Here is a 140,773-nt window from a genome sequence, read left to right on the forward strand (position 1 = left end):
CTCTCCTGTCTTTTTTTCTTCAGCTGACAGGACTCCCTTTCATATTTCTTGTAGGATAGGTCTCTTATTGGCTAGTTCTTTCTGTCTTTGAAGACTTCAATCACTCCCTCAATTTTGAAGGATAACTTGGCTGGATAAAGAATTCTTGGCTGAAAGCCCTTCTCATTCAGGATCTTATATATATATCCAACCAGTTCTTTCTCACCTCCATGGTTCCAGGGGAGTACTTTGAACTCAGCTTATGTGTTTTACCTTGTATGTAGTAGATGGCTTTTCTCATGCTATTTCAGGACTTTGTGTTTCTCTTCAATATTTGACAGTCTGATTAGTATGTGTCTTGGAGGGGGCCTATTTGCATTTATCCTATTTGGGGTTCACTGGGCCTCTTTGGTCTGCATATTTATGTCTTTTATAAGGGTTTGGAAGTTTTCCCCAATTAAATCTTCAACTTTCTCAGCACTTTATGCTTCTCTTCTCTTCTCTTCTCTTTCTGGGACACCAGTGACTCGCATATTTGTACACCTCATGTTGTTCATCATTTCCCTAAGATCCAGTTCCATTTTTTTCATCTTTCTTGCCATTTGTTTTTTTGTGCTGTCTAGTTCCATTGCTCTGTCTTCTAGCTAAATATGCTTCCTTCTGCTTCTTTGAATTTGCTATTGTGTCTATAGTATATTTCTAATTTGTTCTATTGTATCTTTCATCTCTGTGAGATATACCATTTTTCTGTATCTTTCCCTTGCTTCTTCATGCTCCTCTAGTGACTTCCTGATGTCCTTTATTTCCTTACAAATATTCTTGAGTAGCTGTTCCATATTCTGTGTCCCCTCTGGAGTTTTGATTTGGTTGTTTGGCTGGGCCATATCTGCTTGGATATTCACTTGCTTTGTGATTTCTGTTGTTTTTGGTACATTTGATTATCTTAGAAGGCAATTTTGCAAGTTGGTTTCCTTCACTTGTCTGAAGTTCTGCATTTCCTAGGTTTTCTGTAGAAGGTTCTCTTTTGCACAACCAAGGCCTGGATGCCCTGCAGTGGGTGCAGTTGGACTCGAGGGTATATTAAAGGCTAGGCTGGAGTGCATGGGGTGTTTGGTGGCAGAATACCTGCCTGCGACGAGGGAGACCCAGGCTTGATTTTTAGCCCATGAATCCCTTCAAAAAGAAAAATAAACTAAAATAAAACAATAATAAAATAAAATAAAATAAACAAAACACCTCAGCAATAGTGGGCCCTGAAGTCAGAAGGAGATACCCAAGGTACACTGGGATTGAACTCAGACTGCTGCCCACAGAAGGGGAAGATTTTAAAAATATATAAAAATATAAAGTAAAAATGAACAATATATAAACATATTGAAAAATAAATAAATAAAAAAAAACAGAGAAAAACTATAGGGAAAAATCCTAGAAGAGAGGCAGCCCACCTGTGTGCCCTACTTCCCTCCAGGAGCCCTTCCCGACGCAGCAGTGCCTGCAGCAGCGAGAGGCATAGCTGATTGCAATACCCAGTGGATACGCCATTCACTGCCCCCAAGGGGACAGCTATTTGCAGCGTGCAGCACGGCAACCGCTCCTAGGGTCTGGTGGTGGCTCTATGCGGTGGACGGCCGGGTCCCCTTCCAGGCTCCCCCTGGGCGCTGCTGGCTTTGCAGCCACTCGGGGAGGTCTCCTGGGCCAGCAGCTTGGGCAGCTGGAGCAGAGGACGGCCAGCTTCCTCAGCTCACACCTCCCTACACAGCAGCCTGACCTGGTGGGGGTCACGGCCGATCAACCCACCTGCTCTCCCCGCCACCCCCTCCCTGACCGATTTTAGACCTTCTTCGACCACTCACCCCTGGGACTGCAGTGCCAGTCACTTTCCCCCTCCCTCTCTTGTCCTACAGAGCAGTGGGAGGACCCAGCACACCCTGCTCCACCATCTCGGGAGGCTACTCTTATGCAAGCATCAGCCAGACTTTGCAAGTTGCCATGGTCCACCAAGCCCCAGCCAACAGGATTCCTGAAAACCCTGAAGAACACCCAGGGCTCTAGAGTCAAAAAGTTTCACTCACGAAGGGCATACCGTGTTCATGGATTGGAAGACTAAATATAGTTAAGATGTTAATTCTACCTAAATAGATTTACAGATTCAACGCAATACCAATCTAAATCCCAACAACTTACTTTTCAGAAATAGAAAAACCAATAAGCAAATTTATCTGGAAGGGCAGGGTGCCCAGAATTGCTAAAAGTATCCTGAGGGAAAAAAATGAAGCAGGAGGTCTCATGCTGCCTGACTTTAAAGCATATTATGAAGCTACAGTGGTCAAAACAGCATGGTACTGGCATAAAGACAGATATATTGACCAATGGAATCGAATAGAGTATTCAGATATAGACCCTCTCATCTATGGACATTTGATCTTTGATAAGGCAGTCAAGCCAACTCACCTGGGACAGAACAGTCTCTTCAATAAATGGTGCCTAGAGAACTGGATATCCATATGCAAAAGAATGAAAGAGGACCCGTATCTCACACCCTGTACAAAAGTTAACTCAAAATGGACCAAAGATCCAAATATCAGGTCTAAGACCATAAAACAGAAGAAAATGTAGGGAAATATCTTATAAATCTTATAATTGGAGGCGGTTTTATAGACCTTAAACCTAAAGCAAGAGCACTGAAGAAAGAAATAAATGGGAACTCCTCAAAATTAAACACTTTTGCACATCAAAGAACATCATCAAGAAAGTAAAAAGACAGCCTACACAATGGGAGACAATATTTGTAAACTACATATCAGATAAAGGTCTAGTATCTAGAATTTATAAAGAGATTGTTCAACTCAACAACAAAAAGCCAATCCAATTACAAAATGGGAAAAAGACTTGAACAGACACTTCTCAGAAGAGGAAATACAAATGGCCAAAAGGCACATGAAGAGATGCTCAATGTCCCTGGCCATTAGAGAAATGCAAATCAAAACCACAATGAGATATCATCTCACACCCACCAGAATGGCCATTATCAACAAAACAGAAAATGACAAGTGCTGGAGAGGATGTGGAGAAAGAGGCACACTTATTCACTGTTGGTGGGAATGTCAAATGGTGCAACCACTGTGGAAGGCAGTTTGGCGGTTCCTCAAAAAGCTGAATATAGAATTGCCATATGACCCAGCAATACCATTGCTAGGTATCTACTCAGAGGGCATAAGGGCAAAGACAAAAACAGACATTTGCACACCAATGTTTATAGCAGCATTATTTACAATTGCAAGGAGATGGAAACAGCCAAAATGTCCATCAACAGACGAGTGGCTAAACGGTAGTATATAGATACGATGGAATATTATACAGCTTTAAGACAGAATAAACTTATGAAGTATGTAACAACATGGATGGACCTTGAGAACATTATGCTGAGTGAGACTAGCCAAAAACTAAAGGACAAATACTGTATGGTCTCATTGATATGAACTGACATTAGTGAATAAACTTGGAATATTTTGTTCATAACAGAGACCATCAGGAGATAGAAATAGGGTAAGATACTGGGTAATTGGAACTGAGGGGATACAGACTGTGCAACAGGACTGGATAGAAAAACTCAGAAATGGACAGCACAATACTACCTAACTGTAATGTAATTATGTTAAAACACTGAATGAAGCTGCATGTGAGAATGATAGAGGGAGGAGGGCTGGGGACATAAATGAAATCAGAAAGAAAGATAGATGTTAAAGATTGAGATGGTATAATCTAGGAATGCCTGGAGTGTATAATAATAGTGAAATGTACAAGGTACAATTTTAAAAATGTTTTTGCATGAGGAAGAACAAAGGAATGTAATTATTGCAGGGTGCTGAAAATAGATGTTAATTAATATTTTAAAATGTCACCTTATGTGTGAGACTAAAGCAAAAAATGTTTGTTACAAAATTTATATTTTGACTAGAGCATTTCCTAATATAACTCATGTAGATAGTTTGATTGAATGTCATAAGTACTTGGAATGTCAGGTAGCACATGAGATTTTGTTGGTTTGTCCAGAGTGATCCCCCGATGAATCCCAGAATGATTTGATCAGTGACTGGAAAAGTATTTGCAAGCCCCCTTCAGGGAATGGTGAGAGCGGAGAGAAATTCAACTTTCCCAAGTTGAATTCTTGATATTCTCACAAGCAGAGTGGACAACCAAAGCTATAGGCTGAGCCCCGAGTCTTGGGGTTTGTTCACATGAAACTTAACCCCACAAAGGATAGGTCAAGTCTACTTAAACTTTAGGCCTAAGAGTCACCCCGAAGAGAGCCTCTTTTGTTACTCAGATGTGGCCCCTCTCTCCAGCCAATACGACGAGCAGTCTCACTACCCTCCCCCTCTCTGCGTGGGACATGACTCCCAGGGGTGTGGACCTTCCTGGCAATGTGGGACAGAGATCCTGGAATGAGCTGAGACTCAGCATCAAGGGACTAAGAAAAACCCTAGAATGAGCTGAGAATTAACATCAAGGGTTTGAGAGAAACTTCTCGACCAAAAGGGGAAGAGTAAAATGAGACAAAGTATCGATGGCTGAGAGATTCCAAACAGATTCAAGACGTTATCCTGGAGGTTATTCTTACGCATTAAGTAGATATCACCTTGTTGTTCAAGACGTAATGGAGAGGCTGGAAGGAACTGCCTGAAAATATAGAGCTGTGTTTCAGTAGCCGTGTTTCTTGAGGATGATTGAATAATGATACAGCTGTCACAATGTGACTGTGTGATTGTGAAAACCTTGTGTCTGATGTTCCTTTTATGTACCTTATCAACAAAGGAGTAGAACATATGGAATAAAAATAAATAATAGCGGAACAACTGCTAAAAAAAAAAAAGTTTCACTCACTAAGTTTATTTTTACAGAAATTTAACATTTCCAGACGGGCCCCTGGAACAGATATGTCCTAAAACCCAGAGGGCCCAGCCTCTCCAGAACATCAACTAGTTCCACCTCCCCATTCCATATTATCAATACCCCTTTCCAACATGAAAAAGTTAGAATGAGCAGAGTCCAAATATCCCTAAAGATTGGAACCAAAGGAGAAGAAATTACAACAGAAGATAGGATTTAACAAGTATGACTGCTGAATCATGATATTGATATTTCTGAGTCTCCAACGTCTTGGAGCAGCTAGAAGGAAACACCTGAAATTATGTGGTTTAGTTTGCAAGCTGCTGGAATGCAATATACCAGAAAAGGAACAGCTTTTTAGCTGGGGAATTTATTACATTGCAAGTTTACATGTTCTAAGGCTGTGAAAATGTCCAAATTTAAGCAAGGCTATAGAAATGTCCAACCTCAGGCATCCAGGGTCAGATATCTTGGCTCAAGAACACCAATGACATCAGGGATTCTCTCTCAACTGGAAAGGCACATGGTGCACAGGGTGACGTCTGCTAGCTTTCTCTCCTGGCTTCTTGTTTCATGAAGCTCCCCCAGGAGCATTTTCCTTCTTCATCTCCAAAGGTCTCTGGTTGTGTGGCTCTCAAGCTTTTTCCAAATGGTTCCCTCTTAAAGGACTCCAGTAAGCAACTGCACTTTAAATGGGTGGAGACACATCTCCATGGGAACAATCAAAATGCTCCCACCTAGCAATATTGAATGAGGATTAAAGGACATGGGTTTTCTGGGGTCTACCAGATTCAAACTGGCACATTATGGAATTGTAACCATTACCAAACTCTGAAATTTGTTCTATAGCTACTTGCTAAAGTGCACTTTAACATTTATCACTTTTTGATATAAATGTTGTATTTCACAATAAAAAAAAGTTACAAAAATTTTTTTAATTAAAAAAGGTGTCCTAGTGGAGTACCGTGGACCGGGGCAGGGGATCTTGACTCAGGCAAGCTCTTGTGATAGCAGAGGCAGCCCGAGGGCTCCAGCCCCACTGGGGAGGATCTCACTGGACTTGAGCTTCTGGCCTCCAGCACATGGGGCAGCAGCTTCAGGCTGTTTGAAGCCGCCCAGCATGGAGTTCGTTGCAGCAGCCATAGAAAACTGGGACATTTTTATTCCATTTATAAGAAGTATCCAGAGCTGGTAAATCCGAGACAGAAAACAGACGGGTGGTCTCCAGGGGCTGGGGTGACGGGGAGAGGAGTGGGTGCATGACTGCTTGACAGGTCCAGGGTTTTGTTTTGAGGGGGTGAGAATGTTCTGGAACTAGATAGAGGGGATGGTACACCTTGTGAATTAATGCTGCTGAGTTCAACTTACAATGGCAAATTTTATCTTATATGAATTTTGTCACAATTAAATAAAAAACAAAGAAGAGGAAATAAAAAAAAAGGAGGTGGGTCAGATGGCTCCTTCCAGATACTAGTCACTTCCAACCTAAGAGGCCCCTTTGCCGCCCTTTCTGATGGCACCTCGTGTCCACGCCAGCTGGACGGGGCTGACTGCACCTGCCTGAAGGGAGGCCTGGGGTCTGCACACAGGTGGGCCATGGGCTAGCAGCTGCCTAGACAGGCCCCGGCCTCACCGAGCCGGGTTCAGCAAAGTGCTTTCTGCATGGTCAGCACACCCCTCCATGCAGGAGCCTCCTGAGGGACTCCCACTCACCTGAAGGCCGGGACACAGCTCACCGGCCTCCCTGGCCTCCTGTTCCCCTCAAAAGGTCACCCATGGTGTGCAGTGGAAGAGTTAAAGCTGGGCCAGGTCTGATCTGGGAGATGCCAGCACTGCCTGTGAGGTCACTTGAGGTCACCATAAGTCATGAAGTTTATCCCAAGATCACTGCAAGGTCAACATAAGGTCCGTAAGTTTGCCCTGAGGTCACTGAGTTATCCTAAAGCTGGCCATGACCTGCTGCAGTGAGCTTCTGCTGAAGTTCTGAGTTCTGCTCTACCCAGGACCCCCGCCTTCTGAGTCCTGGAAAGCAGAACCCACCTCCCAAGCCAGATGCTGGAGACCCAGACCCTGCTTCCCTGCCACTGGGAACCAAGCCGGACACAAGGGCTGAGGACATCTTGGGGTGGGGGTGGGGGGTATGCAATTGGCAGGGGGCCAGGGCAGCGGTGAGCAGAGCTGGCTGTGGGGCTCAGTCCTTGGGAGGCCCAGGCCCGTGCTCCTGCAGCCTGCTCAGCCCCAGATGAGCTCCTGTTTTGTCCAGGGAGCAGGGCTGGCTGCGGTGTGTGGGCGGCTCACCGAGTTTCCTCCCCTTTCTCAGAGGACCCCAGCTCAGCATGGCTTCACCCTCACTGCTCACCCCATGCCCACAGCTCCCCCGGCCTCCTGCAGGAGGGCAGCAGAGCGCCCAGCAGGCCCTCGGGGTGACGTGCTCACAGTCATGGGCACTGCCTTTAGACTCCACGGTGGCCCCAGCAAAGCAAGGAAGCCAGGAGGATGGACATGTCTGCCACACAACACGTGATCGACTGAACAGCACCTGGGGAGGGTGTCGGTCATTAACACAGACACGTTCCTGTACGTCATTTTATTAAGATCTGCATTGATAACGTTTTACAAATATACAGTCATCCAATAAACACATCCACAATAAAACATGGTTTATGGACACTTAACACTTCATTTTAAAAGGTAGGGCAATTTATTCTCTTCTAGCAGAGTGCCCGCCTTCCTGATGCAGAGAACTACAAAGAAAACGGAGATGCCGGCCAAGCCTGTGAGGAGCCTCTGCTCCCAGACCAGGGACTATGGTCTGGGGGACGGGAGCATGAGCGCCACAAGCCCTGACGTCAGCACCAGCATGCCCCGACTCACAGGCCCAGGACCCACCGCACCCACGCCAGGCAGTCCCCTGGGCGGGTACCGCTGCCTTAGCTGGCACCCTCACGCTTCAAAGCAGACAGACAGACAGACCTGATGCAATATGGTCTCACTCAAGGTCCGTTATGCTATGTCCACAAAACTGCTGGCTGCCGCCACATGATACCATGGAGATCCTCTCCCTCACTCCAAGGGGGTAAAGTCTTTGTCTCTTGACAAAAACTCACTGCATGTAAATCATATCTTAAAAAAGCACACACAAAAAATAGAAAACCGACCCAAGAGCATGCATGGACTAGCTGCTTGCTGAGGCCACAGGCTCCGGAGACTGCAGGAACTCGTACGGGTCATGGACCGTGTCCTGCTGCTCCCCAACACTGAGCCGGGAAGGGCTGCCTGTGAGTGGGAAAGAGACAATGTTCAGCACACGAAGGGGTCACCTGGCAGGCCTGACAACTCCGAGGGCTAAAGCCCTCCCTGCAGCCACAGTCACCAAGGCCCAGGCCTGGCTACGGCACCCAAGGCAGCCCCCTGTCCACATACTCAGGTGTCCCCACCCCACTAGGCCCCCAGCAAGCCATGCACTCGCGGCCCCTGTGGGAAGCCAGGTACTGCGAGTGAGCCCCGCAGCAGCCCCAGGCCCTCAGGTCCCAGTAGCCAAGGGTGTCTCAGAACCCTGTTGGTGGCCCCTTAGACTCGTGCTAAATCGGACCAAGCACAGCTGGCGCCATCACGGCTGTCACTGAGCCTCTGCAGCCGAACTCGGCTGAGAAGTCAAACACTGGCACTCGCGGACTTTAAAGCAGGGCAGGGGCTGCAGGGCGTACACTCAGGGGACACGAGCATACGGCTCCCGCTGCACCGACCGTGGGGCGCCGGCCCTCCAGTCACTTGTGGCACATGCTTCACACAGAAACCCCCTGCCAAAGACCCCAGAGTGTACCCAAGACACTGTGGAAATCGGGTCCACGGGGGAAGAGTGGGTCTCCTGCCAGGTGCCTGATGGCCAAATGTGGGACTGCAGAGAGGCCCAGGCCCCTGTGGGCAGGCACAAGGCCTCAGGTGAGCACTGGGGGCACGCCCCCGAAAATGGCAGTCACAAGGGAATTCCTCCCACTGTGGACCCTGAGCACAGCCACCTGAGAGGGAAGCAGATTCTCTCAGTCAGGTGGGGAGGCCGCACTGCAGACCAGACACAGCAGGCATGAGGTCCAGCCTCTTAAGCCCTTACCTTTCTGGAACACCAAGATTCCTGCCCCTTCCCAGACACTAACTGTTGTATGCCTGAGAGTCATTTTGCTTGGAGAATTTGGGGGGAAAGGCATATCTGTGAGCGAGGCTCAGGGCTCAAGGCCGAGGCAGAGACCCTTGGTGAGGAGCATGTGTTTCCAAGGCCCAGGCCCCTCCCTGAGCCCCGCAGGTGGCCCTGCCCCCTCTTCACGCTTACTCAGGTGGTGCTGGTCCCGCTCGGAGGTGTTGGACAGAGAGCTGAGGTTGGACGATGGCCGGGAGCTCCCACGCTCGGCCTGAGCCTCATGCAGGTCCTGCAAGAGCTTTGTCGTCTCGTCCAGGTTGAGGTGGCCGTCGTCATGGTCTAGCTCCTTCTTCACCTTGCCTGTGCGGCCACATGGGTGCTCAGGCACCAGCAGGGCTCAGCCCAGCCAGCCCGGAGCCTCACGCACTGCAGACGTCCTCTCCACGACTTCCCACCTTCCCACGCTCCCACGCGCTCTCAGAACGACAACTGCCCCTAGGCTCAGCTGCCCGAGTCCACGGTGGGCAAGGTGGACATGCCAGTAGCTGGGCTCAGGGACAAATGCAGGCCATGGCCCAGAGAAAGCAGCCTGGCAGGGGCCGTGGGAGCACGCCCACGAGAGCTAAGAGGAGCGCAACCCCGGCCACAGCTGAGCCACGCGGACCGAGCATCCTGCACCCAGGAAGGCTGCCAGGCTTACAGGGCAGCAGGAAAACACGACCAGCCAGGAGAGGTCAGGAGACAGGACGAGGGAAGTAGAGGAGCTGTGAACAGAGCTGCCAAAAACATGCTTGGGTGTTCAAGCAGGTGGGGGGGGGGGGGTGCGACTGTGTGCAAAGGGGGGAACACCAACACGCCCGGTGCAGCTCCTGGAAGTGAAAGGGCAGGGTCAGAAGGGCACAGTCTGTGGGGAAGGCAGGGCATGCCAGAGATGACCCAAAGTAGAGGCCAGAGGAATGAGAGGCAGGAAAAAGGAACCAAGAACCAAGAAGCAGCAGGCAACTCCGTGGGACCCAGTGCATGACATGAGGCCCAGAAGGATGATTTCCAGAGAAGTAACAGCCACACCTGACATGTGAGCCCACAAACAAGGGACCTGACAAGGTTCAAAAACAATGACTACAAAGAAAACCAAACCAAGTCACACCATCGAACTGCTAAAAGCTTCCAAGCAGCTGGAGGGAAACCGCATAGGGTATAGAAGTCCACACAGCAGGCCCCTTTGCCATCCCAGAAAAGGGCCCACCTGCAAGGCTGACCCTGCTGGCATCAGGAACTTTGATTTCTGGAGGGTTCCACCACCTGACTGGTCAGAGGGGCTTGCCTGAGCCTGCACTGCTCAGGCCCTCTTCCGGGAGTTTGGGTTGTGGGCTGGTGCCCGGCAGAGACGGCTCCCAGGGAGGGGAGGACTCTGGGCCTGAGGCCCGGGGAGCTTCCCTGGCCTGTGTGTGATGAGGCATGCTTGCCATGTGAGGAGGGGGCAGCGTTGCAGGCTGGGCCGACCTCCTCCAGGCTTTTCTCTGCCCCATGCCCCTTCTCCCACAGCTGGGCTTGTGCTCCATGTGCTCGCTGCCCTGAGTGCAGCTCTGTCCAGAGCCCTGAGTCTGCAAGGGTGGCCACAGGGAGCCAGGGGGATAACACAGGCCTGCTGCTCACCAGGTGAGCGGAAAACCGGCTGAGGAGGGCACAGGACACATAGAAGGCGCCTAAGACTTACCCAGAGAGCTGAGCGTGGAGACATCCAGTGAAACATCTGAGTATGACTTCACTGCCATGAAGTCCAGAGCAGAGCCACTGCCGTCGCCAAGGGCATCCCCCACCTGGGGAGACCAGAGAAATGCCAAGTTTTCGACTCGAGACCAAGGGGAGCAAGAAGCAGGAGGGGAAGCGTGCTGCACTTCAGGGCAGGTACTACCCACTGCTGAAATCACCAATTCTTGGCTGAAAACTGGAAACATTAAGGACCCACTCCCCACAGGCCAGGCAGATACTCTGAAGTGGACAGGACAGAGCTGTCACTTGGTTTACGCCACAGCCCGAAGGACCCACAAGGTTTAAGCTCACAGACAGGTGTGCAAATACATGTCGAAGGAAAATTCACTCAGACAACAAAGCCCCCCAAACAGACTGAAGGAGATCGACCAGGCACCGAGGGTGTGGGGAGCGACCCTTCCAAGCAGAGCACAAAGATCGTGACTGCGTTTCCCAAGTCCCGGGCAGATATCTGAGCTGGTGTTCCCTGTCCACTGGCCCACACCCTCTGAGCTCTGCCCTCAGCGAGGCCTCTGCCCTTGGCACCCCCAGGCCAGCTGCTCTCTCAACAGTGCTAACCTTCAGGGTGCCTGACCAGCCCATGGCCCCCCGGTCCACAGCAGCAGGTCCTGCCATGGACAAGCTGCCCTTGTCTGCCTCCCTCCCCACGGTCCTGGCCTGCTGGCGCCTCTGCATCCCGCCAGCATCTCTCCATCCCACCGGCTCTCCACCAGAACCACCATAAGATCCTCGTCTCCCAGACACTCTCCCCCAGCATCTCTCCCCCTCCAGACGTGGGTTCTCAGGACGTTCAGATTTTAGGGTTAGCAAGTAGCCACCTGGTCTTTTAGCCATGTGGGGTCTGAGAGCCCCCGTCTAGTATTTTAGGGAAGGAATACTACCCAAGGCTCTCAGACCCTCAAAACTCTTCTGTCCGGTCATATGTCACCTGCCCTTGGCCCCCCCACTGAAGGGCACTCCAGTGACAGAGGTCCCTGCCACAGCAGGCCCCCCGTGTGCCCTCAGATGCTCTGAGCACGCAGCCTGCAGGGGCAGGTGACGAACTTGTCCACGACTCCCTGGGCCAAGGACAGAAGGAAGGGTGTCCTGGCCACGAGCAGGGGAGCCAGGGCCCACACTCGAGGAGTCTGTCCTGCCCTTGGCGATGCAATAAGGGGGAATTTCTTTCTGTACCTGGCTTTCACAAAATCTACCTCTTTCTGTGAGCAGTTTACTACTTCTCCAAAGAGGAACAGTTCTGTGCGATCTGCTACCAGCAGAAGTCTTTGGAAACACACAGCAAGCTGAGCTCCCACAGCGTCCTGAGGGCATACCAGGCCACAGGCTGAAGGTCCTCATAATGCCCCCTCCAATAACCTATGATGATATCCCCTTTACACCAAGACAAGGCTTAGGGCCCAGAGCCCAGGGCCCTCACCCACACGTTTGAAGCCTGTGGGTCATGCCACATCTCATGCTTTTAAGGAATTAAGGCAATCAAAAGCTGGAAGCACCATTTAAATAATTAATTTGCTCACATTTTATTCTTCCAGTAAAAGAGCACTTCAGAAATACAGATTTCCTGGAAGCCAAAATGAAGCAATGAAAAAAGCCATACAACATGAAGAACAATAATAAGCAGCTCCCAGAGAGACCCTTTTGGGCTTACTTACAAGAAACTGCACTGCATTTCCCCACCTTTCTGTGCGTTGATCTGCTCACTTATTAAAAGTGGAGATTTTCAGGCTAAGGTGTTGTTGAAAATAATGCTATCATTAAAGTTGTGCTTCTAAGTATACAATAAACTTTAATAAAAATATGGAGACTGTATTAGCAGGAAAGTCAGCAGACACAGGCTGTAGTTGCCCAAAGGGGTAAGAAAGGCCCACAGAGCCTGCGAAGAGGACACATAGCTCCACATGGGGACCGGGAAAAACCGCGAGAGACCCAGCCTCGCCTCTGCCCCTTCCCCCAAGTCCCACCCCACCACCCCCTCCAACCTCCTCGGCCCCCAGCTCCACCCCCCTCTGCCCTGGGCTCTGATCCCCTCTGCCCGGGCTCCCGCCCCCTCCACCCTGGGCTCCAACTCCCTCCACGCCAACTTCGAGCCTCCCTCACCCAATGGTTTCCTAACCGCAGCACCTGTGCAGCTGCCAGTCTACCACCTCCAGGTAGCACCTATGGGCAAGATCCTGAGCTGCGGAGCCAGAGGCTGGGGTGCCCATTCGAGCCAAGTGCCCACCGCCTGCCGCTACAGCAGGGGTGTTTGTGACATGAACCCGCACACCCGAGCACGCCTCAGGTGCCACAGTAACAGGCCTTCAACTTGACACGTTAGACAAAAGGGATCGCGAGGCCCAGCCACAGAGCTCTCTAAATGAACTCCATGTCCAGACCCACAATGAGGAAACACCCCACGCGGCCCTGGCGAGACACGGGGGCGGCAGAAGCGTGCTTGAGCACTCTGACCAAAAGCTCTGAACACTTCAGCTTCTCCATGGACCCTGCTCTGTGTGCAGGGCGCAGGGAGGACTCAGATGGGGAGCCTGCAGTGGGTGCCTCGGCTCTGGAGCAGGCCGATCTCCTGCACCCTTCGCTGGTACCCTGCAGGGTAAGAGCAGACGCATGCTTCAGGTGTGGAAGGATGGGCTGGGCTTTCAACCTCCACCTGGAGTGGGGGGAGGAATGGTGCTGCCTTGGTCTTATCCATCACAAAGTTAACTGACTTCTAAATAAACAACGCATGGAACTTCTCTTGACCAACCCATTTCAAAGGTTGAAAAACTGCCCCAGCAGCAATACCTCATGACCAGGTTTTCACTTACACATCCACAAAACTCACCTTCACTTCCTCTGGAGGCTTCAGGGGAATGTTTCTCCTCTGCAGAGTAAAACAGTAGGGAACCAAGGTTTTTCAAACAAGTTACATAAAAGGACAATTCACTCATGGTGGGTATATGTATGCAAAACACTCGCTACTTCTCCGACTCCTGTCTGCTTTCTTCCATTACGCTACTAAAGGGAAGTTACCCACCGCACCCCCACAAGCCTAGGGCCTGCCAGAAAGGGAGACGGAGCAGGGCGAGTAGACAGACGCCCAGCATTGTGTCTGTCTGCAGCTGTGGGTGGTGTGAAACCCAAGGAAAGGGAAGCTGAGGTGCACCCAGGCCCCAGGGTAGCTCAGGAAAGACAAGGGGCCAGGAGATCTAACCTGGAAGACAAAATGTGCAGCAAACAACAAAGGGGCTGCCACTGGCCTGAGCACAGGCATGGGGTGGGCACCCTGCCTGCAGCTGCTGTCCGTCCCCACAGGACACCCACCCTACCACCTCTGAACATCTATCCTGTATCTGGCAGAAACATTACATTAAAAATATCCCGGTCTAGGCAATGTGGCTGCAAAGTGAACAGCCTTTCACTTTGATAGAGAAGATAGAGAAGATAGTCTTTCTCTATCTTCTACTCAAAATAATGTTTTGAGATTCACTCTTGTTGTTATAATGGTTTTTAATCAGAAAAATAAATATGGCCATTATTATAATGTGTTTTTTCACATAAACTTCTTTTAATGCTAAATGTTAAAAGGCCACAAAAGGTCAGTTTAGTATTACTTGTTTAATATGATGTGCACATTCAAAATTATCTTAACTCTGTAACAAAGGTTTATTTGTAGAAAGTGGTCAAATTGTAATCTAGAAAGTAAGCCAACAGTGCAAGCAAATGCAAGGGGTCATGAGAGAGTAACCTTGCCTCCGGTAGAAACCAACTACAAAGCAGGACAAAGCATATGAAGCACTGTTTTCAGACACTCCTGCCAGGCAGCACAGATCTGCAAACTCCGAGAAAGGAAGAGAAAGAGGAATGATGGGTGGATGGGTGGGTCACCCAGCCCCAGGGCACAGAGAGAGGAAAATAGGGCAGGGCAGAATCTTGGAGAGGATGGTGCTGCTAGAAAAAGAGCCCCAGAAATCTACTCAGAGGTGCCCTCAACTCTGCAGAATCATGGAGCTGTACACGTTCAGACCGAACTCCACAAGGCCAAAGTATAATCACCAGATGTCTGTGAGCCAAAAACTTCTCAGAGCTCATGCGGGGCTGGGACACCCCTGAGCTCCATCCAGTCAGAGCAGAGACCTCACTGAAAAGTTTGGGCAATCAGAAGAGACTCCAAAAAGGCCATGCTTTAGCAGCCAGGTAGACTAACCTAGAATAAGGGCTACCTCAGACCTGCCCTAACCAGCCTCAACACAACCTCTAACTCAGAACCAGGTGACCAAAGTAACTGAACTCTCTGACAAACTAACGTCAATACTGCCTAAAGGATGATGATAAAATCCAGTCCAGTTCAAGAGTAACACAATGGAAGCACAAATCCATGAGAAATTTCCTCATAGCCATGCTTAAATGAATTTTAGTAATCTTTCTCATTTTACCAACATATTAAAATTATGGTCTTCCAATATGTGACCCATACAAGGCAGTGATTGAGATGTCCAACATTCCCTCTGTGCACTGCATGTGCAGAAGCTGCGTTCGGTTGCGCAGCAGCCACATGCGCTAGCGGCTGCAGGATCAGCCCAGGTGAAGGCTCTTAACCTGACATTCACAACATTCAACATCCAACAAAAAATTACTAGGTATGCAACGAGAACATCTGTCAACAGAAAGAAATCTAGGAAGACAGAGACAACGTCATTAGTAGATAAGGACTTTATAACAGCAGCCATCACAAATGCTGTGAGCACGCTCAAGATCTAAAGGAAACCACAAGCATGATGGAAGAGAATGGGAAACAACAAAGAACCAAATACCATTCCAGGCACGAAAAGAACAATGTCTGAAATAAAAAAAAAATCATGGCTGGAATAACAGTAGATTTAGATACTACATCGGAGAACATGGCAATAGAAACTATTCACGCTGAAGAAGAAAAAAAAACTGAACGAAAAAAAAAGACTGGCCAGTTAGTAACCTGAGAAACTACCAAGACGTGACTCGTCTCAGGGCAGAAGATAGGCAAGGGCAGAAAAAGCATTTGATGAAATAATAGCTAAAAATTACCCAAATGTGATGAAAACTGTAAAAGTACAGATTGAAGAAGCTAAAAAAATGTTAATGGGATAATGTCGAAGAAAAAGCACACCAACATCCAACTGACATAGACCAGATACGAGGCTGAAAGTGCCTGGAGGCGCAGCCAGCAGATGCCCGTGTCACGGGGCAGTGAGCGGGCATGTGAGTGAACATTCCCAACAACTCATCACCCACAGTCACTATCACATATTCTTTTTCTCTCAATGTTTTAAAACTGTAAAAGACATTCTCAGCTTTGTGCCACACAAACACAGGTTGCAGATCAGAGTGGGCTTGTGGCCTGCAGGTACCAACCTTGATCTAGGTAGAAAGGTACATTATATCTGGAAGAAAAAGATGAAAACGGCTGACCCTTCTTCAGAAGCTGCGCAAGCCAGGGCACCAGCGTCTTACAGAGGAGGGAGAGGAACTATCAACCTAGATGTTTAGATTTGGACGGAATGTGTTTTAAAAAAATGAGGGCAAAATAGAAGACTTTTTCAGCAAACATTGAAAGAACTGAGTGTGGGCAGATCTGTGCTATAAGAAACATTAAGGAAAACTCTTTAGGAGGGAGGAAATGGTAATAAAGAGATTTTGATCTACAGAAAGTTAAGATGAGTGCCAAAAAATGGTAAATATGTAGTAGAGACTTTTTTCTTTCCGCTTTAGCATTCTTTTAAAAGCGAGATGCAGAGAGGGAAGAAGAACCAGCGGTGGCCCAGGGAGAGTCCACCCTCCCCTGAGAGCCCATCAGCTCTGCCCACCGCCTACCTGCCGCAGCTGGGAAAGAATCCGGGAGTGGTCCCCGCCCGTGACCTGGTCCAGGAGGTCATCCACCATTCTCTTACTGTAGCTCCCAGCATCCTTGACAAACTCCTGTAGGCTGGAAAGGGCCCAGGTGAGAGCATGTTCTGAAAAAATCCAATGTGCTCCAAAAATGTCAAGACTTCACAACTGATTTTGGGTCTCCTGATTCCAGAAGGCTGGGGTCTTTGGAATCAGCAAAGCTCCTCAGACTTCCCTCTAGAGAGAGACTCTAGGAAAGCTGGGAGCTTCCCAGGTGGGTGTTTCTCAACAGCCTTTGGTACATTTTCACAGCAGCCCAAGACCCAAAGGTTAAAAAGATCACCAGGAAATAAGAATTTTCTTTTTAAAGCAAGGTGAAGGACAGTGTATATACATATACAATGCATGCATCACAAAAGCTACCTTTTACGTGATATGGCACAATAAGAATAGGTAACCCCATTCCTTGACCTGGACTAACAAACACAAGTGGCTGTCGAGGGACATGGTGGTCAGCAGGACCCTGGTGGCAGAGGGTGCACACGGACACTGGCCAGCGCATGTTCTTGTGGCTTGATTCTGGGACCATATGAGTCCATCAGCTTTGACAGAACCAAGGATGTGAAATACGGAAACAAGGGCAGGCTCAAACTAGACCCCAAACGGCTCGTCTAGAAGCTACACTGTGATGAGATGAGGTTCTCAAGTCCTGCAACAAGCCTTAATCGATGACTGCAGAGCAGTGAATAACCACATCAGGACTAACACGGTTTAGAAGAAAGGCAGGGCAGACCATCTGCGAAGGGGAGAGCAAGCGAGGGGGGTGAGGGGAGCAGGCAAGGGAGGGGTGCAGGGGCACAGGCGAGGGGGAGAGTGCGGAGAGCAGGTAAGGCGGGTGAGGGGAGCAGGTGAGGGGGGGTGAGAGGAGCAGGCAATGGGGGGTGCGTGGAGCAGGCGAGGGAGGGGGGCAGGCCCCAGCCCCTGCCCTACTGTGTGGCTGGCACGACTGCTCTCCGCTCCCTGCAGAGACTCCAGGGCCCTCCAGGAGCTGGCCCGTGGGAGCAGCAGGATCAGGACGCACACTACCCAAGCTGCTCTATCTCCAAATGGTGGTCGGGTCACAGAGGGACCAGCAGCAGGTCCAGGACGTTGGTAACGAGGACACGGAGATTCCTGCTCAGGGACTGCAACCAGAGGCAGCCTCGCCCAGCAGGTTCATAAACGGGTCTCAACTCCTCAGTAGGAGGTCCTGCCACGGAAAAAGGGAGAGCCCTTCCCGGGGCCTCACCCAGCAGAGCCTGTCACGCTCACCTCAGCGCACACTGCACACCTGTCTCGTCTCCATAGGCAGAGTACAGCAGTTCCGTCTCATCTGACTTCAGGTCGCCAAACACGGAATTATTTTGCATGGAAAGTGCAGTACTGGCATTAGAGAGAAATGTAACTAATAGTAAGAGAAAATGAAAAAGCGAAGAAAGCAGTTTTAGATTTTCCAAATTACATTTAGCAGAAGATGCATTTTATTTTTCTTCCTTTTGTTTGGTCAACCACCACTCACAACCATTCACCCTCAATCCCCTGCCTTGCTCTCTCTGCTCTTGCTCCTGAATGTAATTAAAGTAATAAAAGCTTCTCATCCATAACCAACAGACAACCCAATACCCTTAGTTACCCTCCTTGGCCTACTACTGCAGAGAAATGACAGTTAACTTTCTAGAAAGGATCAGAGCTCTGAAAAGTAGAGAGGGTTCTACATGCCCAAAAGGCTCTGACAAACCAACTCAAGGAACTCCATTCAACGAGCATCACTGGGAAGCCATTCTAAGGGGCTGGCTTTGCTGAAGGGAATATAAACGGCTCCCCTGGAAGGGGGTCTCCTAGCTGACATCCCGGGGGGGGTCATTTTCTGTAGTGGGGCCATCTGGGAGCTGCAGGTTTCCTAGCATCCCTGGCCTTTACCCACGGGCCATTTCCAGACTCTGCCAAATATCCCCTGGGGACAAAACTGCCACTAGTTAAGAACTACTGTGTGAGGAGGATGAGGACAAGTAATAAAACAAAGGGACAAAATATGCAACGTTTGTTGAGATGAAGATCCAGGACAGAGGCTGCACTTCGGCTCAGGCAGGTAAGGCCTCAGGTAGGGGCATCAGGGATTACAGAAGTCCTCATTTAGCAGGAGACCCAAACACATGTAGAACTTTAAAATTCAGAGAGGGAGAGAAGGCCCTTCCGGAAGGAAGCTCTGGGGCAGAGGTCCTGCCTGGAGGAAGCATGAGCTGCTGCGTGAGAAGGGGCTGTGAGTGCCGTGCTGGCTGCGAGGGAAAGCAGGTGGCGGGAAGCAGCCTCCGCACCAGACTGCGGGGAGGCACCAAAAGGTACTGAGGGGAAGCTCTGAGGATGGGAATTAAGGTATTCACTGGACATCTGAAAAAACATCCCTGCAGTCAGAAATTTTCCAAACTAAAAAAGTTAGACAAAAACGTACTTAAATTGGTTATGGGTAGAAGAGCCAATTGATCTTCTAGCTGGCAATTTTCATTCTGAGGAAGAAAACATGGCTCCCTAGGGCAAGACCTTAAGGAGCACTGCTGCCCAACTGGGACCCCACCACAAAGCCAGCCTGCAGGGCCTCACAGGCACCAACCCACCCCAGCCAGCTGACAGCACCTGCCCTCGCGGCAGGGCCATCCCACCCACTTCCCTGATGGCCCCCACTGTGGACAGCCCTAACCCACACCTCCCCAGCTGCCAGGCAGCCTGCTGGGCAGAAATTCAAGGAGCACAAATGGCAGATAAGCACCCTGTCCACAATGACTTTTATTCCCTTTACCTCCAATGATCTAATCGTATTAACTGCTATAACACCTGAATCAGGACAGGTTAGCCAAGAAGACGTTGAGGAGAGCTGGCACCATCACGAGGTGCCATGCTTAACCAGTCCCTGCTCAGGAGGACGGCCACTCTGGGGGCCTGTGAGCTGCCCTGATGACCACAGCACATTCACCTTTATTTCTCCTCTCATCCTTGAAGCCCAGTGTCGTGAAACCTGGGAGCAGCTTACTGGAGAGTGAGCTCAAGTCCACTGGGTGGGTCTCTTCCTCTAGACAGAAGACAAGGTCAGGTCACACGGGCTCCCACCAGCAGCTTCGGCATGTCCTCTGCACCACGGTGAATTTGGGGGAGGTGCCTGTAACGACCTCGAATCACCTTGACAACTGGGGACTTCATTCTCAACCCGAGCTGTACTTGAATTCTATTTTACAGTAAAATTCTATTTTACTGACCCCAAAGTCAGTACAATGAGATATTTCAAATTTGACCAACAGATCATCAACACTCTCAACATTTTCACATTAACCACTCACATCTCTCCATCTTTTATACTATGCGCCAAAATAGTAAAACATTTGAACACATGTTCCTCCTTTGTTTTGCATGCTGAATTCATCATTCACATACAAATTTATGTGATGAGTAGATATTCTTTCATTTCCAAATCAGAAAACCCATTTTTGTTCTTTCTAAGCCAGATGCTGATTGACTCATCTACGTCGTCTTACAGAGAACAGCTGTGACTCATGCCATAACGTGTGAGGAAACGGACACGGGTTTACGCTCTGCACACACGGAGCACCACTAGACAATCCTGTCTACCAAGGGCTGGGTGGGGGAACACAGCCAGACATGCAGGGCCCCGGGGCCACCCTGAACCCTGCTGGTGAGACCCGAGGGGAATGGGGAAAGCAAAATGCCAACACCAGCTTCACTTTCCTTTTTGTACATTTCAATTCCAAGCGAGTTTGGCTTTTCTTCAATAACATGTTTTTATAACTCTTTCCAGGAGATAGAAGAGTATAAAAACCTTTCTTAAAGATCGTAAAATGATCCCTATTGGGTTGGATGGACCCAGTATTTCACGCATCTCTTTACTACCTTCCTTGATGTAATTATCAAAAGAAGCTTTTTCGCTTGTTTGGACAAACACAGACCTCTTTGAAGCATCAAGGAACAGAGGTGAGGTTAGCTCTCTCAGGTTCTGATGAAAAGGCCTTACTGGGCTCTTAACGCAGACCCTTCCTGCATGCCCACCCTCAGCTGTCTCATGCCCTCAGCTGTCTCGTGCCCTCTGTGGCTTACTGGGGTTCCACGGACACCCACTTAGCAGCAGTCTGTCAAAGGATGGTTGCAGGAAGGGGAGGCTGACAAGGTATCTTGCAATTCGCTTTTAAACCACTGCAAGTGCACGGGGCCAGGAGAACACAAGACCCACCTTCTGCCTCGGGCTCAGCCACGTTGACCACACGGTAGAGCAAACCGCCATCCCCGCTCTTCCTGAGGTAGCCCATCTGCAAGGGAGAGGCTGGTCATGCAGCTGCTCCAGAGGCCCGGTCACCTCTACAGCTGAGATGCCGACTGGAGCGGGAGGGGTCAAGGCCAGCACACGTGGCTGAGTGTGGGGAAGACATGCAGGCCACAGGCCTTCTAGGTTCTCATGAACAAATGCTCTGCACTCCTCTCAAGCATCCCCGGAGTCTAATTTAAGACTCATGGCAAATGGCAAACCTCATGCACATGAAACAGAAGGCCTCAGACATTTCTCATGACCCCCTTCTAAAAACAGCACTTCTTAGACAGAAAAGCAGACCCAGAAGCAGAGGTCTGAAAATGTTCACAACCTGAACAAAAGAGGCCGGAACCAGTCATGGACACCTTGCCCCCACTGAGCAGGCAGACACAGGCACCTCCCCACACGATGCGCATCTGCAGCCCTCGGAGGCCCAGCATGCGTGGGCGGTGATGTGCACTCAGACTGCACAAGGCACCGACTGAGTAAACAAACATGAAAAGGAGAAGGGAATTAGGTTTCTGTCAGTTTTACAGAAACGAAAGGAAGAAAATGAGAATGGACCCCCGGTGTGGGATGGGAATTGGAGGTTTCAGTGTGAAAGCATGGTTTTCAATAAATGCAGGCAAAGTAGTAAATGCTGCATTTCTTTCTATAAGCCACATGGGGGTGCCTAAGCACGCACGTCCCTCTGAGCCACACCCACCCTGAGGGCCACGCGGGAAGTGGCACCAGTGCCCACACCTCAGCCTGTCCAGACCCCCAAGAACAATGGCAGAGAGACCAGGGCTGACACACACGCAGAGTGTGGACGCACACTGCCAGGTGGGACTGGAAACAGCCACCGGTCTAGCTCTAAGCTTTCTACTAGGCTTAGATTCGCCAGAAAAACATTCCACATTTTACTCAAAATAGCATAGCCACATTCTTTACATATAACTCGACCTGTACTTCCAAGACTTAGTATGAAAAAAGAAACGTAGATTTCCTATAATTTTGTTACACCGACTACACACTAAAACGATAGCATTTTGGATACAATCAAATAAAATTGGCCACAAAGATCACTTCCACCCTTTTCTTTTTACAGTTTTTTAACACGGCTGCTGGAAAGTCTGGGCTGACACCTGTGACTCCCAGCAAGCCTCTACCTATCAAGGCAGAGAGCAGCAGGTACTCTCAGGATGGCAGGGTCTTGCCCCAAGGACAGAGATGCCAGCTGGACAGGCCCCACTGCCAGACTGCGGCTGAGAAAGCTACTGCACTGAGTGAACCCCAGGGCTGCCCATGGCTGTGGAAACGTGGACAGCACAGGAATCGGAAGGACTATAGGCTGGGGAGCTGCCTTCCCTGGAGTGGCTGCCGCAGCCACGCCTGGGGTTCCTACCTGCCAGTGGAGCCCTCACCCCCGAGGAAGGTGCACAGGCACATGGCCCACGTGGCCTGCGTGTGCTAACGGGGCCAAAGGAGCGCAAGGAAGGGAGTCCAGCTGGAGAAGACCCCAACAATGAGGGCCAGGCCTTGGCCTGTGGCAAGACAGGACCAGACGGTCCTAACTCATTGATGCCAATCTCTCAGTTTTGACAGCTGTACCCCGGGTATGCCAGCAAATGTCCTGGGTTTAGAAAATACACCCTGAACTACTGGAGGCTAATGGGGCAACAGGTCCCCAGTTTGTTCTCAAACACTTAGGAAAACCTCTGTTCTGTGTCTAGGCTTTTTTCAGATTTGAGATCATTTAAAAAAAAAAAATCCTAAAATACACTACCCAAGGGCTGGGAAGAAGCCATCACCCCAGACAACTGCCCGCCTCATGCAGGGAGCTGCAGCAGCACTGTCCCTACCTTGCCGCCCGGGAGGAACCGGTTAACCCGGTCCCGAGCCTCGTCGGCCGCATGCTCCACCAGGGCCAGCACGTGCTCCTCCGCCGTGCTGTCCGTCAGGCTGCAGGCACTCCCTTCCGGCTCATACATACAGCTGCAAGGCAGAGGGCGTGGGGTCAGGGAGAGGCTGCATGCCAGCCCCCCTCACCCCTCCTGCCAGCCCGTCCCCAATGCCAGCTTCTGGACCATCACTGTGCCTCCAAGATACAAACAGCGTCAGCAGCAGAGGCAGAAGGGGATATCCTCTTCAGTTGTAATCGAAATAAGACAAGACGCCTTTACGAGGATGAAGAGCAAGTGCAAGCCAAGTACATAGCTGATATTTTCCAAGTCTCAGTTAAGACAGTTCCCTCAACTTGAGAGGAACAAAAGAAATGACAAGCTTGTGACAGTGTTATAAAAGGTGCCACTAGGAAGTAGTGACAAAATCCCAGCCCTTCGGCCAGACGGCCATGCTGTGCCTTCAGCAGGCAGGACTCGGGCTCCCCATAGAAGGTAAGTGCTTGGTTCACAGTCACAAGACTCGGAGGCAGTGCTGGAAGAGGTGGCCCCTCCCTAGCCATGGCTCTAGAAACTAGAGGGCAGGTCCCTTTGAGAGGTGCAGGGGCCCAGCCCTGCCTGGAGGACCTTAAGATGGAGCTGTCTTAACTGAGACTAGTCTGTTTCACACATGTGCTGTGTGTACATGGGGCCGGCCAAAGGACGAGAGCACACACAGGACGATGTGCTGGGGACAAGCCTCTGCCTACAACCGAGACCATTTGTTCTGCCTTTAACACCGGGGCCTGAGACAGCAAGCGCCCACACTAAAAACTGAGCACAGGAAGCAGCACAAGAGCATGAATCACTGGAGCAGGCTCCCTGGTTGCTGTTTTTTTGGGTGGGGGTGGGGGGGAGGCAGGCACCGGTAATCGAACCCACAGGCGAGAACTCTGTCTGCTGAGGGTGGCCCACCCTCCTTGGCTGCTTCTTTCGGCAAGCTTGACTCCCTACCAGGAAAAAGCTGGCAGGCACCAAAGTACCAGCACTAACAATCAGACGGGGCCCGTGACATGTGACAAGGGACAACTTCCACGATCCTTGAGATTTAGAAACCCAGAAAATACATGACCAAGTTTGCCACTCTATTTCAAGACCCTCAATTCCACAAATGTCAGGTGGGTCTCAATACCAGCACTGCCCTGACCCTAGGACCAAGGCCAGCGTGATGCTCTCCTGGACTCGGGGACCAGGACTGCATGCAGCCTCACACCAACAAGGCACCAAGTGCTGTGCACATCGCAGACAGGGGGTGAGGAGGGGGGTTCCCAAGGCCAAGAGGCTAGAATCAGACAGGACAAGCCCCCTCCTGGGTATCGGTATGGTGTTCCCTCTGGCCACTTCCTTCCCTCCAGATTCCCAACATGTGGATCCAAACAGGAAGACGACCAATGAACAAGGACATGTTTTGGGGAAGAAATAAAACATGGCAGCTCACGGTTTCTTAAAATTTTCCCAGAGGTCTTCAATACAAAGAATCAAAGGTGCCAATTTTAACTCAACGTCCCTGCTTAGCCACGAGGAGATGAAGACAACAGAACACCCGTCAATCTCTTCGGGCTCTGGCTCCCTGAGGCATCATCTCTGTTAGGGAGGGAAAAGTGTGCAGGAAGCCCCTGCTGCAGCCCCACTCCTTCCTGACCGTGGTGCTCCCCACTCTGGTCCAGCATGTGGCTGTGGAATGGGGGCAAGGCTGGGGGTGCTGGCATGCACTCAGCAGGAACTGCCAGCACACGGGAAGGGCACAGAGCAATCAGCAGAGAAGAGAGGTGGGTTGTAAGGTCCCCACTCACCCCAGGAAAGGTGACATGATGGAGGTGGTGTGCCTGCAGAGCATAGGTGAGAGGATAGCCAGACCCCAGACAGGCCCGGGCAGAGCCCACACAGGTCCAACGTCCTGCTCTGCGGGCTCCCTCAACAGTAACAGTCCAGAGTGCCAGTCGAGCTATGGTTCAGGGTGGCCGGGAAGAGATGGCACCCCCTTGCACAAAGTTCATACAACAGGCCCAGCCCAGGCCTGCCAGGTTACCCACTCAGTGCTCTGTGCAAGAGGGGTCTGGAACACAGATCCGTGCTCTTTCCACTGGGCTGCCCAAATGCCCTGATCACATCTGTTCCGAGGAGGTTGGCACAGATAGGACATCACCCCGCTCAGGTGCTGGGCCTCCCGGGTCTCCTGGCCAGGGTCACCCAATGTGAGCAAACACAACACACTTCCAGCAGAACCTTTACCTAATCACTTCTTTACTTGGCTTTTTGGATTTCTTGGTAGTTTCTACTTGTACAGGTATAACTTCAGGAACAGGTTCCTCAACAGCTGTATCTTCGTTGCCCAGAAGAGCTGCCTGCTGAGAAAAATCCATGTCCTGCATAAACGACATGCTGCGCTTCAAAGCTAACAGCCGCTCCTAGAATCAGAAAGGACAGAGCAGCAGGGACTTTACCACGCCCTCAAAGCCAGGGCACCATGATGATGGGATGGATGGGGATGCCACTGCTCTCACCTGGCCTAGAAGCTACCCCGTCGCACCACGCAACGGGCAGTGTCCTGGGGACTTGGCACCAAGGCTGTAGCAGCCAGCTTGTGACCACCCGGAGCCCGTGGCACAGGTGCCTCACCTTACCTTACAGGCTAATCAGGTACAAGGAAATGGTCCCATATGCATGCAACCTGGCTCGCAGGATAGGTGTGGAAAGCCACCGAAACCTCCAAGGATGGCAACAGACTGCAATCCCAAGAGACTGACCCAGGCCCGAGACTGACAGACCAATGCCTTTCAACAGCCCCGAGCCACTGCCTGGTCGCAAGCAGGTGCAGATGGGGCGTGCCTGGAGGCCAGGGGTGGAGGGAAGCTGGGACATCTACTCTAGAGCTGAAGGGCCAGCGCTGTGACAACATGGATACACGGATGGGAATGGGAGCATGCCACTTGCTGCGTGGTGCAGCTTCTGCGCAGGCATCAGAAGCACAGCAGAAATGGCTCCAGCCTTGTCGGCCTGCGCCGCAGGACCTTACTTTGCTCATCATCTTGAAGCCTGCAAGCAGGATCCTCTTGGCCAACTTGTAGTACACGGTGTCAGGCCTGTTGTAGGTCATGGCATTGTCACACATCAGCTTGAAGTCTGCCTGGAGGGGGGAGGGGAGAAATCATCAAGTCTGAAAAGGAGGCCAGAAAGAAAAGGCAGAACTCGAGTGAAGCAAACCTACCCAGGATCTGGAATTTCAAAAAAATTACTTTAAACATTTCAGAAGAATTCTTGTAACTGTTCAATGGTTTTTACTCACGTGAAAACCTTTGCAGTAAGAGTTGGTCAAGATGTGTACGTGCTTTGTGAGCATATTACATGTATTTTATGAAAGGAAAAATGAGCATTTCCTCTGTTTCCTTCCCTTCCCCAACCCTCGTCACTCCCTTTGGGAGGAATTTGGACGAAACGCCAGGTTCTTATAAGGGAGGCTGAGGAACAAGCAGAGGAGCGAGCAGAGGGACGGGGCTAGTGAGCTGCCTTTCTGGGAGGTTCTGCAAGTGGGCGCTTCAGAGGGTTGTCTACCAAAGGCACGGACACCAACAAGCAAGGAGAGCCTAACTGAGTAAGTTTTTAGTAGCAATAAATTCCCTGAATCACGGGTATGTGTGGCTATAGCCACACTGCTTGGCACACACCTGTCACCTGGTGAGCTATGACACAGATGGCAAACAACCATGGTAGGCACAGTGGGCTCTGTCCCTGGCTCAAGCCAGCTGGCTCAAATGTGCTTCCGAGGCCATTATACTGGGTCCCTCTGATGGCTGTATGCTACGGAGTGTCCCCAGGCTGGGAAGGCCCCTGTCCGCCCTGGATCCTGACCACAGGCACTGCCGTGATGGGCTCAGCACAGATCCCTGCTGTAGAGAGGAGTGAGGAAGGGTGGGCACCTCTCCCACTGGCTAGGCCAGACCATCACCAGCCGGCAGCTGACCGCCAGGAAGCAGAGGACTGCTGGACATGGAGCCGTCCTGGCCCTCTGTCCTCTGCACACACCCCTCCTCTCCCGCCCATCAGGCTGCCAGGCTGGGTCACTCCAATCAGCAAACCCTCCCAGCCAATACCGCCAACAAGTAAAAGATGGAAGTCAAGCTTCTCTAGAAGTTAACGGAACTAAAGAAATGCAATACCTTTTTCTAGATATTACTGCCAATCTTATCAAGCGTTCAGTTTGCTCACTAACAAAATAACTGTCTTCTTCACCTTGGTTTCAAAACAAATAAGCAGTTTCAAACTCTTGCAGCTGCTACCCAAGAAACACAGAGAGCTAGAAGCCAAGTACTCAGGATACATTCAAATTTATTATTGCAAAAAAATGAAACATCCAGTTTTTCTAGGACAAAACTAAGAACTAGGAAAATGACAGTTCTGAAAATGCCTATTCTTGTGCCAGGATAAACTGGATATATCGCTTGAACCAACATGTCCCATTTATGTCTGCACAGTGACTTGGAAAAAAAAAAAAGAAAAAACTTTTAATACTATCTGACAAATGTCCAGTTTCTAGACCGATACACTAAGAAAAACAAAATTAACTCATTTCCTTAATGCTACATTTGTGAAACATTAACTCAAACTCAAAAAAAACTGCATGCAACAGCTTGGAAATGGCCTAGGACGGACAAAGTGTTCATGGGCACAATCACATGCACAGAGGATTGGAACAATTATCTCAGGAACTAAAATTCATTTACCTTGAATTCTGTGACTGACTTGTATTCGTTAGCTACAATTTTGTCTTTCATTGTGCCAAAATCCATTGGATGTTTTATTATCATTGAATATCCAGGAGCAATTGCATCCGTGACAGGAAAAGCAAAAAAGCCATGAGGATCTTTTCTAGAAACAAGGAGACATCTTTATTTAAACTGGAGAAACCCTAAATGACACAAAAATCCCTTACAATCCAAGAATCTGATAAAATTGACTGAATGTTGGTTCTGGGAAACAGACCATGATGGCATCCTTTTCTGCTGCGGCAGCCACTCCGGAGCAGCAGGACATCACTGCGGCCAGCCCCACCAGTCCTGGACACCGCCTGAGGCTCCACGACACCAGAGCAGACGGAGCACGAGTCCCAAAAGAACCGCGGCTTCAATCTCCTCCTCCGCCCCTGCTCTGGCAGCCCTGCCGGCCCGCCCCTGCTCTGGCAGCCCTGCCGGCCCACCCCTTCTTAAATGCTCTTGGTGGAGGAGCTACAACTCGGAAATCCAAGAGAAAGCAGAGTTAAGGGACCACCTGCCGAGCACGCCATTTGGCAACACTCTCTACAACCTCAAAGAAATACCCCAGCACCATTCCCTCCACCTTCCAGTACTGGTTTAGGCTGTATCCTGCGGTTTCCTCATCCCTCCCTGGTGGTGAAGCTATGGACTTGATGGGGGAAAGTCAGAGAAATCTGAGTTGAAGTATCTTAAGCCAAAACCTCCAAGTATAAGGTTGTGTATCTACCAGGGCACATTTGAGCCTATTAAAAGGTCAACTGCCCAGGCAGGTTGGGTTATTTCAGAGCTTCAGCTGCTAAAGAATACAAGTTATAAAAACTAAAAGACCTTGAGAACTCTGCCATGAACAACACAGATGGCTGGTACCAAACTAACTTGTCGGCCAAGGAAACTACAAAGAGGGATGAAATACGTCAGAAAAGCTGCTTGAAGGCATCAGAGACAACGTGGTTCTGAAGCCAACTCACAGAGAAGGAGGCACCATCCACAGGCACCCCCAGTGGACTGCAGGTGCTAGGGGAGCCAGTGAGGCCTCTGACCTGCCAGCCCACAGAGAAGAAGGCACCATCCACAGGCAGCCCAGCGGACTGCAGGTGCTAGGGGAGCCAGCGAGGCCTCTGACCTGTCGGCCCATGCCATCCTGAGCTCCAGGCATTCTAAGCCACTAACTGTGGGGGGCAGCTCGTTACAAAGCAAGAGCTGATACAGGGTCTTCTAAAGTAGCGTGCTTTTCTTCATGTTTTCTCAAATCTTATGTCTGTCAGTAAGATTCATAGTTCTTTCCTAAGTCTATTTGGATGATTTTATGTAAACATGTCTGTTTTGTTGATATAACGAAGGCAATCTTTTCACCAATTACAGTTTACACTGTTATGGTTAGGATATCACTGCAACCCCTAAAAACAAAATGAAGCACTACAGTGGAGCTTTCCCAATGTGGCAGCCTCACAGTAACAGATTCAATGAGAACACTATAGCAAAGCTTCAGCACTGCTGAATAAAAGTTTTTAAAGTCTAAGAACTCTTATCAAGCATCAAAGCAATGTAACAAGGCACATGTAATAAATTAAGGCACATGACATTAGTTTTATATTGGCATCTTTTAACATGATGAATTCTCAGACCCCATACAATAAAGTTTTGTTTTTTGTCAGAAACAAAATTGCATCTGTATGGGTGGTTCAACAGTGGCTCAGCAGGCAAAATTCTTGCCTGCCATGCCAGAGACCCAGGTCCGACTCCTGGTACCTGCCCATGCAAAAGAAAAAAAAAAGTTGCATCTGTATAAGGTCAACTTCCACATTACAAAACAGAGGTAACAGAAGCGCCCTGGCCCCAGTCAGACTCAAATAGAATAGACAACAAAAACTAGAGTGAGGGTAAAGTGCGTTTCGCAGATTGGGGTGAGGGAAGAACACTCCAGAAAGAAAGACATTCCCAAACATAGGCTTTTTAGAAACACTTGACATTTACCTTTGAAGCTGGCGGAGGAAATGCTCTAGTAGTTGCTGAATAGGTGTGCTCTCATTTTCAGCTGAATGTTAAAAAAGAAAAAAAGAAATGAGTAAAACGATTTTGGTGTCACCTCATTAGAGACCTCGGATCTCACAGCACTGCTTTGTTTGGGGACTCACACCACTTTAGGCATAAGCAAGGACGGGAGTACAGGGATACGTCAGATTCAATCTCTGCACTCTCAAAGCTCAATCAAGGGAAAAGGATGTCCAAAGGTCAGTCTCAAAAGCACCGTAAAATGCCCCAGTCTGCCTTACAGCGACACTATGGAGCCACGCTTGTCAATCTGCTCTCAGTCCACACTGTAATCAGGCTGAGTTCTAGAGGCAGCACGGAAGACAAAGCAAAGGCTTAGAGAGTGGATTCTGGTTTCACCAATGATTGCTTCATGCACACAAATTCCTAAACTGTGCAAAAAGTAAGATGGGGACAAAAGCATGCACATCTCAGGGTCCTTGTCAGGACATGGCTAGTTATGTCTCTGGGCCCCCACAGGACAGGTCCCTACAGAATGACACTTTTCATGGAAGGGGACCAGCACTCTTTCCAAAATGGAAAATACCAGGGTCGTGGGGTACATGTTCCTGGAAGGTTAGGCTCAGAGTACAGTGAGAGGGCCTGAGTGTGAGGGGGAAATTCTCGGTGAAGAAATATGTAACTGAGGTGACCAGAAGTGACCCAAGAAAGCATTGTCTGATGACTAGTGCCTCAGGTGCACCATGGATGCACTGGGTGTAGGTCCTCAAACAGGAGCTGAATGAATGAAGCTGCTGCACTTGCTCTGCAGACACGTCTGTCTACACCTAGTAACTTACCAACTGCTGCACTTGCTCTGTAGACACGTCTGTCTATACTTAGTAAGTAACTTACCAGCTACTACACTTGCTCTGCAGACACACCTGTCTACACCTAGTAACTTACCAGCTGCTGTACTTGCTCTGCAGAAACACGTCTGTCTACACTCCTGCACATAGGCAACCACCCCATGAATCCAACTGTCCCCCTTGGCAATGAGGCTTGAAGGTGAAGGGCCCTGTCGAAGACAGCACTCCTCTCCAAGTGACCATGACAACAATAGCTCCCTGACAAACTGGAGGTGCTCAAACCAAAGCCAAGTAAAGAACCATTTGAAGAGCACACCTGCTGCTGATCCTGTGTATCTGAGTACTGGAGACCAAGAGGAAACATCCACATAGAGAACCAGAGAGAGGAGCATTCCACAAGCACCCACCTCCTGTCTCTGAGGTGTGGGCCCTGCCAACTCAGCTTCCCTGCGACCTGGGAAATGCACCTACCCCAGGACCCGGGGGTCCCTCACTGCCAGCATAAGCTCCACCAACACAGGAAATCCAAGTGTTTTGAACTGTGTGTCAAGTTGTGGGGGAAGGGAACCACAACACAAGAAATGGTCATTTGGGAGCTACCTGGCAGATGGCAATCTCTCCCTGTGCTCGCAATGGAATTTCGCTGAAGATCTGACTTCCTTTGTGCCTAAACTATGCCTGCCTTCAACAAGTACTATCTGGGCCTTAAGTGGACTAGATATGAGGAAACAGCCACCTCACCGGAGTGAGCCCCTTATCCCAATGGGAATTACCTGCCGATACTCTTCTAAAGCAGATCTGAGGCAGTAAGGGTCTTAAATGATGCCAAATTCATACACCAGGGTTTGGCAAATTGTCTCTGTAAAGGATGGACAAAAAATAGGTCTAGGCTTCATGAGCCACATACTGTCGGTCTCTGTGGCATACTCCTTTTTTTGTTACTTTTTTAAATTATTTTTTTATAAGTCTTTGAAAATCCTTTAAAGCAAAGGATGATAAAAAGCCCTTTAAAGGGCTGTTAAAATGAACAACAAAAACACCGCAAGCGGTAATTTGCCAAACCCTGTTCTAGACATTAAAGGGTGGCCCTGAAAGAAAAATAAAACCACCATCCTCTTCCAGAAGTTAAATGCTCTGTCTCAAATCCATTTCAAAGGGCCGACCATGTGATGTCCTGAGGCTTGCCTGGCTGAGTCCGGCATGCTCTGATGGGCCGGTCTGGGGGAGGCTCCACCTCCACCTTCTTCCCAGGATCGAAGTCCTCGGCTTCTCCCTCAGAGTCACAATGCTCCTTTTCTCGTTTCCTTTTCTTCTCTTCCTGAGAGACAGAGACAAGGCAATGAGGGCTGCGAAGTAGCTGCGTTCTCATCCCAGACCAGAAACAGCTAAGAAGTTAAAAAGGTCTGTTTCTAAGAGGGAAAACAGAAGCTAGGAGAGAAAACTCCCCGACCGGAGGAGATTCACCTCTCCAGACTTCCCGTCCTGGGAGTGCAGGCTGAAGGGGGCCCTGGGATCAGCCAGGAGCCTGCACCTGGTACCTGACGCTCCCCGCTCACTTTTTTGCTACAAAGAAAATACCAGCTTTCCAGGGAAAGCGCAGGCACACCTCTGGGGTTCTCCCCACCCCACGGGCTTCTGCGTGTTACCTTTCGTTTCCTCCTCTCCTCGTCATCGAGATGCTTCTCCTTCTCTGCCTTCTTCTTCTTTTTCTTCTTCTTCTCCTTGTGTCTCTCTCGCTCGTGGTCTGACCTGTCATCGTAGTAGCTGGAGTCGTGGCCGGAGCCTGAGAGCTCGGTCACCTCACTTCCTCCGACCTTGAGGACCAGCTTCAGGGGCTTCTCCAAGGGCTTGTCTGTGTAATCTGCACCGAATCCCACACACGCTGTCACCGGCGCACCCGAGAACCACGGCGCCAAGGGCTGCTCGGGCACGGGTCTCGGGGGGCAGAGCCCGCCCGACGGGCGCGGCCGAGGGTCACAGAGTCCCCCGCAGGCCACCGCAGAGGCCAGGCCAGGGCCCCCGCCCCCTCCCGCCCCCTCCCGCCCCCTCCCGCCCTGCTGCAGCCGCCGAGCACGCCCGAACCGTCACCCACGTTCACACGCCACGGAAAGGTGCTTGGGATGGAGCCGCGAGTGGAGAGGCACCGAGGGCCCGGAACCCCAACCGCGCGCCCGGGGCCCCGCCGCGAACGCCCGGCCCCGGCGGCGCGTCACAAAGCGCTTGCCCCGCGCCCGCACCCTCGTAAGACGAGCGCCACTCGGTCCTGTGCTTCTTGTGCTTCTTGCCCATGGCCGGGACCGCGCGCGGCAGCAGCGAACCCCGGCCGAGAGGCCGCTTTGCCCCCCCGGGCGCCCCGCCTCACAGCCCGCGCTCGCCAGGCCGACTTCGCCGAGCCAGCTGGGCGGCGCCAAAACCACGCTAGGGCGGCCGGAAGTAGCCCCCCGACCTGCCCGCCACGCCGAGCGCTTCCGGGTCGAGAGGCGGCGCGCGGAGCGCGGCAGATTTGAACGGCGGGCGGGGCGAGCTGGCGGCGGCCACGGGTACCGGGGACGCGAGGCGGCGGCGGGCACGCTCTGGCCGGGTCCCCGCTGCACTCTGCGGCGGCGCCATGGATGAGGCTGTGGGCGACCTGAAGCAGGCGCTGCCCTGCGTGGCCGAGTCTCCGACGATCCATGTGGAAGTACATCAGCGGAGCAGTAGGTGAGTCCGGTCCGCCGCGCAGACCGGATCCCCGCTGTACCCTAGTCCCAGCCCGAGCCGACTTGGTCCGATTCTCGCGGTACCCCAGGCCTAGCCTACTCCGAGCGGCCGAGCCCAAGCCGAGTAGACCCGATCCTGGCCGTATCCCAGCCCGAGCCGACTTGGTCCGATTCCCGCGGTATTCTAGGCCGAGCCTACTCCGAGCGGCCGAGCCCAAGCCGAGTAGTCCCGATCCCGGCCGTATCCCAGCTCGAGCCTGAGCCGACTTTGTCCGATTCCTGCCGTTCCCCAGTCCGAGCCTGATACTCAGAGCAACCGAGCCTGACTAGCAGACCCCGACCCCAGCCCCGCCTGAGCCTGGGTAAAAGGGCCAGATTACCAAAAGCTGTGAATTATGGTCAGTAAATTTAGGATTTGCACTTCGCCTAGCGTTTCCCAGGCCTTTCATTCCCCGCCTCGGGGGTCTAGACGCCTCCTAGCCTGGGGGCCAAGGGGTGCGGGTCTCTGCGGGGGTTGACGGGCTTGCTTGAAGTGCAGGGTCCCAGCTAACACAGGCAGGCTGGGCCCTCCTCCTGTCCAGGACCTGAGGCTCTGCGGGCCTGGGCCCTGGGGTGCTGCGGGCTGTGGGCCTGCGCCCTGGGGTGCTGCGGGCTGTGGGCCTGCGCCCTGGGGTGCTGTGGGCCTGCGCCCTGGGGTGCTGCAGGCTGTGGGCCTCCACCCTGGGGTGCTGCAGGCTGCGGGCCTGGGGTGCTGCGATTGAGCCTCTGCCTTCATGTGGGTTAAAGTCCTAGTCTTTAACTTAGTTCTTATGTGCATATTTTGTTTCTATTATTAGTACTGCAAAGAAAGAAGACATAAAGCTGAGTGTTCGGAAGCTACTGAACAGACATAACATCGTGTTTGGTGATTATACCTGGACTGAGTTTGATGATCATTTTCTGGCCAAGAATGTGCAGTCTGTGTCTATTGTTGACACGGAGTTAAAAGTTAAAGACCCACAGGTAAATTACTAATTTGCAATGCTATTTAGTAAGTATCAATGTGTATTTGTTTGGAGCTTTGATAACTGTACCACGAGGCCCTGGCCAGCTCATCTGTTTGGGCTTCGGCAGGTTTTGGCTGACTTTCAAGAGCCAGGTGCTGGGAGCAGGATATGGCCCTGGTGATGGGGCACTCAGTATGGTGGGGAGACAGCCTGGCCAACAGATGGAATACAGTGCCCAGGAGGGTAGGCTGTGCTCTTGAGGCCACGTGAGTAGGGTTGCAGTACCGTGGGCTTAGGGTTAGGCACCCCACGGCATGCTGGGGTCACAAGGGAGGGCTGGCCTTCAGGAAGCCACAAATCTAGTCCCAGGAATACACCACCTTACCCACATCTTACAGGGTTCGTGTTGGGAAATGAGGGTGGCTTTGCGTGAGAGGAGACGCCATGGAAGAGTCTGTCACCGCTGTGGGAACAGCTCAAGCCCTGAGCCTGAGGAAGACATGCCTGTCACAGGTGCACTGTCACCGGCTCGGCACTCCTGTCTGCAGAGGAGGCCCACCTCCCTGAACGGCGTTCATGGCGCTGTCCAGCTACGTCCCCACGGGGGTCTGCTGCCATCCCCTTGCTTGTGGTGGGCATAAAGGATGCAGTCACTTTAAACACTCTTGGGGAGTGACAGATAGGCATGGCTCAGCTGGAGGGTCCAGTGCTGTCTGTCCGCTGTTGGCGCTGCAGTCCTTCTCAGCAGGTGATTGTGCAGATCTAGAAGCAGACTTATCCCATGCTGTTGAAATGCACAGCTGGATGTACTGTAAGGGTGCACCGGAAAGTCCAGTAAAATACGATACAGCCACTGAAAGGAATGAAGTAGGTTTCCATCTACTCATGTATGAGGATCTCCAAGCTACAGTAAGTGGGAAGAGGCACAAGGCACAAAACCACGTGATAAGATTAGTTTCTGTTACATACATGTGAATGAGTGTGCCATATTGTGTATATATATATATATATATATATATATATATACACACACACATATATACAGACACATATATATGGTCACGTACCCACAGACACACGTGCACATCTTTGTAAAATATCTGTCGGGTTGGGATATATGGAACTTAAATATTCTGCATTCCTTGTTTGCATTTGTATCAATAAGCATGTGTTACCTTTGAAATTATAAAAAAATAGTTTTCTTAAATTGACATAGGCCTCAAAAGGGAAGGGGGATAAACATTTTAAAAAGAGCCAATCCTGGATTTGAACTAGAATAGCCCTTTCTCTTTATTTTTGGACTTCAGCATCTCACATCTGTAATTGAGAAGATGTTTTAAACACACAAACTTAGTTGATTTTTTTCCTTTCATCACAGCCCATTGATTTGAGCACATGTACTATTGCACTTCACATCTTCCAGCTGAATGAAGATGGTCCCAGCAGTGAAAATTTGGAGGAAGAGACAGAAAATATAATTGCAGCCAATCACTGGGTTCTGCCTGCAGGTACAGTGCAGGGGTGCAGTTCATGGGGCCGCAGAGGGCAGAGAGGGTGTGACCCCAGGCTGGACTTACCAAGCACTCACAAAGAAATGTCTGTTGAGGATTTTCGGGTATTCTGTCACTTCTGAAATGGAAAGCATGGCACAGATGAGCAAAGTAAAAAATTTCCAATCCCACACTGCATTGTTCTCTTGGACGGGAGTCTCAGACTACATCTAAGGAAGACTTGTTGAGGTGCCTCGTTCCATCCATTCAGGGTACCCTCCCTCCTACTGGCCTGTCTTGGGGTACCCTGCTGGACTGTTCCCTCCTCCTAACCTGTCTTGGGGTATCTGCCAGGCTGTTCATCCTCCTAGTTTGTCCCAGGGTACCCTGCCAGGCTGTTCCCTCCTCCTAGTTTGTCTTGGGGTACCATTCGGGCTGCTCCCTCTTCCTGGCCTATCTCGGGGTACCCTGCTGGGCTGCTCCCTTCTCCTGGCCTGTCTCGAGGTACTCTGCGGGGCTGCCCCCTCCTCCTGGCCTGTCTCAGGGTATGCTGCCAGGCTGCTCCCTCCTCCTGGTCTGTCTTGGGGTGCTCCTGCTCAGTTTAACTAGTCATATGTGATTTGCATGTTTTGTGTCTTTAATTAGGAGAAATTTTTAAGATGTAACTTCCCTCTAATCGAAATATTAAGCTGCCTTGCCTGGATGAGTGGACAGTACTGCAGACCTGACTGCTAGGGGTAAAGCTTGCTTTTCTATAATTACATCTTTGGGTAATTATCTTACAGCTGAATTCCATGGTCTTTGGGACAGCCTGGTGTATGATGTAGAAGTTAAATCACACGTAAGTTGCTGCACTTTTTCCTCAAGACAGCCTACCTTTTGAGGTAGACTGATGGGCTGATCTCCAGAACCTCTCTCTCAGCACGTCAGACTCACATGGATTTTGGGGACCCCCGACCCTACAGCCCCATCCTGGATATCTTCCTCTCAGTTGTTTTAGGAGTCACCTTGTTTGTCCTCTTAGGTTCAGCAGTAACCAACATCTGCTCCTTGGGCTTTATGGTCCGTTTTGAAACAAAAGCCTCTTAGAGCCTCAGTGGGGGTTTAGTGGTGAAGTCTCTTCAAAGATGGCCTTCCTTCTTGTTCATTCTGTTCATTAAAAACAAGCCCTATTAGCACATGTTTACTGGGGAGCTTTGCATTCTGTGCTCTTCTTTTTTCTTTTCTTCAACCCAGCTCCTTGATTACGTGATGACGACCCTGCTGTTTTCAGACAGAAATGTCAACAGCACCTTGATTAGCTGGAACCGTGTGGTGCTGCTGCATGGTAAGATGTGCTTGTTTCCTTTCTGTAAGATTTTCATTTGGACCTCTGTTCTGCTGCCACGAGCTGCAGCCTTTTACTTTATGAAGGGGCCAGAGTCACCCTGGAGTGCTCCCTCTCTATGGAGCAGATCCATTAGTCTTCACAGTTTTTATTTGGCTGCTGATTACTATTTTATGACTTTTTTGCAATATTATTAAACTTATCAAATAACTCTCTGCTTTATTTTTCCAACTGATTGTAAACCCTTTAGGATAGAAATTGCCTCACATTTCTTTGTAGTATCCACAGAGCTTCACTTTGTGAATAAGAAAGTGTAAAAACCATATTTTAAAGAGCTATCTTATTCTTCTCAGAAGAAAACTGGTCATTTTTTTCAGTGTCACTGGATAGCAAGAGGACAAAAGGATTGAGTGGAATTGAAAGAAACTTTGAATTGCAGCCAGGTAGAAGCTCTAACCAATTAGTCTCTTTATACCAATAAATGATTATATATGTGCTCATATATGATTTTAGAAAAACAATTATCTTTTAAATAGCACCTATCCCCTGTGTGCTGTCCTAATGCCAGGATCAGAGTAGGGAATGTATATTTTAGTTAGTGAAATAAATTGCCTTTTCCACTTGAAATTGGTTATTTCCCTTTTAGTTACAGGAAATACCAAAAGTTAGGGAGACTTGTCTTGTATGCACTTTTTGTTGGATGAAGTCGTCCTCCCACCTTGGTCACCCCGGAGCTTCCATAGGCTTTGTGTCTGTGGCACATGGGGCCTGGGGTTGTTCAAGCAAGGGTCCTTGCCTTAGCCATGGTTCAGCCTGGGATACCAGATGACTTAGAAATCTCTGCAGAGAAAACAGGCACTGTGGGCTGCACAGACAGCACGTGCCCATGCTTTGAGGTCCTGAGATGGGGGATCCCTCTGTCTCCGTTTATCCAGAAAGGTATGCTCGCCCTCCTTGGGGCCTGAACCGTGCCTTGGGCAGTGTGGAGTTTCTAGGGCGAATGGGGGAAGAAGAACTGAACCAAGAGATGGTGTCAGCGAAAACCAGAGGATGTGGGGCCAGAAAGCAGCTTGGGCTGGGGAGTATTACTAGAATCTCTGGGATCTGAATCCATCAGGCCAAGGTTTTCCGTTTCTACTGAGGGAACAGCAAGAATTTAGTTCAATGATAGCAGACATTTGTCGGCATGCCCTGTGCCCAGGTGTCCAATTGGCTCCTGGTGATTCGATACAGTATCAACTCGTGGGAGGCATGTGCCAGGAGTTTCCCTTATGCTTCAGTGTGGTGAGTGCCTGGGGGCAGGTACAGGACAGTCACCTGACCTAAGACAGGTTGGGGGCTGGCCATGAATGTCAGTGCACACAGACAGGAAGGGACGGGCCTAAAGGGCTTCTAGAAGAATATCCCAGGATTTGAGGGGAAAACTGACTGACTGGGGCTAGATTGAGAAGGAAAGAAAGAGGAGACAATGCTTAGCTAAGGTTTTATCTCTGGCTTTCTGAGAGAAAGGGGGCCATTCAGACCTGACCAAGAACCACCTTGGGAGCATGTTGGATGTCGCCTTGGTGTGTGACCAAGACCAGCTTTCCAGGAGGCCTGCCCTTGCACTGAGCCTGTCCTGTGCTGCCACACAGACACGTGGCTGTTGGCTACAACTTGCTCAATGCCTTCCCCCAGGCAAAAAGCGCAGCATAGATAGACAACAGCGAGAGACCATCCAGAGGGAAAGCAAAAGAAATAGAACCTGAGGATGAGACACAGGAAAATTGCACCCACTGAGGAAAAGCATTGGCAGAGCAAAGGGAAAGAGGGATAAACAGAGAGGCAGGGGGGAGGCTGGCAGTTAGGGGCATTCCTGGAAGTGCAGGGAAAGTCATGGTCCTCCAGTGGGCCTCCGATCCCCTGATGCTGGTCCTAAGGAGGCCCCAGTGAAGAGGCTGCCAGTAACCGGGGGTCAGATTGCAAAGGGCTAAGGGCAAGTTACTGGGAGAGTGGCTGTTCGGATGAACAAGAGGACTGGAGGCTGGGGGGGAGGGAGGACCCAGGGGCCTGTTTTCAGGTTAGGGAGGGGAATGCTTGTGGGCCTAGAGAGGAGCAGTGGGGGTGGAGAGCATGTCTGGCTCCAATTGCACTTGCTCAGTCTCCCTGGAAGCTAGTACTGCACTGGGACCTTGACGTGCAGGTCCGCTCCGCATACCACCTGGGTCGCCCTGTGAGAGCAGTTGGCAGGTGCAGGGCCACCAGGCTCCGTGCTCAGCAGCACTCAGCCGGCAAGTGGGGATGAGGCTGGAATGCAAGTGGCCTGCCTTTTGCAGACCCTCCCATGCTTTGTCTGCACGCTGAGCCCTCGACCTGGCTCGCAGATGCATTGGACAGTTTCAGGGGAAGGCAGGCTGGCATGGAAAACTTAGGGTATTCCCATTAAAAAACATACGATTTCTCTGAACTTGGGTTTCTGACCACACTTAGCCCCCACTCCAGTCTGACACTGCTGGCTCTGAGCAGCTGAGGCCTCCAGGTGCCATGTTCTCTGCTTGGCTGCTTCTCATGTTTACACAGTCTGCTGGTTTCTGTAGGTATTTGGGTGGCGGGAGGTAGAGGCATGTGTTGAAAGACACGAGGTGGAAGGATTTAGGAGAAGACCAGCAAGCTTTCAGGGCCAACTGCCCGAGACGGGATAGTGGGGTGTTGGCTCACCTTTTGAGAAAGTGCAAAAGAGAAAGGTGAACATTCAGAGAAGTATGGCTGATACCAGTTCACATAACTCAGGAGATAATTACATTGTTACTCCCTCAGTTGCTGTTCTTAGAGCAAGTTCTGTAGTGAATTTGGAAGGTTGTACTAAAAACTTCAGTTTTTCTGTAAGCTTAGAAAACTCATAAACACTCAAAGATTTTTAAGTTTTCTTTCTCAGTTGACCAGAGGGACGCAATCACTTCCCTCAGCTATTTACAAAGTGAGGCAGTTTAACAGTGTGGAAATGGGTGACCAGTAGTAAGGGGGGGGGGGGGGGAGGCATGTGTCTGAAAAGTGCGGCCTTGGAGATTTTCAAGTATATCCATAACACTTTAGAGCCTTAGAGCTGTAAGCAGAAGTTTTGTAAGTAAACAGCAGTACTTGTGTTGATACCATTAATAGCAGTAAAATCTCCCAATTGTGTGTCTTGTGGATAGTGCAACTACTAGTGTTTTGTACTCTCTTAAAAACACATTTGCTTCATTTTAATGTATTAAAAAAGACCACAGCCCCTTGACATCCTAGTTTTAGATTGCTTTTCACTTTGTTTTCCCTCTAATTTCCAGGCCTCTTTTCCTGTCTCTAATAAGGATTCTCCCTTCTGTCACAGAATCCAAGATTCTGTACTTATCCAGTATCACTTCCTTATATTATCCTTAACATAATATGAGATAACATATTATGGAAGTGTTGTGTTAAAATATATTTAATATATCCAAACTTAAAGAATGCATTATGTGTTCATCTGGTAGTTACTGTGTTTTTGTTTTCTTCCTTCTAGTGAAAATTTCCATGTAAAATGTTTTGGACCATATACATATTTAAAAAAAAATAAAATCATATTCCTGTAAAAAAAAAAAAAAACAAAAAAAAAAAACACATTTGCTTGGATTTTGTTACAGGTCCTCCAGGAACTGGGAAAACATCCCTGTGTAAAGCATTGGCCCAGAAATTGACCGTTAGACTTTCAAGCAGGTAACTTTTGGTAATTTAAGAGAGCAGGAGAGCAGAATAGGATTGTTTATGTTTTGTTATAAGATATTAAACTGTTTTAACTTTTTCTATCATTTTCTATGAATAGTAGGTTCTTCTTCTTCAGTCCTTTTATATTCAGCATGTCCTGCCTTAACTAGGATTTCTGTCTTTTGAGGTTTGTTGAGATTTGTGCTATGCCGCAGCACATGGTCTGCCCTGGTGCACTTGAGGAGAAGGTGTCTCCTCCCTCAGTTGTGTGGAGCCATGTGTTGATGCCAACTCACATTGCCCAATGACCTTGCTGGCTTTCTGCCTGCTTGTTTACCACCTACTGGGAGTGAGGGCTTGTCTGTTTCTCCTGGAATTCTGTTCTGTGTTTTCATCAGATGTGGCAAATAGTTAGTCATGATTTCTCCAACTAATGTTCCTGCCCTCTGCCCATTTCCTCCAGTTTATTAACGTGCACGTTACATTGTTTGAGAATGTCGCAGGCTTCTGATGCTCTTTCTTTTTTTCAGGAATTTGTGTTTCTTTTGGATGGTTTCTGTTACTACGTCTTCATATTCACTGGTTTTCTGCAGTGAATTTGGATAGAATTAATCTGCTTTTAATTCTATCCAAAGAAATTTTACGTTTCTGTTAGCACATTTTCTTCTTGGAGGTTCTGTTTGGCTCTTTGAATTTTCCACTTCTTTCCTCGTTTCTTATTGAAGTCCTTTAGCAGCTTTGTAATGGCTGTTTCAAAGATCCCGTCCACTAGCCCCATCATCGTGGGTGTTTCCAAGTCTGTTGTCTGGGGCTGGTTTCTCTTCCAGCCATGGAGGAGTTTCTCTGCCCCTCAGCTTCTCAAGCAGGGTGTTTTTTTTCCGTTCTACATATATAATCAGTAATTCACAATATTATAACATAGTTGCACATTCATCATCATGATCATTTCTTAAAACATTTGCATCGATTAAGAAAAAGAAATAAAAAGACACCAGAAAAAAATTCATACATACCATACCCCTAACCCTTCCCTTTCATTGATCACTAGCATTTCGCTCTACTAAATTTATTGTAACATTTGTTTCCCCTATTATTTATTTTTATTCTGTATGTTTTACTCATCTGTTGATGAGGTAGATATATATAAAAGGAGCATCAGACACAAGGTTTTCACAGTCACACAGTCGCATTGTGAAAGCTATATCATTATACAGTCATCTTCAAGAAACATTGCTACTGGAACACAGCTCTACATTTTCAGGCAGTTCCCTCCTGCCTCTCAGTTACATCTTGGCTAACAAGGTGATATCTATTTAATGTGTGAGAATAACCTCCAGGATAACCTCTTGACTCTGTTTGGAGTCTCTCAGCCATTGACACTTTATTTTGTCTCATTTCTCTCTTCCCCCTTTTGGTTGAAAAGGTTTTCTCAAACCCTTGATGCTGAGTCTCAGCTCATTCTAGGATTTCTGTCCCACGTTGCCAGGAAGGTCCACACCCCTTGGAGTCATGTCCCATGTAGACAGGAGAAGGGGCTGTGAGTTTGCTTGTTGTGTTGGCTGGAGAGGCCACATCTGAGCAACAAAAGAGGTTCTCTTGGGGGTGACTCTTAGGCCTAATTTTAAGTAGGCTTGACCTATCCTTTGTTCATATGAACAAACCCCAAGATTGGGGGCTCAGTCGATTGCTTTGGTTGTCCCCACTGCTTATGAGAATATCAAGAAATCTCCACTTGGGAAATTTTCCCCCTTTCTCACCATTCCCCCAAGGGGACTTTGCAAATACTGTTTTCCTCTCTGTTCAAATCACTCTGGGGTTTATTGGGTCATTACTCAGGACAAACCTACAAAATCTTATGTCTTACTCAAGGTTCCATGTACTTATGGTGTTCAGTTAAGCTGTCCACATAAGTTATATTAGGAGAACTGCACTAGTCAAAATATAAATTTTGTACCAAATAAACATTTTTTGCTTTAGTCTCACATAAGTTCAAATTTTAAAATCTCTCAAGCAGTTTTTTAATTGAATACTCTACCTTGTGATTCAGAATGCCAGCATTTTGTTATCTTCCTTTAAAGACTGTTGGGTTTTGTTTTGATAGGCATTTCAGATCCTCGTGATTTTGGTTTGATCCTTACGGTGTTTGTTTTTGAAGCCTTGTTAGGGAGCGGGTGGTGTGAAGACAGAAGGTCCCTTGGGTGCCTTGAGCGTTCGGTGGGCACTCTGCACCGAGCTGTGGGAATCTTGGAGCTCAAGAACCACTCAGCCTTTCCACCCTCAAGGCAGGCTTCTCTGACGTGTTTCAAGTCAGCAAAGACTCAGGGACCACGGGATGATTTCTGGAGCTTTGGTTCCTTACATTTCCCATCCCCTGAGCTTGTCTTGGCTTCTGCCCCCTGAGCTCATAGCTCTGCTGGACCTGGGTTCTCCTCCCAGAGCCTCACCTGGAAGGCACCAGGGCATCTGTAGGCTCACCTCCCTCTTGCGCTTCCCTCAGGGCTCAGCAGCTTGGCTCCCCTGCCTCATCAGACTTTGCTTCATGTGTTGTGTCTGGTTTTCTGGTGGTTTAAGGCGGGAGAGTAAACCTGGGACCTGTAACCCCACTGTGACTGGCAGAGAAAATCCTGGGATTTACTTTTATATACATATTATTTCTTTTAGAGAATGTCTTTTATTTCTACTTAGGGAAGTTGCTTTATTTCAATCTTTTATTTGAAGTTTAGTAACCTTGCCTTTGTTTTGATGAATGTATCTTATGTCTGTGCTTTAAAGATCCCTGGGACACTTTCTTAAACACCAAAAAACAAGGATAACGTTATAAGAAGTATAACTCATTCGAGTGCAAAGATCTGAACGTATGTATTCATTTTATAACTTAGACAATGGCGAAAGAAGCTTAGAAAGGCCTTTCTCCTAATTCTCTTAATAATCAAAATGTTTTATAATTAATTTGACTTATTGTTCAGTCCAGTATCAATTTCTTTAGGTTGTCTGTCTGTCCTTTCCTTTCCTTTTCTTTCTTCCTTTTTCTTTCCAATATTATCTTTTTTTCTTTTTCTCCTTCAAATGGAAGTCAGTGATACTTTCTGAAAGTACTTTTACTTCTGTGGACTTTTGTGTGAAAGAGACTCTGGATCTGGGGGTAGGCTTTTTCTTATGTCCGTCTCATTTGCATCTTTTTTTTTTTTTCTTTAATTGAGAAATAGCCACTCACATACCCTCCTACCATATTACACAATCAGTGGCTCACAATATCACCACATAGTTGTGTATTCTTCACCGTGATCATTTTTAGAACATTTGCATCACTCCAGAAAAAGAAATAAAAGAAAAAAAAAAGAATTTATACATCTCATACCCCTTTCCCGTCCCTCTTGTTGACCCACAGTATTTATAGCTACCCAATTTTTACCCTTTATCTCTTCCTATTATTTATTTTTTATCCTTTTTTTGTGTGTGTGTGTACTCATCTTCCCGTACTCTGGATAAAAGGCGCATCAGACATAAGGTTTTCACAATCACATTGTAAACACTATATAGTTACACAGTCTTCTCAAGAATCAAAGCTACTGGAACACAGTTCAACAGTTTCAAGTACTTCTCTCCAGCCACTCCAGTGCATCATAAACTAAAAACTATATAATGTGTAAGAATAACCTCCAGGATAACCTCTCGACACTGTCTGAAATCTCTCAGCCTCTGTAATTTTATTTTATCTCATTTCTGTCTTCCCCCTTTTGGTGAAGAAGGCTTTCTCAATCCCATGATGCTGGTCCCAGCTCATCCTAGGATTTCTGTCCCATATTGCTAGGGAGATTTACACCCCTGGGAATCATGTCCCCCGTAGCGGGAGGGCAGTGTGTTCACCTGCCAAGTTGGCTTAGAGAGAGAGAGAGAGACCGCATCTGAGCAACAAAACAGGTCCTGTGGGGGTGACTCTTAGGCCAAATTTTAAACAGGCTTAGCCTCTCCATTGCAGGAATAAGCTTCACAGGGGCAAGCCCCAAGATCAAGGTCTCAGTCTGTTGAACTTGTTGTCCCCACTGCTTGTGAGAATATTAGGAATTCTCCAGATGAGGAAGTTGAATATTTCCTCCTTTCTCCTCAGTCTCTCAAGGGGACTTTGCAAATGCTTTTTTACTGTTTGTCCAATTACTCTGGGATATATTGGGGCCTCATACTAATCTGGACAAACCAACAAGATCTTACATCCTATTCAAGATTCCATATAATTATGGTATTCAAGTAAACTGGCCATACAAGTTAAATTAAGTAATGCACTACCCAAAATACAAATTTTGCACCAAATAACCATCTCTCCCTTTGGTCTCACACAGAGGTTGAAGTTTGAAAATACGGGTATCATCTTTTACCCTGGATCCTGGTTTATCTTAGTCCTATCCAGATCAGCTTTGTTCTTATCTCTAGATTATAGTTAATCCGTATGATTGAGGCATGATAATATTTGTCTTTTTGTTTTTAACATTTCATTCAACATTGTCCTTAAAGTTCATTCACCTAGTTGCATGCCTCACAGCTTCTTTCTTGCAGCTGCTCATTTCTTGTTTGCTTTTTCTTGTTTCCTTTTATTTAGAAACAAAATGTATCCGGATTTATCAGTGGCTCCTGAGTGAATTGATAGATGTGAGTCAGTAGGTGTGGAAGTTGACTTGCAGCTGTCTCAGCATTTCCAGATGCTAGGGTTGGCCAGAAGTGATTTTGGGTTGGAGATGAATTGTTACCCTCCTTAGGGTTTTAGCTCATGCCAAGTTTTGATACTGATGTTTTGTTTTGTTTGTTGCATTGGAATACTTCTTAAACATAGAAACATAAATTGTGAGGTCAATTTAAAAAGCACCTTTTCAGTTAAAGGTGTTTGGTATTAATCTCATATTTTATTTTTTATTTCATAGGAATAAGAGGGTTTTAATTCTTGCTTTAATTCAAATGAGGCCGTCATTCAGTTTGAAAACCTCATTTGCTGCAGAACAGGACTACTGATTGCGTCCTGGCCGAGTTTTCAGAATGATTTAGTGAACTCAATTGTTTAAATTCTTGAAGTTATAATTTGAATGTTTTAATGAGTTGCTGATTCCCAATGTGTTGGGAAGCTGAGAAAAAGCAAAGGTGGTTTACCACTGAGGGCAATGACATTTTACTAATTTGTGAGAAAATTTTCTTTTCTATTATCTTAGGTACCGCTATGGCCAATTAATTGAAATAAACAGTCACAGCCTCTTTTCTAAGTGGTTTTCAGAAGTAAGTATTAAATATTAATTGTAATTCTCTCAGATTGTCAACCATTGTAGTTGAAAGTGTCCCGTGGGTTAGGTAAATTTCTCCAAAGCATTTCAGGAGAGAAGTAGGTGAAGTGGGAAGTGAGCAGTGGGCCTGACTACGACCAGAGGGTAGCTCAGAGCAAACCTGTCCACTGGAAATGGCTCGAGGCCTGGGCAGGGCCCCAGTGGCTGCAAGTACAGGCGGGCGTGGGCTCCACCCTTTCTCCCTGTGCCGCCTCCACAGGCGACGGAAGATGGGGTAAAATGTGAACTCTACTTATGAAGGGAAAAAACCACTGGCCTCACCTGTGGGAAACCAGAAGACACCTGCTCTGGGAGCAGGCAGAGTGCCTGGGCTCAGTTGCCGGTGCCTGGGTGAGGAGCTAGAGGCAGTCCAGCACGGAGGCAGGTGTGCCCCTAAACGAGAAAGAACAAAAGCTGAATGGTACAGTCTGCGCCAGCAAAGTTTGTTCTAGCATCCTAGGTAGGAGGTTGAACTCTACAGATAATGGCGGTCCTTTAGAGATCCTGACAGAGTAAGTCGGGCTTGCTGTGAACTGCACTCGGAACTTGCACTGAACTGCAGCGTTCAGTGCTGGAGGTCACTGCACAGTGGCAGCAGGGGCTTCAGAGGAGCGTGTGGCCCAAGAAGGTCATGTCCAGACAAGATATCAGTTGGGCGAGCAAAGAATTTGAGAGCACAGCCCCTGAGAAACCATGATAAAAATAGCTAGGAAATTAAACCCAGCAAAGAAAAAGGTGACCTTGAAGAGCTCAGCAGTGGGGAAGCTTTGGTTAAAGGGCTTGTGGTGAGCACTGAATCCAGAGAACTATGAGCTGATGCTAAACTTCTACAAGGTCTAGTTAGAAAGCCATGTGAATGTTAGGCGTCTGAGTCCCTGTTGAATTCCTGGGAATGTTCGAGGGACTGTTTTAAGACGTAGTGAACAAAACCAAAATACACTATAACTGAATTATCAATTGCAGAGTGAAGAGAAATAGAAAATTGAGAAGGTACTAGTGTCCTTATTTTTCATAGCTGGGAACTAACCCAAACTACCTTTTTTTTTATTTAAGAAAACAAACAATACACTTAAAACCACTAAAAATGGCTATCTTAGTTAGCTTAACCATAGGCATATTAAAATAAGTATCCATATAATCATTGTAAAGCCTGTCCTTGAGCAGTAAGTTTCATAAGCTAATTTAAAATTAAGGCAACAAGGAAAAATTCTACAAATTCAGATAGCAGAGTTCTTAAATTCTAAGTATTAAACACTTAGATACCATTATATCAGCTGTCAAAATATCAAGTAGAAAGTTCTTACAAATATCTGCATTGCTATAGTAATGACCTATGTTACTAAACCTTTTCCTAATTTCAGGAAAATATGAGGATACAAATATTTTTACCATTAATATATGGAAATCTTAACCACCTAAAATGGATATCTTGGTTAGTTTATACATAGGCATGTTAAAAAATATATCTAAGTAATCAGACTACCTTCTTTTTAAAAAAGATTCCACATTTTTATATTTTAAAAAAATCTCTAATCCTTTATGGCTGTTTTTAAAAGTCTAAAAATATTTTTTTTAATAAAATGGTGAAGTGTTTATTGGAAGCTGTGTTTTCTTAGTTTCTTCTGTTATACCTACGTAGAACAATTTAATATATTTTATTAAAAATAGCTGGTTTCTGTTTGTAGTGGCTCACGTGGTGCTTCATGTAATATTGTGCTATTTTGGCTGGTGGGCTTTGGGGCGTTTACTCTTTCCACTGTGCTTTTGCACCTGCCCGTGTTGTCTGGTCACACTGCCGTTGGCAGGCACCGTTGGCACCCCCACTGGTTCCTGCTCAGTACAGCCCACATCTCGAAACCAGGAAGACGCGAGCACTGAGCAGCACTGGTGTGGGGGTTGGAGGCATGGGCAGCCTTGCCAGGTACTCACGCACCGTCAGGCCACTTGCCTCCACTGACAAGGTGGGCAGTGCCACAGGAGCCATCAGGCCCGCCCAAGCCCATACTCTCTACCCTTTGCAGAGCAAGGCTGCCAATTACTTTTGTAGAAAGCGGGGGTGGAGTGGGTTTTGGGCTCCCTGCTCCACCCCTGGCGCTGCCACTCTGCAGCCTCTGAAGCCACCCAAGCCTGTGACCTGCAGGGATGACTGTCTTCTAACCAGGCTGCTGGCCAGAGGTGCCAGTGTGCACAGGCCCCTCTGCGGGGCGACGTGGGTTGGGCGGGCTGGGCCAGGGGGCCCATCCACGCGTGCATGTCCATTCTTCCCTGTGTTCCATGAGGACGGCCGGCAGGCGAGAAAGTAAGGGGGAATCAAGTGTGGCGGGTGACCGCCCTCCATGCTGTGAGGTCTCAGACCAGGGCAGGTTGCACACTCAGGTCTCAGCTTCCTGGCCCTGGCTCAGCGGGGGTGTGGCTGCCTGGGCTCCAACCCGCTGCCCTTGATCCTATCACGCCCTGCAGTATGGTTCAGGAGAGCTGGGTGTAGGGGTCCGAGCAGTGTAGGCCTTGTCTGAGCGAGGCCCGGCCTTCCAGTCTCCCTTGCACAAGTGCCCTGATGGAGTATTTCTTGCAGTGCAGCTAAAGAATGTGTTTGGCTCTAGAGTGGCAAGCTGGTAACTAAGATGTTCCAGAAGATCCAGGAGTTGATTGACGATCGAGACGCCCTGGTGTTCGTGCTCATAGATGAGGTAGGATGTTCAGATGGTGAGCCTCATGGTTGGAGGCGACTGGAGAGCCCAGGAGCCTCTGCCTATGGCCAGGACGCACTCACTCACAGTGCTTGTGCTGTGCCCTGGGCTCCCCTGCGCTGGGTCCAGCCTCAGCAGTTACGCTTGGATTGGGTGTGCAGAACCCACCCCCACCCCAGTCACTGGGCTCCTGGCAGCCTGCGCCACACTCGCATACGTTGATCCATTCACTCAACACACTCGCAGACACGTCCCCGTGGCTGTCCCCTCAGGTGGAAAGCCTCACGGCAGCCCGCAATGCCTGCAAGGCAGGCACAGAGCCTTCGGACGCCATCCGCGTGGTCAACGCCGTCCTGACCCAGATCGACCAGATTAAAAGGTAATGCTCTGACTCTCACTGGGATGGCCTCCCAGAGACCCGTCCTGCTGGCACAGCTCCAGGCCTCCCAGAGACCTGTCCTGCTGGCACAGCTCCAGGCCTCCCTGCTCAGCTCCTCTGCGTGGTAGAAATTTGCACAGAACAGAAGTCTAAAATATAAGTGATGCATTTGAGCATAGTTCTGATACAAACCAGCATTTGCTGGGGTGGAGGGTGGCATGTTCTCCCAGCATCCAGGGGCAAGGATCCTCTTAATCCTACACCAAAGCCATCCAGGCCTTTGGGGCCGAGTCCTGATGGAGGCCAGGAGCAAGTAACAGCTTCGTCAGAGCCTCCTACTCCTCGCAGTGCGTTAGCACTGCCTCTGCTGGCCAGGCCCCCCACGTTTCTTCTCCAGAATACTCCTCTGGGTACTTGGGAGTCCACAGCGTTCCTCAGAAGCGTGTTTGCTGAGTGCGTATGGAGTGAGAGCCAAGTAAGTTGTGCCATGGAGTGTTTTTATCTTGATGGCATTTTAAAGTAGAGAGTACCCTAACTTCCTGAGAAGCATTTGTCTGGTGGAGTCAGCTGGAGAAGTTACCTGTCCCTTGCCTCTCGTCGTCCTTTAACAGATGAGCCACATGTGCGAGGCTGACTCACACTTGGTCTGTTTCCTCCTCCTTGCCCCTTTGCTCCTCGGGCTCCCATAAGCTGGCTTTTCCTCCTCCTTCCTGGATCTGATCCTTGTTGCTCAGTTTTCCTTGATTCCACATAGTCGAGTGAGAGTGCCCAGGAGGTGAGGGCTGGGCAAGGTGGCAATTCAGGAAGGGGAGCGCTTGGTGAGTGGTCAGGTGGACATCTCGGAGCGCTTTCCGGGAGGCCAAGCTGGAGCAGAGAGAGCAGGCCTCTGGCCAGTCTGCCTGCATGCTCGGGAGCAGCAGGGCTGGACAGACGGCACCTGACAGCGCCCCTGCGGCCCCCCTCGCAGGCCAAGTGGAGCGACGGCGACCCCGCCCCTCTCCCTGCAGGCATTCCAACGTGGTAATCCTCACCACTTCCAACATCACTGAGAGGATCGACGTGGCCTTTGTGGACAGAGCCGACATCAAGCAGTACATAGGGCCTCCCTCAGCGGCAGCCATCTTCAAAATATATCTTTCTTGTCTGGAAGAATTAATGAAGGTGCATCTATTTTTCTTTATTCCCATCAGTAGATCTTGCATGTGTATGTGTGTGTTTTTAATTTTATTTTTTTTGGTAGTAAAATATATCCATTTTAACCATTTTTAAGTGGACAGTCCTGTGTCATTAACTGCATCAGCAAGGTTGTGTGCTGATTTCCAGATTTTCCTATCCTCCCTCCCTAGCCCTGGGAACCACTATTCTGCTTTCTGTCTCTGTACATTTTCCTGTCGTAGGATTTCATATACTAGAAGTCATGCAGTATCTTTTTGTGTCTGACTTATTCATTCAACACGATGTCTTCAAGGTTCATCCATGTTGTCACATGAATTTCATTCCTTTTCAGGACTGAGTGATGTGCTGTTGTCTATAAACTCATCTTGTTTACCCACTCAGTGGCTGATGGACACTTGGCTTGTTTCTACCTTTTGGCCATTGTAAATAATGCCGCTGTGAACACTGAAGGGCAAATATCTCTTCGAGACCCTGTTGTCAGTTCTTTTGGGAATATATGTAGAAGTAGAATTGCTGGGTCAAATGGTAGTTCTGTGTGTAACTGTTTCCATAGCAGCTGCACCACTTTACCTTCCTGCTGACACAGTACGAGTGTACCTACTTGTCAAGTGTTCCTACTTGTCCTCCTTGCCAACGCTTGTATTATCTGTTTTTTTTTGAGTAATAGTGGTCTCTCATCCTAGTGTTCATTTGCATTTCTCTAATCATTAATGATGTTGAGCATCTTTTCATGTGCTGAAAAGATGTGTGTATCCTGTTGTTTGCAAATAGAGATAATTTTACTTCCTCTCCAGTTTGGTTGCCTTTTCTTTCTTTCTTTTTTTTTTTTAAACTTTTTTAATTGTGTAACATATATACAAAGCAAAGAAATAAAAAAGCAATTGTTTTCAAAGCACTCTAACAAGTAGTTACAGGACAGATCCCAGGGTTTGTCAGGGGCTACCATACAGTTCTCTGAGATTTTTCTTTCTAGTTGATCCATAATATAGTACACTTCAGGGATAGGGCTTAAATATTTTTTTTTCATCACAGTTGACAAAAATATGGAACTCTTCACGAATTTGCGTGTGTTCCTTGCACAGGGGCCATGCTAATCTTCTCTGTATCATTCCAGTTTTAATATACGTGCTGCCAAGGCAAGCACCTTTTATTTCGTTTTCATGCCTCGCCGTTCTGACTAGAACTTCCAAATAACATTGAATAACAGTGTGACAGTGGGCATCCTTGTCTTGTTCCTAATCTTAGGGGAAAAGCTTCAGTCTCTCAGTTTTAAGTTAGCCATGAGTTTTTCAAATATGCCTTTTATCATGTTGGCAAAATTTCCTTCCATTACTCATAGTTTTTTTTTAATGTTTTTGTCATAAAAGGATATTAGGTTCTGTCCAATGCTTTTGTCATGGGGTATAATCTGTTTAATTTACTCTTGCCCGAATTTTGATGAGGATTTTTTGCATCTGTTTCATAAAGGGCATCGAGCTATAGTTTTCTTTTCTTATGCTGTCTATCTAACTTTACCATTAGGGTGATGCTGGCTAGAATGAGTTAGCCATTCTCTTTTGGAAGAGTTTGAGAGGGGTTAGTATTAACTTTTCTTTAACTGTCTGTTAGAATTCATCCCTCAAGCCAGTCAGCCTGGACTTTTCTTTGTTGAAATGTTTTTTATTACTGACTTCCATCTCCTTACTTGTATAGGTCTGTGGGTTTTCTCTTTTCTTCTTGAGTCAGTTTATGTATTTAAGAGTTGCTAGGAATCTTATTTCGTCTAGGTTTTCTAATACATCTACCTAATCTGGCATATAATTTTTCCTAATACTCTCTTATAGACCTATTTGTTCCTGCAAGATTGGTAGTAATGTCCCCACTTTCATTTCTTTTTTTTTTAGGGAGAAAATTTCATCTTTATGTTTGCTTATCTCTAAATTGAAATTCTACATAACCAACAGTCCCTTTTAGTTTTAGCATATGTGACTTTGTCAGTAATGGATTTCAGAATTATTTCCCTATAACATTAAATTGTCATAGAACATCTTTCTTGAAATATTTAGTTTCTTTTTTTTTTGCATGGGCAGTCACCAGAAATTGAACCCTGGTCTCCAGCATGGCAGCAAGAACTCTGCCACTGAGCCACCATGGCCCACCCCCGGAAATATTGTTTACACTCATTCTGTCTTGAAATTAGATTCTGTCATTTAATAGATAATAAAGAAGCATAGCTATTGCTATATCAGTATTTGTTCAATATTTCTGTATTTCAGTATAATTGGTTTCCTTTGTAATTCTATTCATTTTGATTTACACATTTAAAATATTTTGAGAATGGTTCCATATACTTCACCAGAGTGCCAATGAAATTCATGCCAAATGTAGGTTAAGAGCTCTGTTCAAAATACCATGTATGTACCACTGTTTCTTAGGTTCTCAGTTTTGGCATTTTAAACATTTTCTGTTATAGAGAAGAGAATTCAGCTCATTTATGCCATCCAATTGCCTCTCTTTGTCCCATCCAATGAAATAGTTATATTACTCTACCTTGTTTCTCTATTGGTTATTTAAAAAAAAAACTTTAGTTTGAAATAATTTCAAACTTATAAGACAGAGGCAAAAATAATGCAAACCTAGACTCCCCTTCTCCCAAATACACAGATCTAACAACTTAAACATTTTGCCACGTTTGTTCTATCAGTCTATCTGACAAACATCTACCTATCTATCCCACTTTCATTTTTGATATTGGTTATTTGTGTCTTCTCTCACTTTTTCTTTTTCAGTCTGGCTAAAGGTTTGCCAATTTTACTGATCCTTTCAAAGAACCAGTTTTTCATTGGTTTCCGTGATTCTCTCTATTGTTTTTCTGTTCTTTATTTCATTATCTCTAATCTAATCTTTACAGTTTACTTCCTTCTGCTACTTTGGGTATAGTTTGTTCTTTTTATAGTTCCCTTAGCTTTGAAGATAGGTTATTGTTTTGTGATCTATCTTTCTTTTTTTTTTTTTTTTTTTTGTAGGCTGTGTTTTTTTTATGACAGGGGTCACATTTCATTCTTTTTCCATGTGAGTATCCCCTTATCACAGCATCATTTTTGAATTTTTGTTTGTTTGGGAAGTGCATGGGTTGGGAGTTGAACCCGAGTCTCCTGCATAGCAGTCGAGAATTCTACCACTGAACTACTCTTGCACCCTCTCTTCTTTTTTAATGTAGGCATTTCCAGCTATAAATTTCCCTCTGAGCACTGCCTTTCCTGCATCCCATGTGTTTTTGTATGTTGTGTTTTCTTTTTCATTGATCTCTAATTTTTTTCATTTTCCTTGTGATTTCTTCTTTGCCCTCTTGGTTGTTTGAGAGTATGTTCTTTAATTCCCACATATTTGTAAATTATCCAGTGTTCACTCTGTTATTGATTTCCATCTTCATTCCATTTTGATCAGAAAAGATACTTTGTATGATTTCATTCATTTAAAATTTATTACAGTTTAATTTGTGGCCTAATGTAAGGTTAGGTTTCTGTATCAGAGAGAATGGTCCGTGTGCACTCCAGAAGAGTGTGTGTTCTGCTGGTGTTGGGGGGACATCTCTTAGGCCTAATTGTGTTGTTGAAGTCCTCTCTTTCCTTATTGATCTTCTGATTAGATGTTCAGTCAATTACTGAAAGTGATAAACTGAAGTCTCCAATTATTTTGTCAAACTACTTCAGTCTCCATTCCTGTCAAGTTTTGCTACTTATATTTTAGGGCTCTGTTGTTGGATGTGTATGTGTTTATAATTGTTGTATCTTCTTGTTGGATTGAACCTTTTATCATTATAGTGTTCTTCCTTGTCTCTTACAAGTTTTTTGACTTAAAAGTTTATTTGTCTGAAAATAACAGCCAGCCCACCTATCTTTTTGTTACTATTTGCATGGATACCTTTTTCCATCTTTCACTTTTAGCTTCTTTCTGTCTTTGTAACTAAACTGAGTCTCTTTATCCAATTTGCCAATAGTTTAAGCCATTTGCATTGAATGGTTTTGCTCAAATCCCTCTAGAGAGTTTTTCTTTTTTGACTATTATACTTTTCAGCTCCAGAATTTTTATCTTTTTCCTTTTTATAATTTTCATTTCTCTTATTTCATTCAGACCTCATTTTCCTAACTACTTTTAGTTCTCTGTGGATTCCTTTAGCTCACTGAACTTGTTTAAGACAGTTGATTTATAGTCATTGACTAATAGTTCTAACGTATGCACTTCCGCAAGGATGGTTTCTGTCACATTCTGTTTTTTCTGTGAATAGGCCATGTTTTCCTGTTTCTTTGTGTGTTTTGTTCATTTTTTGCTGAGAATAAGATTCTGAGTATTATGTTGTGTTCATTCTGGAAATCTTCTCCCACTTCTCTGGGATTGCTGGTGTTTGCTTGTTGAAGGCTGAAGTCATCTGTTTGTGATTTTTCGTAGCTCCTAAACAGGGAAATGAAAGACAAAAAAAAAGGTACTATATCTTTAGGCTCAGACAGGTACTGTCTCTGCCTCTGAGACTAAAGCAGTGGCTACCCTGCCTTTGGCAGCCAGACCACACCCCCTGGATTTGGAGAATGGTGTCCTAATAGCCCATTCTGACATGGCTGCACTAACAAGTGTGGATTCAAACAGTTCACGCCAGCTCTGTACTGGTTTTGGGGGGCGGGGGGGATGGTTCCTGGAACTTTCTACTTCACCATCTTCAGTCCTGTCTCTGGATTATTTCTTTTTATCCCTGAAGAACATTTCATTGTTTGGAGGTACCAGTTTATCCATTTACTGTTGAAGGATATTTTGGCTGCTTCCAGTTTGGAACATTTATGAATGAAGTTGCTGTAAATACTTGTGGACAGGTTTTGGGTGGACAGAGTTTTCAGTTCCTTTGGGTAAATACCTAAGAGCATGATTGCTGGGTCATGTGGTAAGACTGTGCTTTGTAAGAAACCGCTGGGCTGCCTTTTGGAGGGGCTGCCGTCAGCTCTGCGTTGTCAGTCCTCTTTGCAAATGTGTCTGCAGATGTGCTGCGGCTTGTGTTTGACTCTTCAGAGGAGCCCCTTCTGCTAGCAGTAGTCTAGGACCAGCCTCTCTTGCCTGTCTCCACCTCACCTGTGTCTCTCTCTAGTGTCAGATCATCTACCCTCGGCAGCAGCTGCTGACTCTGCGGGAGCTGGAGATGATTGGGTTCATCGAAAACAACGTGTCCAAGTTGAGTCTTCTTTTAAGTGAAATTTCAAGGTGCAGATTTTAATTTTGAACCCAAGAAAAGTCCATTTGCCACAGTAACTGAGGAGCCATACCTGACTTTGACATCTTGAGCAATGCTCTGGGGGCCCAAGAACAGGGGTTGAACTGGACAGCATTGTGTGTGTGCTGGGGTCAGGCACTCCCTCAGCTTTCTGGGCCGTGGGTTCCTGGACTGGAGAGTGGAGGTGAGCCCCCTCCCAAAGGTGCCGTGGGTCATACAACATAGATAACATTCTCCCTCCCCAGTAAACCGACATTCAGAATCAGCCCCCTGCTGCACCCAAGTGCCACACACTGGGAGGTAGGAAATGGGGCGAGATGGAGGACCATGAGTGAGTGGTTGCAGGTTTCTGCTCATTGCTTGGAGTGACGTGTGTGGTCCACTGCTCTGGGTGTAGAGAGATGGGCAGTGCGTGAGAGTGAGGTTTTGCAGCTAAGCATACCTCCAGGTCCAAGGCGAGAGAAGGGAATGGCCTTTGCGGATTCAGGGATCAGAAGGAGGACGGTAGATGGTTGAGAATCCATTAGGATCTAGGTAAAGGAGAAGAGACGCCAGCAAGGGCAAGGTTGTGCTGTGATCTAGACTCCTTGGATCTGGTCACCAAGCAGAGAGTAGGCGACAGCTCAGGGAGGCGAGGGCCGGGCTGGGGAGCCCTGACTTTCCTTTGAGGGGAGTGAGCCTGGGCAGCTTTGAACGAAGGGGTGGCCTGAAGAACCCGTTGCTTTTTAAAGGTTTGGGATTATTTGTTGAAGAGATTTAAACTGGTTGAGATGTAGGCAAGGAAGAGCAAGAGACATGCAAAAATAAAGAAGCTGCAAATCAGCCTAGTTATTTGGGGAATCTAATGTGCACACATCATTCACTCACTCGTTCCGGCAGACCTTGCACTCTTGGTCCGAGTCAGATGCAGCTGAGGGACCCTCACTGCCTAGATGAGGTGGGGCCAAGGCAGGGCTGAGACACGAGGAGGAGGTTCCTAAGCAGCAGAGGCAAGGCGAAGAGCAGTGCTGTTCGGCACCGGGGGTCCCAGTGTCTGCTGGGACTCAAGGCCAGATCAGCGAGAGGAAGCTGCTTGGTAGGAGCAGAGGCATGTTGGCTGCACTTCACAGGTCTGGCCTGAGCGTCCCGTCCAGCTCACAGTCATGGCGAGCTCACAGGGCGCGCCGTGGCATGGAGAGAAGGGAGGAGTGGATCGTGTCCAGCCAGGCTGTGGCTCGGCGCTCGCAGTGGCTGTCGGGCCTGAACTGTCTGCACTTTACTGTTAAGTCGTGGTTTCGTTCACCCTGGGCCAACACCCTGGACACTCCCTTTTTATGAGGTTTTGTGGGGGTGTAGAAATGAAAGAGGTGTAGCTTGGTCATTGCTATCACCAGCAGTTGGCTGGTTTGCGTGACTGTGAGCCTCTCATTCAGTCCCGACTGCCCCAGGCAAGCGATGTGGTATCCCATTTCCCGGGAGCTTGGGGGCTCCTTGGCCTGTGGACAGTGTCTCTCCTGAGGTGGCTTTGTCCCTGAGACCATCTGAGCTGGGGCGAGGGCCAGGCCACTGTCTGTCCCCAGTGTCCCTGAGCCTGCTGGATCATTGTCCTGGCACACCCTCCCTTAGCTACTGGTGGAAGCTGCTGGGGCCAGTGCTGCTGTCAGCACAGACTCGGGCACCAACAGATGTCTGGTCGAGTGCTCTTGAGAAGCCTCAGCCTTGGGGGTGGGGTGGGGTCTTCCTGTGGGTGAGTCTAGGGTCTGGGAGGGGCCCCAGCTGAGGAGTGCAGGGTGGGAAGGCATCCAGGCCAGAGGAAAGGGCAGGAGCAGGTCAGGGAGCACCTGAGGACAGGTGAGGCCAGGGAGGAGTGATATGTAGGTCCCAGCAGCACGAAGTGGGCAGTGGGGGGACGTGGGAGGTATCAGGAAGCGACGTTAGCAGGTGTCTCCTGGGTGGCAGAGGTGATCAGGTGCCCATGGGGTTTGCTGCACAGAGATGCCTGTGCACTGCCGGGTGGAGGGCCCCCAGGGTAGAGGCTGTGGCCAGGGAGGGCCCCAGGATGAGGGGTGCTGCCAGGCCCCAAGGGGAGGTGGAAAGAAGGAAGCCAGCGAGCACATGGCCCAGTGAGTCCGGGGGCTCCAGCGTGGGTGGGCTGGATGGTGGGAACCTTGGGGAGCCTGAGCACCCCCTGCTCGCAGCTGCCTAGGAGTCCCCAGGAGTTGGAGTGGGGGGCACCTTGCAGGAGGTGAGGTGAGAATGTGTCCAGCCACGCTTCTCGTCTTACCTGATGCAAGTGCTGGGGCTTTTGGCAGGAAGTGGCCAGAGGGCAAGGGGGCCACAGGGGGGGATCATGGGGTTGGAAGACCTCATGGAGGGTGGGGGCAAGTTTCTGGAGTGGGCAGAGGAGGGCATGTGTGGAAGGAGGGGGCCATAAAGGTGATGCCATAGAGTGGAGGGCCGCGGGGTGGGAAGGTTGGTTGGGTTGTGAGGGGGCTGGCCGTTGGGAGCTGCTGGAGGACCCACCCGAGTGCTGGCTGAGGGGGAAGGGGCAGAGGCAGGGAAAGGAGGGGCTGAGGGGTCCCGAGGCAGTGCAGGCTGGGCTGGTACGCAGGGCCCCTCGCGGTGGCAGCCGCTCACTGCCCTGTCCCCGCAGGAAGAGCGAAGGCCTCAGCGGCCGGGTCCTGCGGAAGCTGCCCTTCCTGGCCCATGCGCTGTTTGTGCAGGTGAGCCCCTCACGGTGGTATGCTCCACTCCCCTGCTCGCCCACACGCTCCCCTTATGGCCTGGCACATGCACACCCCTGGAGGCTTGGGTCCACCCCCAGGGCCTTCTCTGCCCTCCTTCAGGAGCCTTCCCTCGGGGCGGGGCTCGGCTTCTCCACAGTGGTGACTGGGAGCCCCACCCCTGCTTCAAGCAGCCCAATGGCCCGATGTGGCTGTCCTGCCCCAGACAAGGAAACACGCTGCCCGGGATAGTGCCCACCAAGAGCAGAGGCCGTTTGGCCTCACGGTGGGGTAACCAGCAGTCTTCGGGCTCCCACACAGCGCCGGCTGCTTGGTGCCTTCCACTCCCTCTTGGCACAGTGGCTTCCGGGCTGGGGGTCAGAGGCCGGTGCATGTTGTCCATGCCAAGGGCAAGGCCTCCCTGCCCCTGCCTAGCTTGGGTGCCCGGTGGCCGTGGTTGTGCAGGTGCGATTGTGTGTGGCCCTGGTGCCCCCACACCTGATCTCTTTCAGGCTCCCACCGTCACCATCGAGGGCTTCCTGCACGCCCTGTCCCTGGCCGTGGACAAACAGTTTGAAGAGAAGAGGAAACTCTCTGCCTGTGTCTGAGCCCCATGCCCGCCAGCAGGGCCTACTGTCCTCAGCAGCCCCCCTGACAGCACAGCCACCCGGACAGCACAGGCCCCTAGACAGCACAGGCTGGGCACCGAGGGCCAGGGCTGGAAAGGCAGCTGGCACCAGTGGCCTCTCAGCCCACCCCCAGAAGGATGCTCAGTGGCTGCTGGGTTGGGTTTGCCTCTTAATATTAAGAGCTGTCCCGACATTTATTCCCACCTCACTCCCGGATGACCTGGCAGAAAATGCCAAGTTTTGTTAAGAACAGAAAAAAAAATACAGATCTTAGAAAAAAGAGATGACATAACCCTAAAAAAGACTAACCATAGCATTTTCAGATGCTATATACATCTAAGAGGTATCATCTGTTTTCTATTGCACGCTTGTTTTATTTAACACGTGTACTCAGACTAATGTAGAAGAAAAACTACTTCTAATGTTTAAAAAATAGTGAAAAAAATTGGAGGGGAAGTGCTCCTTTGTTATTAACTTGGTCTGTCTGGGGGTGCGCTGCTTATGCTCACTTGGAGTCTGTTTGCCCGGTGCATCTCGTGGCCCAGCGGCCCACTACCCTCTTGTGGGTTTTTCTGCCACCTGTTTTGTTTGATGAGGTTCATGTCTCAAATGAAGATTAACATTAACACAATGTAAAATTGGTCAATAACTGCCATATTTCAGGGATATTATGTTTTACTTTTATCTCATGCTAAAATAAATTTCATGTTTTGTACATGAAATCTATTTTTTAAAGAAAGTGATATCTTTTGTTGCACAACTTTTTAAGTATTAAAGTCCTTTTTTTTTCATAATTTATCTTGATTCTTTTGTAAGCTGCTCTCCCAAATAGGTTGTGTTTTATGTAATGGTTACTTAATGGTTCCTTAACATTCAGCCTGTCCTTGGTCTTGACTTCGTGGGCACTTCGTCCCCTGTGAAGGCGGATGCCCGTTTGACGGAGACCGCGCGGAAGGGGCCGCTGCCCTCTGGCGTGCAGAAGGCGCCCCTGGGACTGACCCGAGTCCGCAGGACCCCCGAGCGGCCCCTCCTTTCCGCGCGGCCCCGCGGGCGAGCGCACCCCAGAGGCCCCCTTCCCGGGGCACGGGGCGATCCGCAGGGGAAGAGGCTGTCGCACAGCAGTTTCAACATCAGGCAACGTGGGGGCGGAGGGCGGGCCCCGCGCGGGTCTGGTGGGCGGCGCGGCGTGGGTGCCGGGCCCCGCGGGGTGTGAGGGGGCCGCGGGGCTTGGCGTGGGGGCCGCTTGCCCTCCTGGCGCAGGTTGGTGCGGAGCAGCTCCCCGCAGTCGCGGCTGAAACCTGCGGGGCCGCGGTGGTGGCGGCAGGGGCCACAGCGGCTGAAGTTCCTGCCGGGTTGGGAGCAGCCCCGAGCGGGGCGCGCTCAGCTGGTGAGTTCCCTAAGGACACGTAGGCTGAAGTTGCAACTTCTCAACGCAGCGCGTTGGTTCTGGCAGCGCAGAAAGATTCCGTGGGGCTTCCGTGTCGCGGCCCGCTGCTCCTTTCCCCTGCGCTTCCGTGCTGCCGCATCCCCGCGTCTCCGCTGGCCGCGCGTGGGACCCACCCCGCGGCTGGTGGGGAGGGGAAGCAGCTGTCTCTTCGGCGAAAAATAATGAAATTTATAATAATGAAAAATAATGATTTTTCATTTTTCGTTCGTTAGCACGGTGTTACACTGATGGACGTTTGATGGTAAATGAACCTTTCATTTGTGGGGGTGGTCGCACCTTGGGGGTGCCGGACTGGACCGCCTACAGCTTTGTCCTGAGCGATGCTGTCTGTGGTTTGCTTGATGCCGCCTGGCGGCAAGGCGCTGCTGGCCCGCGGGAAATGGGACGTTCCCCAAAATTTGTCCTACTGCTGCGATTTCTTCCTGAAGTGTTGGATGGAAGTCTGCAGGGAACGCATCTGGGCCTGCAGCTTTACGGGGGGCGGGGGGGAGTTTTCGAGGAACAAATTTTATTTTCAGGTCTGTTCGAGCTTTCTGTCTTTTATTAAGTTTTGGTAGTTGATGACTTTCAAGGAATTTATTCCTACACTGCCAGATTTATTCATGATATCCCTTTATCACCCCTCCAGTGCTGTAAGATGTGCCTGCCACTTTGATCCCTGAGGTCGATCACTTTTATTTTGTCTCTTTTTCCTGGGGCAGTCCAGCTACAGATTTACCTGTGTTAATCTTTTCCAAAGTACCAGCCCAACAAGTTCCACTAATTTTCTCTATTGGTTGTTTCCTATTTCATTAATTTATTTTCTTCCTTCTACTTATTTTGGGCTTAATTTTTTCTCTTTCTAGTTTCTTCAAATGGAAACTTAGATCATTAATTTGAGAGCTGCTTTCTAATTAAATTATAAATTTTATAAAAATAAATTTATAATTATATTTAAAATTATAATTTACCCTTTAAGTAGTCCTTTAGCTGCTTTCCCCAGATAATTTTTATCCAATTCAAAATATTTTCTAATTTTCCTTTATACTTTCATCTTTGACCCATAAGTAAGTCATTTGGCCTCCAGTATTCGAGGATTTACAGCCAGTTCCCTAGTCTGATTTAATTCTGTATTAGTTAGAGAACACACACTGCATTCTCAAAACCTTTTAAATTTACTGGGACTTGTCCGGACCAGCACGTGCTGTGTGCTTCCCCTCCACGAGCTTGGGAGGAATGTCGCTCTCAGCGGCCGCCATGCCGTGTGCAGGGGGCAAGTCGGCTGGCAGTGCCGGTCCCATCTTCTCAGACCTCACTCATCTTCTTACCACTTTTCTGCCAATCATGAGAGAAAAGTGTTGAAATCCCCAACTGTAACTGTGAATTTGTTTATTTCTTCTTCCAAGCCTATCATTCTCTCGCCATGTGCTTGGAAGCTCTCCTCAGAGTCCTGCACGCTTGGGGTTACTGTCTTCACCCTGTTTCCTTGCCTTCCTCTCCTGCTGCTAAAACAACACTGGGTTGGCTCAAATGATGGGACTTACTGGCCTGTGGTTTTGAGGCTAAGAGTCCAAAACCAAGACACCACGAAGGTGAGGCTTTCTCCCCAAAAGATCCTGCTTTCCCGTCTGGGATGGCGCACAGTAGCCTCCCCTTCCTGCCCTTTCCCCCGAGCCCCGGGGCCACACCGCCACCTCCTCAAGGACCCGCAGGTGTGGACAAGACAGGACACAGTCTTCCAGCCCACCACGGCCCGGGGACGCCCCTGGCTCTGCATGCCCCTTGTCCTTCAGGAGTGGTCACCAGCTCGCCTCTCTGTTCTTCCCCGTGCAGCCCAGCTGGTCGCCATGAGAAGGGAGCCGCCTTCCCCGCCCACCATTTGCCCTTTTGCTCTCTGTTGCCTGTTGTCCGCCTGTTCTTTATCGCCCTCTTCCTCCTTTCCTGCAGCAACTGAGTATTTTTAACTATTCCATTTTATCACTTCTGTGGACTTATTACCTGTACTCTTGTTTTATTTTTTAGAGGTTGCTCTGCGACTGTGCTCCTATCATAGCCACAGGTTACGTGTGCTGCTTACATTAATTTAAAATAAATTCCTAAAATCTACATTTCTGTTGTTCCAGCCGTTTTCAGGTGCCCACTGGTCACGTGGGCCTGGGGGGACTGAGGTGGCCGCAGAGGCACAGAACAGGTCATGCTTCTCCATATATCCAGCCGTGTTTTCATGGTGCCAGGTATTGTACATTTATTGTCGTGTGCTGTTTCACCTTCCTTAGGAGAGCACTCAGCTTTGCTCTGACAGCTGCATGGGGACCAGGGTGGCCCTGTGGAGGCCCCCTTGCTAGCTGGGCTAGGACAGATCTGGGCGGGCTTTTCCTCACGGCAAACACCTGGGTCTCCCGCGTGTCCTCTGCATCCAGCAAGGTCTCTTCGCCGAGCGCTGGGGCCTCGGATGCCTCCTACCCCATGGGAGCTCAGTGAGCAGCTTGCTTACAGCCCCAGGGTGTTTCCTGAAAGTTATCTTTTGCTCAGCCTGGGCGTGTGCTCACTGGGACCTGGCCAAAGCCTCCGGGGACCCCATAAAATGTCTAGAGCTCTTTGTCTGGTTACTCACACCCTGGGCTTTACCCACCAGACTCTAGCTGCTTGTCCTTGCTGGACCAAGCTCAGTGCCTCGCCTGGGAGCCTCCCGAGCTGTCTGGCTCTGTCCATCTTTGGTGTTCCCAGTAAAGCACATTCAGGAATGTGGTTCTAGGACTTTCTCTGCCGTCACAGCCCTAGGCTGCCCCCTGCCGGTGCCTAACTAAACTCCTGCCTGTATTTGCCTGTTTGCTCATGGCTTATGGTAGGAAGGCAAGTCTGGACTCTGTAAGCTCTCCGTGGCTGGAGGTGGGAGTCCCCTCATGAGCTGTTTATATAGTAAGATGATAGCACGTAAGTCTACAGCTCCCTCCACCCTCCCTGTGCATGCTGACACTGTTTTCAGCTGGATCCTGGGTTTCTGTGCACCCTGTTCTCATCCGGGGCAGGGAGGGGACAGGAGCTTCTGTGAGGTTGTATAGAGAGAGCTCTGGGAGCCCTCAGAGCCAGGGAGCCCGAGCCCCGGTTCCTGTCTGTGCTACCTCTTTTCCTCTCACCTTTTGAAGCTTGAAATCCCTGCCAAGGCCGGACCCAGCAGCCCCCCGCAGGCCAGTCCCTGAGCCTACCTGCCCCGAGCCAGCCCCCAGAAGGACAGCCCTCCAATCAGCAGGAGGCAGGCAGACTTCCTTTAGGTCTGTGCAAATCGTTTCCATCCCTGGGACCCCTCTGGGAGCTCGCTCCCTTTGCTTTAGCAAAACTTTGGGGTCCTGAAGAAAGCGCTGTAGAGCTGCATTCTGCATCGTGACTCCAGAAAGCTTCCGGGAGCATCCCGGGACCCTGGGGCATCCCCCAAGGGAGACCAGGCTGGACGTGTCCCCTGTGCAGACGCGTGTGGCAGCTGGGCCCAGGCCAGGTTCCGTGCGGAGAGGGGGCAGCCAGCCCAAGGAGCCTATGACCAGCAGTGTCCCAGGGACCAGAGGGCTCTGGGGTCTGGGAACAGACGGCACCCAGGGGACAGACAGCCCAGGCCTGGGTGAGGCGAGACCTGCCAGCTGCAGGGTGTCATCAGTGCAGGGAGCCATGGGTATCCTGAGACGTCCAGGGCTTCCTCAGACCCTATCGTAGCAGAGGGCAGGAAGGGAGGGTCTGCGTGGGGCGGAACTGCAGGTAGATGTGGTCACTAGGCAGCACCCCGAGAAGGCCAGTGGTTTCTTCCCAGTGGGATCAAGGGCGGCCCCCATCGGTGGTGCACCATGAGCCCGCGGCCCTATTGCTCCAGTGGGGCCATGCCAGGCAGCTGGTGTGCAGTCATGTCGCTATCCAAGAGCCTCCGCTTTTCTGAACCACATGGGCACGTGAGCAGAGATGGGGCCAGAGAGGGTCCAACGGACAGGGCCAGTGTGGACAGGGACCAGTGGACAGGGGCAGCGTGGACAGGTATCAGTGCGGACAAGGGGCAGTGGACAGGAGCAAGTGTGGACAGGACCAGTGGACGGGGGCCAGTGGACAGCACCAGTGTGGACAGGGAGGGCCAGTGCTGTCTCCTTTACCTTCTCAAGCGGCAGTAAACCCATCCTTCCCGCAGGCAGTTTCGGGTATGTTTTCCTGTCTCGGAGGAACAGTTTCTCAGGTTCTACTTCCCCTGTTGGACGGCTTCCACCCCACACCAGGGACCCGGGTGGGGTCTCCCCGGTGGGCAGGCGTTCGGTCCCAGCTGTGCTTGGAGGGCCATGAAAAACCCTGGAGTCTGTGGAGTCCCTGCACCGGCAGCAAAGCCAAAGCCACTGCGGCCAGGACTCTGCTCATCGCCTGCCCCCTAAACCCCACTGCAATGGGGGCTCCTGGCAGTCAAGCATCTCCCATCCTCAGCCCTGGTGCTACCCTTGGGCCAAGCTCTAACACGGCGGCACCTGCCATCAGCCCGGCCCAGGTGTGGGACTGCCAGGGCCGAAGGAATTCTGCGTTCAATTTTCTGCAGAACCACCAGACTGCTTCCCACAGTGGCTGTCCCATTTTACGATCCCCAAAACAATGTCTGGGGTTCCCATTTCTCCCCATCCTCGCCAACACTTGTGTTTTCCATTTTTAAAGTAACAGCCGTCCTAGTGGATATGAAATGGCATCTCGTTGTCATTTTGATTTGCATTTCCCTAATGGCTAATGATGGTGAACATCTTTTCATGTGGTTTTTGGCCATTTGTATATCTTTGGAAAAATGTCTACTCAAGTTGTTTCATTCTTCCAAAGTTGCCAGAATGCAACACAGAGATGGATTAGATTCTAATAAAAGGAGATTTATTTAGTTTAAAATTTATAGTTCGTCAGAGGAAAGGCAGCTAGCTTTCATCTGAGGGTCTCTGTTACATGGAAGGTACACAGCAGCGTCTGCTGGCCGTCTCTCCTGCTTCTGGGTTCCAGTGGCTTCCCTCAGGGCAATTCCTTTCTGCATCTCCAAACGTCTGGGCTGAGCTGCAGGGGCTGGGCTGTGTTAGGCTCTCCTCTGACCTCTCTCTTTTAAGCCTTTGGCTAATTAAATTAAACCTCACCCACTGTGGAAGGCGCTCCCCTTAGCCCACCTGTAATCGGCCATCGATGAGTTTCACATGCTGATGATTCAAGTCCACAGAAACTGAACGAGGGGACATCGTCCGGGTGAGTGGACACCTGGACCTAACAGCACATGTCCATCCCTTGTCAACTTGGCAACTATACATGTGACCTTAAACCATACTTAATAAAATACATTCATAACATCACAAAAGCCCTAAATCATTGCAGTAACAATGCAAATAAAATACCAGCTCAAAACTACAAAGTCTCATCAAAGTCAGCTCCAGGCATGGTCTGTTCTAAGGCAAAACCTCATTTCTGACTCTGAAACCTGTGAAACTCAGAACAAGTTATTTGCTGCCAACATACAAAGGAGGGACAGCCACAGGATACATGTTCCCGTTGCTGTAGGGAGGGATCGGAAGGAGCACAGGGGTCACTGGACCCAAAGTTCTGAAAACTTGCATGGCACACTACTGGATTTCAAAGTCCGAGAGTCATTTATCCTCAGGGCTTTAGGAAGCGGCAGTCCCTTTCCAAGGGCCTACGCAGCAGCCCTGCTCTCTCCAAATGCTGGCGTGCAGTTTGCAACCTTGGGGGACAGTGGGGAGACCACCTTTTTCTCAGCCCCACCCTCTCTAAGCTTCGGAGTAGCACCCGTGCTCTCTGCCATCTCTGGGGCATACGCTCAACCCCTCCAGAACAATGGGATGGCAGCCAGGCTCCCCCCAGTCCCCAATTTATGTGTTCCACCCTCTCCAAGGCCCAAGGCAGCACAACTCTTCCTGAGGAATGAGGCAGATGGCCTGCCCTCTGCTGCTGTAGCAAACTTTCCTGGCCTGAGCCTCTGTGGTTCTGCCTCTGAAGACATACTTCCTTCACTTTGTCTTCCCCATTTGGTCCAGATTGGTAGTGGTTCTGTTTATACAGGCCCTACAACACTCTTGTTGGTTTTCTATGCAGTATGCTGAGAGGCCCATCAGACACTAGGACTCTCCACAGATCCTTCCTGGATCACTCCATCTCCAATCCTGGCTTTCTCTGAAATGGCTGACCGTGTCCACATTTGGCTAAATCTTCATGTGGGGCACTACTCTCTGGGGCGTCCCCTCCTAGCAGCCCAAAATTTTCCAGAACATCTGTTTCTGGTTTCTTCATACCCAAGAGTTCAGTCCTCAGCTTATCTCTTTCCTGTCTCATTTTACTGTAAGCTGCAAGGAGCAACCAGGCTGCACTTTACACATTTAATTTGGAGATCTCTTCTGCTAAATATCCAAGTTCATGGCTTTTAAAATCTGCCTTCCATCCAAAGACAGAAAACTTTACCAGATTCTTTGGAAGGATCACCTTCCTTCCAGTTTGCAATAGCATGTGCATTATCTCTGTCTAAGGCATTATCAGAAGTATCCTTGGAGTCCACATTTCTACCAACAGTCTCTTCAAAGCATTCCAGGCCTCCTCTATCAAGCTCCTCACAACTTTTCCAGAATCTTCCCCTTAACCATTTAAAAAGCTGTTCCAACATGTTTGGTGTTTGCAAAATGCAGCAGCACCCCCACTTCTCCAGTACCAAACTGTTTCAGTCTGCCGAAGCTGCCAAAATGCTACCCACCTGATATGGATTGGATTTTAATAAAAGGGGTTTATAATCCTTCAGAGCAAAGGCAGCTAACGTTCATCTGAGTTTCTCTGCCACATGGGAAGGCACATGGCAACGTCTGCTGGCCCTCTCTCCCTGCTTCCGGGTTCCAACGGCCTTCCCTGCGGCCATTTCCTTCTGCATCTCCAAACGTCTGGGCTGAGCTGCGAGGACTCAGATGAGGTGTGTTGAGCTGCTTGGACTGTGCTGCATTGCGCTGTCACTCATTGCAGAAGGCACGCCCCTTACCAACCGCACATGTAATGAGTCATAGATGAGTTCCACATGCTAATGATTCAAGGCCACAGCAACAGAACTAGGCACCATCACTTGGCCAACTTGACACCTGAACTAAGTACCACACAAATCCTTTGCCCATTTTTTTTTTATACTTATAAAAATATGTCAATTTATTTCTGGGCACTGAGCAGATGTCATTTTAAACAAAATCAAGGCAAACTTGCTCTCTATAATGACACTTCCATAATTTAACAACAAAAGTGAAAGCTAATATTACTCACAAAGGATTTTTAAAAGCCCATTGATAGCAGCCGAGCCGCCCGCCCTCCTTCTCCCCTCTCTTTCTCCGCCGGCCCGCCGCGCGGCGCCCACGCCCCGCAGCAGCCGAGCCGCCCGCCCTCCTTCTCCCCTCTCTTTCTCCGCCGGCCCGCCCTCCTTCTCCCCTCTCTTTCTCCGCCGGCCCGCCGCGCGGCGCCCACGCCCCGCAGCAGCCGAGCCGCCCGCCCTCCTTCTCCCCTCTCTTTCTCCGCCGGCCCGTCGCGCGGCGCCCACGCCCTGCAGCAGCCGAGCCGCCCGCCCTCCTTCTCCCCTCTCTTCCCCCTCCTGCTCCGGCTGCTCTCCAACCACCACGGTGCCCTCTTCCCCCACCTTCACCGTGCTCCTCCGCCACCAGCCTCGACAGCCTTGCCGCCCTCACCTTTCCTCCTCCAGAACAGCTACTGGGGGAGTGGAGATAATACAGAGCAGCTCCCGGAGCCACGAGGGAGATCAAAGGGACAGCGTACCCCATCCTGGAATGGCTGACTATCTGGGAGAACCAGCTCCGGTGAGATCACCAAGGGGCACGGGCTTTCCTGGGTGGGATGGCAAGCGACCGGAGTCCCTCCCTTCCACCTTCCCAGGCCAGCTGGTAGAATTGGACAGGCGGTCCCCTTAGGCCGCGGCGGCTGGTGCCCCCACCACACGAGGCCCCCCGGAACAACTGAGATAGTTGGGTCGGAAATCCCCAGACTGCGGAGAACAGTGACTGGGGGATCCCTTCCAAACACGTGACTCCCCCGTCGGCTGGGAACAGTGCACTCTCCCGGGCTGCGACAGCTGGCGCCCTCCCGCCACGCTTGGTGCCCCGGGCCGACTAGCTAATTTGGCCGGACGCTCTCCTGTGCTGCGACGGCCGGAGACCCTCCCCGCATTCGGAACCCCAGGCCGGCTGGCATTCTTCCAAGACGCTTCGGCTGCCGAACCTCCCCTACGGCGAGAATTTTCCAGAGTTAAAGGACCCACAGCAACTTTCACTGGTGGAACCCACAGACAAACGTGTGCCACGAGCGCCACCTACTGGGCAGGATAAGAAAAACAGAACCCAGAGATTGCACAGAAAAATCTTTCAACCTGTGGGGTCGAACACCCGGGGAAATCTGACTAAATGCCCAGACGCCAGCAGAAGATAACGGATCACGCTCAGAAAATTGAACATATGGCCCAGTCAAACGAAGAAACCAATAGTTCAAATGAGATACAGGAGCTGAAACAACTAATGCTAAATATACGAACAGAAATGGAAAACCTCTTCAAAAACGAAATTGATAAATTGAGGGAGGACATGAGGAAGACATGGGCTGAACATAAAGAAGAAATAGAAAAACTGAAAAAACAAATCACAGAACTTGTGGAAGTGAAAGATAAAGTAGAAAAGATGGAAAAAACAATGGATACCTACAATGACAGATTTAAAGAAACAGAAGATAGAATTAGTGATTTGGAGGATGAAACATCTGAATTCCAAAAAGAAACAGAAACTATCCAGAAAAGAATGGAAAAATTTGAACAAGGTATCAGGGAACTCAAGGACAATGTGAACCGTACAAATATACGTGTAGTGGGTATCCCAGAAGGAGAAGAGAAGGGAAAAGGAGGAGAAAAACTAATGGAAGAAATTATCACTGAAAATTTCCCAACTCTTATGAAAGACCTAAAATTACAGATCCAAGAAGTGCAGCGCACCCCAAAGAGATTAGACACAAATAGGCGTTCCCCAAGACACTTACTAGTTAGAATGTCAGAGGTCAAAGAGAAAGAGAGGATCTTGAAGGCAGCGAGAGAAAAACAATCCGTCACATACAAGGGAAACCCAATAAGACTATGTGTAGATTTCTCAGCAGAAACCATGGAAGCTAGAAGACAGTGGGATGATATATTTAAGTTACTAAAAGAGAAAAACTGCCAGCCAAGACTCCTATATCCAGCAAAATTGTCCTTCAAAAATGAGGGAGAAATTAAAACATTCTCAGACAAAAAGTCACTAAGAGAATTTGTGACCAAGAGACCAGCTCTGCAAGAAATACTAAAGGAAGCACTAGAGTCAGATACAAAAAGAAGAGAGAGACATGGAGAAAAGTGTAGAAAGAAGGAAAGTCAGATATGATATATATAATACAAAAGGCAAAATGGTAGAGGAAAATATTATCCAAACAGTAATAACTCTAAATGTCAATGGACTGAATTCCCCAATTAAAAGACATAGACTGGCAGAATGGATTAAAAAACAGGATCCTTCTATATGCTGTATACAGGAAACACATCTTAGACCCAAAGATAAATATAGGTTGAAAGTGAAAGGTTGGGAAAAGATATTTCATGCAAACAACAACCAGAAAAGAGCAGGAGTGGCTATACTAATATCCAACAAATTAGACTTCAAATGTAAAACAGTTAAAAGAGACAAAGAAGGACACTATATACTATTAAAAGGAACAATTAAGCAAGAAGACATAACAATCATAAATATTTACGCACCGAACCAGAATGCCCCAAAATACGTTAGGAATACACTGCAAACACTGAAGAGGGAAATAGACACATATACCATAATAGTTGGAGACTTCAATTCACCACTCTCATCAATGGACAGAACATCTACACAGAGGATCAATAAAGAAATAGAGAACCTGAATATTACTATAAATGAACTTGACTTAACAGACATCTACAGGACATTACATCCCACAACAGCAGGATACACCTTTTTTTCAAGTGCTCATGGATCATTCTCAAAGATAGACCATATGCTGGGTCACAAAGCAAGTCTTAACAAATTTAAAAATATTGAAATCATACACAACACTTTCTTGGATCATAAAGGAATGAAGTTGGAAATCAATAATAGGCGGAGTGCCAGAAAATTCATAAATACATGGAGGCTCAACAACACACTCTTAAACAACAAGTGGGTCAAAGAAGAAATTGCAAGAGAAATTAGTAAATACCTAGAGGCAAATGAAAATGAAGACACAACATATCAAAACTTATGGGACGCAGCAAAGGCAGTGCTAAGAGGGAAATTTATTGCCCTAAATGCCTTTATCAGAAAAGAAGAAAAGGCAAAAATGCAGGAATTAACTGTCCACTTGGAAGAACTGGAGAAAGAACAGCAAACTAATCCCAAAGCAAGCAAAAGGAAAGAAATAACAAAGATTAGAGCAGAAATAAATGAAATTGAAAACATGAAAACAATAGAGAAAATCAATAAGACCAGAAGTTGGTTCTATGAGAAAATCAACAAGATTGATGGGCCCTTAGCAAGATTGACAAAAAGAAGAAGAGAGAGGATGCAAATAAATAAGATTAGAAATGAAAGAGGAGACATAACTACTGACCTCACAGAAATAAAGGAGGTAATAACAGGATACTATGAACAACTTTACGCTAATAAATACAACAATTTAGAAGAAATGGACAGGTTCCTGGAAAGACATGAACAACCAACTTTGACTCAAGAAGAAATAGACGACCTCAACAAACCAATCACAAGTAAAGAGATTGAATTAGTTATTCAAAAGCTCCCTAAAAAGAAAAGTCCAGGACCAGACGGCTTCACATGTGAATTCTATCAAACATTCCAGAAAGAATTAGTACCTACTCTCCTCAAACTCTTCAACATAATCGAAGTGGAGGGAAAACTACCTAATTCATTCTATGAAGCCAACATCACCCTCATACCAAAACCAGGCAAAGATATTACAAAAAAAGAAAACTACAGACCAATCTCTCTAATGAATACAGATGCAAAAATCCTCAATAAAATTCTAGCAAATCGTATCCAACAACACATTAAAAGAATTATACATCATGACCAAGTAGGATTCATCCCAGGTATGCAAGGATGGTTCAACATAAGAAAATCAATTAATGTAATACACCATATCAACAAATCAAAGAAGAAAAATCACATGATCATCTCAATTGATGCAGAGAAGGCATTTGACAAGATTCAACATCCTTTCCTGTTGAAAACACTTCAAAAGATAGGAATACAAGGGAACTTCCTTAAAATGATAGAGGGAATATATGAAAAACCCACAGCTAATATCATCCTCAATGGGGAAAAATTGAAAACTTTCCCCCTAAGATCAGGAACAAGACAAGGATGTCCACTATCACCACTATTATTCAACATTGTGTTGGAAGTTCTAGCCAGAGCAATTAGGCAAGAAAAAGAAATACAAGGCATCAAAATTGGAAAGGAAGAAGTAAAACTATCACTGTTTGCAGACGATATGATACTATATGTAGAAAACCCAGAAAAATCCACAACAAAATTACTAGAGCTAATAAATGAGTACAGCAAAGTAGCAGGCTACAAGATCAACATTCAAAAATCTGTAGCTTTTCTATACACTAGTAATGAACAAGCTGAGGGGGAAATCAAGAAACGAATCCCATTTACAATCGCAACTAAAAGAATAAAATACCTAGGAATAAATTTAACCAAAGAGACAAAAAACCTATATAAAGAAAACTACAAAAAACTGTTAAAAGAAATCACAGAAGACCTAAATAGATGGAAGGGCATACCATGTTCATGGATTGGAAGACTAAATATAGTTAAGATGTCAATCCTACCTAAATTGATTTACAGATTCAGTGCAATACCAATCAAAATCCCAACAACTTATTTTTCAGAAATAGAAAAACCAATAAGCAAATTTATCTGGAAGGGCACGGTACCCCGAATTGCTAAAAACATCTTGAGGAAAAAAAACGAAGCTGGAGGTCTCGCGCTGCCTGACTTTAAGGCATATTATGAAGCCACAGTGGTCAAAACAGCATGGTATTGGCATAAAGATAGATATATCGACCAATGGAATCGAATAGAGTGCTCAGATATAGACCCTCTCATCTATGGACATTTGATCTTTGATAAGGCAGTCAAGCCAACTCACCTGGGACAGAACAGTCTCTTCAATAAATGGTGCCTAGAGAACTGGATATCCATATGCAAAAGAATGAAAGAAGACCCATCTCTCACACCCTATACAAAAGTTAACTCAAAATGGATCAAAGATCTAAACATTAGGTCTAAGACCATAAAACAGTTAGAGGAAAATGTTGGGAGATATCTTATGGATCTTACAACTGGAGGTGGTTTTATGGACCTTAAACCTAAAGCAAGAACACTGAAGAAGGAAATAAATAAATGGGAGCTCCTCAAAATTAAACACTTTTGTGCATCAGAGAACTTCATCAAGAAAGTAGAAAGACAGCCTACACAATGGGAGACAATATTTGGAAATGACATATCAGATAAAGGTCTAGTATCCAGAATTTATAAAGAGATTATTCAACTCAACAACAAAAAGACAGCCAACCCAATTACAAAATGGGAAAAAGACTTAAACAGACACCTACCAGAAGAAGAAATACGGATGGCCAAGAGGCACATGAAGAGATGCTCAATGTCCCTGGCCATTAGAGAAATGCAAATCAAAACCACAATGAGATATCATCTCACACCCACCAGAATGGCCATTATCAACAAAACAGAAAATGACAAGTGCTGGAGAGGATGCGGAGAAAGAGGCACACTTATCCACTGTTGGTGGGAATGTCAAAGGGTGCAACCACTGTGGAAGGCAGTTTGGCAGTTCCTCAAAAAGCTGAATATAGAATTGCCATACGACCCAGAAATACCATTGCTAGGTATCTACTCAAAGGACTTAAGGGCAAAGACACAAACGGACATTTGCACACCAATGTTTATAGCAGCGTTATTTACAATTGCAAAGAGATGGAAACAGCCAAAATCTCCATCAACAGAAGAGTGGCTAAACAAACTGTGGTATATACATACGATGGAATATTTTGCAGCTTTAAGACAAGATAAACTTATGAACCATGTAATAACATGGATGGACCTAGAGAATATTATGCTGAGTGAATCCAGCCAAAAACTAAAGGACAAATACTGTATGGTCCCACTGATGTGAACGGACATTCGAGAATAAACTTGAAATATGTCATTGGTAACAGAGTTCAGCAGGAGTTAGAAACAGGGTAAGACAATGGGTAATTGAAGCTGAAGGGATACAGACTGTGCAACAGGACTAGATACAAAAACTCAAAAATGGACAGCACAATAATACCTAATTGTAAAGTAATCATGTTAAAACACTGAATGAAGCTGCATCTGAGCTATAGGGTTTTTTTGTTTTTGTTTGCTTGTTGGTTTGTTTGTTGTTGTTGTTTTTTACTATTACTACTACTTTTATTTCTTTTCTTTATATTAACATTTTATATCTTTTTCTGTTGTGTTGCTAGTTCCTCTAAACCGATGCAAATGTACTAAGAAACAATGATCATGCATCTATGTGATGATGTTAAGAATTACTGAGTGCATATGTAGAATGGTATGATGTCTAAATGTTGTGTTAATTTCTTTTTTTTTCTTTCCGTTAATAAAAAAAAAAAAAAAAAAAGCCCATTGATAATGCTGCATTGGAAATGCTGAAGTCAAATCACTAGTTACACTTCCGCTTTATGCTCATTGGCACCGCTTCACACTTGCAAATGGAAAAGTACCTCTTTTGTAGAATGCAGATCACTGTTAACAGAATCCATGTGATTAGTTAAATCTTCAGTTTTTCTGTCTTAACAGTTACCATATAAGTATTAACAGCCTAATGAATGTTGAGTAGGACAATCCTTTTTTTATAATTAGCTTTCATTTAAAAACAAGATACATTGCTATGGGGAAAAATGACCTCCCAAGATTTACAATCCAATTTATGAACGGGGGAAAGCTATCCCCCCACTCTTTCACACTCAATCCTCCCTAAAAATGCGTGTCCAAGTAAGATGCTCTCTCTCTCTTTTGTGGTCATTTTCTTTTTTCTTGCGCTGATTGGCACCTTCCCAGGAGCCCTTAGCAGGTGCTTTTATACAGTGTGGCTGCTGTGCCTGCAAAGTTAGTGGCAAATGAAGAACAGTTATAGGCTGGAGAGACCAGCCTTTGGCTGAGCATGGAGATAACACTCCAGTGCTAAGGGAGTATTTGGTCCTTGGAGAAGCAGAAAAGGTAGCAGAATGGAAATAAAAAAAATAAAACCATGAGTTGGGAAAGAGACCATAGCCCCTTCATCATTGTTCCAGGAGTTATAGGATAATTTCAAAAAATTGCACTAATTTTAAAAGTTAAAAAAAAAAAAACTAAACTAAAAAGCATCCACACCGACAATGCCAATTAAATGCGACTCCCTTACAGAGCTTACACTGTCACTGGCAGGAAATTGATTCTGGTTGGGCAGAATGACAAGAGTACTCACGCGAATCCCAGAGTACAGTGTCCACACAGTGAATTACTGATAGCAAATGAATAAAAGTTTAGAAGTTATTGAACAAACTACAAAATACCTCTTTTGATTACTAAGTATGTGACTCTTACGATTCAAATGCTTTTCCTAGACTGATTCTCTGTGCACTTGGTTCTGACACCTCTGAAGGGGTCATCTGGAGAATGCTGTACTAGGTAAGTTAGCTGCAAAAGAACTGGGGGAGAGATGCTTTCAGGTTTTGCCTACATAAAACCTAACATTTGTTCAGTTACCTTTTTCACAGTATCCTAGGACTAAGGTGAGGGGAATGGGATAAAAGAAAGCAGAAGAGAAAATGGCTGCTGTTTATTTATTTATTACCTAATTCCTTAGAGCTCTCTAAATAAGTTCTTAACTAAGCCCACTTTGCTGCATGAAATGTTAATTCTTTCAAAAGTAGTTAAGATTTGGCTGAATTAGGCATATGATTTAAGCATTTCAGTGAGAACATGCACCACTAGCTCTCATTTAACACAACCCTTATAGGGAAGGAGGGACATTTACAGAAATATTTGAACTGGTATAATATTAAAATACGCTGTTCACAATTTGTGAAAGGATGAACATATTCTGGAACCTGAGCAAGGGCTTCTGATGACACCGTGACAAGTGACCATCCTGGTTGTTTTCCCTGGCAGTGTGAGTCAGCCAGGTCAGTGTGTTGTTCTGGGCAACTTCCATGGCCCCCAAAATATGTAGGATGCAGGAAGGCCAGTGCTTCTGGGTGTCTTACAGTAGAGAATAGGCCTGATGGCCAACAAACTGCCACTGCAAACAACTGGATGCCATAATAGCAAATGATAATGAAAACAAGTAAAAATACAAAGAATGAGTACACAAAGATTAGCTAATAAGATGATGCTACTCAGAATCAGACTGGATGAGAAGATATTAATTACTACAACACGCAAAAACATAACCACACCTGGCTACAATCACAGCTCCTTCCTCTCAAAATAAATATAAGGAACATTTACAACAGAATGAATGCCTTATGAATGCAAGCTTTTCTTTTATTGCAATTCTAATCAAACAGACCAAAATTCATACTTCTAAAATAATTAAACTAGTTATCTTTTCCTGTGAAACTGATGTGATGTGGTACCACAGCTCAACTTTCTCTAATAGCAGCAGTATCATCAGCCCCTGGCAGCAAAGAAATTTTAATTTCTAGCCCCTGTACGCTCCCATACAAAGTAACTTCATAAAGCATGCAGATATCTACTCTGCTGAAGTTTCAAATGAATAAAAATGATCATTGTGCTTGTGGGTCTCATACCTTCCAAAATATACATATACAGTGACAAGTTAACAGATAATAATAGACCCCTGCTTACCAATAAAACCATAAGGCAAAGGGTGGGAGGTGGAAAGAAATGTTTAAAATGAAAAAATAGCTATATTTCAAATGGTGCTAGCATTCACATAAAAGGTCATGCGAAGATCAGATCCATATTGACTCAAAAACTGAAAATTAAGCCACAATCCAAAGAATTCTGTCTGTAAGTCCAAATGCATGCATGCCAGCTGAAGAAAATACAATATTCATCTGACAATAGCGTCTTCAGAGCAGAACGGTAATGTCTCACTGGAGTAATCACAAGAGGATGACTAAGATGCCATCACACTTCTTTTTTTGGAGAAGCCCAGGCTATCCCGCCTTGGTGTCCACCAACTGCATCTGCATGTTGGCAGCCATCCCGCCGCCGCCATAGCCTCCCTTGGACTGCATTTGGTTCTGGATAGAACTAACTGAATTCATCCCACTGAACAGGTCTCCTGATCCTACGTGAGCCGTGTGTACAAAGTTTGTAGGCTCTCCAATCATAGTTCGGTCAATCCGCCGTCGCCTTTTGGACTGAGGCTGTTCTGCAATACAGCAGTTGAAACACAGCCAGAATTCACTCATGCTTATAGTTCAAGGTATAAATGAGCACCAATGAAGGTTCCAAATCTCAACTCTGGAAGCTTCCCAAAGCACACTCCTCGATATGATGTACGTCCAACGATGCCAAATGATAATTTAATTTTACTATGTTTTTGTTCCTGAAAGTCAAGTAACTTATGCAGCCAATTTAATAAAGAAAAAGTCTGACTGCTTCCTTTCTTTGCTTCGGTCCTACAGAGGCTTGCTTCTTAGCCACCAGGAATGCGCCGCACAGAAACTGTCATCTCAACCCAGGGCCTACAAATGGTAGTCACTCTTTGTCAACACAGCAACCATTCAGCTAACTCTGGGTTGAGAACGTTCCATATTATGCATACAGATGACTCTGCACACTCACTGTTGTAGAAATTGTTCCTTGAAGGTTTCTTTTCATTTGGATTGGAGGTTTCACTCAAAAAGCCACATACTCATACCTGGTGCTATCTGTTTCGTTAAGGTGTAATGGAGAGACTGGAGGGAACTGCCCGAAAATGTGGAGCTGTGTTCCAGTAGCCATGCTTCTTGAAGAAAGTTGTACGATGATATGGCTGTCGCAGAGTGACTGTGCGGTTGTGACAGCCTTGTGTCTGATGCTCCTTTTGTCTACTGTCGCCTTTGTCTCGGCCGCCCGGGCTCCGGCTGCAGCCGCTCTCCCCTTTGCCCATTTTTGAACGGGGTTGTCTTTTTGTTTTTGTTGATATGCATTCTTTATATATGCTGGATATTAACTCTTATTAGAGAAGAGATTTGCAACTATTTTCTCCAATTCTGTAGGTTGTCTTTTCACTTTCTTGATAATATTCTTTGACTTGCAAAAGTTTTTAATCTTGATAGTCCACTTTATTTTTTCTTTTGTTGTGTATGCTTTTGCATCATAGAAACCACTGCCAAATCTGTGGTCATGAAGGTTTTTCCTATGTTTTCTCCTGAAGAAGTATGATTTTAGCTCTTCTGTTTATGTCCTTGATCCATTTTAAGATAATTTTTGCATATGGTGTGAGGTAGGGAGTCTAACTTCTTTCTTTTACATGTGGAAATCCAGTTTTCCCAGCACTTTTTGTTGAAGGGGCTCTTCTTTCCCCCATTGGATGTACTTGACGCCCTTGAAAATTAACTGATCACTGATACCTGCTTTCATTTCAGGACTCTCTTAATTCTACTCCATTTGTCTTTATATCTATCTTTACACCAGTGCCACCCTGTTTTGATTACTGAAGTACAAGACCTCCAACTTTGCTCTTCCTTTGCAATACTCATTTGGCTATTAGGTACTACTTATAATTCCATAGGAATTTGAGAATCAGCTTCTCCGTTTCTGCAAAAAAAAAAAAAAAAACCTTCTGGAATTTTATGGAGATTAAATTGACTCTCTAGACCAGTTTGTATAGTGGTTTAGAAATATCTACTCCAGAAGAAAAACATGTTCTTAAATTTAATCCATTCCTGTGGGTATAAACCCATTATAAGTAGGACTTTTTGATGAGGCTACTTTCATTAAAGTATGACACAATTCAATCAAGATGGGTCTTAATCCTTTTGTTGGAGTCCTTTATAAGAGAATGAAATTCAGACAGAGAGGGAGAGAGCCCTGAGAAGCGAGAAGTTGAAGGTCAGTGGAACCCAAGAGAGAAGGGAGAGACCGCCATGTGCATTTCCATATGACAGAGGGTCACCAGCAGCCAGCCCCAGAACACCAGTCTTCAGGAAGAAAGCATCGCCTTGATGACACCTTGATTGAGACTTTTAACTAGCCTCAAAACCTTCAACAAAGGAATTCCCATTGTTTAAGCCAACCCACTGCAGGGTATTTGCTTGAGCAGCCAGGAAACTAAAATAGTTTGGGTAATATTGATATCTTAATGATATTGTCTTCCTACCTGTGAACATGGGATATCTTGCCATTTATTTGAGTCTTTATTAATTTCTCAGAGGTGTCTCATTGTTTTCAGTGTACAAGTCTTTTACCTCCTTGGTTAAATTTATTCTTATGTATTTTATTATGCTATCAAAATTGTTTTCTTAATTTCCACTTTGGATTTTTCTTTGCTGCTGTAATAAACACAACTGATTTTTGTGTATTAATCTTGTATCCTGCAACCTTGCTGAATTCATGCAGTAACTCTACTAGTTTTCTTGTGGATTCTTTGGGATTTTCTGTATATATGAGATCATGTCATCTGTGAATATAGATAGTTTTACCTTTCTGATTTGGATGCTTTTTATCTCTTTTTTATTGCCTCATTGCTCTGGCTAGCACCTGCAGGGCTTTGTTGGATAGCACTAGGGATAGTAGATTTCCTTGCCTTATTCTTGATCTCAAAGGAGATGCTTTTAGTCTTCCATCCTTGAATACAATGTTAGCTGTGGGTTTTTCATAAATGCCTTTATCATGCTGAGGAGTTCCCTTCTATTCCTGGTTTTCGGAGTGTTCTTATGAAAGAGTTTGATTTTGTCAAATGCCTTTTCTGCATCAATTGAGAAGTAGGTTTTTTTTCCTTTATTATATGAATATGGTTTATTACATTGGTTGATTTTTCTAATACTGAACCACTCTTGCATTTCTGGAATAAATCTCTGTTGGCTATAGTGTATCATCCTTTTAAAATGCTGTTGAATTTGATTTGCTAATATTTCATTGAGGATTTTTAATCTATATGTTTGATTTCCATATATTGTGAATTTTTCAATTTTCCTTCTGTTACAGATTTCTAGCTCCATTCCATTGTGACTGGAGAAGATGCTTGGTATTACTGCAACCTTTTTAATGTATAGAGATTTGTTTTGTGACTTAGCATATAGTCTGTGCTGCGTAACTATCCACGTACGCTTGAGAAGAATGTGTGTTTTGGTGGTGGTGGTGTGGGTGTCTGGTAGGTCTGGTTGCCCACGTGCCTGTTTCCCAGTGACTCTGCGGAGACCTTCTCTCTATCACTGCAGGTGGCATGTGGGAATCTCCAGCTATCAGTGCAGAACGATTTCCCCTTCAGTTCCGTCAGTGTTGCTTATGTATTTTGAGACGCTGTACTCAGGTGCATAGATATTTGTGATTGTTTATCTTCTGTATGAATTGCCCCCTTTTAATACATGGTGTCCCTTTTTGTGTCATTACAGATTTTGACTTACAGTCTATTTTGTCTGATACTAAGATAGCCACTCAAGCTTTTGTTTGTTTCCAAGGAACATGTTATTTTTTCCATCCTTTCAGTTTCAATCTGTATGTCTTTAGGTCTAAGGTGAATCTCTTGTGAACAACATGTAGTTGCTTTAAAAATTTTTTTCTGTTTTCTGATTGGAGAGTTTATTCGGCTTACATTCAAAGTAATTACCAAAAACCTATTTAGTTCTTTTGCTGTTTTTGTAGATCTTATACCTTTTTTGTCCCTCCTTTTCTCCCTTGCTGCTTTCTTTACGTATAGTTCTTCTTTTGTAGTGAAACAGTTTGGTCCTCTTCTCATTTCACGTTCTCTTGTGGTTGCTGCACGGTTTACATTTAGCATCTCAAATCTGTAACGCTCTAGTTTGAATTGATGCCAACTTCAGCAGCGTGTGCAATCTCTGCTCCTGCAAACTTCTGCCCTCTCTCTTTATATTGTTCTTATAAAAAAGTACACTTTTATGTTTTGTGTGTCCAGTAACACAAAATTGTTTTTTTTTGCATTTGTATTTTAGATCATATAATATATAAAAAGTAGAGGCATACCACAAGAATACAATAATGCAGCATTTATGTTCGCCCTGCCCTTACTTTTATTGGGGTACTTTATCCAATACTCTGCAAAATCAAATGCTTCTGTGCCTCAAAGGACTTTGTCAAAAAGGTGAAGAGACAGCCAACTCAGTGGGAGAAAATATTTGGAAATCGTGTATTGGATAAAGGTTTGTTATCCCGTGTACATAAAGAAATCATACAATTTAACAATAAAAGAACGAACAACCCAATTATCAAACAGGCAGAGGATAGGAATAGCTTTCCAAAGAGCAAACACAGATGGCTCGGAAGCACACGAAGAGCTGCTCATTTCTCGTGGCTACAAGGGAAACGCAGTTCACGACGATGACAAGGTATCACTTCCCACCCATGAGACTGGCTGCTCGTAAACAAACAGGAAACTACTAATGTTGGAGAGGGTGTGGAGAGACTGGGGCACTGCTGAAGTGAAGTGAAGGCGGTTCATTCCTGGTTCTCTGAGTAAACAGCGCCATACTGAGGGTGACCACAATTGCAAGGGGGTTGTATAGAGCCATGTGTCCCGCTGATTAACGCTACAAATATAAATAAGTTCCTGCGTGAACTGCTGCAAAGGTATGAGAGTAAATAATATTGGGTTTTGGGGTGAAAACTGCCATTGCATGCTCTGGTCTGTATTCAACAGGAAGACATCAGCAGTGCCAAAGCAAAATCAGGGGGAAATGATGGGGAGAAGGACAAGAGATAAGGAGAAGTTTGGATTTTGTATTTGGTGTTTATCAGTTGGTTTTCCTTTGGGCCAATGAAAATGGTCTAAAATTGAGTGTTGATGATGGTACAGCTGAGTGAGGACACTGGACACATGGACTGTCGGCTTTGGGCAACAACACATGATGCCAGTGGGTGGAGGTGGCTGCAGGACGTGCTGACTGGGATGCAGCGTGGTGGTCAGCTGTGCTGGGGAATGCAATGGGATGGTGTCTGCTACAGAAAGGAATGAAGCCGTGAGGCATGCAACGAGGTGAATGAACCTGGGGGACAAACATGATACAAAATAAGCTAGAAACAAAAGGACAAATATTGTATGGTCTCTTTTAGAAAATACTGTGAGAAAATTGGGGCCTAGATTGTAAGCTCTTACAGAAGTCACATTTAGTCCGGAGCTGTAACTGTTATTTCTAGATTTTGAAAGGTTGTGCTGTATGTATCTAGAGAAGCTCAGCCTCAGAGTGACTTCTGGAGGATCTCTGTTGTTGCTCAGATTTGGCCTCAGTCTCTCTAAGCCCAATTCTGCAAGTGAAAACATTGCCCTCCCCCTACGTGGGACATGACGTCCAGAGGTAAAGGTCTCCCTGACTACGTAGGAGATGACTCCCAGGGACGAATCCAGACCTGGCATGGTGGGATCAACAATTCCATCCTGACCAAAAAGGGGAAAAGAAGTGTAATCAATAAAGTATCAGTGGCAGAGAGAGTTCAAATAGAGTTGAGAGGCTATTCTGGAGGTTGCTCTTACACAAGCTTCACTTAAACCTTGCTATTTACCCCAGTTTGCCAAACCCCAACCAAAACCATTCCTGCCAACCCTAAAGAATACCTAGGGCTCTGTCTGAGATACTACAAACTTTCACACCCTATGATTACTTTCCAGAAACCTACAACTTCCAGATGGGTTCCTAGGCCAGGTAAGGCCTGAAACCCAGCGGGGCCAGCCTCTCCAGGACGTCTGCTAGTTCCATCCCCCTATCCCACATCATTGACAAGCTCTTTACAACTTGAAAAAGTTAAAAAGGGCAGAGCCCAAATGTCCCTAAAGATTGGGAGAAGGATCAAAGGAGAAGAAGGAATTCAACAGAGAAGACAGGATTTAACAAATGAGTATGATGGCTGAACCATTATATCGATATTTTAGTCTCCAGTGTCTTGGAGCAGCTAGAAGGAAAAACCTACAATTGTGGAGCTGTAACCCACGCCAAACTCTGAAATCTGTTCTATAACCACCTGTTACAATGTACTTTGAAATGTATTGCTTTTTGTATATGTTATAGTTCATAATAAATAATGTTAAAAAAAAAAGACTACAAAGCCTGGAAACACGATTGATAGAGCTACATGGCTGAAGAGGACACGGCAGCTCAAAGGCACGACGCCTGTTTCCACCGACGCGGACAAATCCCACAGATCCCACGAACCTGCTGGGCCCTGCATGGCTTGGGCCACTGTTGGTTCTGGCCAGGGGCGGCCCTGCGCCCTCTGCCTTACCTGCCGTGGGCAGCAGGGGTCGTTCGGGAAGGACGTCCAGGCCCGGGCCCGGGCAGCTGCGCCCCATGGGCCTCCCGCGGGCCCCTGTCACCATCTCCAGCTTGGACAGAAGTAAGTGGGCACTCCCTCTGCCCTGTGGGCTCCGGCGTGTTGCCGTGTAGGGGGCGAGACCCCCGGTTGGGGATACCGTCCTGAGCCGCCCCCTAGCCCCGCCTCAGTCCTGCCCAAGCGATGCACGGTCTCCTTTTAGGAAAAACATGCAGTGTGGGCCCGTTTCCAGCAGCGGGATTCATTCTTACTCGGGTGTGGGTGTTGTAACAAAAGCTTAGGGATCCTGGGGGAGAGAAAGCAAGAGAGGGGTGGAGAAGGGGTGGGGAGAGGGAGGAGAGGTGGGGTGGGGAGCAGGGGAGGGCAACAGGGGGCATGGGGACTGGGGGGAGACCCCGGAGGCGGAAGCTGGAGCAGCACTGCCCCCTGCCCCCTGTCCCCGTGAGGGCCCGGCCAGCTCGCACCCTCTGTGACGCCCCTCCCCGCACACCTGTCTGCCCCAACTGTGGGCACATCGACTCCCCCAGCTCCTCGCTTCTCCCCGCATCCATGCCTTTGGCCTGCGACCCTGCAGTGCCTCCACCCCTTGGGACCCCAGCACCCCAGGCTCCTGCAGGGCCCGAGGGACAGGGTGGCCCTGACCAGGCCCCGCACAGGCACCGTGGACACCCGTGGACCCCTGTGGACCCCCCGTGGACACCCTTGGACCCCTGTGGACACCCATGGACACCCGTGGACCCCCGTGGCTGAGGCTGCAGCAGGGACCCATGGGATGGTGCGTTCCGCCAGGCGGGGGGTGTGCCCGCTACCTGCCCCATGCCCTGCGCATCGAGCCCCTGAACATCTCCGCTGCTCCCGCCTGGGCCACCCACTGTCACGCTACGACAAAGCCTGCGGGGGCTGCCTTGAGTGGAGCCGAGGGGTGCTGCACGGGCAGTTCCTGCACACGGGGGCCTGTGGGGGGCCCGCCGCCCCCCCGCCCCCCACCCAACACCCCACCCGAGACCCTGCCATGCCCCCGTGCCTGAGCACCCACCAGGCAGCTGGAGGAGGCCGAGGAGCAGAGAGGGGCCAGGGGGCTTCCCGGCAGGGCAGAGCATGCGCTGGCGTGCAGAATGCGTGTGCGCTGGCACCGCTGGAGCATAGGGGCAAGGGCGTCACCGGCAGGGAACCTGTCTGGCCGTGCATGTTCCCGGCCGCCTGCAGACCGGTCAGCGCAGCCAAGGCTGGAGTCCGGGAGGGCTGCCACCCTTGGGTGGGCATACGGAGGTTCACTTCCTCGCAGAGCCACGGCCCAGCCAGCCCCACGCCCCGGGCAGCAGAGGCCAGCAGGAGCCGGTGACCCCGCCGTAAGCAGTGAGGAGGCTGGCGGCCCGGACAGTGTTCCCAGCCCGTGGCGGGGCAGGCTCAGTTCCGCCCTGTGTGATTTCCACCCCATGGATGTTCTAGAAAAGGTACAACTCTCGAGACCACGATGCGATCCGAGGGGCAGGGTGGGGCGGGATCGCCGGGGGCACTTCCAGGGCACATCCTGTGTGACACAGTGGTGGGGGGATGTCACCCACATGTGTCGAAGCTGCAGAGTGGGGCACAGCCCAGGGCGTAGGGCAGGGCCCGGGGCTCCTTCTCCTGGGGGTCTGGGCGCAGGGCCCGGAGCTCCTCCCCAAGGCCACGTGCACGGTCAGGGTGCCCCACTCTGCCGTCACACTACCCACCAGGAGAGCCCCACTCCCGAGAGGGCCCCTGTGGGCCGACTGACACTTCTCGGGCTGCCCTGTCCACTGCAGATGGACGTCCCTGGGGCCTGGGGGCACTGACCTCCCCACGTACCCCGTGTGCCACAAGAAGAGGGAAGGGGGAAGGCCCCAGGGACCCCGTATTGGTGGCTGGTGGGACAGACAGATGCACACAAGACAGACATCTCCATGCAGGCTGGAGGGAAGGAGGGGCTGGAGCAGGACCTGGGGAAGCAGTGGCCATGGAGGGCCATGCCCAGTGGCTCCCCCACTGTCCTCCCCCAGCTGCTACCCCCTCCGGTCCCTCCTGTGCAGCCACCCCCCAACCCCCCCAGCTTTGTCTCCGAGGCTCGTGCACTGGGGACAAAGCGTGTCCAGGACGTCCTGGCATCGCGCCACCGCCCCACGCTGCATGGGGTTTGGAGACGTGTGTGTTCCTGCTGCCCGCCCCAGGCCCCGTAGGTAGGGCGCTCACACTTGGCCCCAGGTGCGCATCATCTGACTACAAGCCCCCCAGCTGCGAGCACAGGACCCTGCCTCGGACAGTGGATGCTGGTGCCCAGAGTGGCTTTCACGGGATAGGGAAACGTCTGAAGGCTTCTGGAACATTTCAGTCAACGCCACCTTGAAGGAGCCCAGGCGCTTTCCAACACCCTTTGTCACTGAGCCGCTGCATGTGCCTGGGTTCACGCGGGCGGGTCTGCGTGACTCCAGCCAGGGCCCCCTTGGCGAGGGCGTCTGGCTCCTGGGCAGGTGAGAGCAGCACCCGCCCCAGGGAGCGGGCTGGGGTCACTGCTCTCCCGGGCCGCCCAGCTCCCGTCTCTGACTCTTCTGCGGGTACCACGTGTCCCCCAGGGGTCAGCGCAGGTGGCGGGCGTGACCCTGGCCTCGGCACGGCAGGAGAAGGGGTCCTCCCAAGGGTGCCCTGTCCTCGCGACATGGTATAGGCAGCGGAGGGGGCGCCCCGCCCCAGGGGCCACTGACACTTAACCTGGGCCCAGCCCCTGCCTCCGTCCCCTCCTCACCCCCAGCTCACGAGCTCCAGGGCTCCCATGGCTCGTGCTCCCTGTGGCCTCAGTTCCCAGGAAGTGCACAGAAAGGACTTGCTGAATGACCGAGGGAATGAACGAATGAACGAGTGAAGAGAAGAGTGCATAAGTGAATTGGTTACTGGGTGAATAAATGAGTAAACAAACCAATGAGTGAATTAGTAGATGGATGAATGAGTGAATGAGTGACTGAAAAAGTGGGCGTGTGGGTGAATGATGAGTGAACAAGTGATGTGTGAATAAACGTGCGAAGGCTGAGTGAACGAGGGATACGTGCATGCTGCTCCCTCGGGACCTGGCACCTACCTGCAGGGCTGTCTGTGTGTCCAGCTGAGCCCTGGACACAGACCGACCCGGGTCAGGCAGGGGGCCCTGCAGACTCAGTTCCAGAAGTTGGGGGCCGGAAGCCCCTCAGACATGCTTTTCTCCCAGATCAAGTGTGTGTGACTCTCGAGTGGCTTTAGAGACCAGAGGAGTCTGTTTAGCAGGCGGAGTCGGCTCAAAGCGGGTGCAGGAGGCCCTGCCTGCCCGGCGCCTGGGTATGAGGGCGCAGGTGAGCTTGGCACTGCAGGGTCAGGGCCGTTGGGGCGCTCCAAGAGCCCCTGCTGCCGCACCAGCCACTCTAGCTTCAAGTTCAGACATTTGCGGCCTTGCACATCCCCTCCCCGGGCTATCCCTGTGGGCACCCGCCTTCCCAGGACCCCCGACTCATCCCACCCACTGCACCAAGGGGCCGGTGGAGCCTTCGCACCCGTGGGGGGACCCAGGCCCGGGAGGGGAGCAGCCGTGTCCCCACCCCCAGCAGTTCTGGGGACGCAGGTTTCAGCACCTTCCAGCAGCAGGGCCTGGCGCCTGGCCCCCAGGCCTAGAGCCCACATCAACTCCTCATGTCCAAGGCCGGGTGGCATCTGTCCTTCACGGGGCAGCCCCCCCAGGCCTGCCGACCTCCCCTCCGCATCCCAGCCAGCCCCCTCTCCTGGCCCTGCAGCTGCCTCCAGCCGGCCGCCCCCTCTCTCTGGCCTGCAGACCCAGGACGCAAGGAGCCCCCGCACCTGCCACTCCGGCCCTCCCCTCCCCACCCCTTCAGGGCTTTGCACACACTGAAGCCACCGCCGCCCCCGCATCTCAACTGCAGCTTTGCCATCTGGGCTCCCCCCCACCTGCCAGGTGCCACAGAGCAGGCAAGACAGGGCCTGGGGAGGCTGGGCTCTCCTGGCTCCACTTCTGCTGCCACCACTTCTCAGGGGCCCGAGAGGCTGGGGTAGGGGCAGGGTCCCAGCCTTGCAGGCCTGGGAGTGACCCTGCAGGCTGGGGGCAGGGTCCTGGGGGAATGACCCTGCAGGTTGGGGGTGGGGTCCTGGGAGAGTGACTCTGCAGGCTGGGGGTGGGGACCTGGGGGAGAGACCCTGCAGGCTGGGGAGTCACTGTGCTTCCCCTTGGCCACAGGGGTGTGTGAGGTTGGGGGTGTTGGCAGCGGCCTGGCCACCCAGGTGAGCGCCATCTGCCTGTCCCACACGTCCCCTCCGGTTCCCGGGAGCCTCCCTAGACTCTGGTCCTTAGCTGGCCACACCTGGAAGAACCTCAAGGGGGTGAGAGCCGGTTGCACCAACCGCTGAACTCCACATTGAACGAGACACCATGTCCCCAGTGTGCTGGGGCTGCACACAACTTTATTCTCCTACTAACAGTCACTCAAAGGCGTGGGGCTGACAGGGAAATGAGAGATCAACTGTGAGAGCTGCGAGAGGCTGGGGGTCTACAGTGCAGAGGGCCTGGGGTGTCCTCGGTCAGTGCAGGGCCTGTGAGTTCAAGCAGGGAGAGCCTGGGGGTCTCCTCCCACCAGGGAAGGGTCCAGGGGTCTCCTCGCATCAGTGCAGGGTCCAGGCGTCTCCTGGTGTCAGTGCAGGGCCCGGGGGCCTCATGTGCCCGTGTGGGGTCTCAGGTACACGCCTAGCCGGTACCGCGGAAGTGACGCCAGGCCCACAGGCAGCTCACGCAGGGCCTCGCTCACACCCTGGGCCCCTGTCCACGATTGCAGGCATCACCGACCCTGCCCAAACCTGGGACGCGGGTGCAAACGGGGCTCGTGTCACCACTTCGCCCAGGGCTGCACCGACAGGACACACTGAGCAACGAGGAAACTCCCCAGACCGTTAAAACAGAACAGTGACCGCAAAAAGGGGGCTCCCGGTGTCCAGAGATGGAACCAGCCGGCCACATGGGCAGCCGAAGGGGTCAGGCCACAAGATGTGTCCGCGCCTGCGCCGTCACTGGGGGCTGGGGACACGTGGCCTGCGTGCGGGGGAGCGGGGGGCACTGACAGGGCTCGGGTTGCGCGTGGCATCCGGGCTCTCCCTCCCTCGGTGCCCCCAGGTAGCGCCGCCACTGCCCGTGGAAGGATGTGGCATCAGAAGCGGGGCCGGGCACCTAGGCACAGCCTCTTCTCCCGCAGCCGCCACAGGTGAGAAAGGTTCTAAAACTCTAAAGGCCCAGGGCTTGGCCGCGGTGTCTCGCCGCTGGCTGACAAGGCCCCGGGGCCCCAGAGGCTGAGGCCACGGGTGTCCAGTGCTGGCCACCGTGGCGCCTCTGCCGCTCCTGCAGCTCCCGCCGCGACCTGGGGCCGTGGCCAGGCGGAGTGTCTAGCATGCTGCCTGGGTTCCCGCAGCGCTAGGAGTAGATGGTGACCACCTCCCGGCCACTGCCCCTGACCAGCAGGACCCTGGCCAGGCCCTCGGTCAGGACCTCGAGGAACTCCATGTCTGGGCGCAGAGTTAAGGCTACAGCACTTTTCACGGGTGGGGACAACCCACACAGCCACCGGCTGAGCGTCTGCCTGGAGGAGTGGGGCGGGGGGGGCCGGCCAGGGGCAGGGGGAGTCCAGGGAAGCCAGTGGGGGGCAGGGGGCATCTGGGAGGCCAGCAGGAGAGCAGGGGGCATCTAGGGCAGCCGGCAGGTGGGCAGGGGGTATCCATGGGGGCCGATAGGGAGCAGGGGGCATCTGGGGGGGAGGGGCACCTGTGGTGGCCAGCGGGGGCGGGGGGGCAGGCAGCGTCCAAGGGGGTTGGCCGGGGACGGGGTATCCAGGGGGGTTGGTGAGGGCACAAGGGGGCCGGCAGAGGGGACAGGGGGTGTCCAGGGGAGCGCGGGGTGCATGGGCCAGGTGCCCGGCCGGCAGAGAGAAGAGAGGGGCTGTGCACAGACCCGACACTCCAAGGCCCCTGGAACCCCACAGAAGCAAGAGCTCAGCGAGCAGGAACTCACTCAGGGGGTGGGGACCCGGCATCGCCTCTGACCAGGGTACTGAGAGCAGACAGAGTGGACGGCTGGTGCCCCGCCCTCCCTGCCAAGCCCCTCCTGGCCAGCTCCGGAACCCTCTGCCTCTGAGTCCTCGGGGGGCCCAGCCTCTGCGCTCGGGGCCAGGACTCTTGACAATGGGGATGGCAGGGTCCAGCAGGCAGCTCCTTCCCCACACCCAGGTGTCCACCACGGGTGCCCTTCGGCCCTGACCCCACACCAGAACCCAGTGGAGCAGAGGCTGGGCATTGAGAGCCCCGAGGCCCCGAGAACCCCACGGACACAGGTTCGGGGACCCCTGTGGCCAGGGCAGCTGCTTCTGCTCGGCGTGTTGGGGACCGGCCGCAGCTGACACAGGAGCCCGCGCAGTGGACTCGGGTGGGCCAGACGGACAGTGTGGCTGGGGGCTGCTCCCCCACCCCCACTTCCCGCTGGCCTTATTCGTCCGTGCAGCCCCGGACAGCAGGGGAGTAGGCACAGAGGAGCTCGCTGCGGCCCTGAACTCACCAGCCCCTGCAGGCCAGTGCCACTTCCCGACCCTGCCCCTGCCCCCCCACCCCGCCCCCGCCCCAGACCCCGTCCCCCCGACCCTCACCCCGTCCCCCTGGCCCCGACCCCGTCCCCCCGACCCTCACCCCGTCCCCCTGGCCCCGACCCCGTCCCCCCAACCCTCACCCCGTCCCCCTGACCCTGACTCCACCCCCTACCCCATCCCCCGACCCTGTCTCCCGACCCCGTCCCCCTGACCCTCGCCCCGTACCCTCGACCCCCACCCCGCCCCCGACCCCGTCCCCCCTGACCCTCACCCCATCCCTCCAACCCCGTCCCCAGCAGCCCAATGTCTCCCCACGTCCACCCCAGCTGCCCGCAACGCCCCAGGCCCCATGTCCCAGGCCCAGGGGGCGGACCAGGAAAGGATACAGTTCTCATCCCCTTGCCGGTTCCTGGGGGGCCCCGGCATGTTGAGCAGCACGAGCTGGGCGTCCTGGGACCTGCTGAGCACGGCGCCGTTGAGCCTGACGGCCGTGTGCATCCTCCTGACATTGGACTGGTCCCTGCGGGGGACAGGGGTCACTGCGCAGCCCGTCCCCCGTGCCCCTGGCCAGCTAGTGCAGCACATGGGGACGGCAGGGGTCAGCCGAGGGTGCGTGGGCTTCCGGGTGATGCCACATGTCAGAGCTGCTGGCCCGCAGCGTGGAGACACCCAAGGCCAGTCCCGAGGCATAACGTCCCCCCAGCAAAGGTGCCTGCAGCTTCAGAAGGGACGTAAAGCCCATGCCGTGGCGAGGGGACGCTGGAAAGAGGGATCTGGGTGAAAACAGCCGAGGTTCAAACAGTCCCCTGGCCATGTCGCAGAGGCACCAAGGGGGTAGCGGGCCCCACAGGAACAGGAACGGGCTGCCCCTGACCCAGCTGGGTGAGGGTGGCCGGGCAGCAAGGGGCACAAACATGCGGCCGGGGCACGCGGGGAGAAGCGGCTCTGCGGCGTACCACCGAGGCCTCGGCGTTTTGGCAGAAGCCATTTCCCACGCTGGCCAAAGATGACCCGCCCAGGAGAGCAGGTGCCAAATGCAGGGAGGCAAGGGCGAGGAATAGAACAGCGGCAGGTCTGCACGCGCGCGGCCCGGACAAACCCTCGGGCTACCCCGGGGGGGGGGCGCTCCCCTTCCCACTCATCCTGGCGCAGAAGAAGCACGGGTTGCCGCCCCCACGCTCCGGCTGCCCCAGATGCCCCAGCGCCCCTGACCACCCGCAGCTGTTCCCGATGCCCCACAGCCCCACTACTGAGGTCCACAGTCCACGTGCGTCTCCATGCTCAGTGCCCAGCAGCGCTGGCACCGCCCCCGTCTACACCCGGCCCCCAGCACCGGGCAGGACTTGCCTCCGTCTACCCCCGGTACCCTGCACGGGGCAGAACTGGTCAGCAACCACAGAGTTCACATGTTGTGCTGTAAAACCATGGGCCCAGGGCCTGCCACCTCTGCCCATGTCTCCCCCAACACCAGAACACGCCAGCGCGTTCACCAATGACCACGTGACCCCACGGACTCCACACTGACTGCGAGAGCCGAGATCCCACACGGAGGTTGGTCACTGGACACAAGCAGATGGACAGAGGCCCTGCCGTGGCGCTGGGGGAGGCCCACTAAGGCTCGACTTGTAGGCAGGTAAATCCGCCCCCAGCCACCAGTGACCTGGCGAACACAGCCAGGGCCTCTGTCCAGGGCCTCCGCCCACAGCTTCGAGGGCAGCCATTAAAGGTGCCAAGCTACGGCCCAGGTGGGCCACAGCCCCCAAGCAGCCTCGCCAGGAATGCGCATGTGACAGTAAAGGGCCGGGAGGTGGAGAAACCGCAGGGGTTTGAAACCTGAGGTTGGTCCAGCAGGCCCTCGTGCTTTCTCGTGTTTCCTGGGCACCAGGATGGCAGCATCCCCGGCAGGGAGGGGAGAGGCTGGCTTCCTTTCCCAAGTGCTGTGTGGGCACGGTGCCCAAGTGTGAGGCCGGGTGGGGCCACGTGTGCTAGCGTGAGTGATGTGTGCACTGGAGTACTCCTGTGTGAAAGCATGCATATGCACGGTGTGATCTTTGTGTCCGTACCCACGTGCCTCGTGTGTGTGTACATGTGTGGGCTCCAACAGACAGTGGTGTAGTAGAGTGTTTTAGGGAGACCTCCACCCCTGCATCTGTTTTGAGCTCCCCCAGGGGACCGAGCATCTTCGCTTTCTCCAGGGGTGGATAAGCTCAGGTTTAGGGGTAAAAAACGAAACAAAGTGACCCTCAGCCAGAGCCCCCTGCCTGAGCTAATGTGGTTCTAGGCAGCCTTGACCCCAGGGATGGGGAACAATCCAGAAAGTCCCAGGGGACGGCTGGGGACCATGAAAGAAGGGAAAGGGGCAGGAAGTCAGATACGGGCCGGGACACTGGGAAGTCACCCGGCCACGTGAGCTCAGACTGCCCCACTTTCTGTGGCAGAGGGAGAGATGGGGAGCATGATAGCAGGAGCCAGCCCCCCCCCCACTCCAGCACACATGGCCTGGGGCACAGTCAGCCCCACTCTAACCTGTGGGGTGGCCCCTCCCAGGAGGGACCCCAAAAAGCCAGTTCAGCTCCCCCATTAAAGGCCCCAGCTGGGCAGTCACCCCCTCACAGGCTGACGTGCTTGAGACCCGGGGAGGCCGTGAGACTGAGACGGAATGGGGTCCCCTGACGGCCCCCTGCTCAGCCGGCCGGCACATGGTGGCCGGGGCTGGACTGTGGGGGGGCAGGTGAGCCCCCACCAGCCACTGGAGGAACGGGACCTCGGCCGACACTCACGGCTTCAGGCTGAAGATGTCCTTGAAGCCGGGCATGGTGGTGTCCCTGACCCGCTGCTTCTCGGCGGTCAGCTTCTCCTTGGTCCAGGTCATCTGCGCCCTGTCTGCCGTGGATGGTGCCTGCGTGCTGGCCATCAGCGCAGAGCGGGACGCCGTGTTCCTGTCATGGATCAGCTGAGCCTGCAGAAGAAGCAGGCATGGGGGGTGCCCTGTGCCTCAGCTCCCTGGGGCTAGACACGCCGACACTCTCACAGCTGCCCGGGAGGGACAGGGCAGGCAGCTGAGCTGGGGTGGGGAGCGGGGAGCTGGGGGGCCCAGGAGCTGGGGGGGCCGGGGACCTGGGGGGGGGTAGGGAGCTAGGGGATGGTAGAGGGGCAGGTCTTGTTGGTGGGAGGAGCTGGAGGAAGTAGGAGAGGAGAGGGCTGTGAGGGGTAGATGGGACAGGAGAGGGAGGGGAGGTGGAGGGACGCTTCCTGCTCCTGCTGCCCCCGCCCTGCCCTCCCGGACCCCGTGGGCGCCTGTGTCCCCGCACCTCCCGTGCACGCTCGGTCTTGGAGAGGTGCATCTGCTTCAGCATCTGGGATCTCTGCTCCATCATCAGCGTCTTCTCGTAAGTGAAAGCCGAGATGTCGTTTTCAACCTAGAACGTCCCAGTGTGTGGGCATGAGCACGGCCCACCAGGCAGCTGCAGCACCGCCCACGGTACCCTCGGCCTGAGGACGGCCAGACACGGGGTCCCCAAGACCGGCATGGCTCGTGCCACCCCTCCCTCACCCCGTTTCTGGAGCTGCTCCTCGGGGTTCAGGGACGCAGCAACTGCCAGCTCCCAAGGAGGCGAGGGCGAGGCCCACATTAGCTGGTGAGTGATCGTGAGCGTGGGTGAGTGTGCGACTGTGGATGTGTGGTGTGGATATGGTGCACAATACTTGCGTAAGGCACGTGTGAGCATGAATAGGCGTGAGCTGTGAACGTGGGCAAGACTAGGAGAATGGAGTGTGTGTGAATAAGTGTGGGAAGATGTATACGAGTGTGGGGCTGTGGTGTAAGCACGTGTGAATGTGCGTGAGCACGTAGAGAGCAGTTGGGTCCTCTCCGCAATGGGACACCCACAGCCGGGGCCCCGGGGACTGGCTCGGTCCAGGGCAGATGGCCTGGACCCCACAAATGCCCCCACGGCAGGAGGCAGCGGGACGGCTGCGACACAGTGAGGGCGCCAGCACTCTGTGAGGGCCACCTCCCTCGCTGTGGCTAAAGACACACCAGCTGGGGGGGGGGTCCTGGCCCCCGGTCAGGGCAGCCCACCACGCCACTGCCGCAGGTGGGTACCTACAGGGGAACAATGTGCACCGTGCACCCCACTCCGGAGCCTCCTGGCATCTCCAGTCCTGGGAGCTAACCCTGCGGCACACCCAGGCATGCAAAGCCATGCACGCAGCCCCGTGCAAACGCCCGGAAACGGAAGTTAACCCTGTGGCACACCCAAGCATGCATAGCCGTGCACGCAGCCCTGTGCAAATGCCCAGAAACGGGAGTTAACCCTGCAGCACACGCAGGCGTTCATAGCCGTGCACACAGCCTCGTACAAACACCCGGAAAGAAGAAACCGAACTCGCCTGCCACGATGCCAGCCAGGGAGCCCCTGGGAACCCAGCTGCAAGCCAGAAGCCCCGCCCATCTCCCCGCTTGCTCTACAAAACCCAGGATGGTAAGCAGCTGCCAGGATGCCCGGGGGGCTGACTGAGGTGCGCAGACCCCATGTGCCTGGCCCCCACACGCTTCTCATCTGCCCAAGGCTTTCCAGTGAGCGTGCGCCGCACGCACACCCACACGCAGACCTTGCCACAGGCACCAGCTCGGGCAGGCGCCCGGGGCTGAACCCACAGAAGAGGCAGAGTGGGTGTGGGTAGGGGCGCAAAGGGCTGGGTGCTGTGCCTACAAGGGCAGCGACCTGGGGGCTGGTGGGGACCTCAGCCTGCTCCTCGCAGCCCCAGGATTTGGTGGTGCCTGTCTGGATGGTTCTGAACCAGGACCCCAAGGTCCCCCGACCGTCACCCCAGCACGCTAACCTGTCTCCATGAGAGCAACCGGGAGCACAGCGTGGCAGCGGCCCCAGTGTGCACTGACGGGGACATGCCGGGGGAGGCGCGAGCTGCGCCTGTAAAACGCTCCCCTACCAGAGGGGCTCCGCCAGCCCACCCCACCCCAGCTCGAGGGACCCGCTGCCCAGGACTAGAAAAGGGAACAAGAAACTGCGGCTTCCATATGGAGGCAGGACAGATGCCCTTCTGCTGTGAGCACGGCGATGCAACCCCCTCCTGCAAGATGTGAGTGGGGAGGGCGGCTGGCCTCTGGGGTCTGTGCCCCATATCCGCGGCAGGACCACGGAGAACCCCCCAGGGAACTCGGGGAAGGAGGAGCAGCGTTCCGACCTGGGGAACGAGCCCACGTGCAAACGTATGGCCAATATGCAGCCCAGAAGGCTGCTCGGTGGGGCACAGCGCCTGGCCTCAGGCAGCACCGCAGGGTCCCACCTTCCCGTGCTGCCTCCCCCACCTCCACTCTCAGTGCCCCCCCCCATCATAGGCATAGCCCGGGCACCCGCTCACCATCTCCCCCACCTCCACCCTCAGCACCCGCCCCCACATCATGGACACAGCCGGATACCCGCTCACCACCTCCACCACCGCCACCCTCAGCTCCCCCCCGCATCATGGGCACAGCCCGGGCACCCGCTCACCACCTCCACCACCTCCATCCTCAGCCACTCCTCCCATCATGGGCACAGCCTGGGCACCCGCTCACCACCTCCACCACCTCCACCCCCAGCTCCCCCCTCCATCTGGGCCCAGCCCAGGAACTTGCTCACCATCTCTACCACCTCCACCTCGGCGTTGATGCGCAGGTGGTACAGAAACACCTGCAGGTCCTTCTTCATCTGGATGCTGTTGTCATCCACCTGTGCTACCGTGAAGATGCGCATCCGGCACTTCCGCCACACCTGCGGGGGTGAGGGTGGGCGCAGTGTCCAGCACGGGCCGCGGGGCCCACAACTCCAGGGCTGCCATCCATCCGCCCCGGACCCCCGGCCTGCGTCCGCCCACCCGTCCCGGGCCCCCGGCCTGCATCTGTCTCCACCCTGGAGCCGGCATCCACCCACCCTCCCCTTCCCACGCCCCCGCCCTGCCCCCACCCGCCCGCCCACCTTGTGCTGGCGCAGCAGGAAGGGCAGCAGCATGAGGAGGCCCCCGTCGTGCACCACCCACCACACGTCGATGTGGCCCCCGCCCAGCCGTTCCTGGTTGGGGGGAAACAGGTCCACGTTCTTGGCCACCAGCAGGGCCTGGTGGGCGGCTGTGGTGTCCCGGACTGTGTCTGTGGGGTCAGCCAGGGGGTGGGGTCAGCCGGGGGTGGGATCAATTGGGGAGGGTGGGGTTAATCAAGAGCGCAGAGTCAGACGAGGTAGGGCAGGGGCAGCTGAGGCGGGAACAGTCATGGGCACAGATCCTGGGAGCAGGACAGAGCAGGACAAGGTCAGCTGGGGGCAGGTCAGCCAGGGGTGGGGGGCAGGGCCTGGCACGCACCCACGAAGTTGCGCCAGGAGGAGGGGTTGTCGGCGTGGCGCCAGCGGGCGGGCCAGCCCACCAGCACGGTGTTGTGCTTCATGCCGCCCAGGCCGGCTGACTGGACCAGGTGGGACACGCCGTCCCGTAGGCTGGACGACACCACCAGCTGGCAGAAGCCTTTGGTCTTCTCGACGCCCATCAGTGCGCGGATGTTCTGCAGGCGGGAAGGGTCAGGGTGCGGCCAGCAGCCCTGACCCTGGGCCCAGCCGGGCCTGGACAGTGGCTCCCGTGCTCAGCAGAGATGCCCACCCTGCGCAGAGACCCTCAGAAGGGCACGCCAGGCACCCTCCTGAGCATGGGCACTGCCCTCGCGGCTCCAGAGCAGACCCGGCCGTGTGCCCCCCCTGCCCCTGCCCAGGGCATGCATCCACTGTGTGGCTCCCAGAGTGCGCTCGTGGGCCCAACACCTCTGGCCACCCTGCCCCTCGGCCCCACAGCTGACCCGGGCTCCCTCTGGGCCAGGCGGGAGACACTTTCCGGGCGCTGAGACCTGTTGGGTCCGGCCCTCTGGGCTTCCCTGGCCCCCATCCACTTCCCTGGAGCCCCTCCCCCCGGTCCTGCCCACCTCCTCTGCGCGCTGCGCCTCGGCATGCCGGTCCAGGTAGGTGCCCTCCAGCACGGCGCCCACGATGGTCAGGCCCCTGCCGGCCTTGAGCTGGCTGGTGAGGGACAGCAGGCGCGGGTGCTTCACGGCCTGCTCCGCGTCCAGGTTCAGCATCACCAGCACCTGTGGCCTGCGTGGGACGGCGGCACCTCAGCAGACGGCCCCCACGTCCAGGACCCTGGCCATGTGCCCGGCGCCCAGGTGGGCAGAGGCCGCCACAACCCCCACCTGGCCGCTCACCTCCAGTTCTTGGTGTGGGGGGGGCCGTGCTCGACGCGCAGCAGGGCGTAGCGGGCAGCGTTGAGCGACAGGCCGCGGATGCCATCGCCCCACTCCTTCTCTGCCCTGGGAAGCAGGCACACTCAGAGAGCTTCTTGGGCAGGTGGCGGGACCCTGCCAGGCCGCGCCCGTACGCAGGAGGGGGCTCCCCAGAGGGCATGCAGGGAGAGAGGGCACATGGGGAGGGCACGCGGGGAGGGAGGGCGGGCTCGGCCCTCATGCCCCCCATGCCCACCCGGCCGAGGGTGGGTCCCCAGGTGCCTTCCCGGGCCCAGGGCGCGACACCCACCCGCGGAACTCGATGTACTTGTAGATGCAGCCAGCGACCAGCATGGCAGCCAGCGCGTAGTGCCAGGAGCAGACGAACATCAGCGCCAGGCACAGGCTCATGCCCAGGAAAGACAGCGTCCTGCGAGACAGGAATGCTTGCGGGGAGCCGGCCCCGCCCCCGCCCCCGCCCACACACACCCGGACCCCCACAGCACCTCCCACCCACCCCTCAGCCCCGAGCCAGCATCCAGTGCAGGGAACAGCCGGGCACTGCGTCTGCGGAGCCTCCAGCAGGGACCCCACCCTCACCAGTGGTAGAAGCGAAAGCGCGGGCGCCAGTTGGGCGTGCGCAGGAGGGTCTGCACAGCACAGGCCAGGTTCACGAACAGGTAACACATGAGGAAAAACCTAGGCACACGGATGGGGGCACGTCGGGGGGTTGGGGCACATCGGAGGATCGGGGGGCACGCCAGGGGGTCGGGGCACATCAGGGAGTCCCACTGGAGACCACGTTGAGGGTCACATCGTGGCGTGGCTGGCCCGGCCCCCACTCGCCACTGTCACAGGGTCTGCAGCCCACCTGGCCACCCCCCCGGCCCCTGCCCCCCCGCACATGGACAGGATGGGTGCCACGCTGTCCAGGGACGCGATGAGGATGCCACTCTCACAGATGAGGGCCGTGAGCAGCAGGGCCCAGGTGGGCTCCCCATTGGCCTTGCCGTGGCCGAACACCTGCGGGGACAGGTGGGTGTGAGGCGCGGGACGCCACTCACCCAGCCGAGCACAGGGCGCCGCGGACACCCGAGGGGAAACATGGGCACTTGGGACTGACTCTGGCCTAGAGGAGGGCCCCCAGGCCCCACTCCCAGAGACACCCCCCAGGTACCCCCTCCCACTCAGTTCACCTGCAGGAAGGGCACGAGCCCATCACGCGCAATGGCCTGCAGCAGGCGGGGGGCCCCTGTGAGACTCTGCAGGCCGGCGCCACAGGTGGAGAAGAAGGAGCCGATGACGATGACCCAGGGCGAGGGCCAGGCCAGTGCACCGATGACCAGCCTGCCCTGCAGGGCCTCCCCGAACCTGCAAGCAGACCGGCGGCTCAGCCAGCTGCAGGCCCCGGCGTGCAGCAGGATGCCCTGAGAGCCCCAAGGGGGGCTGCAGAGAGACGTAGGGCCGGGACGCAGGAACGGCCACCCTGACTGCAACCTTGTGCCGGTGTCTGCTGAGCTGGCCCAGCCCCGGCACGGGGTCCCTCCCGGCACCTTCAAGGACCCCCATCCCAGCCCAGACCTCTGCCCTGACCCACTGGGCCTTCTTCCACCTGCAGGTGCCTAGGGCTCGACTTGGGACCCTCCCTGTGCCCCCGCTGTTTCTATCCCAAACCCTTCAACAGCCACAGCAAGAGCTCACCTTGGACACAAGGGAACGGTCACTAGGGAGGGTGTGGGGCTGAGGACCGATCCATAGCAGCCCCTGACCCTTGACCCCTCGGGCCACTGCTGACTCCGGCCCCCTCAGCGAGGCCACGTGTCGGGGAAGGAGTGGGGCCCTGCCAGCCCCAGGGCATGCCAGCCTTGGGGCAGCCCCAACGGGCAGGAAAGGAAATCTGTGCCCGCAGCACAGGGGACCCTTGGCCACTGGCACATCCAGGACCCATGGGGAAGGGGTCTCACTGCCAGCTGCTTGTGGCCAGGCCATGGACCACCCCTCGGCGTCAGGGCTGGGAGCTGCCTACTGAGGCCTGGCCAGGGGCACTGCGTGTGGGCTGGGCACAAGGAAGGCCCTTGCTCACCAGGCAGCCACGTGCCCCTAGATGGACAGCTCAGAGCGGCCACAGGGCAGGGAGCTGTGCACAGGACTCAAGACAGGAGCCTGACAGTGCCTGTCTCTGCAGGCTGGGGATGGAACAACGTACTTGTCCCGCAGGACCACGCCCTCGATGCAGGCACCGAACAGGACAATGCAGGACAGGTCTGGGGTCCCCGTCAAGGAAGAACAGCGGCCCAGTAGGATGGGAGCAGAAACAACACAGCCCAGCACAGCCATGCCCAGTTCTGGGACACCCAGCACAGAGTCCAGCGGGCTGACCCCCACACCCAGCTTAGAGTCCAGAGGGCCAATGCCCACACCCAGCTCAGAGTATAGCAAGCTGACCCCACACCTGGCTCAGAGTCCAGGGAGTTGACCCCCGTGCCCGGCACTTTAAGACTGGAACACACCTGTCAGAAGGCTCTCTCAGGGGGCCCCGGGCCCAGGGCCCAGGACAGCTGTCCTCCCCCGGGCAGTGGACAGTGTCCAGCCCGCAGCCCCCATGGCACTTCCAAGGATACAGATGAAGGACGTGGTGGCGATGGCCAGGATGGTACCCGTGGGGATGGACTTCTGGGCATCCCTGAGGTCGCCAGAACGGTTCGAGCCCGCCATGATGCCTACAGGACGACAGGGTGAGCCACGCGTCCTGAAAATGCCACCTGCACAGATGTGGACACAGTACCGCAGAAACCAAGCACAGAGCTCCACAAGGCAGTGCCGGAAGGCTCTGGGGCTGCACACGCCACGCGTCTTGATCCCATACGTCCACACTGCAGGGCTGCTGAGGACGGCACTGGTGGAGGCACCCCGAGTGCCCCAAGAAGATGGGCAAGCCGCAGGACCAAGGGGATCCCAGATCCTCAAGGCAGCAGGACCAGCCACCCCCCGGGACGCCGTGTGCACTGACCCCCAGACACCTGCTCCCCCGGCCAGGGAGGATCCCCAGGAAGGAAGAAGAGGGCTGAGGGCCAATTCATCACAGAGTGCCGCTGGGTCCAGAGACGCACAAACATACACACACACACAAGTGCACTCGTATGCACACGTGCACATGGAGATACACACACGCGCGTACATTTATGCACACATACAGGTGTGTGTACACAGAAGTCCACATGCACGTGTACATGTGTGAATGCACAAACTCACCAGTGTACACATATGCACATGTGCAGGTGGAGGTACACACACCAGTACACACACACGCACACATGCGTGAGGATGTACACACAAGTCCACATGCACGCATACACATGTAGATGCACACACTCACCAGTGTACACATACGTACATGTGTAGGTGAAGATACACACATGCACACGTATGCATACATGCACGTGGATGTACACATAAGTGCACATATGGAAGTACACATGCGCACACATGTACACATGGAAGTGAACACATGCACACTTGTACATGGAGGTACACACACAAGCGTACACATACACACATGCACAGCAATATACACATGCATGTGGATGTACACATGTGCACACAACTGCACACAGATACACCTTCATACATATGCACAGCACACGGGTGTGCACACATGCACACACAGACACGTATGCACACCAGCAGTGGGGCATGTCTTGGTGACCCGGGGCCTGCTATGCACATGCTCAGCAGAGCAGGGACAGAACTCTAAACCAGGTGTTTACTGAACCCCGCATCAGCACCAATGGCCCCAGAAGGGAAGGACGAGGGGCCAGGACGGGGCTCACCGGTCACCGACGGGAAGTAGATGCCCAGGAGCATGGTGAAGTAGGTCATGATGTCGGTGAGGACATACGGCTGTCCGCTGGCCCGGTTCTCGTCTGGCACGGGCACCGACGGCAGGCCCTTCTTCTCTACAAACGCACCTTTGTCCGTGTACGTGCTCCACAGGTTCTCTGTGCAGAGGGTAGAACCACAGACACCCCATGGATTCCAGAACCTTCTGTAGGCTCCCTAGAGCAGGGCAGGGCCACCCAGAAGCTGAGGTCAACAGACACGGGGTCATGACCAAGTGACCAGATGTGAGATGGTGTGAAAGTGATCAGATGTGACATGGCTTGAGAGGTTGAGATGGAGCGTGACATAGCATGATGTGACGTGACCGGCTGTCATGCGGTATGACAGGACATGGCGTGACATGGCAGAAAAATGACAGGGTGTGATGGGACACAATGGAGCGTGGTGTGGTGGGTGTGAGGTGATGGAGCATGGCGTGACAGGGCATGGTGTGGTGGGGTGTCATACGGCAATAGGATGTGGTGTGATGAGTGTCATGTGATAGGTGTCATATGGCGAGGTGGGGTGTTGCAGGGCGTCATGACAGTGTAAAGAGGCATCATGGGGTGTGATGTGGGTGTGATGTGGCGTGCCAGGGCACAGCAGGGTGTGGGGGGCGTGACGCGTGGCGGGCATGTCTCAGGTGCTGGTGCGGCCTCAAGGCCAAGTGCAGCCTCCCCCCCCATGCCCCCATCTTGCACCCCGGGGCATCTCGGCACCCACAGGGCAGGGTTCAGCCATGGACCATCAGGTGAACACCCGCGCCGCCCGCGCCCCGCCCCCCCCCACGCCCCGTGCTCCGCCACTTCCCAGCCCCACACTCCACTCCCCACCCCCGTTCTGCCACCGCCCCGCCACGCCCCACGCCCCGCCCCTGCTCCGCCACCGCCCCAACCCCCACACTCCACCACCCGTGCTCACCCAGGATGACACCACTGGCCACGCCGGGGATGCCCGAGACCTCGGTGACGTTGTTGTGGGTGAAGTAGTCGTCGCACAGGGCGCCGGGCGCCGAGCCGTTGCAGAAGAGTCGCCAGAGCGCCGTGGGCATCGTCCCGTTGTTCACCTCCTGCAGCTTGGCGCAGGTGTCGAAGCCGCGCTTGGACAGCGTGCGGTTCCCGAGGAGGCAGACCCTGGGGGAGGGGAGGAGAGAGGGGTCAGGGGCGAGGGATCAGGGTGAAGGTGGGGACAAGGGGTCAGAGGTGAAATGAGGGGCGGTGGTGCTCACGGGACATGGGGCGGGGCGAAAGCGGTCTTGACAGCGCCGGCGTAGACGGCCAGGATGGAGAGCAGCACGCAGGCAAGAAAGACAAGCGCCAGCTTGTTGACATACTTGACGCCCACGAAGACCACGGCGGCCATGAGGGCCAGCGCACAGGAGCCGTAGACGCGCATGTTGTTGAGCAGTGCCGCGGCCTCCCCGTCCGCCCCGGGCGCCATGAAGAGGGCCGCGCTCGGTGAGATGTAGGTCTGCGGGTGGACACGCTGCAGGGCACCTGCGGGACCTGGCCCCCCAGTGCCGCAGGGCCCCCCAGTGCTGCAGGGCCCCCCAATGTCACAGGGCCCCTGACACTGCAGGGATCTCCAAGGCCGCAGGGCTCCCGAGGCCACAGGGCCCTCCACACTTCTGACCACTCCAATGCCACAGGACCCCCCAAGGCCACAGAGCCCCCAATGCCACAAACCCCCAGTGCCACAGGGCCCCCGGCATTGCAGGGACCCTCAAGGTTGCAGGGCTCCCTGAGGCCTGTGGCCCAGGCCGGGGAAACTTGGGGTGCAGCCTCTGCTCCTCAGGCACCGACTTCAAGGGCCCCTCCAGAGGCCACTCGGGGCAGCGCGGCCATACTACAAAGCACCCCAAGGCCACAGGGCTCCCTGAGGCCACAAGGCCCCCCAAATGCTGTAGGGCTCCCCAAGTGCCACAGGGCCCCCCCGACACTGTAGGGCATGGCCCAGAGGTGTAAGCCACCAGGAGGGGACCCCAGGACCCTCTTCCCAGGGCTGGGGGAGGCCAGGAGGGGCCCCACCACCCCAACTTACCAGGAAGATCTCAATGGTCCCCAAAATGTACATGGCACCCGCAAAAGTTGTGCCCAGGTAGAAGCAGAGACCGACAGCACCCCCAAACTCAGGCCCCAGAGCCCGCGAGATCATGTAGTAGGAGCCTCCAGCTGTGGGGGCCACATGGGGGACCCCGTCAGCCCCAGGCCTGACCCTGCAGTACCCGAGGGCAGCTCACATGGGCGCGGCCTGATAGGGGCCCCCGGCCACCCACGTGCTGGTACTCCTGTGGACAGTGGGGCTTGGCGAGTACCCGTGGCTACTGAGGTCAGCACAGACGGCAGGAGAGTGCGAAGGGAGTGGCCGCCACTGCCCAGCCCACCCGCAGGCTGAGCCCACAAAGCGCAGCGTGGCCCAGGCTGGGGAAACTTGGGGCGGCTGCCTCTACTCCTCAGGCACCAACTTCAAGGGCCCCTCCAGAGGCCGCTCGGGGCAGTGCCCTTGAGTTTGGGTGCCGCCCCCAGCTTGCTGACACTCCGGACACGGTCTTAGGGGCCCCACAGCGAGGCCCCACCCTGCCTGTCCCCACGGGAACCTCAAGTGCGGGGCGAGGCGACGGCGTGGCCCCTGGGGGGTGCAGAGGGGCCGCAGGTGGCCGAGTCCCCAGCACATCCACACCTCGAGGGAGGCCAGAGGCCACCTGCACTGCGAGAGGGCCGGCCAGGATCAGCGCTCACCTGGGACCACACCGTTGGTGGCAATGGCACTCATGGAGATGGCGGTCAGCATCGTCTGAAAAGGATGGTGTTTCAGGAGGGGCACGGGGGCCACCAGCCACAGCCCAGGGCAGCTGCAGGGACTGGGACGTGAGGCCGAGGACGCCCGACTGACCCTCCCTTACCCGCCTGAACCCTAAAGGTGCACTCCTGCAAGTGACACCAAGGCCACCCAGCTCAGGGCCACGACCCTCAGCTGTGTTACCTGCTTGGGGATGTGACCCCACCCTGCTGCAGCTTAGTTCATGCCTAAGGACCAGAAGGGAGAGGCTGCGGGCACGGCCTCCCAGGGACCCCGTGTCCCTATGACCTTCAAGCGTAATGGTCCTCAGTGGCCTGGTGGGGGCAGGGGGCGTGGCCTGGAGGATGGCCAGAGGGGCTGTGGTTTTCCCGCACTGTTTTGCTCCTTCCAGCCGGCAGGTCTCCCGTGAAGGCCCCCCGCAGCCCCGCGGTCCCCGCACTCACGCAGGCGCAGCACAGGGACACGATGAGCAGCGCCTCGAGCACACCGGCGGCGCCCACGATCCAGGTGAGGCGCAGGAAGAGGATGACGCCCAGGATGTTCTGCAGGCAGGGCAGGTAGACGCCCACGAAGGTGCCCATGCGCGGGCCCTGCAAGACAGCGGCCGCCCGTGCGGTTCAGTGCCGAGCTCGGCCGGTGCCACAGGACAGGCTCGGGAGTCTCGGCCCCAGGGACTCACCCAGGCGAGGGGCGGACAGAGAGCTCGGACCATACGCGGTGGCAGCGGGGGAAGGGGCTGCACCCTCGGGGCTCAGGGGCCGCACACCCGGGAGGGGCCCCAGGACAGAATCGCAGAAACGGGGGCTGGGCCCTGGTTCTCGGGGATGGCCTGAGGCCGCCCACCCTAAGCCGGCCCGGCTCGCGCCCAGGGGAGCGTGGCTTCGTGTGTCACCCGCCAAGTGTCCTTGCCATGAGTCCCGTGCCGTGGAGGAGCCACACAGCAGGCCCCGTCGCTGGTCTCAGTGACAGAACCATCTAGAACAGGGCCAGAAGTATGGCCTGGAGGCCTGGGGCCGGTGTTGGGGTTGGCCGGGCCTGGGGCGGGCAGTACTTAACAGGGCGGGGCCTGCCTGAGGGGGTGGGGCAGGGTGGGGCTCCTGCATGGGGAGAACACTGAGGTGGCACTGGGCATCAAGGCACGTCTCTGCTACCACAAAGCAACATTTAAAAAGAGGAGGATCTCGAGAAAAGAAAAAGATAAAAATAAAGAAGCAAAAAGAGGAGGGTCTCCTAGGTCCCGCGCCGGCACAGACGCCCGCCCCGCAGACCCTGGCCCACCCTGGCGCCCCGCCGGAGGCCCTCCTCGTCCTGCTCGTGCTCCACCACGCCCTGGCTCAGCGAGCTGTAGTTGGCCAGCTTGTTCAGCAGCGACGACACCATGGGGGTGCTGTCCATCTCCTCCTGGGGGCCGCAAAGGGGTCAGGGGTCAGTGCCCGCACCCCCGGCAACGCCGCAGCGCCTGGACCCTCGCCTCGCACGGCAGCCTCCTCCGTGGGTGACCCAGAGGCTGGGGCGCCGAAGCTCCAGGCGGACGTGGGGCAGGGCCGGCCGGCGGACTGGGGCAGGGTGCCGCGTCCCCTGCAGCCGGGCCGAGCCTGCCCTGACCCCCGCGCGTCACCTCGAAAAGGGCCATGTTCTTCCCCTCGCCGCAGTCGGTGCCGTCTGCCTCACCGCTGTGGATGAAGGGGCTGCTTTCCCTCGGGGCGCCATCTCCTGGGGGGGCGGGGGGAGACGACCTGGTGTCAGCTTCAGCATGAAACAGGAAGAAACCACGGAGATGTCGGGTTTGGGCGGGGCCCCGTAGCGGAGGCTGCGCCTGGGCCAGCGCTCCCGGGTGCAGGGCAGCCCCGACCCCAGGGCCCCCACCCCGCGAAGCACAGGCCAACCACCCAGACGTGCGCATGGAGGGAAAGCGCCCCCGGCCCCGCTGGAGACACCTGCAAACCCTCGCCCAGCACCAGCCCCACCAGCCTCGGCCAGGCCTTCACAGAACCTGGGGTCTCCCGGTCACGGGGACCCCAGGAGAACTCGGATGGGGGGTTTCAGGCTGTGCCATCCCCCGTGAGAGCTGCTGGGGGTCCCCACAAACAGCAGCAGGGCGAGGCCGGTTCAGGAGGGGGCGGGCACCGCCTAACCAGGGCGCCAATGCCCCTTGCCAGACACAGCTGGCCACCTGGTTGGCGGTCTCTGAGCCACCAAGTTGTGACTCCTTCCTCAAGTCAGCATTTGCAGAATGAAAAATACTGAATTTCTTAAAATGGTAAGAAAATGCCCAACAGCCAAACTGTCTGCCAAAAGGAAGTCACCGCAAGCTGGGGCCCACGGACAGCTGCCGACGCACTCAACAGGACACAGCCTGAAGGGGCTGTGGGGACCAGTCGTGCCCAGCAGTGACCGCCCTCCACGCCCCAGCCCATGGCTCTGCGGCCTTTAAAGCTGCGATTCACTGGCCGGAGCAGACCAAGATGCAGCAGCAGCCGCCTCTGGGGGGCAGTTCTGGGCAGCAATGCTTCTTCTCAGTAGGAGTTTGTTTCTTAAAATCACTTATTCTGGGGGGTGTGATGAGGGACGCATTCCAGAGCCCCCCATCCCACCCACGATCTTTAGCCCTTCTGCTCGCTCCCACCCGCGCCACATGCTGTGGGGACCCCCGGGACTGGGACCGGGACAGGGGCCCCCTGTCCCCAGGCCAGCCTCTGACTCATGAGACTTTTGGAGGGGGCAGAAAGTTCCAGAGATCCAGGCTCCGGGGAGTGTGGTGCAGTCCCAGGAAGAGCCCAGAGTGCGGGGCCCACAGCCAGAGCAAACCTCAGCGCGTGAGCAAGCGCAGGGCACAAGCTGCAGACCGCGGGGTCCCAGGGGCCTGGGGGTGACGCTCTGCTGAACGGGGTGCTTCGGCCGGGCAGGGGACACTGCGGCCTGCGGCTGAGACTCAAGGGCCCAAAGGCCACACGGAGGTGGCCACATGCACCTGTCGATGAGTCCCCATGGCGCTCTTGCCCACCCCACTTCAGTGTGCCCTTCTTCCACGGCCCGCTGCACTCCACAGTGTGTCCCTCTCCCACGGCCTGCTGCACTGCATAGTGTGTCCCTCTCCTATGGCCCGCCCCATTCCACAGTGTGCCTCTGTCTCCCACGGCCCACTGCACTCCACAGTGTCCCTCTCCCACGGTCTGCCCCATTCCACAGTGTGTCCCTCTTCCACGGCCTGCCGCACTCCACAGTATGTCCCTCTCCCATGGCCTGCACCACCTCACAGTGTGCCTGTCTCCCACGGCCCACCCCACTTCACACCCCTCCTGGGGCAACACACAGAAATCGGACTTTTCAGGGTGCACAGGGCTCGGGGTTCCACTCATGAAGGGAAGGGGTGCAGGTGCAGCCAGGGCTCAGGAGGGTACTGCCTCTACTCTGGGAGTAGAGGAGAGAGGACAAAGCAGTGCCCTGCTATTGCTCCGAGCTCGGGGAGGAGATTGTGCCCACGGTGCCCTGCCCAGCGTCTGCCATCCTGGCCTCGCTTCCGCCAGCCCCCAAGGCGCCCCATGGAGTGGCCCCCACAGGTGGCCCTCCGTGGCTCGAGGCCACCCTCCAGAGTCACTAGACCTCAGGTCCGCCGCTTTTCCAGGGGCAGACATGGCCTCCATGGGCAGTACCACCCACCCCCTTGGCTCTCCAGTCGCCCCCGACCTCACTGCTGCCCAGTCCAGGGCCCCAGGCTGTGCCGAAAGGAGGGCCTGACCACCCTACCCTCCTCAGCAGCCGAGTGGGGGCCAATACGGGTAGAGGAGCCCCTCAGACCCCTCACCCGCCTGCCGCGCTCACCCCTGACCCCCAAGCCCCGTCTCTGCCTGGAGACCCGCAGTGCGCCCTGGACCTGGGTCCCCTTGGAGCCTCAAGACCACCGGTGACCCTGCCGGAGGGACAGGACGTGGCCCATCTTTTTAGGGGTGACAGCGGCCTCTGTGCAGGACTTGGTGACCCCAGCGGGCAGCCCTCAAAGGAAATACTGGAGGAGGGACAGGGCCTGGCCAGGCAGCACTCCCCAAGCCTCCGGGGCGACCTTTGGCAGCCCCCAGGCAGGTGGTCGGGTCTCAGATCCTGTGCAGGGGACGCCCGGGGGCCACGGACGCCCGGGGGCCACACGCTGTCCGTATTGCGCCTGGCGCAAGGGAGAGGCTCCCATAACCGGGACCCGTGGCTGCCACCCTCCCCAGACCCTCAGACTCCTTGGTCCTTCACTGCGGAGTCGCTGGCAGCAAGGTCTGTGTCCTCCTGGAGGATGACCAAGCTCAGGAAACAATCCCTGCCACTGCCTGGGAGAGGGGCACAGGTGGCATGGGGGACACAGGGCCTGTCCAGGGCTGGGCGGGGTTGGATACCCTGTAGGCACCCAGAGACCATGATCCATGACACACACCTGCCCGCCAGGGACATGGCCCTCCTGCCACCCCCCACCCCACAGGCCCGGGCTCCGGGTGACCCCCCCACAGGGCCCGGGCGCCAGGTCACCCCCCTACAGGCCCAGGCTCTAAGTCACCTCCCCACAAGGCCCGGGCTCCGGGTCACCCCCCCACAGGGTCCGGGCGCCGGGTCACCCCCCCACAGGGCCCGGGCACCGGGTCACCCCCCCACAGGGCCCGGGCACTGGGCCACCCCCCCACAGGCCCAGGCTCTGAGTCACCTCCCCACAGGGCCCGGGCTCCGGGTCACCCCCCCACAAGCCTGGGCTCCGGGTCACCCCCCCACAGGGCCCGGGCTCCGGGTCACCCCCACACAGGCCCGGGCTCCGGGTCACCCCCACACAGGGCCTGGGCTCCAGGCCTGCTTACCAGCACACCTGGGTGAAGACCCCTTGCAGTGCCGGCTGAGGCCCCAGCACAGGGTCCGGGGGTGCGGCTGGCCGAGGGTGGCCGCATGGCTGGGTCCCTTGTGCTGCTCTGAGCTTATCTGTACAGCCCAGACGAGGGGGCGGGCAGCGTCTCTCCTGCTCACAGAGGAGAGGTGTTAACTCTTTCTGCTCTACTCTGCCCACGCGGCCAACCGGGTGCCCCCAGCCCCCGCAGCAGCCCCTGACACCTGCACAAAACCAGCCGCTTGCCCCCACTTGAGCCCCGCTGCCCACTGCCCAGGGGTGCCCGCGCCGAGGCCATGCAGTCCTTGGGTGCCCTGTGGCCTGAGCAGACCCCATGAGCTGGGGACGGAGGGTCTTCCCTCAAGGTCCCGGCATCCTGATCTCCAGAGTGGACCTGTTACCACCCACGGGCTCTGCAGCCTCAACCACAACCCTCAGGCACGCCAAGCCCATGGGAACGGGAGGCAGCCTGCGCTGGCACGGTGCGGGCACAGCAGCCAGGCCTTCGGCAATAGGCAGCACCTGCAAGACTCATCCCCGAGCTCGGGGACAGCTGGATGTGCCAGCCCGCCTGCCCTGTACCCTCGTCACAGGCCCCCAGTGCAGAAGGCAGGCCTGGCCAGGAAACCTGAGGTCTCGGGACCGCAGGACACCTCGTCCCCCAGGCTCCGGCCACGCCCCTGCCTCCGGCATGGTCTGAGGACACACACGCACTGTGGCCGGCTGGGACCCCACCCCACCCCCGGTGCCCCAGATCAGGAAACCCCTCACTCCTGTCGCCCCTTTTCCCAGCAGGTCCCACAGAACCCTGCCCACCTCCTCCAGGGTTACCTGCTGACTGACTCTTGGACAGGTACCAGGCCAGAATCCAGCTGGGCCATGCCCCAGAAGGGCAGAAAGGACCCCAGCTCCTGAGCCCCAGGGCGAGACCCACCCCCAGAGAGGCCTGGACCTGGAAGGCAGCGGGTGTGAGTGCAGGTGTACGAGTAAGGTGGGAGGGCAGGTGTGAACACAGGTGTGTGAGGAAGGAGAGCAGGTGAGCACAGGTGTGTGAGGTGGCCGTGCAGGTGAGAGTACAGGTGGTAGTGCAGGTGTGCGGACACCTGCATGAATGTCAGCACACGCTCAGCATCCAGGTGCCACCGCTTGCCACACAGTGGTCCTGCGGTCACCGGCCCTATGTGATGGCAGCCACACCCACACCCCAACTGGCACGCCACCCACACGTACCAAACACCGACTGCACCACTGAGGCACATGGGTCCGACAGGGACCCACCCTGAGCACAAAGAGGTTGGCTGCGTGCCCAGGCACGCCAAACTGCACACTGCCACCTTGCCCGCCACCCGGGCTTTAGCCCCCACATTGGCCACTCCAGGAAAGGCCCCCCAACTGCCCACCCCAGACAGCACCCCCAACTTGCCCATCCCAAACATTCCCCCCCACCTCACCCAGTCCAAGAAATTACCCCTGGGCCCTCTGGCCACCTCTCTGCCCCTCGGCCTGGCCCACGGCCCTGAGACACTCGCTCTCAGCCCGCAGCGTTTCTCCCTGGACGGGGTGGGCCTCTAATACAGGCTCTGCGGTGCCTGGTGCCCGGAAAGGGCCAGCGTGCCCATGGCCCACCACATGCCACGGCCCAGCAGGGCTCCCGGGCGAGGCCAAGCCCCTTCAGCCTCCAGGCAGCCCCATGTCCCCTCCCCAGCTCAGCAGGTCCTGGCCTCTCCCTACTGGACCCTCTCAGGGCTGTGAACCCCAAGCTGCCGTCCAACCTCTTTGCCACTCCCCAAACCCGCCAAAAGGGCCCTCTGCCCCCATTTGGCTCTGCGGCTCTCCCCGCTGGGGTGCAGCCCAAGGGCCTGCTCACCACCTCCTGGGGAACCCCCAACCTCCCCATTCCTAAGCACACTCGAGGGCAGAGGCCCTTGTCCACTGCAGCCCTAGAGCCAGAGATGGGGGGGCCCCGGCAGACACCCCTCGAATCCCTGTGGAAGGAGTGGAGAATGCCGTAGCCCGTACCCTAGAGCGTGCCTCACGCCTCTGGGCGCTGCCTGTGCTGCCAGCCCTCAGGGGGTGCAGGCCTCAGGCCCAGAGCATGGCTGTACCTCATCTGAGCTCCCAGGGGCAGCTGCCGCCGGGCACACATCCAGGCTCACAGCTCGGACACGAGAACAAGAGGCTTTCCCTGAAGGCTGCACTGGGGCTTCCCCAGAAGGGGGGTCACAGACCGTAGGCCAGAGGCCACCAGCACCCCACGCAGCCAGGAGCAGGGGCAGGTGCAGGAGCAGGCTCTCGGCACAACTTGCCCTCCTCCACAGCCACAGGGGACTGGCCACACGTGCACACACATGCACCCGCACACATGCATGTCCACACATGCATGTGCTCTTACACATATGTGCACATGTACCTCACACACACACATGCTTGCACACACACATGCATACCGAAACACACCTGTGCATGCATGCACACTGCATTCTGTACATATGCACATGTATGCACACTTACACATGCACAAATGCGCATACCTGCACACCCGCACATGTGCATACCGACACGTGCACTCACACACACGCACACATGCATACTTGCACAAACCTGTACACACACAGGGCCTGCCCCACCTGGTTTCTTATCAGAGGCCCTGTGGCCATGTCTCACAGTTTGGGGTGTGTCCCCACTTCGCCCCCTTTGCCTCTGTAAGCTGAATTTGGCATGGGTGAAGTTCTGTGAGCCCCAACACATGTGACACCATGAGCCACCCCATGACACCGAACCCCTTTGCTGGCGATTCCCCCTTGTGGGTCCTGCCCCCAAGTCCTCCCCTTTTGCTGGCGATTCCCCTTTGTGGGTCCTGGCCCCCAAGTCCTCCCCAGGAGCTGGGCCTGGCTGCTGCCCTTCAGGCCCTTCACCGGGGGAGGAGACTTGGCTCTGCACTAACCCCAGTGCCCCTGAGATGCCAATGTCCCAGCAGGCTGGCCCCGAAGGACAGGGCCAGGCTGCCCATGCAGCAGTGTCAGCCCCAAGAGTACAGCGGCCACGGCCACCCAGCAGAAAATATCTGTGGCCTGGAGGTAAGGCCCCCACTGGCCCCTGGGCCCACCAACCCTGTCACACTGGAGCTGGGCTATGACAGCCTTTCACGGCACTGCCCATGGCCCCTGCCCCAGCCCCCATCCATTGCCTCTGCCTACCCCACCCACCGGCCCTGCCTGCTGGCTGCTCACAGTTTCAGCCCCCGCCTGCTGCCCAGTCTGCCCCCACACACCCCAACGAGAACAGAGGCCACACTCCCAGGAGCCCCTTGCTCCGGCCAGGGGCCACCTCTGTAAAAGAGAGGCGTGGACAAAGCTCCCGGGGCCACCCACACAAGCCGAGCAGCAGAGCCCCAGGTCAGGGAAAAGGAATCTAAACAGTTGAGAAAGAAACGGAAACGAGGAGGAGCACGTGACAAGGAGGCTGAACAAAGAGGCGGTGGAAAGTTCCGCAGGAGGGCAGCCCCAAGGCGCAGTGGCCAGGACACAAAGCTGCCTGGTCGCAGGGACAGCAGCGCCCACCTCCAAGGGCCTCATGCTGACCCAGCGAAAGCCAGGGGGTCTGGGTGCCGCTGACAAGGCCCTCTTCCTGGGCAGCGGGGCCACAGGCCTGCCGGCCACATCATCAGGGTCCAGGGCAGGGGGCACCAGCCAGTGTGGGGTCTCGCCCCAGCCTTGGAGCCCCCTGGGGTAGCCCCGTCTGGCCTGGGGAGGACAGGAGATGCGGCCAAGGGTGCAGCGAGGTACGGCTCTGCCCAGGTCACCTGAAAGCACACCTGTAACCAAAAATCATAAAAGAAAGGCTGCTTCCCGTGAGGAGAAAGCGGGGAAGGAACGGGTGTGAACTTCTTCACCTGGAGACAGGAACTAAGTAGCAAAATGAAAAGTCTCTTGGGGCGCCCACCCACTGCTGTGAAGCAGAGATAGGGAGGACACGTCTGTGGGGCCTTCCTGGCACCAGAACACACCACCCAGCTGGGGAGGGCCCAGGGGCAGGCTGGGGTACCCCCAACTCACCCCAGTGTGCACCACTCAATGGGGGCTGGGCCTGCCCCCCACCCTGCCCCATCGATCTCCACTCTCTGGGGAGAGGGGGTGCTCCACAGGGCACAGCCACAGGCCCTGCAGCCAGGCCAGGCTCACAGCAGAGGGATGGCTCAAGGTCAGTGCTCAGCCTCATCACGGGCCATGCTACCAATGACCACAGCACCTGAGGCCTCCACTGGCCCAAAACGTCTGACGCCATGCTGCTGACCTGAAGCCAGGAAGGCCGGAGGGGATGGGGGGAGTGCAGAGTGATGGTCAGCCCAGCTCTAGGGTCACAGGCTAGAGGGTCCCTCAGCCGCCACCAGGGCAGGCAGACCTGAGGGTGGGCTTGCTGAGCACCCGCCCTCTCCTTGACCCCGTCACCCCATACACTCTGGAAAACCAGGCCCATCCTGGCCCCTTGCCCAGGAGGGCGCACGCCACCGCTTCCCAGGTACTCTGCAGGGACACCTCAGCTTGGATACCCCAAACTTGCTTCAGCATGTATACTAGCCGGGAAGTCTGCCCAGATACCCAGATACCTGGGTGCTCAGGTCGTCAGGCGCCCATAGGGACCCAGGTGCACGGGTCCTGCCTCCCTGGAGGGTGGAGCAGATCCACAACCAGGTCAGCAGCTCTGTGAGCTGGAGACTGACCTTGGGCAGGCCCCTGACGCTCAGCTGAACTCCGGAAGGGGTGTTACCCTGGCTCCAGGGCATCTGAGCACTTTCCCACCAAAACCCAACACCCACAGCTGCTTCCCAGCCCAGCCCCACCCCCAGACACTGGTGCCATGGCACTGCACGGGCCTTGGCGTCTACAGGACGCCGCCAGACAGGGGTTCTGAAAGCAAAGGGCAGCAGGCCTCCGCGGAGGTCATGCGGGACCCTGCCCGCGCCTTCAAAGGAAATACGCAGCGCGATCTCCCGATTCCCAGGGCCGGCGTGGGGTTCAGCCGAGACTAACGTGTGAGGCCCACACAGCCCGGGACCAGGAGCCGTCGGGGCTGTGCAGCATGTGTGGCCTGAGCCGCGGGCGGCCCCTACCCACCGTCAGCCAGGCCGAGCTGATCGTGCAGAGAGAGCCGGGCGCTACTGGAAACAGAAGGGACTGGAACACGAATACGAGAAACGAGCATGGCTGAGGCGCAAATCGCGCCTGAGCACGGAGGGCAGCGGAGTGCGTCCGGGCAGATGCCCGGGCCAGGGAGGGATGGAGGAGCACTGGAGTCCAGTATCTGGGCGCGGGTGACGCACTGGCCAGGGAAGGCCACGGCGCCCAGGACGTTCCCGGGCCAGGCCGGGGACTGGGGCATGACACGGCGACGGGAACCGGGGACCGGCCCTGCGTTCGCTTGGTAGCTGGCTCGGGGCGCAGCAGGCGTGTGCCCGAGGCTCCCTTTGACCTCTCTGACCCGGCCGGGGAGGTCTGTGAGGACCCCAGGTCACCCAAGACAGCGGAGCCTCGGGGGTTCGTCTGCGTGCTCCCGGGGCAGGACCTGGGGGCCCGGCCCCGCCGCCCGCAGGCTGGAGCAGCGCCGGAGGCAGCAGGAAGGAGCAGCCCCTCCCCAGCCCGGCCCTGTCCCGGAGCCGCCCCTCTCCCGGCCGGGAAGACCCGGAGGGTCTGTTTGTCCAAGGTCAGGCCTGGCAGCTTATCTGGCTCCCGGGCCCTTTGCCCGACGGGGGAGAGGGAAGCCGGGCGGGGCGCGGGGGAGGAAGCAGGAAGGCGCCGAGGGATTCGCGGCTGCCCACGGGGTCCGGGATTCTGAGCCCCCCCGGACTTCCTCAGCGCACTTACGCTTGCGTCTCACCCCGTCCCACTTGAGTCACAACAGCGAGTGTGCTTCCCGGGCACCTGTGGGGTCTGCCCCCGGGCGGGGAACATAGGGGCGCCTCAAGGCGCCGGCGAAGCCCGGGACGGACCCCGTGTCCTGCGGGGAGGGAGGGTGCCGGCAGAGGGAAGAGAGGGGGACAGGAGGGAGGAGGACCTGTGCGGAGTGAGGGCCCCGCGGCGGAGGGGGCGAAGGAAGGGAAGCGGCCGCAGACCTTGACGTGTCCCGCCCCGTCCCGCGCCAGCTTTGTCCCGCAGGGGGCCCGCCCCGTCCCGCGCCAGCTTTGTCTCGCAGGGGGCCCGCCCTGTGCTCACCAGAGCCCGCGCGCTCGCCCTCGGGCCCCGCGCCGCCCCCGGGGCTGTCGGCCGCCGGGTCCCCGCCGTCCTGCGCAGCGCAGCGCGCCTCCACGGGCACCACGGTGAAGCTGGTGGGCATGGCGCCGCCGTCGCCTCGGCCCGCGGGACCCGCGCAGCGGCCGCTCGGCTACGCCAGGCCGGTCCGAGGTGGGGGCGGGGCTCGATGACCCCGCCCCTCGGCCCCGCCCCCAGCCACGTGACTGTCCCGCCCGCCGCGCGCTCCCGCGCTCGCAGGTGTCCCCGGGCGCCCCCGCGCGCCAGTCCCGCCCCTACAGGCCAGGTCCCCCTCCCTTTCCGGCGCGGCGCCCCACTTTCTGCATTCACAGGCCACGCCCCGCGGAGCAGCCCCCCCACCCGCACCACACAGCTCTTTTCTGGTCCCGGGGTGGCTGGGGTCTCCTGCGGCGTGGGGCTCCAGCTTCCGTCCCTGTTCTGTTGTCCGGACCCGGGGAGTTCCGGCGAAGGGAACGGGGTTCTCCTGGGGCGGGGCTCTGGAGCTCGGTGCCGCGCAGGCAGCACCCAGCACAGAGCCGAAGCGGCGTTCCCCGCGCCCAAGTACTTGCGCATGGAGCTTCCCCGCGCCTACCTGCGCAGGGAGCTTCCCCGCGGGACCTCGCTGCCCTATCTAGCCTGGTTTCCCTTGGGGGGAGCCCCAGGGTCCCGGGACGCTCCCGGAAGCTTTCTGGAGTCGCGATGCAGACTGCAGCTCTACAGCACTTTCTTCAGGACCCCAACGTTTTGCTACAGCAAAGGGAGCCAGCTCCCAGTGGGAGCGGACGTCGCTATGGAGTCCCAGGGATGGAAACGATTTGTACAGACCTAAAGGAAGTCCGCCTGCCTCCTGCTGATTGGAGGGCTGTCCTCCCGGGGGCCGGCTCGGGGCAGGTGGGCTCAGGAACTGGCCTGCGTGGGGGGGGGCTGCTGGGTCCGGCCTTGGCAGGGATTTCAAACTTCAAAAGGTGAGAGGAAACTCAGAGGGAGTGCAGACAGGAACCGGAGCTCGGGTTCCCTGGCTCTGAGGGGTAGGGGGGCAGGACACCCGGGTGGGCGTGGGGGTGTCCAGACTTGCAGGCCGAGGCGCGGTGCCGAGGAATCCACAGTGCATCTGGTGGAGACTTCCTGGCCAGGTGACTTCCAGCACCTGGCACAGTCCCAGCCACAAGTGGAAGCCAGGGCAGGCGGGTGTCCATGCACACAGGCCGGGTCTAAAGGGCCAGCTTCGCGTGGACGCGGGAGCCTCGACCCCTCCCAGAATCCCTGGCCCCCAGCGCCAGTCTTCTGGGACCACCAGAGTGTCTGGGATTGTACCTGGTCTGTGCCCCCACTCTCACCTCCCCTCCCCTTACCCAAGTCCCCTCTTCCTTTCCCTTCACTCGTTAGTCCCCTGCTTTTCTTTTCTGTCCTCTTCTCTGTTTTGTTTGGTGGACACTTACAGGGTCCGTGTCCCAGAGCCACCGCCCCAGGGGAGCCTTGACTGTGGCCTGCCGGGCCAGGCCAGTGCCCACCCCCAGCTGCAGGACCTGCCCCGGGCCCTGGGCCCCAGGCCCATGTCCTGCTCTTTCCTTATGGGTTTTCTCTGTGCAGTCAGTTCAACTGCTGCTGGCGTTTCCCCTCTGTCCGTGTTTGCGTTCCCCCTTTCTGTCGGTGGCATTCTTCCCCCGTGGCCCTCATTTCCTGCAGAGACCACTGGAGCGGGGGTTGCAGGCTGCTGGCCGGGCACTGAGGGCACCTGGGGCACACACTGGCCAGCCGCCGGTCTTTTAGGGTGTTAGCTGTTGGGGCTCAGTATCGAGGTAGAGGTTCATTAGTGTTTCCAACCCCTCGTGTGGGTGTCACTGAGCCCATGGGGTTCTTTTCTGAGGAGAGGCTTCCTCTTGTCAGCCTGTGGCTTTCTGGCTTCCAGCTCTAGAGGAGAGGCAAGCAAACGCTTGCTGGATCTACCAGTTTTCAGCATGACAGAGCATCCTCCAGAGGCTCTTAAGATTTCAGAATTGCCCATGAGGTGGGTTCCATTACCCTGCTGGGCAGCGGACACTGCTCTGGCTTGGCCCCTGGACGCCTCCTCATGGTGAGCCCAGCACTCTGTTCATGTGACTCTGATGGCCGCCTGGCCATGGAGAAGGACACGGCAGGCGACCCTGGGGAGCGTCCCACAGCTGGGGCCATGGCTGCCGCCCTGCAGGCAGAGTCTCCCCAGCCCGGCTCCCCTCTACAACTCAGGAGCCCATGGCTGCCATGTAGGGGCTCGCCAGCGCTGTGGCGAAGGGCGGGGCCGCTGCGTAGCTCTCCAACCAATGCACAGATGCCCCTGGGACCTGCAGCTGCCCCTGGCACAGCGGCATCCTGTCCTCTCTCCACGGGGTCCACACACTGGACCGTGGCCATTTGACAGGGCGGGTCTGCTGGTTGGGTTTCCTGTTGCCTGTGTAACTGAGAAGCTAGGACTTAACACGCGATTACGAGGACTGAATCATTATTTAGAGATCCCTTTCCTTACATCCCTGATGTATCAGAGTGGTGTCTGAACGGTACCCAGCTGCCTTGATCCCTGATAATGACTGTATAATGATAGAGCCTTTATGTTGTGTTGCTGTCATTGTAAGAACCTGGAGCCTGATCTCCACTCATCCCCCCACTTGTCCTGTTTTCAACTCTTGAGACCTGAGATCACTAAAGACAGCCCCTGAGTTTATTAGCCCCAAGTCCAACGCTATTGTGGGAAGCGAAGGTGGAGCTAACCAAAGTGGGCGCAACGGACACATACGCGGTGGCTGAGACTTTAACCCCCACCCCGACCTCATTACAACAGGGAAAGGCAGCCCACCACGCAAGGGCCGCCATTGTCTTACACGCGTGCTGTGGCTGAGCGTGTGTCCATGTGCATGCTCAATAGCCAGAGCCCCTCTGATCACAGCACCTGGGGCCATTTGCTTGCTGTCCTGCAGCCTGCCCGTCTTTAATTTTATAAAGCCATCAGGGTTACTGCAGTTCAGCCTATTTTTTTAGGTCAATGCCCGTCTGACCTCCTGCTTTGTGCCCAGCACTAAACTATTCCTCTCTTTGAAACACTGGGGTCCCCGGAGGCATTGGGCAGAGAAGCCCCGATTTTGATGGGCATTGCGGGCAGGTGCCCAGGCCTGGGGGCTGCAGGAGCCTGGGGGCCGTGTCTGGCTAGGGCGCACCTTAGTTGCACAGAGTCAGGTGCAGGCCGCATCTTCAGGTCCGTGGATTGCAGTTTGGGGGCCACTGGGGGTGAACTGTGGGCATGGGGGCCTGGCCGCTAAAGGAAGGGGAGGTGTGAGGGGGGAGGAAGGAGGGAAGGGCAGGGGGAAGAGAGGAAGGGGACCGCAGAGGGAGAAGAGGAGGGGAGGGGAAAGGAAAGGGGGGGAGTGGGGAGGGGAGAGGCAGGGAGGCCCCGTCACCCAGGCCCCCTTGGCCTGAACACTGGGCACCTCTGACTGCCCTGGTGGAGCTCTGGGAGAGTCCTCCAGAGACCGCCTGTAGTCAGGGCCGCCTCCTGGAGCAGCTCAGAAAGGGGTGGGGTGCAGAAAGGACAAGAGGCGCTCTCTGGCCTGACCCCTCGTGGAGTTCTGCCTCCCTAGGCTCCTGGTTGGCAGGATCCCTCACCTGCTCTGAGGCCTCTCACCTGTCTGGAGGCCCTCCACCACCTGGGGTCTGATCTGAGGCTCCTCAGCTCCATAGGGGGCCCTTACCTGCCTGCGGACTCTCACCTGCCCGGGACCACTCACCTACCTGGGGACCCTCACCTGCCCAGGGACCCTTACTTGCCTGGGACTCCTCACCTGCCGAATTCCTCACCTACCTGGGACCCCTCACCTGCCTGGAGATCCTCACCTGCCTGACTCCTTACCTGCCAGGGCCCATCACCTGCCCAACTCCTTACCTGCCGGTGCCCCTCACCTACCCAGGCCTCTCACCTGCCTGACTCCTCACCTGCCAGGGACCCCTCACGTACCTGGGGACCCCTCACCTGCCTGGGAACCCCTCACCTTCCCAGGCCTCTCACCTGCCTGACTCCTCACCTGCCCAACCCTCACTTGCCTGAGGTCCCTCACCTACCCGGGCTTCTTACCTACTCAGGGGCAGCCACAGCCTGCTCTGTGGGACAGGCCACACCCATGCTCTGTGGCCTGCCAAGCCGTGGGCGGTGCTCGCCAGTGTCCTTGTTGGACAGAACAGACAGAAACGCACCAAGGACGCCGAGCCCAGGCAGGAAGAGCTGCAGCACGAGCAGAGGGAGCCCCTGAGGGTGGACTCCACCTGCCTCCAGGTCCCACGCGGCTCACACGGCCACCCTCCTTCCCCTCACTGATGGATGCCCGCTCAGTGAAGGTTGCCGGCCCTGAGGGTCAGGGGGCACCGGGCACCGGGCAGCTGTACAGGGGACCAACATGCATTATGACTGCAAGTCCCCTGGGGCTGGGGCTCCAGCAGCCTCGGGCGAGAAAAGGACGCGGACCTTGGGGCACAGCTCCAGTCGGGCACAAAGAGGAAAACTGAGGGTAGGGTGGCGGGACCCAGGTCCACTTCCCCGACCCGGCCGTGGCCACAAGTACCAACTTTGAAAATAACAGTAGTGAAAGGCGTCCAGGAGTAGCCCTGAGCCGGCTCGCAGAGACTGCTCGCCCTTCGGGGTGGCAGAATGTTCTGGAAACAGAAGGTTCTGGGAGGGAGGGGAGCTGCAGTCCTCGTCCCTCAGAAGGGCGCCTGCCCATGGGTAGGCACAGGGCCTGAAAGGATGACAGGATTCCTCAGAAAGGTCCTTCTGGACATGAGGCAACACCCAGAGGCAGCTCAGGGCCCTTGCGGACGGCTCTGCCCTGGTGGGCACCTGGAAGGCAGGGGAGCGGGTGATGCCCCCCCACCCTCCCCGCTCTGGGTCGGGTGGGCCGCAGGCGGGGCAGCCCCCGCGTCTGCGTCAGCCTCCCGCAGCCCAGCTCTGGGGCTCCCCTTACCCCGCATCCCACTCCGTGGGCCTGACACACACACTGCCCTCGGCCGGGCCCCACACGCGCAGCCTTCACTTTGTGAGGGAGCCACCATGCCAACCCTGCCCACCCACTGCTCCTCCTGACAGCACTCCCCAAATCACCCCTCGGCCTGGCACAGGGAGGGGGCCGCACCGTGGGTCCCCATGCATCCCAGCACCGCCACACTCGGCCACGCCAAGCCTCCCCTGACAAAGGGCGCTTCTTGGCTGGCGCAGCCAGCCCCGACCAGCCCAGGGGATGTACCCGGAGGCCAGTGCCAAGGCAGGTGATGTCAGAGCCCCCATGGACCACTGGCTTCCGGGGCCCCAAGTCCCTTGCAAGGATGGGTACCCCAACATCCAAGGGTCAGGCAGGGCTTCAGGCCCTTTCCAGGTGCAACTTCGAGTGATGGAAAAATAAAAGGGGGTTCTCCGCACATGTGCCCATGACCCCCTTTATGGGGCCCAGAGAGGTTGAGCGAGAAGGGGCAGCAGGCGGGACCAGAGGGGCAGTCACCCGAGATGTCCAGCTGGTTCCACCCCTCAGCCCTAGCCTGGTGGCCAGACCTCAGTGGGCCTTGGGGCAGCGAGACTGGTCACCCCAGGCCCGGCGGCCCTTGTTCGTTTCACATTCCTTCTTCGGGCTCCCTGTGCCTGGGGCCCCAGTGACGGCGCCCTGGGCGGAGTCCACCACATCTGTGTTTCGTGGGACCATGGTGGCTCACGGCTTTGGAAGTGTTAGAGGAAGTCTGCTGGCTACACCTGCACCAGGCACACGTGTGCACAGGCACACCTACACCTGCACTGAAGCACACATGCACACAGGCACACCTGCACCGAAGCACACAGACCTCACACGTGTACACCCAGGCACACACATGCACACCCTGGCACACACGTGTACACCCAGGCACACACATGCATGTAGACTTACAACTGCAGCCAGGCACACAGACATACACACATGCACGCGCACACAGGCCCTCTGGAGGGACAGGCCTGGGAAGGAGGCCGGGTCTCACACGTGCTCTGCGGTGCCTCCGGGAGCTGGAGCGTGTGTGTGCAGCCAGAAATAAACCACTTCCCAGGAGCTGAAACTAAACAGCCGCGGCTGCCGACATGCAGGGAGATTGGGCGTTACGCGTGCCTGCCCCTCGGGCCTCTATGCACTGTTATCACACAGGATGATAAGGTGCCCTGCGGCTGCCCCAACACACGGCCTGCTCCAGGAGGCCTGCCCCAGGGCTTCCGAGGTTGTTGTAAAATTTGCCAATTTGACCATTTTTGCATGTAAACCAATGATGTTGGTGGCAGTCACAGCGCCTGCCCCATCCCCGGCGTCCAGACAAAGCTCTGCACCCACCAGGCCTGAGCTCCCGGCCCCCTCCCGCCGCCCCCCGTAACCTCCACCCTTTCCGCGTCTGTGCAGTTGCCCTCCTGGGCACTTCGGCTCAGTGACCTCAGGCCGTCCTTGTCCTTCCAGCCGGGCTCATTCCAGTCCACGCTGAGTCCTCGTACAGCTTCTCTCCTCCCACGGCTGGGGGCCATCGCCCCGCTGGGACCGCCCCCCGTCTCACTGGGACCCACCCCCACCCCGCTGCGGGCGACGCCCGGCATACCTCTGCTCTTCTGGGCACAGACTGGGCGCGGGCTTGCCGGGGGCACAGACTGGGCGCGGGCTTGCCGGCCAGCGGACTCTCTGCGGGCCACCTTTTCAGGACACTTATTTTGCCTTCGTTTTGTGAAGACGCTGGCGGGGGCGGAACTAGGGGTGGCCCTTACTCCCTACCCACACCTCCACGGCCCCAACCCCGCCGGAAGCCCAGACTCCGCTTTTCTTGTTTCCGGGTGTGCTGAGGATGGGCCCGTGTGCCCACAACGGCGGGCGCTTGCCCTCATCATGTCCCCTCGTGCAGAGGCCTGGGGGCTGAGAGTCGGGTCACACTAACTCAGGACGGGCAGACACCCTAGGGCTGGAGCCTCTGCAGAGGGGGACGCAAGGGCCAGGGGAGGGGCTGGGAGAGCAGACGCAGGCAGGGACTGCGGGTCACCCCTGGGGGCCGGGCCTTGCCGACCTCTGGTCGCACGTCCATCCTTCAAAACCGTGCGACAGGGAATGCCCAGCGTTTAAGGCAACCCAGTGTGTGTCCCAGCAGCCCTGGGGCCCCTCTAAAGTGGGTGCAGCCTGAGAGCGCCTCAGCTGGCCCTGCCATGTCCCTAAACACTCCTTTCTCTTTTTACTCAGCAGATTCTTTACATTCAATATTTTTGACCTGAGAAATTATCTTTTAAGAAGGACCAACCGAGTTGAGGCAGATTGGCCTGGGCTCGGTTGTGAGCTGTGAACGGAGGGGCACGTGTGATGAAGGCGCATCCCAACAGCAGTCACCGCTTATTTAAAAGACTTATTTTAACTCATTTGCCTGGGAAAACAGAAATTAAGGCTGCAGTGTTTGCCGCAAGAGAGTCCCGTACAGGGGGCAGGGCCCGGGTTAGCCTACGAGCTGGTGGCCGGTGGCTGCTCACGGGAAGTAGACAGGGAGGCGGGGGGTCACCACGGAGACGCTGTGATCAGACGCACTGCCCTCTCTCTTCTTAAGGGAACGAGGGAAAGGAAGCTTGTGTAAAGACACACGTTTGCAATGTGACCGTGCGATTGTGAGAACCTTGTGTCCGATGCTCCTTTTATCCAGGAAATGGACAGAAGAGTAAAAAACTGGAAAATAAATAAATGATGGGGAGAGAAAGGGTAAAATAAATCGGGCAGATGGAAATCTAGTGGCCAGTGAGAGGGAGGGGTGAGCGGTATGGGATGGACGGTTTTTTCTTCTCTTTTTATTTCTTTCTCCGGAGCGATGCAGCTGTTCTAAGAACAATTGTGTGAAGAACATGCAACGCTGTGACAACACTGTGAGCCACTGACCGCACAGTGTGTACGAACTGAGTGTGTGTGAAGAACTGTCACAATTTTTTTTTTTTTAAAGTAAAGTTAAGAAAAAGCACAGACATTGGGTCAGCTTCCAAGCAAATTTTGAAGTTGCCAATTGAGGACCCGGCCAGGCGGTCCTGGATCTGTGTTCACGCCCACTGCAGTGTCCCGTGCTGACCCTCCGGCCGAGAAGGCCCAGCGTGGCGAGCGGCACACACACCGTCCCTCGGGGACAGCACGGGACGCTCGAGGGCACCCGTGGCCACCGCCGCCAGCAGGGACCGGGAAGCCCCAAGCGGAAAGCTGCCCGCAGGAGGGCAGTGGCCGCAGCGGGGGGAGTGCGTCCAGCTCCAGCGGGTCACAGCCAGGAGCCGGGGCCCCTCCTGGAGCAAGCCCAGGAGAAGGAGGTAAGCCAGACTTCATCACAAGTACAGCTTGTGCACATGGCGGGCACTTAAGAAAGTGAAAAGAGCCTGCAGATAGGACAAAGGATTTGGAAATGACACACCAGACGAGGGTTCTGGGTCCAGAATCTGTGAAGAGCTCCAAGGACCCAACGTCTGAACGACAACGGCCCCACTTCACCATGGGCGAAGGTCCTGGACTGCATCTCTCCAAGGAAGACTCACCCAGCCTGGAGCACAGGAGACGATGCTCCACTGCCCAGGCACCAGGAAAGGCCAGTGAGAAGCACAGGAGAGACCCCCAGCCCCGGGGCAGCCGGAGCAGAGGGACAGACGCCAGGCGCCGAGCAGGGCATGGAGAAAGGGGCCGCGCTGTGGGAGTGGGACCACTGGGCAGCACCAGGACGATCCGAAGGCGGGGAGAACAGCATCGCCTGTGCCAGTGGCAGGAGACAGCGTGGAGGCGGGGGACAGTGTGGAGGCAGGGGACAGCATAGACGCAGAGGACAGCACAGAGGCAGGGAACAGCGAGGAGGCAGGGGGCAGCATGGACGCGGGGGACAGCATGGAGGTGGGGACAGCAAGGAGGCAGGAGCCAGCGAGGAGGCAGGAGACAGTGAGGAGGCAGGGGACAGCATGGAGGGCCCCAAACTCCACGGGCAGTGAAATCAGCCAGACACAAGGACGAAAGCTGAAAGAGCTCACTGAGAGGAAAAACCTAGAACAGTCAACGCCTACAGACAGAAGACGAGCGGTTGGTCCGGGGTGGGGGCTTGGGAGCCGGGTGTGGGGGTGACAGGTGCGGGCCGGGGCGTGGGGACGGCCACGCGGGGCTGTGCTGGCACTCGGAGCTCTTCATTCCCAAGAGGCCAGGACGGGGCTGTGCGCTGTGCATGCTGGCACTTCAGCAGCCCCTGGCACGAAGCAGCATGGCACGCTGCCATGGTCAGGGCTTCCACAGCTGGGGCCCGTTGTTCCCTTGGTGTGGCCGTGGGAGTGACCACGGGCTCCATGCACGTCTCTTGTCCCTGTGTCAGGCAGGGGGCCCGGGTGGATGGAGCTGTTAGGGCTCTAAGTTAGTCAGACGCAGTCACTACCATTCCAGGTGCTGGGACAAACCTTTCCCATGTCCCTAAGCCTGCAAAATTAAACCCGATTTACATGATTGTGATGCAGAACTGGGGCCCAAGGGCCACCGGAAACCTTATCCCGCTGCTGCTAAGGAGGACACTGGGTTCCCACCACTCCCGCCCCCGGAGGCCACGGCCGCAGAGCTGAGACCCGCCCGCCCCGCATCTGCCACCAGCCATGTGGGGGCCGCCCCCGCACACTCTACAGCAGCTTCCTGGGCTCCAGGGTCTGCCCTCCTCGGGCGGATGTTTCTAGAATGAACTTTCGGGGATGCCAGCATGTCTTGCCTCTGTCACGCTTTCAGTACTTAGCACAGCACCTGAGCCAGGGCCGAAGGCACTCAGCAAACATCTGCCCAATGGCGCTCAGTTGCCAGGGTGCATGTGCACCGAGTGTGCGAGGAGGAGTGTGTCACCGTGTGAAACTGTATGCATGTGAGTGTGATGGTACATGAGGGTGCAGAGCTAATGCACACACACCATACTCACACTCACACTAAAACCACACCCACATGCTCACATGCACACCCACTCATTCACACTCACACATCTGTAGTTACACACACCCACAAGCTCATGTTCATACCCACACCCACACACACCGATGCACTCACCCCACAACTACACACACATGCACAGTCACACTCACGCTTACTTACACATCCTCACAGTCATGCACACACATGCCTCCCCTACACTGTGCTCACACTTACATACTGTGCTCACACTCACACACACCCTTCTGCCCCCGTCCACTGGGGCTGCCATGTTGAGCACATGGGAAGGCCTTGGCTCAGGGCATGTGTGAATGAGTGTGAGTGTGAGTGTGAGTGGTCTGGGCAGACACTGGGCTGTTTCCAGAGTCTCTGGCAAGAATGACCGTTTTGCACCTTGAGTTTTCCCTGAACAACCAAGCTTGGGGATGGCCAAAGGACAGAATGTATGTGACTGGTCCAGGCAGACAACTTCACTACATGACAAAATGACACATTTACATCACTCCATGGAAACGCAACTGAAAATTCTATTTGGGAGATTGAAGGAAGAGAAGGTCCAAGAAGGCAATGTAGTGAGGTGGGATTTAGTTCATCCTCCAGAGCAGCTACTAAATAGCGAGGAACAGAACAGAACAACTGTTGGGGCCATGTCAGTGACCAGACACACAGTGTAGCCCAGTCTGGACCAGCCGGACCGGTTGCGAGCCCCAGAACCGTGAGTCCCCCAGACCAGCGGCCAACACCCCTCCCCCACAGGCTGCTTCCCAGAGGGGAAAGGAAAGGGACTTTACCAGCAGCAGGGGCTGAGCACAACCAAGCTCCAATTGTGGAATTAATTCACAAATTCTGAATACTAAAAATAGGCCCCCAGAGCAACTGAACCTTGAGTAATAACTGAGGTTGCTGGTTATTGTCCCAGCGCAGAGGGGGCAGGGTTGATGGAAAAAGAAAAAAAGAAAAAAAACTCAGAGGTTTTTTGGATCAGACAGCACAAAATACTTGAAAGGGTCTGGGCCCTGAAGGAAAGGAGGGGGAACATAGGACCTAGAGATACACAGAGCAACGTATCAACTTAAGCTCTTAATTGGCAAACCTGAGGAACAGGGGACCTGCTCTGAAAAGGATTTTTTTTCTCTTCTTTTTTGTGGCTATGTTCTATGGCTTGATTGCTCTTTGGATAAACTTCTCAGGCTCCAACTGCCTCAGGCAAGGGTGAAATTAAGCTTGTTTGAGAGACAAAGAGGCTGGTTAGGTGAAAGGAGGTAATTCCCTGGAGGCTGTGCCTTCCCCAGGAGAGGGGTGGGGTCCAGTTCAGGTGGATTCCCTCCCTCAAGGAATTCAGACCCCAGGGACTGGAAAACTGAAGGATTAAAGGCAGCCTAAAACCTCTCCACTGTCGCAACCAGGCCCCAGCAGGGAGAGTCTGCTGAAGTTAAAGGCACCCCATTATCTTATGCTGGTGGGAACTGCAGGCAGACAAGCACCACATATTGGGCAGGATAAGAAAAACAGAGCCCAGAGACCTCACAGGAAAGTCTGTCAACCTGCTAGGTCTCACCTTTAGGGAAAACCAATGCAGGTGATTCTTTCCTCCTGATAGGAGGCCAGTTTGGTCTGGGAAAATCTGATTGGGGTCTATAATACCTAAGTAGACCCTCCTAAGTTGGGTGGGGTGGGGGGAACACCATACAGGCAGGACAAGAAACAAGAAAACAAGAACTGAAAAAATTATGCTCTGTTAAACAAAACTGAAGCTAGAGATCTAGAATAAACTGAAGTGCTGAAGTGAATATCAAAGAACAGATGGATAACAAAGGCATCCAGCAAGAAAATCTAAGGTAAAAAAGTAAAAACAATCTCCAGAATAAACTAATTAAGGAAATTAAATGTCTAGATGCTAGCCATAATGAATCATACTAGGAAAATTGAATAAATGACCCAGTCAAAAAGGAACAAACCAACAATTCAAATGATATACAAGAGTTGAAACAATTAATTCAGGATGTTCGAACAGACATGGAAAATCTCATCAAAAATCAAATCACTGAATTGAGGGAGGATATAAAGAAGGCAAGGGATGAACAAAGAGAAGAAACTGAAAGTCGGAAAAAACACATCACAGAACTTATGGTAATGAAAGGCACAGTAGAAGAGATGAAAAAAACAATGGAAACCTACAATGTTAGATTTCAAGAAGCAGAAGATAAGATTAGTGAACTGGAGGACAAGACATCTGAAATCCAACAAGAAAAAGAAAATATAGGGAAAAGAATGGAAAAATATGAGTAGGGATTCATGAATTGAATGACAACATGAAGCACATGAATAAACGTGTTGTGGGTGTCCCAGAAGGAGGAAAGAAGGGAAAAGGAGGAGAAAAACTAATGGAGGAAATTATCACTGAAAATTTCCCAACTCTTATGAGAAACTTAAAATCACAGATCCAAGAAGTGCAGCATACCCCAAACAGAATAGATCCAAATAGACGTACTCCAAGACACTTACAAATCAGAATGTCAGATGTCAAAGAGAAAGAGAGAATTTTGAAAGCAACCAGAGGAAGGTAATCCATTACATATAAGGGAAGCCCAATAAGACAATGCGAAGATTTCTCAGCAGAAACCATGGAGGTGAGAAGACAGTGATATGATATATTTAAGATACCAAAAGAGAAAGCTGCCAACCAAGAATTCTATATGCAGCAAAATTGTCCTTCAAAAATGAGGGGGAAATTAAAGCACTTTCAGACAAAAAAAATCACTGAGAGAATTTGTGACCAATAAACAGGTTCTGCAAGAAATACTAAAGGGAGAACTAGAGACAGATAAGAAAAGATAGCAGAGAGAGGTGTGGAGAAGAGTGTAGAAATGAAGATTATCCGTAAAGGCAAAAAGAAGAAAAATTAGATATGACATATAAAATCCAAAAGGCAAAATGGTAGAAGAAAGTATTGCCCTTACAGTAATAACACTAAATGGTAATAGATTAAACTCCCCAATCAAAAGACACTGACTGGCAGAATGGATAAAAAAAAAAACAAAACAGAACCCATCTATATGCTGTCTACAGGAGATGCATCTTAGACCCAAGGCTAAATATAGGTTGAAAGTGAAAGGTTTGGAAAAGATACTTCATGCAAACAACAACCAGAAAAGAGCAAGAGTAGCTATGCTAATATAGCTTCAATGTAAAAATTAGACTTCAAATGTAAAATAATTAAAAGAGTCAAAGAAGGACATTATGTATTAATAAAAAGAACAATTCAACAAGAAGACATAAAAATCATAAATATTTATGCATCAAGCCAGAGTACTCCAAACCGCATGAAGCAAACACTGAAAACACTGAAAAGAGAAACAGACACATCTACCATAATAGTTGGAGACTTCAATTCCCCACTCTCATCAATGGACAGAACATCTAGACAGAGGATCAATAAAGAAACAGAGAATATGAATAATGCAATAAACTTAGACTAGACTTAGCAGACATTTATAGACCATTACACCCCACTACAGCAGGATACACCTTTTTCTCAAGTGCTCATGGATCATTCTCAAGGATAGACCATATGCTGGGTCACAAAGCAAGTCTCGATATATTTAAAAAGACTGAAGTCATACGAAACACTTTCTCAGATCATAAAGGAATGAAGTTGGAAATCAATAATAGGCATAGGGCCAGAAAATTCACAAATATATGGAGGCTCAACAACACACTTTTTTTTTTTGAAGTTACTTATTTGCTTTTTTATTGATATATATTATATATTCACATACCATGTAATCATCCAAAGTATACAATCAACAGTTCACAATATCTTCATATAGCTCTGCATTTATCATCACAATTGACTTTTCAGTTCTCTTTTGTGAAAAATAACATATATACAAAAAAGCAATAAATTTCAAAGCACATCGCAACAAATTAGTTGTAGAACAGATTTCAGAATTTGGTACGGGTTTCAATTCCACAATTTTAGGCTTTTACTTCTAGCTGCTCTAAGATACTGGAGACTAAAGGAAATGTCAATATAATGATTCAGCAATCATACTCATTTGTTAAACCCTACCTTCTCTGTATAATTCCAATATCACCTTTGATCTTTCTCCCACTCTTTAGGGGCGTTTGGGCTATGCTCATTCTAACTTTTTGAAAGGCGGGGTCAATAACATGGGATAGGAAGATGGAACTAGCTGCTGTTCTGGAGAGGCTGGGGCCTCTGCATTTCAGTACTTATCTCGTCCAGGTACCCATGTAGAGGTTGTAGGTTTCTGGAAAGTTACCTTACTGCATGAAACCTTTGTAGAATCTTATAAATTGCCCTAGGTGTTCTTTAGGATTGACAGGAATGGTTTTGATTGGGGTTTGGCAAGTTATGATAGGAAGCAATGTCTAATTGAAGCTTACATAATAATGACATCCAGAGTAGCCTGTTGACTCTATTTGAACTCTCTCAGCCACCGACACCTTACTTTTAATACTTTTCTCCCTTTTGGTCATGAAGCATTGTTGATCCCATGGTGCTAGGTCAAGCTCATCCCTGGGAGTCATCACCCATGCTGCTAGGGAGACTTTCACCCCTGTGAGGGTGATTATTTCATCAAGAACACACTCTAAACAACCAGTGGGTCAAGGAAGAAATTACAAGAGAAATCAGTAAATATCTTGAGGCAAATGAAAATGAAAACACAACATACAAAAGTCTATGGGATAAAGCAAAGGCAGTGCTAAGAAGGAAATTTATTGCCCTAAATGTCTATATCAAAAAAGGAGAAAACAAAAATTGAGGAATTAACTGTCCACTTGGAAGAACTAGAGAAAGAACAGCAAACTAACCCCAAAGCAAGCAAAAGGAAAGAAATAACAAAGATTAGAGCAGAAATAAATGAAATTGAGAACATGAAAACGATCTAGAAAATCAACAAAACTGGAAGGTGACTCTATGCGAAAATCAATAAGATTGATGGACCCTTAGCAAGGTTGACAAAAAGAAAAAGAAAGTTAACTCAAAATGGATCAAAGATCTAAACATTAGGTCTAAGACCATAAAACAGTTAGAGGAAAATGTAGGGAGATATCTTATGAAACTTACAATTGGAGGCAGTTTTATGGACCTTAAACCTAAAGCAAGAGCACTGAAGAAGGAAATAAATAAATGGGAGCTCCTCAAAATTAAACACTTCTGTGCATCAAAGAACTTCATCAAGAAAGTAGAAAGACAGCCTACACAATGGGAGACAATATTTGGAAATGACATATCAGATAAAGGCCTAGTATCCAGAATTTATAAAGAAATTGTCCAACTCAACAACAAAAAGACAGCCAACCCAATTACAAAATGGGAAAAAGACTTGAACAGACACCTCTCAGAAGAGGAAATACAAATGGCCAAAAGGCACATGAAGAGATGCTCAATGTCCCTGGCCATTAGAGAAATGCAAATCAAAAGCACAATGAGATATCATCTCACACCCACCAGAATGGCCATTATCAACAAAACAGAAAATGACAAGTGCTGGAGAGGATGCGGAGAAAGAGGCACACTTATCCACTGTTGGTGGGAATGTCAAATGGTGCAACCACTGTGGAAGGCAGTTTGGCGGTTCCTCAAAAAGCTGAATATAGAATTGCCATACGGCCCAGCAATACCATTGCTGGGTATCTACTCAAAGGACTTAAAGGCAAAGACACAAACGGACATTTGCACACCAATGTTTATAGCAGCGTTATTTACAATTGCAAAGAGATGGAAACAGCCAAAATGTCCATCAACAGACGAGTGGCTAAACAAACTGTGGTATATACATACGATGGAATATTATGCAGCTTTAAGACAGAATAAACTTATGAAGCATGTAATAACATGGATGGACCTAGAGAACATTATGCTGAGTGAGACTAGCCAAAAACTAAAGGACAAATACTGTGTGGTCCCACTGATGTGAACCAACATTCAAGAATAAACTTGGAATATGTCATTGGTAACAGAGTCCAGCAGGAGTTAGAAACAGGGTAAGATAATGGGTGATTGGAGCTGAAGGGATACAGACTGTGCAACAGGACTAGATACAAAAACTCAAAAATGGACAGCACAATAATACCTAATTGTAAAGTAATCATGTTAAAACACTGAATGAAGCTGCATCTGAGCTATAGCTTTTTTTTTTGTCTGTCTGTTTGTTTGTCTTTTTTTGTACTATTATTATTATTTTTATTTTTTTCTCTATATTAACATTCTATATCTTTCTCTGTTGTTTTGCTAGTTCTTCTTCTAAATCGATGCAAATGTACTAAGAAATGATGATCATGCATCTATGTGATGATATTAAGAATTACTGATTGCATATGTAGAATGGAATGATTTCTAAATGTTGGGTTAATTTCTTTTTTTTCTTTAATTAATAAAAAAAAGAAAAAGAAAAAGAGAGAGGATGCAAATTAATAAAATAAAAAATGGAAGAGGAGAGATAACCACTGACCCCCACAGAAATAAAAGAGGTAATGAGAGGATATTTTCTAGTTTGCTAGCTGCTGGAATGCAATATACCAGAAACAGAAAGGCTTTTAATAAGTTGCTAGCTTACAGTTCTAAGGCCGAGGAAACAAGTCTATAGAAATGTCCAATCAAAGGCATCCAGGGAAAGATGCCTTGGTTCAAGAAGGCTGATGAAGTTCAGGGTTTCTCTCTCAAATGAAAAGGCACATGGCAAACACAGTCAGGGCTTCTTCTCAGCTGGAAGGGCACATGGCAAACACTGGCATTATCTGCTAGCTTTCTCTCCTGGCTTCTGGTTTCATGAAGCTCACCGGGAGGCATTTTCCTTCTTCATCTCCAAAGGTCGTTGGTTCATGGACTCTCTCATTTTTTGCGGCTGCAGCATTCTCTGCTCTCTCCGAATCTCTCTCATTCTCCAAATTGTTTTCTCTTTTATAGGACTTCAGAAACTAAGCAAGACCCACCCAAATGGGTGGATCTGGGCCTCCCCTAATCTATCTTCACAATCACTTTTGACTGAGTTACATATCCAGGGAGATGATCTAATTACATACATATTGAATACTGATTATTCTGCCTTTACAAAATGGGTTTTGATGAAAACATGGCTTTTCAAGGGTACATACATCCTTTCAAACCAGCACCAGTTTATGCTAATTAACTAGACAATGTACATGAAATGGACAAATTGCTAGAAAGGCATGAACCCCCAACATTGACTCGAGAAGAAACAGACGATCTCAACAAACCAAACACAAGTAAAGAAATTGAATTAGTCATTGAGAAGTTCCCAAAAAAGGAAAGTCCAGGACCAGATGGCTTCACATGTAAATTCTACCAAACACGTAAGAAAGAATTCATACCAATCCTGCTCAAACTCTTCAAAAAAAGTCAAGAGGAGGGAAAGCTACCTAACTCATTCTATGAAGCCAACATCACCCTCATACCAAAGCCAGACAAGGATACTACAAGAAAAGAAAATTACAGAGCAATCTCTCTAATGAATATAGATGTAAAAATCCTCAACAAAATTCTTGCAAATTGTATCCACCAGCACATTAAAAGAGTTATGCACCTTGACCAAGGGGGATTCATACCAGGTATGCAAGGATGATTCAACAAAAGAAAATCAATTAATGGAATACACCATACCAACAAATCAAAGCAGAAAACCCACATGATCATCTTGATTGGTGCAGAAAAGGCATTTGACAAAATTCAACATTGTTTCTTGTTGAAAACAATGTTGAGAAAAGGAACTTCCTCAACATGATAAAGGGAATATAAGAAAAACCCACAGCTAACATCATAGTCAATGGGGAAAAACTGAAAACTTTCCCTTAAGATCAGAAACAAGACAATGATGTCCACTGTCACCATTGTTATTCAACATTGTGTTAGAAGTTCTAGCCAGAGCAATTAGACAAGAAAAAGAAATACAAGGCACCAAAATTGGAAAGAAGTAAAACTCTCACTATTTGCAGATGATATACTATATGTTGAAAACCCTGAAAAATCCACAGCAAAACTACTTGAGCTAATAAATGAGTACAGTAAAGTGGCAGGTTACAAGATCAACACTCAAAAATCTGCAGTCTTTCTATACACTAGTAATGAGCAATTTGAGGAGGAAATCAAGAAAAAAATTTTCATTTATAACTGCAAGCAAAAGAATAAAATATTTAGGAATAAATTTAACTAAGGACACAAAAGACCTATACAAAGAAAATATAAGAAATTGGTAAAATAAATCACAGAAGACCTAAATAAATGGAAGGGAATACTGTGTTCATGGATTGGAAGACTAAATATCGTTAAGATGTCAAGTCTACCTAAATTGATTTATAGATTCAATGCAATACCAATTAAAATCCCAAAACCTTATTTTTCAGAAATAGAAAAACCAATAACCAAATTTATCTGGAAAGGCAGGGTGCCCAGAATACTAAAAATATACCGAGAAAGAAAACTGAAGTCGGAGGTCTCATACTCCAACATTAGCACAATAATGTTAGTACACCTGACTTTAAGGCATGTTATGAAACTACAGTGGTCAAAACAGCATGGTATTGGCATAAAGACAGATATACTGACCAATGGAATCGAATAGAGTGTTCACATATAGACCCTCTCATCTATGGACAATTGCTCTTTGATAAGGCAGTCAAGCCAACTCACCTAGGACAAAACAGTCTCTTCAATAAATGGTGCCTGGAGAACTGGATATCCATATGCAAAAGGATGAAAGAGGACCCATATCTCACACCCTATACAAAAGTTAACTCAAAATGAATCAAAGACCGAAACATTAGAGCTAACACCATAAAACTTTTAAAAGAAAATGTAGGGAAATATCTTATAAATCTTATAATAGGAGGTGATTTCCTAGATTTTACACCCAAAGCATGAGCACTGAAGAAAGAAATAGATAAATGGGAACTCCTCAAAATTAAATACTTCTGTGCACCTAAGAACTTTGGCAGAAAAATAAAAAGACAGCCTACACAATGGGAGACAACATTTGGAAACAATATATCAGATAAAGATCTAGTATCCAGAATATATAAAGAGATTGTTCAACTCAACAACAGAAAGACAAACAACCCAATTACAAAATGGGCAAAAGACATGAACAGACACTTCTCAGAAGAGGGAATACAAATGGCATAAAGACACATGAAAAGAGGCTCAACTATCCTGGCTATTAGGGAAATGCAAATCAAAACCACAATGAGACATCATCTCACACCCACCAGAATGGTCATTATCAATAAAACAAAAAACAATAAGCGCTGGAGAGGATGTGGAGAAAGAGGCACACTTATCTACGGTTGGTGGGAATGTCAAATGGTACAACTGTTGTGGAAGGCAGTTTGGTGGTTCCTCAAAAAGTTAAATATAGAATTTTTATATGACCCAGCAATACCATTGTTAGGTATCTACTCAGAGGACATGAGGGTAAGGACACAAACAGACATTTGCACACCAATGTTTATAGCAGTATTATTTACAATTGCCAAGAGATGGAAACAGCCCAAAAGTCCATCCACAGATGAGTGGCTAAACAAGCTGTGGTATATACATACAATGGAATATTATACAGCTGTAAGACAGAATAAAGTCATGAAGCATGTAACAACATAGATGGACCTTGAGGACATTATGCTGAGTGAGATTAGCCAGAAACAAAAAGACAAATACTGTATGGTCTCACTGATACAAACTAACATTAATGAGTGAACTTGGAGAGTTGACGTTAAGGACAGAGGTCATCAGGAGACAGAAATAAGGTAGCTATTGGGTAATTGGAGCTGAACGGATACAGACTGTGCAACAGGACTCATTGTAAAAATTCAGAAATAGATAGCACAGTACTACCTGATTGTAGCACAATAATGTTAGTACACTGAATGAAGCAGAATGTGAGAATGATAGAAGGAGGAGGGCTGGGGGCACAAATGAAACCAGAAGGAAAGATGTACGATAAGACTAAGATGGTATAATCCAGGAATGCCTAGAGTGTACAATGATAGTGACTAAATATACAAATTTAAAAATGCTTTTGCATGAGGAAGAAAAAAGGAATGCCAATATTGCAGGGTATTGAAAATAGAAGGTAATTCATATTTTAAAACTTTAACTTAAGTGTGAGACTAAAAAAAAATATTTATTTGGTACAAAATTTATATTTCGACTAGTGCATTTCCTAATATAACTTATATGGACAGTTTAATTGAACACCCTAAGTACATGGAAACTTGAATAGGGTAAAAATTTTGTGGGTTTGTCCAGAATGATGCCCCGATAAATACCAGAGTGATTTGAACAGTGAATAAAATGTATTTGCAAATTTTCCTTGGGGGAATGGCAAGAAAGGGGGAAAATTCAACTTCCCCATTTGGATCCCTGATATTCTTGCAAGCAGTGGGGACAACCAAATCAATAGGCTGAGCCCTCAATCTTGGGGTTTGTTCCTATGAAACTTATCCTCGCAAAGGATAGGCTAAGCCTACTTAAAATTAGGCCTGAGAGTCACCCCCAGAGAACCTCTTTTTTTGCTCAGATGTGGCCTCTTTCTCTCAGCCAACATGCAAGCAAACTCACTGCCCTCCCCCGTCTACGTGGGACATGACCTAGGGGTGTGGACCTTCCTGGCAACGTGGGACAGAAATCCTAGGATGAGCTGAGACTCAGCATCAAGGGATTGAGAAAACCTTCTCAACCAAAAGGGGGAAAAGAGAAATGAGACAAAATAGTGTCAGTGGCTGAGAGATTCCAAACAGAGTCGAGAGATCATCCTGGAGGTTATTCTTACACACTAAACAGATATTCCTTTTTTAGTTTAAACTGTATTAGAGAGGCTAGAAAGAAGTGCCAGAAACTGTAGAGCTGTGTTCCAGTAGCCATGTTTCTTGAAGATGACTGTATAATGATAAAGCTTTCACAGTGTGACTGTGTGATTGTGAAAACCTTGTGTCTGATGCTCCTTTTATCTACGATATTGACAGATGAGTAAAAAATATGTATTAAAAATAAATAATAAGGGGAACAAATGTTAAAATAAATTGAATAGATTAAAATACTAGTGACCTATGAAAAGGAATGGTAAGGGGTATAGAAAAAAAAAAGGGAATAAAGGTTAAAATCTGTTGAGTAGATGGAAATATCAGTTTGTCAATGAGAGGGAGGGGTAAGGGGTATGGTATGTGTGAGTTTTTCTTTTTATTTCTTTTTCTGGAGTGATGCAAGTGCTCTACGAAATGATCATGGCGATGAATACACAACTATGTGATGATATTGTGAATCACTGATTGTACACCAAGAATGGAACATTCATATGTGAAGGATGTTCACATTTGTATGTTGTTATGCTCTGTCAATAAAAATATTTTTAAAATACTATTTCATAAATTGAGTAGATTGAAATGCAAGTGATCAATGAAAGAGAGGGGTAAGGGGTATGGTATGTATGAATTTTTTTCCTGTTTTCTCTTTATTTCTTTTTCTGAATTGATGCAAATGTTCTAAGAAATGATCATGATGATGATATGCAACTATGTGATGATATTGTGAATTACTAATTATATATGTAGAACGGAATGATCATATGTTAAGAATGTTTGTGTTTGTTTGTTGTTATATTTAAAAAAAAAAAAACACCCAGAAAAAAACCCCAACTATTTGATACCACCGGGGAAGCCCCTGTTATTGTGTCAAACAATAAGGACCCCCAAATCAATAGGCCAAGCCCTTGATCCTAAGGCTTGCTCTTGTGAAGCTTATGTAGGTAGTGGCTGAGAGAGTTTAAACAGAGTCGAGAGGCTAACTCTGGAGGTCCCTCTTATGCAAGCTTCAGTTAGACTTTGCACCTATCATAACTTGCCAAACCCCAACCAGGACCATTCCAGCCAATCCTAAAGAACACCTAGGGCAATATATAAGATTCTAAAAGCTTCCATGCACAAGGGTAATTTTCCAGAAACCTATAACCTCCAGATGGATCCCTGGACCAGATTAGTCCTGAAATGCAGAGGGCCAGCCTCTCCAGAACAACAACTAACACAAACATCCATCTCCCTACCCCATATTACTGACAGCCCCTTACAACGTGAAAAAGTTAGAATGCGCATAGCCCAAATACTCCTAAAGAGTGGGAGAAAGATCAAAGGTGATGGTGGAGTTAAACATAGGAGGTAAGTTTTAACGAGTATGACTGCTGAATCATTATGTTGATATTTCTTTTAGTCTCCAGTATGTTAAAGCAGCTAGAAGTAAAAATCTAAAATTTTGCAATTGTAACCCATACCAAACTCTGAAATCTGTTCTAAAACGAATTGTTGTGCTGTGCTTTGAAATTTATTGCATATATATCTATGTTATTTTTCACACAAAAAAGGAAAAAAGTGATGATAAAAAATATTATTTGGACAGAGCATACACAGACACTTGAGATGGGTGAACGGTTAGCTAATGAGGTTGAACTTAAATACAGGGGAACGGACAGACAGGATGACAACTAATTAGTGGGGTTATAAGTAACAGCCCATACTGAAGGTGAACATGATTGGAAGGGTTGAATAGGCTCATGTGCCCGCCAGTTACCACTACAAATATAAATAAATTCTTTTCTTTTATGTTTTTGTAAACAAGTTCTCGCATGAACCACTTCAAGGCTATGAATCCAGTACAAGAGTAAATGATATTGGGGTACAGGGGGAGCGACTATTGCATGGTGTGGGCTATGCTTGACAGGAAGCCATGAGCAGTGCCGCGGCAACACCAGGGGTAAATGATTGCATGGAAGGACAAGCAATCGGGGAGGGCTGGGCTTTCTATTTGGTGAGGGGTGTTTAAAGTTATTTTTCTCTTGGGAACAATGAAAATGGTCTAAAATCGAGAGTGTTGATGATTGCACTGCTGAGCGAGGAGGAAACTGTGACATATGGACTGTCGGCTTTGGACGTGGGTGGAGGTGGCTGCAGGATGCACTGACTGAGATGTAGAGTGGTCAGCCGTGGGGCAGAGTCTGCTGGGACACTGCGTGTCTACAGAAAGGCATGAAGTCGTGAGGCGTGCAGTGAAGAGAATGAGCCTGAGAGACACGACATGAGGCAGAATAAATCAGAAATACTGAAGCAGGTCAGGCCAGGGTCAAGGTCATTCAGGATCCAGCGGTGAGGAAGGCAGTGTCTGTATTTCAGAACCGCACCTACTCCATGAGGTCAAAGGTTTACTTTGTCCAAAAAGTAAATTTTCTGTAGCGCACACTCTAACTCAACCTGTCTGGATGGGTCATTTAAGCAACCCAGACACAGGGAGCCCAGAGTAAGAATGAGGGCCTTCTGTGTGACTGTGAAATCCTTGTGTCCGATGCTCCTTTTATCCGCCTTGTCAACAGATGAGTAGAACATATGGAAGAAAAATAAATAATAGAGGGAACAAATGCTAAAATAAATTTAGTTTGAAATGCTAGTGATCAATGAAAGGGAAGGCTAAGGGGTGTGGTATGTATAAATTTTTTTTCTGTTTTCGTTTTATTTATTTTTCTGCAAATGTTCCAAGAAATTATTATGATGATGAATAAGCAACTATGTGATGATATTGTGAATTACTGATTATATATGTACAACGGAATGATCAAAATAGGAATGTTTGCATTTGCTTTGTGTTTTTTGGTATTTAAAAAAATAAAACAAAATAAATAAATAAAAAGGTTTTCAAAAAGGAAAAAACAGCATTATTGATAAAAGAGAAAATGATAAATTGGACTTTATTAAAATAAAAACCGTTTAATTCTTCAAATGTCACCATTGAGTAAGTGAAAATACAATCCCCAGAATGGGAGAAAATATTTGCAAAACATTTATCTATTAAGAGACTTGTCTCTAAAATATATTTAAGAACTCTTACAACTCAATAATTAAAAAAGGCAACCCCATTTAAAAAATGGGAAAAGGATTTGAATAGACATTTCCCTGAAGAAAATATATGAATGGCCACTAAACACATGAAAAGGTACCCCAAATCATCAGTCATTAGGAAAACGCAAATCAAAACCACAATGAGTTACTGCTTCACATCCACTGGCAAGGCTAAGCTCAAAACATCAGGCCATAACAAGCGTTAACAAGAATGGGGGAAAATGCCACCTCATACGTTGCTGCTGGTAATATAAAATGATGCAACCACTTTGGAAACTCACTTGGCATTAACTATGAAATGTTAACCTTAGAAATTACTAAATGATCCAGAGATCCACTATCTGATATATCCCCCAAAGAAATGGAAATACATGTCCACAACAAAAAGGACCACGCAAAAGCTTTCACAAGAATCTTCATAGCAGCAATATTCATAAAAGCCAAAAAGTGAAAATAATCCCAATGTTTATCAGCTAATGAATGGATGAACAATATATGCTATATCCATAAAATAGAATATTGTTCTGTAATAATAAGGAAAAAGTTCTGAAGCAATTCTACAATATGGATGAACCGTGAAAACATTGTGCTAAGTGAACAAAGTCAGTCACACAAAATAACAAACATTGCTTGATTCCATTCATATGAAATATCCATCATAGTCAAACCTATAAGGACAGAAAATCAACTAGTGATTGCCTGGAACTGGGTGGGGCAGTAGAGAGGGGAGCACAACACATATGAACTGACTGCTAATGAATATCAAGTCTCTTTGAGAGTGGTAAAAATGTTCTAAAATTAGATTATAGTGATGCTTTTACAACTCTGTAAATATACTAAAAACTATTGAACTATACACTTAAATGAGTGAATTTTATGATGCATAAATTATATCTCAATAAAGCTGTTTTTTTAAAAGTAAAAAAATAATAAATAAATAAATAATGGGGGAACAAATGTTAAAATAAATTTAGTTTGAAATGCTAGCAATCAATGAAAGGGAGGGGTAAGGGATATGATATGTATAAATTTTTTTCTTCTGTTTTTGTTTTATTCCTTTTTCTGAATTGATGCAAATGTTCTAAGAAATGATCATGATGATGAATATGCAACCATGTGATGATATCGTGAATTAATGATTATATATGTAGAGCGGAATGATTATATGTTAGGAATGTTTGTGTTTCTTTGTTGTCATATTTTTTTAATCTAAAATTAATAAAAAAATTAAAAGAAAAAAAAAGAATGAGGTATTTTGATCCTGTATAGATTAATGTAATGTCTGGATACATTCCAGAGTATATTAAGCAGATAATCAAAAAGTACTGACAAAGTCCCTTGGGGCAAGGGAGAAAAAATATGGAACTATTAAACTTTACCAGTGGGGAAACCCCTGATAACATGTCAAACTTTAGTTGGTACCCAAGTCAATAGGCCAAGCCCTTGATCTTGAGGCTTACTGTTGTGACACTGACATAGGTAGCGGAGAAGCTTAGACTCCCTACAGGCATACCTAAGAGTTACTTCTGGAGGACCTCTGTTGCTGCTCAGATGTGGCCTCAGTCTCTCTAAGCAAAACTCTGCAAGTGAAATCATTGCTCTCCCCCCTACATGGGACATGGCATCCAGGGGTGAAAGTCTCCCTGATGACATGGGAGAGGACTCCCAGGGATGAGTCCAGACCTGGCACCGTGGGATCAACAATTCCATCCTGATCAAAAGGGGGAAAAGAAGTATAATTAGTTAGATATCAGTGGCAGAGAGAGTTCAAATGGAGTCGAAAGGCTACTCTGGAGGTTGCTCTCATGCCAGCTTCAGTTAGACCTTGCTATTTACAACAGTTTGCCAAAACCCAACCAGAACCATTCCTGCCAACCCTAAAGAACACCTAGAGCATTATATGAGATTCTACAAAGGTTCCATGCACTATGATTACTTTCCAGAAACCTACAGCCTGCAGATAGGTTCCTAGGCCAGGTAAGCCTTGAAACCGAGCGGGGCCAGCCTGTTGAGGAGATCTGCTAGTTACATTCCCTATCCCACATCATTGACACTCCTTTACTACAAGAAAAAGTTAAAAAGGGTAGAGCCAAATGTCCCTAAAGATTGGGAGGATCAGAGAAGAAGGGGGCTATAACAGAGAAGACAGGATTTAATAAATGAGTACGAGTGCTAAACCATTATATTGATGTTTTAATCTTCAGCGTGCTGGGCCAGCTGAAGGGAAAACCTGAAATTGTGGCGCTGTAACCCACGCCAAAGTCTGAAATCTGTTCTATAACTACTTGTTACAATTCACTTTGAAATTTATGGCTTGTTTATATTTATATTTCAGAATTTAAATTATTTGGGCTAGGTAAGAGCAAGCCGTGGGCCCAACGTGCCTTTCTTCTCTGAGTCTTCTCTTAGCAGGGGCTGGTGTGTTGCTTTACGTGACAAATTC

The 140,773-nt window shown here is 51.7% G+C and overlaps 3 protein-coding genes, 1 non-coding gene and 1 pseudogene across 18 annotated transcripts in view; 1 reads left to right on the forward strand and 4 right to left on the reverse strand.

Annotated features, from left to right (window-relative positions):
- Positions 1-7,291: 7,291 nt before the first annotated feature.
- Positions 7,292-32,893, reverse strand: BRD9 (bromodomain containing 9). Of its 5 annotated transcripts, none has more exons than XM_077116785.1 (16): positions 32,717-32,890; positions 32,126-32,340; positions 31,665-31,797; positions 29,614-29,674; positions 27,610-27,754; positions 25,905-26,015; positions 25,121-25,296; positions 22,811-22,943; positions 20,892-20,967; positions 19,626-19,721; positions 17,930-18,062; positions 16,604-16,715; positions 13,599-13,637; positions 10,722-10,824; positions 9,197-9,364; positions 7,293-8,145 (listed from the first exon to the last, which is right to left on the reverse strand). In XM_077116785.1, exons 1-16 carry the CDS (start codon positions 32,766-32,768, stop codon positions 8,045-8,047), a joined length of 1,854 nt encoding a protein of 617 aa, XP_076972900.1. In that variant the 5' UTR covers positions 32,769-32,890; the 3' UTR covers positions 7,293-8,044. The 5 variants fall into 5 exon arrangements, with proteins under 5 accessions (XP_076972901.1, XP_076972900.1, XP_076972903.1 ...); XM_077116788.1 differs by having other exon boundaries at positions 7,294-8,145; positions 25,121-25,233; positions 32,717-32,889; XM_077116787.1 differs by having other exon boundaries at positions 7,294-8,145; positions 25,121-25,236; positions 32,717-32,889.
- A 95-nt stretch (positions 32,894-32,988) lies between these two features.
- Positions 32,989-59,566, forward strand: TRIP13 (thyroid hormone receptor interactor 13). Of its 9 annotated transcripts, XM_077116791.1 has the most exons (17): positions 33,448-33,576; positions 34,015-34,180; positions 34,292-34,430; positions 34,563-35,073; positions 35,543-35,672; positions 36,440-36,495; positions 36,891-36,981; positions 37,359-37,424; positions 40,620-40,692; positions 45,876-45,939; positions 48,584-48,670; positions 48,943-49,049; positions 49,447-49,524; positions 50,057-50,210; positions 55,339-55,451; positions 58,094-58,163; positions 58,676-59,566. In XM_077116791.1, exons 4-17 carry the CDS (start codon positions 34,741-34,743, stop codon positions 58,769-58,771), a joined length of 1,518 nt encoding a protein of 505 aa, XP_076972906.1. In that variant the 5' UTR covers positions 33,448-33,576; positions 34,015-34,180; positions 34,292-34,430; positions 34,563-34,740; the 3' UTR covers positions 58,772-59,566. The 9 variants fall into 9 exon arrangements, 8 of the variants coding, with proteins under 8 accessions (XP_076972909.1, XP_076972911.1, XP_076972906.1 ...); XM_077116790.1 differs by having other exon boundaries at positions 34,292-35,073; XM_077116792.1 differs by having other exon boundaries at positions 34,292-35,073; positions 55,339-55,421.
- Positions 51,263-51,369, reverse strand: LOC143647424 (U6 spliceosomal RNA). Its single transcript, XR_013158051.1, has one exon. It is a non-coding gene; the product is annotated as a U6 spliceosomal RNA (small nuclear RNA).
- Positions 59,567-76,014: 16,448 nt separating the features above from the next.
- Positions 76,015-77,024, reverse strand: LOC143646094 (CDC42 small effector protein 2 pseudogene; annotated as a pseudogene).
- Positions 77,025-87,163: 10,139 nt separating this feature from the next.
- Positions 87,164-140,773, reverse strand: part of SLC12A7 (solute carrier family 12 member 7) — a 73,602-nt gene continuing 19,992 nt past the window's right edge. The window contains exons 1-24 of one of the 3 annotated variants that reach the window (XM_077116799.1): positions 114,419-114,574; positions 104,976-105,070; positions 104,636-104,758; positions 103,801-103,947; positions 103,297-103,351; positions 102,599-102,729; positions 101,787-102,028; positions 101,480-101,691; positions 100,510-100,677; positions 99,301-99,399; positions 98,886-98,943; positions 97,876-98,050; positions 97,584-97,702; positions 97,280-97,378; positions 96,990-97,109; positions 96,662-96,766; positions 96,383-96,551; positions 95,776-95,971; positions 95,397-95,566; positions 95,061-95,192; positions 92,727-92,834; positions 92,196-92,374; positions 89,802-89,935; positions 87,165-88,345 (exon numbers count right to left, since the gene is read on the reverse strand). In XM_077116799.1, the coding sequence (XP_076972914.1) occupies positions 88,254-88,345; positions 89,802-89,935; positions 92,196-92,374; positions 92,727-92,834; positions 95,061-95,192; positions 95,397-95,566; positions 95,776-95,971; positions 96,383-96,551; positions 96,662-96,766; positions 96,990-97,109; positions 97,280-97,378; positions 97,584-97,702; positions 97,876-98,050; positions 98,886-98,943; positions 99,301-99,399; positions 100,510-100,677; positions 101,480-101,691; positions 101,787-102,028; positions 102,599-102,729; positions 103,297-103,351; positions 103,801-103,947; positions 104,636-104,758; positions 104,976-105,070; positions 114,419-114,539 (3,249 nt within the window). In that variant the 5' untranslated portion in view covers positions 114,540-114,574 and the 3' untranslated portion in view covers positions 87,165-88,253. Of the gene's footprint in view, positions 88,346-89,801; positions 89,936-92,195; positions 92,375-92,726; positions 92,835-95,060; positions 95,193-95,396; positions 95,567-95,775; positions 95,972-96,382; positions 96,552-96,661; positions 96,767-96,989; positions 97,110-97,279; positions 97,379-97,583; positions 97,703-97,875; positions 98,051-98,885; positions 98,944-99,300; positions 99,400-100,509; positions 100,678-101,479; positions 101,692-101,786; positions 102,029-102,598; positions 102,730-103,296; positions 103,352-103,800; positions 103,948-104,635; positions 104,759-104,975; positions 105,071-114,418; positions 114,575-140,773 lie in introns of those variants that run through there. The other 2 variants (XM_077116800.1, XM_077116798.1) reach the window with 2 other exon arrangements.

Source organism: Tamandua tetradactyla, chromosome 9, assembly GCF_023851605.1.
Source record: "Tamandua tetradactyla isolate mTamTet1 chromosome 9, mTamTet1.pri, whole genome shotgun sequence".
NCBI classification, from domain to species: domain Eukaryota; kingdom Metazoa; phylum Chordata; class Mammalia; order Pilosa; family Myrmecophagidae; genus Tamandua; species Tamandua tetradactyla.

What these genes read in the sequence shown, in the direction of transcription:
- BRD9 (XM_077116785.1), bottom strand. Translation starts at nt 32,768, where the DNA reads ATGGGCAAGAAGCACAAGAAGCACAGGACCGAGTGGCGCTCGTCTTAC. An exon ending in TTCCTCCGCCAGCTTCAAAG is followed by an intron (nt 27,755 to 29,613) that starts GTAAATGTCAAG and finishes CCTTGTTTCTAG; the next exon opens with AAAAGATCCTCATGGCTTTT. An exon ending in TTCTTTCCCAGCTGCGGCAG is followed by an intron (nt 13,638 to 16,603) that starts GTAGGCGGTGGG and finishes TTTACTCTGCAG; the next exon opens with AGGAGAAACATTCCCCTGAA.
- TRIP13 (XM_077116790.1), top strand. Translation starts at nt 34,741, where the DNA reads ATGGCGCTGTCCAGCTACGTCCCCACGGGGGTCTGCTGCCATCCCCTT. An exon ending in ATGTAGAAGTTAAATCACAC is followed by an intron (nt 36,496 to 36,890) that starts GTAAGTTGCTGC and finishes TCTTCAACCCAG; the next exon opens with CTCCTTGATTACGTGATGAC. An exon ending in CTTTTAAGTGAAATTTCAAG is followed by an intron (nt 55,452 to 58,093) that starts GTGCAGATTTTA and finishes CTGTCCCCGCAG; the next exon opens with GAAGAGCGAAGGCCTCAGCG.